Source organism: Uloborus diversus, chromosome 7 (assembly GCF_026930045.1).
Source record: "Uloborus diversus isolate 005 chromosome 7, Udiv.v.3.1, whole genome shotgun sequence".
NCBI lineage: Eukaryota > Metazoa > Arthropoda > Arachnida > Araneae > Uloboridae > Uloborus > Uloborus diversus.
Genome location: NC_072737.1, coordinates 16,170,504 through 16,292,874, shown reverse-complemented (window position 1 = coordinate 16,292,874; position 122,371 = coordinate 16,170,504). Strand labels below are relative to the sequence as shown.

The following is a 122,371-nucleotide window of genomic DNA, read 5'->3' as shown; positions in this document are numbered from 1 at the left end:
CCATAGACAGCCTAAGACATACCGACAATAATTCTGGCTATTTTGAAACTTCCTTGCAAATGATTTCAAGTAGGAATACTAGTAATACATTAAAAAAAAAAAAAACATTATTATTTTTTTTTTTTAACATATATTGTAAAAAAAGAATTCACTGAAACTACTTTAAATAAAATGCAATTAAGTTAAAATATATTATTTCATTTAGAGAGGATTAAGTTACATGAATATAACAATGACAAAATATAGTAAATGGTCTTTGGGAGGAAAAGAAGGGTAGCCTACAATACCATAAATTAAATTGTTCAATTAAAATTGTGCTTTTTTCCTCATCAAATGATTCATCAATGCAAGAAAGTTCGATCAATTTTACAGATAAATTTGAATAGAAAACAGAAATACACTTTTAAATCACAATATTTACAATCGCAATTATAAATGATACATACATGAATAAAAACTCATTTTTATTTTATAAAAACTAAATCATATGAATAAAATATATAACAAAATATTAACAAGAAATAGATTCTACGAAGGAATAAATAAAAAGTATGATAATTGATCAAGTTCACAGGAAACAATGTAACAAACCATTTTAAAAATCAAATTTTTAATATGGTTTTAAACTGCGCATTTTTGAATCAAATTGAATCAATTCAATCCCTTTTCATCAACTTTTAAATTGCAATTCATTCACATAAATTTTAGCATTAATAAACCAATGATAAAATGTTACTTGTACCTGAATATTTTTTCTGCAATCATATACTTCAAAAATTGTTTGAAATGTGGTCACGATTTCTATTATTTTACACCTTTTTTTCTAGTATTGCAGAAGAGTTTTCCAACTGTAAAGCAAAATTGATAGAATGAAAATTTTAAATTTCATATTTCTTTAGGCTTTTCATTTCAGAGGAAAACCTCTTGCTGAGCGAACAGTTTTAAAAACAATCAGAATATTTTCAAACTGTAATCTTTTGTTAATATTTATTATTATGCCTTACTCTAAAGTTTTGTTGAATATGGTTTACCCATGATTTCCCTAATGCATAAATTTTATTCACATGGGTAAAATAGTTACAAGAAAATCGTCACACTTTAAAATATTTCTGCCAATTTTCATCTTACAGCAAACAAACATTTTGTGTTACATTCAGGTACTTTTCGGTCAGAGGTACGCCATTAGAAGCAGTTTTAATTTTTGGCGATTTTCAACTTATTTATCACTATTGCAAACTAAATAAAAGCTTCGTAGTTGGAGACATTCACAATTTCAATTTCTAGGGCATACTTGTAGATATCGCCAATCGCTTAAAGCTACTGTCGCCAAGGTAGATAGTAAACAAGTAGCCAAACCAAGTAACAGGGGCGGATACAGAAAAATCTTTTGGAGGGGGCCTGGGAAATTGAATAGCTTCCTCCCCCATACATACATTCGATGTTTCATAACATAGTTTTCATGACTTTATTTTTTATTATTATTATTATTTCTTTTCTTTTTTTTTGGGGGGGGGGGGGGAGGGATTCCTTTAGGTCAATAAATCTACTTTTTAAGTACTACATGAATATTATGCTGCACTAATATACTTTGAATGTGGACGGAAAACATCTTTAACGTTTCAAGCCAATTAAATACTTAATCCAATATAATGTCATCGAGATGCTATACAATGAGCAAAGTTTTAATTAGGAACATTGTCATAATGTTTATAACATGAGGGCAAGGTTATTAAAGAAACCCATACCTCATTTGAGTTTTTATAAATAAATTTATGTATTTTAACTATAAAATGTTTTTCAATTAAGAAAATCACAACTTTATAACATATAAGTTTTATTGAAGAATTCAGAAACTATTTATGTGTGAATTTCAAAGCAGTTGCTGATTTGCTTTTAAAGCCATGATATAACTGAGATAACATATTGATACTGCATGCTGTTTCCATTAATAATCAGGGTTTTTTCAAGAAACTACCATATGATTTCCTTAATTTTCCATTTTTGATAAGCTGAAAATTGAGATCTATTATTTCCCAAATAGGTGACTCTTTTAGGTGCGCCTACAATTTTTTTGAAAAAATGTTAATTATTGATTCCATCAAAGAAGAATTAGTGAACGAATCATGACAATATGCTCCCTTGAATTAGAAACCAGTCAGTTAAATGTATTCTGCCACTCTAGGCCTCCAACTCCAGTATTACTTCTTTAGTAAACAAAAATGCTTTTATTTAAAAATGCTGTGTGTGTTTTGTGTTCTTTTTAATTAACTACACATGTAAAAAATACAAAAGAGAAATCAATTAAAAAGTGATAAATAAAATAGTTAAATTAATTCATCCTTTTTTGTGGGGCACAGGCCCCTGGGCCCCCCCTTAAAATCTGCTACTTCCAAGTAACGTACCTTTAAAGGAAAAGTATCTATATTTGTTATACAATTACACCACGTGTAAAATGAATTTAATTTGTTCCAACTTACATTTAACAGTGAACAGTTTTGATTTCATTAAAATTGGCTTCCAGATTTCCAAAACCTCTCGTGAAATGGTCACATTGGCCAGAGTTCGGCCATGGACTTCCAGAGAGCATGATGGTGCAGGTGCATGACACATCGATGAAAGAAGCATTAAAAAACGACAAGTGTTCAACACCCATACGGCACATGTGGCACATACTGAAAGATGTTCTTATTTTCTTCACCGTAGCAAATAAAAATGAGGCACGAGTATCTCCCGAAGGGGAAGCGATTAAAAGTTGTCACGGTCAGCCGGTTAAAATAATTGAACTCATTTCAGAGTTTTTAGAGTCATGAAAAGTAAGGAGGAGGTCTCCTGATCAAACTTTCAAGCTCCTTTTGTTTTTTGAGCAGGCCCTGGAAGGAAAACAATAAGAATTCAAATTTCAACATCATTTGTCATTAAGGTGAGGAAAAAAAAAAAAAACAGTTCCATGGCGACTACACTAATACATTTAAAAAAGGTCTTTTCATGTATTCAGACACATTTGACAATTTGTATTTCATTTCAACTTAGAGCAATGTTTCATCTGAAGTCTCAATTATTATTATTATTTTTTAGTAATTAAGGGTCAAACAACAACCACATCTAATAAAGGAAAATAAGGGGAAAGAAAGAAGAATTTATTATAACTGAAATAATAGCATGGGGACTGATTATATTTAACTTTTTATTAGGACAAAAATAAGACTTGTCTTAAACCATTCATTACTTTGATTTTTAAGAACAAAAAATGCAAAAGTTTAGCAGAACAGTAAATATTGCTGACTAACCTAATGCTCTCTAAATTAAATTGGCATAAAATTCAAGAGGCATGACAAATAAGACAATAAATGATGTTTGCATTTATGATAGACATTTTAATATTTAATTTAACAAAAAATTATTAAAAAACTTAAAAAATAACCATTTTTTAAAATTTTATTTATTAATTTTTATTATTAATATTATTTATTTATTTATTTTTTGGTAGTTTATATATTTGGGCATTGATTTCTGCAACTAAAATTTAAAAAATAATAAAATTCCCTGAACTTTCCAGGTTTTTATGTAAATTTTCAAAATTCCCTGCATTTTCTGGCTTTTTGTCGTTTTTTTAAATTCCCTGTATTTTCTGTCTCTTTAGGTTTTCCTGTGGTGTGGCAACCCTGTGTTATATTATTGCCTAGGGTAGACTGGGGAGCACGCTTACGCGGATTGTTTTCAATGAACTTTCTGATTTTTATGTTTCAATTTAGGAATCTTTAGACATGACGATTTTATGAAGCAGTTAATGGAGTCAAAATTGGTGTATTCAGTTGTTGCTCAGTTTGTGTTTTTAACTGTTAAAAGAATTATTTTTGAGTCCAAATCGGTTGCGTAAATGCACATTTATTTTGACACCTAACGGGGCTCTGTTAGTGTTTCAAACATAACTTCTTACCATGGTTAAAATAAAGTAAATTTATTACAAACTGAATAGTGTATAAAGTAAAAGCTGAATGGGCATGAAGACGGCACTATATGCTTGTAACCTATAAGATAACTCCTCCACTTCTCCCCCGAATGGCAACAAGACCTTCTCGGTTATTTTAACCTACAAGATACGAATCTGTGATTCAATTAAAAATTAAAAGGTAATTTTCGAAATTAAATAGCCGGAAAACACTAAAAAGGTTTGAGACCGTTTGGAGCAAAAAGCGTCAGGGCATGTTTGGATGTAAGACAGCAAGAACGTGCGTAAAGGTGCATATATGTCAACATGTAAACTTGCCCCGTCACCAAGTTTGGATTTTTTTTTAACATGAAAAAAAAAAATAACATTTCAGTTCATACAATTCTCAAAAAAGGATAAAATTCTACTATTTTTTATATACAGTCAAACCTCCATATATCAAACTTCCACATATCGAAATTTTCTATATATTGAAATCCCAGCAAATTTCTATGTTCATTACATAGAAAAATTGGTTCTATATATCGAAAAAATCTCTATATATTGAAAAAAAATTCGAGACATTCGTAGATTTTTTTTTCCACTTTTAACTGTTTGTCTCATGAAAAATAAAGGTTAGGGGAGAAAATTATGTTCACTAAAGGTTGCTACGAAAATCATAAGGAATCTGGGGTTGAGGGGTGTGTAGAAAGGTCTTTGTTTCGTTCTGGAGCTCTTAAATTCCCTCAAATTTATTTCAAATCTTAGTTTCAACCAGTAGCACTGTAAAATCAGTTTCAAGTTATCCCTTTTCTCTGCCGATTATCACTCCTTGTCTTTTTAGCTTCAGTAAAAATCATTCTAGTTAGGTAGAATGATTTTTTACTTTTCTCTGATTACATAGTCAAAACAAAAATCCCCCTTATGTTGCGGATCAAGTTGAATTTCCGAAGAATGAAGATGTATGAAAGCGCAAAAATGTGCGTAATTTCTGTTAATTTTTTAATTATTAATTTTCATTTAATCCGATGCTCGTATAAATTAGAAATAGGGTTTCATACACAAAAATTAGCTTTAATTTTAGTGTTTTAGAAGATTTTTAGGATAAAATAAGCTCATTTCCATATATCGAAATTTCTATGTATCGATTTTTTTTCCGGTAATTTGCTACTTTGATATATAGAGGTCCGACTGTATTTGTTCTTTCTTACCTAGGTATTATTTTTTCCAATAAGCTTCAAAACTTCAACTCAAAATTTACTCGACTTGGTAGAAAACAGATTATTATTTCTGTATGCTAGACCAAAGCTGGACTGATGATCAAAAACTTATGCAAACATTTGCAAGAGAGCAGCATCAGCCTTTATGACTATTGGCTCTCCATTTATGATTTGTTTTGAAAAAAGGGCACTGCGTAAACTTGCCCCGGTCTACCCTACAGTAAAAATAACGCTTCAGATTTCATCTGAATTTCTTGATCTGGATTAAATGAAGCAATCGGGAGCCCCAAAACAAGAGAGAAATAGACTCTGTACCTGTCTGAGGGAGGACAAGTTCTGCAAGATCCTGTCTTGTCTCGGGGTGGGCCTTCCCGTCACTACTTCTGGACAAACAAGTGGGTTCTGACAGAGAGAGAGAGAAAAAAACAAATTAACAATACAATCAAACCCAAATCAAAAAGATCAAAAATCCCTTATCCTAAAACATGGAAAAATGAAAAAAGTTTTCAAGAAAGTGCTGAAATTAGATATTTCTAGGGAAGATCATCATTCGCTACGCTAATTTAATGATAATAGTGTCATGGACTTGGAGTAAGCAAAGAAACATTTTACATATTTTCACTCCAAGTTTGTTGCGAACCGAAGCAAAAACAAAACGTTTCATTCAGAACGATTCATTTCAGTTTTTCCCAATATTGGCAATTTTAATGTGATTTAATGGTAAACTCTCTAAATATTGCCCATAGTGGAAAAATTGAAACCAGATTAAAAATTTAAAACACCCTCCAAATTTGTTGCCAAGTTGGCGACAAAACTTGGCGACCAAAAGCTTGGCGACATATCGTCAAGTGTTTGCCAAACTATAACACCACTTGAGTTTGCATTGAAATTAACAATTAATTCCCTCCAAAAAGGGATAAAAGACCCCCTTTGAAGCATTCAAATGCAACCAAAAAGGGAGGTGCACAACTAGAATCCACGTGGAGTCTATGTACTGAATTTCAATTTTCTAGGACATACCGTTCTTGAGTTATGCGACATACATACGCACATACGTACATATAGATGTCACAAGAAAACTCATTGTAATTAACTCAGGAATTGTCAAAATTAATATTTCACGTACCAAAAGTTCTTAGGCACTTATCCACGTGTGGGCGAGTCGGAAAAAAAACTCGACATTCATTTGGGGTGAGCAAAATGGAAATTAAGGCCAATTTTTGAGTTAACATTTTTTCGCGAATACAATACTTCTTTTTTTGTAAAAAGAAGTAAAAAGGGGGAAAAATCAGTTTTTTTTTACAGTTGATGATATCTCTCCAAATTTTCATGACAATTCAATGAAATTTTAACAAAAGCAGCACTACATTAAGAAACAGCAAATTGTTTTAATACTTGCTCATTACTAGTTTACAATTACTTAACAAAATACTGATTTTTCATAAAATGTTTAGACTTCAGCAGGTTACCTCAACTGTAAATAGTCATGCTTCCTAAAAATGAGTTAAAATAAATTGAAAGATCTGTATGTAACAAATATATTTTTTACGAGATATGTTTCATTTCTTAAGAGGACTTTTTATTTCAATGATTATAGTATGTGCTATTCTCATAAAATTAATGCAAAGAACAGAAAGAAGCATTATAATGATATGCATTTCAATCACAAATTACTTTCAAAAGGGTGACATCAAACATAATTTTTTCTTTCAATTTATAGCTAGCCTTGGGTCAAAACTTGAGTCGAAATAAATGAAGTCTTATTTGTTCTTTATTTCCTAGAAATGTCAAACAGTATAATACTTTTGTGTCAACAAAATATTCGACAATTCAAACTGTTTGGTCATTTAAGGTAATATAATGTGTATTTAAACTGACAGTTGAAAAATGAGGCAAACTTTAGCAATACTTAACTAAGCATTTGCTTAAGCGATTTATTACACACATTGAACATACAGGGTGGTCCGTTTTAAATAGGAAGACCTTTGTTTTCGCAAGCGTTAGTCTTAGATGTATACTTCTAATTGCAAAAATGTTCAAAATCAGATGCAGAGTTAAAATTTTGAAAGTTTGAAGTGAAAATAAAAATGAGTCAAAAAATACAAAATTTAACTTTTTATACGGAACTCAGGTCCCCTAACTTATATTTAGGGAACTAATCTCCATTGAAAAGTAATTCCAACACAAAAAAAGTTTGTCATTAGTACGACCAATATGTCCCGAGATACCAAACGCAACATTTTGTGACTTGCACCACTTTTACACTTGTTGTCGATAACACCTTTTGTGGGAAAATATAGCGGTTAACAAAGGTTTAAAATTATATGCTTGCTTAGAGTGTGGTTTTTCAAATTGCTCGAGGTTTTGTAATGTGTTTTTGCATATCATGGCATAACAGTTGCATTTATTTTTGAATAGCATTGAAAAATATAAATACCTTGTTTTTCTTACTTTGACGACCTGTCATTCTTCTGAAAGGGCTATAAGTTCCAATCTCATCTTCTGTATGGTCCCTTAAAACTTTGAAATGGAATATCTCCTTGAGTTCTGATAGCACAAATGTGAAGTTTGTTTGTGATGGTAATATTTTTCAATGGAGAGAATTTCCCTAAATATAAGTTGGGGGATCTAAAGCCTGCACAAAAAGTTAAATTTTGTATTTTTTGACTCAGTTTTATGTTTGCTTCAAACTTTCAATATCTAATTTCGGCATCTGATTCTGAACATTTTTGCAACTGCAAGTATGCATCTAGGACTAACGGTTGCCAAAATATAGATCTTTGCAGGTTAAAAAGGAACACCCTGTATATTAAGCACCCCGTTTGCCCCTTCCAGTCCACACTGACGAATGTTTCCTTACATTTCTTCATATGTTTATCAATAAAAATGTACTTTATACTTTCCTAGTCTTCCAATAAAACATCCTAATATTTTCAGCTATCAAAAAAACAAACAAACAAAAAATATTCAGGACACAGTAAATTATTCTGTCACAACAGGGTTGTAAAAATAAAAGCTGAAAGTTGCTTAAAAAAACAAAAAGGAAAACAAATCTGCCAAAGTAAATGCTATTTCATTCATAAACGGAGAAATGGATGACCTGATTGGCTGGCGACTTTCTGGCTGAGCTCCCGGCAGAGGAGGCTGCGGAAGATTTCTCGCTCTTCTCGCTGCTCTCCGCGGAAGAAGCTCTGCTGCCCTCTTCCACACGAGACCGGACTACACTCTCCAGGTCAAAACTCTCTTGGTCACTCCATTTCCTCCTCTGCAAAGATACATACATATCTGTATGATGGCACTACAAAAATATGAAAGCTCTGAATGCAAGGTAAAAACGGATCTACCTCATTTAGTCAAAATCCTGTCTTGGCTTTTTGAAATACGACTTTTTGCAGTACAGCAGTACAATTTTGTTATAAACTTTATATCAGGGGAATGTGGGGACAAAGTGAAAAACCTCACTTTTTTCAGAATGAATAAATTGCAAATTTGTTTTGAAAATTACAGTACATTAAGAAATAAAAATGTTTTTTTTTTAAAAATAACACTTGCTTTGAAACACTTTTAATTTTTGTTTCTAAATTCATACCTCCAAAAAAAAAAAAAAAAAAAAGTGGAAAAATACCAGACTTTTCTGATAAAATATTTTTTATTTAATAATTAAAAATATTTTTGGTCTGATGGATCAGTAAATAAAATAATGAATGAAGAAATGAATAGATAATCAAATGAATTAATTAATAAAACAATTAGTACATGCAAAAAATAAAGGAATAAATAAAATAGTGATTTAATAAGTCATATGTTTTCTTACTATGAGTAAGTAAAATAGTAAGAAAATAGACGAATTATTACTGTAAGGAATGTAAATAAATGAATTAAAAAGTGAATACGTAAATGATTGAATAATTGAGCAAAACGAACTATTTTGCTTTACCCCACATGCACTAAACTAATTACAAAAAATATTTGAAATAAAAAATAAGCTTAGTTAAATAATTAATGCAATGAATATTAGTGCGCTTCAGTTAATATTTATAAAGTTGATAAATTGAACTTTGTCATTTTGTAGTAACAAAATCAATTTTTGAGTGACTGCAAAATATTACAAAATGAGTATCAATTTATGAAAACTGCTTGTATTATCATATGCTTTGGTCTTCAGCAATAATTTTTCCCTGACTATAATAGACTACATAAGTCTGCTACATGGTTAAAATATTATCAGATAGGTGGAGATAAAAACAGAGTAAATATTTCACCATTTCACTTGGCCCTCCATCCTCCTACATAACCCTCTTTTTTCTTCTTCCCGTAAAAATCACGGGATAAGCTTCCATCCCCTATTTTTCGTGCCCATATTTCCGGGCTAAGAGCATTTGAAGGTATATATATAAAGGTATATATATATAAGTAAAGAATTTACTCTACTTAATATATATATATATATATATATATATATAATGTATTAAAACGATTTAAATTTATCCATTTTTTTATGTCTGGTTTTGAATTAGGTAGAGTAAATTCTTTACTTAATTCAACCAAATATAAATAGAAGTAATACTAACACCAATTGGAAACGATACAATGCATCTAAAGATTAGTTAAATTATTTTCAATGGCACATACCTGATGTATCATAAACAAACACACTTTATTGGAAGAGGGGGGGGGGGGTTAAAAAAATCAGTTGTAAGAAAGGGAAAAAAGGACAAGGAAATTTTTAATAACAATTGGCTAGTCATGACTAAAAAACCAGCTTTATTTACCAAAACATTTTCAACATTCTCATGCAGGTGTAAGTGATTTTCTTCAATCCTCTTATGTAATATACTCCTCGTAATGTACGAGTGAAACATAAAATTTAAGGAAAAGCAATTTGATTTCCTCTCAAATGATTTGGGTAAAAAGGGTTGAACTATTTTTTTTTATTCAAGTGAACTGAAGAAACAAGCAAGACTACTTCTAAAAAACAAAAAAAAATGCTAACAATCAACTTGTTTTCCTCTGCCCTTTTTTTTAACAAGCAAAAAAAAAAAAAAAAAAAAAACTACCACATCTTTTAAGTTCTAGTAAATTTTATACCAAAAAAAAATAACAATGAACCTTCATAAGTGAGAATTTAAAACCATAATTTTCATAAAAATGATTTAACAAAACGATTTCCAAAGAAACAAGCAAGCGTTGCTGGCACATAAGGACAGCAGAACAGAAAGCAGAACTTGCCTGTATGATGGGCCTGGGGCCCGGCCGGAAAGGTTCCATGAGCGGCCTGTGCAACAGGTGAGGGGGACTGTAGGTGTGGAAGATGCCTGGATGGAAGGTCTCTTGACTGTGCCACTTGCGCCGCATCGGAGGAAGGCTGTATGAGGGGTGGCCATAACCTAAAAGAAAGATTTACGTTAGCAAATATCCTTAAACTAGAAAATCGCTCTTCAAGGTATCATGGGTGAAAATTGCTTCTATATTTGAACGATGCAATTGCCTGCTGAGTGATATCTTGATTTTTGAAATTTTAACCCTAACTCCAGTGGATTAACTTTAAACTCCAATAGACATCATTCATTGCTGACAGTAGCATACCTAGGAGGTCTGGCGCCCCTGGCAAACTTAGTAAATTGTGCCCCCCCCCCACAAGGTCGTACTGATGGGAAGCCACCGGAGGTCACTGTGACCTCCCAATAAAAATTTTTGGGGAAAATTTGATTAATTGATTTGACAAATGGGAGACAATAATTTCTCTACTTTTTGATTTTTTTTAAAATTAATCGAAATGCCACCCCCCAAGCTGCTCATCCCCTGGCAAGAGCCACTCTTGCCAACCCTTTGTTACGCTACTGATTGTTGACCCCTTTTTCGTTTCTTGATTCTCCTAAAATGAGTCTTACCAGTTGTTGTCTTGTGCCAGCTAGACTGTCAATTTGAGCCGTACTGCTTCACTTTTTCAACTGTACTCAGGGCCGGATTTGGAACTGTGGAGGCCCCGATGTAATGAAGGAGCGGAGGCCCCTAATCAGGGTTCGAAAAGATCATCATATTTTCGAAAATATCCGACACTTTGATATATAACCGAAAATTTTGATATATATGTATATATTCGATATTTTCGACTCGTGAAAGTTAGGATAGTTTGTAAAAATGTTAGTGTAAGGGCCCCTTTGTTGTGGAGGCCCCGGGGCAGTAGCCCCGCCTGCCCTCCCCTAAATCCGGCCCTGACTATACTGCAATTTGGTGTGAAGTCCGACTTCCACAGTACACATGTGACATGACACATTTATAGGCTATTCAACCATTCACAGCATAACAACATATTCACACAAAGAAAGGACGAGGACAGGAGCGAGAAAGTACATCCGTTCCTGAGCCGGGATTGGAACCAGGACCTGCCCATCACAGTCGGGCTCCTCTAACCAAAACAGGTGGGTTACCGGATCCAGTTCAGCCATGTCAAAATAAAGCATTTTCCTGTGTTTCCACCAAAAAATAGTATCAAATTATCATGCTATTGCACGAGTTTCATTGCTGGTGAAGTCTGGAGCATTACTCGATCAGTGAATTGGCTATTATATACAAATGAGATGAGGATGTAGGAATGCAAAGAGGAGAGAGATTGCAAATGTAATTCAGTAGTGAAAGATTACTAAGCAACTGAACGGGAGCATGGTAAAACTTTACAATGACTGAGTACTGCTACTGAATGACAAAACTTCTCACCAACCCCCGAAGATTGCGAGGCAATCTTCGGGGGTTGGTGCGCGTCACCAAGCGGGGGGCAGAAACCATAGACTAATAACAAGAGTAGACCGAGCTATGGCAACCCTTTTGCTGCTCATAAACCAAACCATGTGACTGGTGGATATCCTAGCAACAGCGGGCGTTAATCGTAGCAGACGATCAACGCCAGCGCGAAATAAAATAAATAGAATTGATGGAACACGGAAGAATGATCTTTTATGGAGTCCGATTTGTAAATTCGTTATTCTAAGTTGTAAATATTTTGTTAATATAGTGAGTTTTTCGTTTAGATAGTATTGTGCATTTTCTTTAGTTAATTTCAATAACTCTCTAAGCAATTAAAGATGCAAGCGACCAAGAAGAATCAGCAAACGGTAAGATTTTTACCTACAGTTTCAATTTAAGATACCGATTAGTACATTTTTGCGTTAACGCAAAACGTTTACGCCATTTCGTTCACACCAACGCCGACAGCTCCAAATGAAATAAAAGTTACCGAAAACTGATCAAAAACTATTAGTAATGTCAAAATAATGCATAACTAAAAGAAAAACAGTTCAATCTCTGCACCTGGAAGGTTTTTTTAATGAAAACACATTGTCTTAAAATACATGTCGAGTGCCAAACTATAGATAATGCTGCCATCTAGCAACTATGCTGTCAAAGTCTTCGCCAAGCCCTTCCACTAGTCACATGATACATCTACGAACCAATTTTCTTTATCAGCAAGAATGAGAAAGCTCGGTCTACTCTTATTATTAGTCTATGGCAGAAACCCTAATTTAAAAAAAAAAATCCAAATAGATGAAAGAGGTTACAGAGAAAATTCAAAATAAAAGTGAAATTTTAAAGGAAAAAGGGGAAAGAAGTACAGTAAAATCCCTCCTAATGGACACCCATCAAAGGCGGACACCCCTCTTATGCAGACAATTTTTAATTCTCCAGTTCCAAGGCAAATAACATTATTAAACCCCAGTCCTGTGGCCACCCCTTCACTGCGGACAAAAATATTTGTCCTGTTAGAGTCGCATTAGAGGGGTTTTACTGTGTACTTGATTTTGAAACAAAAATGGAGTTTTAAGAACTAACCATAGACTAATAATAAGAGTAGCCATGGCAACCCTTTTGCTGCTCATAAACCAAACCATGTGACTGGTGGATATCCTAGCAACAGCGGGAACAATAAATAAAATAAATTGAATTGATGAACACGGAAGAATGATCTTTTATGGAGTCCGATTTGTTAATTTGTTATTTTAAAGGGTAAAAATTTTGTTAATATAGTGAGTTTTTCGTTTAGATAGTACTGTGCATTTTCTTTATTCAATTTCAATAACTCTCTAAGCAATTAAAGATGCAAGCGCCCAAAAAGAATCGGCAAACGGTAAGATTTTTAACGACAATTACAATTAAAGATACCGATTAGTACATTTTTGCCCTGACGCAAAACGTTTACGCCATTATGTTCACGGCAACGCTGACGTAGCAGTTCTAAATGAAATAAAAGTTACTGAAAACTGTGATCAAAAACTAATTACTAATGTCAAAATAATGCATAACTAAAAGAAAAACAGTTCAATCTCTGCACCTGGAAAAAAAATTATAATGAAAACACATTATGTCTTAAAATACATGTCGAGTGCCAAACTATAGATAATGTTGCCATCTAGCAACCATGCTGCCAAAGTTTTCGCCAAGCCTCCCACCAGTCACATGATGTATCCATGAACCAATTTTTTCATCAGCAAGTCTGGGAAAGCTCGGTCTACTCTTATTATTAGTCTAAGGAACTAATAGTCAGAAAAGGGATTTTTAGGGGGGAAAGGGGACCTGCATTTGCACAGAAAACCCGTAAAGTGAGCTGACCTTCGATCCTGCGGGAGGGGGAGGGCTCCGAGCCCCCCACGATGGAGGGCAGGTTGTCGGAGCTCTGGGACTCCCTCCGCCTGAGCATGGGATGAGCCACGGTGGGCACGGCCTCCATGTAGGCCACCGTCTCGGCGGATCCGTGATCCGATCGGAATCCGGATGGCTGGCGATAACGGGGAGTCGAGTTGCTCCGGAAAGGACGACACGACCTGCAGAGAGAAACCATTTTTCTTCTTTAGTGTGATGTCTGATTTAGCTTAAGTATTTACAGTGGCTCCCAAAAGTCTTCATACACCTACGACTTTCAACGAAATAGGCCCCAATCCATTGGTTAGAATTAATATTTCGGAATAGGTATTTAATTATAAAATCTATGATCAATTTTTCACAAAACTACATGAAAAGATTTCAAAAAGTATTAAAACTTAATTTTTTAAAAATCAAAAACCAAAAAGTGCCGGAAATTTTATCTCACAAAAGTCTTCGTACACTTAATAAAATGTCTATATATTATTGAATAATCTAACTTTTGATTAAGATATTAATTAGTAGAATATCATACAGTATTCATAACACCTTTTAAACGTCTGGGAATAGATTTCATTCTTTTTCTTTCTTTTTTTTTGCGTAATTTCTGAGTAAGTGTTCAACCACACTTCGAGTCTCACTGTTTCTAACTCTATTTTTGTCTTAAAGCCCTATTTTCGTAATCTAACCTCCAGATATCTCTAAATACGTTACATTAAGTTAAAATCTGGAGATTGAGAGAGTATTTTCTAAACTTAAGGACAATTTTCGAGGCACTAGACGCAAACGTTGGAAACCGTGTGCTTCTTATCGTTATCTTGATAAAAAACGAAGTTGTTTCCAATAACCAAATTTTTGGCTAAGAGTTCAAAATTGGTTTTTAAAATATTTAAAGGAACAGCATGATTCATTATTTCATCAAAAAATTACAAACTACCAAGTCCTGATGCTGATATGCACACTCACACTGGAAAACCTTCACCGTCCTGATTAACTGATCCAAATAAGTTCTTAAGATAAGTTCCTAATTTTATCTTCTACTTACAGTTATACAACAATTTAACCTAAAATGTTGAATTAATTTTTTATCTGTAAGTAAGACGTAGTTCTAAAGCATTTTTAGCTTATTTATCATTGATTTTGCAGCGAAAAACGTAAGCTTTCTGTTTTTCGCACGACCAAGAAAATTTCTGCGGGAAGAGATCCCATTCATTCCAGCTAATCAGAGAACTTGGCGAACAATTTTAGGTGAAAATTAAATGTAAAATGTTTCATTTAACTCTGCAGAAACTTTTACAACACTCAAATGTGTATTTTTCATAATTTTTTAACTTTAAATCTCCGACCACGTTTTGTCAACTTTGCCGGTTGACCTTTTCTTACCTTGTTTTCGGTCCGATTCCTTTCTTTAAAGCATTTGACGAGCACTTTACTATACAACCAAATAAATTAACTAATTTAGAGACATTTCAAACCAATTTACCACTACTGTGGAAAAAAATTCAAACTTTGAATGGTGTTTGCTGTTTTCTACGAATACCAGCCTTTTTACAGTAATAAGCACAATATTAAGGAATAAATAAACAAAAAATTAAAGCCAAATGACTTATAAGGGTCAACACAATGCAAAAATATTAATAAAACGACATATGATAATTTTAATTATGAATTTATTCGAAAATATTTGAGTGTACGATGACTTTTGTGGCGTGTTATTTCTCTGTCTCTTCGTTTTCTGACCCATTTCAAAAAAAAGATCCGTCAATATTTTGAAAAAACCAATGGGTTGTATTTAGAATGACATAGGAATGATGTGAAAAAATATTGAACTTCATATTCAAATTCAGTTTCGAGTTATTTTGGTTTTACTAAAAAATTTAAAAGTGTACGAACACTTTTGGGAGCCACTGTATTTAGAGTAATAAACTATAGTAGGACATCAGAGCTGCCAACTTCTGAAAATCTAAATTAGTAAAAATACGGTTCAACAACATAAAATTGCAGACTTCTGCATTCATGTGTTTTGAGGTCACAATGAGCCTCTTTTTTAATGCAAAGTAAGTGAGGTTGAGGATGAAAAGATTCATTGTTCAAGTCTGTAGCTTGCAGAAGCTACGATTTGTAGGTAGCAGCTGGCAGCTCTGAGAAATGCATAACTAACTTTATTTACACAGGAAGGAAGAGATTGTTAAAGGAGAATGTTTTATCGATCCTTAACATGGCTGTTCTATTTACATCCTATGCTACAGTTAAAAGTTAGAGTTACACTTCAATACTGCAGTTACACCTTACGTTACAAATATATTACAATTAGTCCACAAACAGTTTTGGTTATACCTCTGACTCAAAAGTTTGGTAAGGCCTCATTTGGGGTACGCTGTTCAGTTTTGGTTTCCTTATCTGAGGAAAGTAATTTCTGTATTGGAAAGGGTTCAAAGAAGGGCTACTAGACTAGTGAGGGGGACCTACAGGTTTAGATTTCGATATCAGACTTCAAAGGCTTAATATGCATAGCCTGGAGCAAAGGAGAGTCAGAGGAGACATGATTCAGTTGTTTTAATTTATCAAAATGAAAGATGTTAACGGGTTAAATTTTCTCACGGAAAGCAAGACAAGGGGACATTGGTTTTAAGCTATTCAAAATTCAGGCTAACCTGGAAATTAGGAAAAATTACTTCTTTGGTAGGTTCTCTTGGGCACTTGGAACAGCTTACCGGAAGATGTGGTAATGAGCAAGGGGGTGGATAGCTTTAAGAAGGTCATTGATCTTCAATGGGGACAAATAAACAGAATAGGACCAGCGCAGCCGAGGCTTGAGCCTGTTGCTGGTCATCACATTTACAATTGAGGCAGTGAGAAGCAAAGGGATGTAAGTGAACATTTTCACGTTTCGAGTAAAACGCGTTTAAAGATTAGCTCTTAGATAGGCTTTCATTGAAATTTGTTTCTAAATCATGCAGTATAGCAGCAAATACCAGGGCTACTAGTACAATCCCTTGCCCCAAGACAGAGGAGAGGTTCACCTACCATGTGTACTGGTTATCTCCAAATTTTTAATTTTGCCACTTGCATCCCTTTGCTTCTCACTGCCTCATTTGTGTTTTCAAATGCAAAATAAGTTGAGTATTGATTGGTAATAGTAGGGTAATAACTTTGAAAGTAGGGTAGAAGACCAGAAAAGGAACACTCCCTAGTTGAACCGAAATTTATCCTGATAAAGTCAGAAAATTTTTTCAGAAAAAGAATGTCATCACAAAAACATAGCTGCCAACATTGAAAGCTGAAAATTAGGAAAACTCATGCATTAAATTTGGCAGACTTTGAATATATAAATTTAACGAAAAATTTTTTTAATGTAAAAGGGATTTTTTTAAACACAAGTATAGGTCTATCTTAAATTGGGCTCGTATGAGGTCCTATATTCAACACTTGGAAACAGGCAGGATCCCACATTTGAAAATGGATATTACATTAATTGCCATTATTACTTCTTTGAAGAAAAATACTACTATTTTTAGGTTTAAAAACTTTTTTTAAAAACAGGCATAAATTTGTTTTCTTTTACAAATGATAATAAGCATTCCATGCAACAAGTAAAGGTTTAGAAAGAAAAAAAGAAGTGGAAAAAATGCGAATGTTTTACTGTATTCTTTTTGGCAAGTCAAATTGAACAAGAATTAAAATGAACTAAACATGTTTGAAAAATGACATTTTCATACTCATGTATGAAAATGTTTGTTTTTGCGATCTCCACTGTACAGATTTCCCCGAAATTCTAATAACTGAAAAATCCCTTTTTTTTTGGCAATTACGTTGTTTGGATAAAATTTGAGAGATATTTATCAGATAATTTGGAAGAAGGCATTAAAATTTGGGAATCTCCCAAACGAATCGGGAGAATCAGCAACTATGCAAGTATTAAGATTAAAGATCCTAGGACAGACATACCTGGTCTCGAACTCTGAGCTGCTGTATCCCAAGGTACAGTCTGAGCTGCTGGCCCCCCTGCGGCCCCTCAGGCTGGGGTAAGAAGTGGTGACGTTGGACCTCCTGGTGCTCAACTGGCCCCCCGTCTTTTGTGCTGCCAGCTCCCTGGTGTCGGACGGGAAGATATGATTGGTCATGAAAAATAATTCTCACTCAACCAAACTAGCAGAGCACAATTTAAGAGTTATGAGTTATAAGAAGGATTAAAGGCATAAAGATGAATAACGATAATAATCTATTAATGGAGTAAAAATGGCAGCAATAACACACACAGTACAACCTCTTTTATCCGGACTAACAGGGATCAAAGGCAGTCCCGATGAACAAAAGTCCGGATAATCGGGGTAATATAGCTGATAAGCAAAACACGTTCTTCAATAAGCAGACTTATCTTTTACAACAGCAAAAAAGAAGGCTTTGTAACAGAACTAAAAAGTACTGTTTATTGCAAACATTTTTCACTCATAGTTGAGCTGTAGCGGTGTCGGACTGATACTCTGAATAATGTCATTTTAGTTAAGTACTATACCTCATTGTACATTCTATGCAGGAAATTTGGTTTTGCCCGTTAAACCATAACAAAAACCGAAAGTTGTCACTATTTATATTTCTGTACTTGTTGTCACTATTTTAAATTATTATTTAAGAAAATATAACTGTTTTAAAAACTTATTAAATTTGATACAGATAAGCCGGAGATCCGGATAAACGGGGGCGGGATAGTTGAGGTTTTACTGTAAAATAAAATAGGTAAAAAGGTTGAAAATAACATTGCATCAGCCCTTTTGTCCTAGCTATCAAATTTTTAAGTTTTATACTCATTGACCTTCTATTCATTCATTAAAGGATCAAGGTCTTAACCAATAAAACCGAGCGCCAAAGTCACTGCAGCTGTGCATGTGTGTATCCACTGCCAACGGCTCACTCATATCTGAATGACTTTGCATATGACCTCTACCCGAGAGAGCTAAAACAACCCACATGTAAGTGAATTCAACTGTTCTTGAAAGAATGGGAAAAGATTCACGTCACAGCGATTACATGACAGAGATGGTGATCGTTAAGCAACAACAGTAACTCAAGAACAGAACAAGCAAGTTATTAATTAATTAAAAGTGAAACTTAATCTTATAATTCAATGAATGTAATGTTGGCAAAACCAGAGGTCATTGTTTTCAGCTTTTCAAATCTCGAGCTAATCTTGGAATCCGGTCTACTTCAACAGGGTCGAAGGCATTTGGAATAGTTTACCGGAAGTAGCTGTTACTTGCAACGCAAGGAATACTTTTAAGAGGACTCTGGATCTTCAGTGGGGATCATTAAGCTGATTAAGACCAGCCTAGCTGGAGCCAGAGCCTTTTACTGGTCGTCAGTTTTTTGTTGATATTCTGCTGAGAATAATCTCCCTTGTTATTACTTCATTTGTCATTGTTGTATTGCATTGTAACTGCTATGTTAACTGAATGAACTTTGGATACCTGATTCTGGCAACACACGAGTTGAGCATGTTATGATCGAATAAGTGATAAACATGATGTTGTAGTTGGTGCATAGCACTGTATGTATTTGAGTTAAAGTTTCTTTCCATTTTAATAAACTTTGCTTTATCTCTTTCATCAGCCTCTGATCTCATTTTATCAAAATATATTTGTTGCACCTTGAACCTGGCAACAAGTTTTGATTCAAGTTTTTAACAAGCTGAGTGAAGTTTGCGATTGCCAGTGTTTTCGATTTTGTGCTCTTGCTCGCCGAATTCTTATGTCATGTACTGTCCAACCACGGATTGTGTGGAATTTTCAAACATCCAGATAAGATGAATCTATCTGAATGAGGGGGAAAAGTACAAATTTAATGCACGTATTCCACTCATTTGAATGAGACTCTGCTTCTGAAAAGCTGACATCGCTAAAAATTAATAGATTTGTCCATTTCTGGCTGTAAAATGGATGTTTGTCCATCTCTACAATCCGTGGTCAGACAGTATCTGTAGTGTTAATGTTGTAGAACTATAACCGAAATGTTTGTCCTGTGTGAATCATATCTTTATGTATGTTGTTAAACACAACAATCTTCATAATCTAAACTTCACTAAATAAACGTTTAAGTTGATTCACCTGGCCCAATGCTGGCGCCTGAGCTCCTGCATCCTCTTGCGCTTGGAGAAGTGTGGGTCCCTCTCTGTCATCCTTACGTAGGACTTGGAGGGCTGGTTGACCCCCCACTTGGGCCTTTCCTCGGGCATCTCCACTATCCTGCGCTGGACCTTGCAGGGCTTACTGTGCTGGACCCTCACTATGCGCCGGGGACTGTGGAAGGAGCTCGTGTTGCTGTGGGGAAATGAATAGCTTTAATTTCACAGCTCAAAAGCCTAAAACTACTCATGCTTCCGATTTTTACAAGTTTATAGAGCATGGTTTGAAAACATCACAATATTTTCAAAAATATCCAAAATTCTCAAACATTGCAAACTAAAGTCTTTAAATAGTAACTGGATCCTCAAGTTACTGTTGTTTATTTACTTATATTATTATTATTATTGTTATATAAAGATTTAAAATTAATGTTTCTATCATTGTCTATGCATGACTATACATATACAGGGTGTCTGAAAAGCCTTTGACACATTTTAAAAATTCATAGACAAGCAACAAATTGTCGTATGAATATGAGATTTGCACCATAATGCTTCGCAGGTTCACTTTTTTTTTTTTTGTGCTCTTTTGTATTGAATTATGCAGCATATCAGGAAATGTGAATTACCTAAGTAGGCTAGATTGTGGCCTGAGTCTATGCTGGCCAGAACATATCGTGAACTTGAGTACCCTTTAGATGTGATTTGAGCAACAAACAGTGCACACATTGTATTGCTTTTTGTTTAATAAAAATAATTAAACACCGCTCATTATGTTTGATTTTCTTACTGTGACGGTACAGCATCACCTTTAAGTACAATTCAGAAGTTTTTTCCTTTTCTTTTTATAATGTCGCAAAAAAAAATCATGATCCTGTCGAGTATTCTTGTGCAAACCTCTTATTCATTTCCGCATTTTACGATCTGTTGCCTTTCAATGACTTTTTTAAATGTGCCAAGGACTTTTCAGACATTTATGTACTTTAAATGTTATTTACATGTGAATAACACTTAAAATCATTTGCAAACTGAGATAATTTAAGGTTTTGAAAATAAAATATAACATAACTGATACTAGTTATCATATTGAATATTGACTAATATATTCATGTGTTTTGAAAAACTGATTATATAAATACATGTGCATTGCAAAAATCACAGAAAAACATTACAGTATCATATGTATGAATATAAAAGATCATGTAACATCAAAACAAAAAAAAAAGTAATTTAAAATCATTTGTTAGGTTAGTTTAGTGGTTAATTGATGGTTGCATAATTTTTATATGTATTTCATAACTAATATTTTACTTTAAATTGTTTGTATTTTTAATTGAGCTAAGCATTAGAAGCTTTACTTTTTTTCTAGTGTTAGCTATTTTTACAAAATTGTATGATTTAGAAATAAAAAATATGCACTAGTCACTGCAAAGCGAGATGACATTTTTCTTTTTTCTGACCAACTTTTAATTTTTAACCAAGCAATCTAAATCTATATTTAAAATGACATTACCAATAACTTTATTAATGTAAAATACTATTATTTTGATTAAGACATAAAATGTTTATGTTAGAAATATTATAGTTCAAACAGTAACAGTAGCAAACCATAATGATATTTCCAAAATAAATATCAGTTACATATCATGATATATATCAGCCAACCCTGTTTTGAACCCAAACATTTTTATACGCAAATGTAAAAGCCTGTGACTACTAGGGATTTGAATTTTGATGAAAACTCAAAAGTTTGGTATTACTCACGATTTCACACAAGTTTAAAAGCACAAGTTTACCCAACACTTAAATTTATATACATCTAAAAGGCTGAGAATACTCTGGATTTGAATCTCACACAGATTTAAAAGCTCTTTAAAGCTCACATTTCCTGACAAGTCCTGTTTACAGACTTAAACTGCGAAAACATTTCTAAATTTATCATATATGGTGGCACAAGGAATTTACTTTGATGAATTTGACAGCTTCTTTAAAGGTTTTAAAGAGTCGAAGATTAGTCATTCCAGTAGCAAAACAACCAGGCTGTGTTACATAATCTTTTATGTTCTTATTTATTTATGAATTCCCAAATTTTGGAGGGATCAAGAGTTTGACGTAGAATTCAAAAGTCCTGAAAGAGGCATTGTTGAGACTGAAATTAACTAAGAGGTATGCTACCTGATGTCACTTTTCAAAAGAAATAAATGCACTCAGGATTTTAATATTGCTTCTTTTTTTTCTTTCAGTAATTGGTTTTATGTGCATATTTCAAATCAAATTGTTGCTTGCAATAATCTTACATTCATGATTATCTTTAAATTTCAGCAATTAAAAATTTTTAAAGGCTTTTTGCAACATGGTTAAGGATAAATGTATCACTAAACAACATCTAAATTATCATTTTGAAAAACCATGAAATTTGAAAAGCACAAAAGGTCAATGATCTTCAAACAGAATAGATTTGCAATAGTAGACAAAAGAAACTTTTGAAGCATTTCCAAAAACTGAAGTAAATTTTGAAATACATAACAAATAATTAATGAAAGATCTTTCTTTTAGTTAAACACACATATTATAATATTTTTATCAAAAAAAAAAAAAAAAAAGAATGACAGATTTTGAGATAATATGCAAAAGCATTTTTTGTACTATTTTGAAAAGCAATGTATCCATAAAATATATTAAAACATTAAAAGTTAAAATTTTATGACAAAAATGCATACATTCAAATATAGCATTCACCGCAAAGTTAGTATTTAATCAAAGCAAGACCAATGTCTAAAATGTATACAATCATATACAGGGTGTCCCAAAAGGTCGTTTACAAACTTAACATGCTGGTCTGTCATATCATGATGAACAAGATTAACATAGTAACATACATTCGCAAACACAATGTTGGCGCACTAAATGCACACAAAGTCAGACACTAACGGATGCAAACCATGCCGCATATCTATTACACAAAGACGATTTTACACAAAATTTTAGTTTTTAAGAAAAGCTTAAAGCAGTTGCTAAAATTTGCTGTCCGCCAGCTTTCATAATCACGTTGCAACGACAACACAGCGATAGGTGCAATCTTGTCAGAATGGATCGTTATTACGACGTTCGGTACTTAGTCGTTGCGACGCGTGTATGGCAGCTAAAGGCAGCAAATTTCAACAACAGCTATAAATCTTCCTTCAAAACTAAAATGTTGTGTAAAATCGGCTTTGTGTAATAGATATGCGGCATGGTTTGCATCCGTTAGTGTCTGACTTTGTGTGCATGTATTGCGCCAGCATTGCGTTTGCGAGCACATGTTCCTATGTAAATCTTGTTCCTCATCATATGACATACCAGCATGTTAAGTTTGTAAACGACCTTTTGGGACACCCTGTATAAAGTCAACCCTCATTTATCATGGTTAATTCGTTCCAGACTTGATCTCGATAACTGAATTTCCGCGAAGTAGGATTCTGTATTTATAAACAAAAATATTTTCCTAATTAGAGTGGGTAAAACTTACTTACTACAATTTAAATAGGTTTTTAACATAGTTAGAGCTCCCTAGACACTATTACATTTGTATTACTTCATATATTGCACAAAAACAGAATAAATGAGATATATTAGAGGTAATAGATATTACATTGTTAATTATTGGGAAATAAACTACACACACATGCAGTTCTTACACACTACTACTAGTAATCTATGAAAAAAGCTCAACTTGTTTGATGATCAATTAACTGCCAGTTATTGACCGTATGTGCCTTCGTTCTTCTTCTACTTTTATCCTCATTAAAGGTATTACGGATACAACTTAAAAATCAAGTACATTATTGACCACCATTTATAGATGTATCTACTATCCCCTAGTAATAATACAGTAATTTATACTTCCCAATTAGTGTTTAATAGTTAAAATGAGCTAGTAATTCCCTACACTTTCTTCGGCGATTTTATACCTCCACTCTCTCGACTAGTACAATTAATGCCCTTCAGAAGAGCTTACCTTACTTAAAACACATACCTTGTTATTCTTTCGTGGGAAAAAGTTTACACGAGCACATAATAAAATCTAATTACTATATTTGGAAAAAAAAACCCAGAAAAATTGCGATGTAGTGAAGCTGCGAAAGTTGAAGTACGAAGTAGCGAGGGATGACTGTATATCTCATGAAAAAAAAAAAAAAAACATGGTTATTTTACAGATTGGCAAAGAGTGAAAATATAGAATGAACAAAAACCAAAAACTAAATTACAAACAAAAACTGAAAAAGCAACTGATTCTCTTAAAATAATGGTCCCAACAGACTACCTTTCAGTGGATTCCGCATCTTCGGCGGCATACTTCCCGAACTGTGCTTCGGTCTGCGTCCCGCAGTCCTTGCCTCTCCCCGTCTTGGCCCTCACCCTGAAGATGGATGGAGTGAGCACCCGATCCACCACGAAGGAGCTCTTCCTGTCCTCCGAAGTCTGCACTCCAAACTCCTTTTGCTCCGAGAAGCAGGATTCCGTTTCGGAAGCTCTCGAGGGCTCCCTGCGGTGGCTAGAGGGGGAGTCGGGGGGCTCTGCAAAAAAGCAAGTATTAAAATCAAGAGCAAGAACAGTTTACTTAAAATACAACACCAGCTCAGTTATTCCATCCAAGGACTGCAGTTTCGTGCTTTTTAGCACTCAACAGACTGGAATAGGAACCACATGAGCTGGAGGCGATAAAACCTCTTAACACTAGAAAAACGGAGGGGCCTGTGTGGCCCCTCGCATAGTTTGTTGTTTGACAACTCGGATAATAAGATAAATAAATACCTTTGTGCTGAATAGTAAAGTCAGAACAAACAACGTAAGTAGAAGCACAAATTTACAAATTTGTGCTTCTACTTACGTTGTTTGTTCTAACTCGGATAATGTCTAACGGAACGTAATGTAACTTCCTGACTTTTCATTATATGACACTATTTGAATGCTTGTTTAATCATTTTATCATACGCCTCATAGTACTGTAAATATTGATCCTTATGCCTAGAAAGACGGGAGGGGCCACAGTGGCCCCTAAGCTTTTTTACAATTTAAAAAAAAAATTCCCTTTCTCCTAATTGTTCAAGCATAAAAAAGGGCCATTCTCTCTAGTTTAACCTGTAACTTCCGCTTTATACAGCCAGTTGGATATCCAAATGCTATAAACAGTACTGACTGCTTACCAGCCTAATGGTAGCCATTGCTCTTGAAAAGAAAAACTGATCCAAGATTTTGGCCAGTATAGAGAGCAACACTACAAATAATTGCATACTAAGTTTTTATTTAGTCATGAAAGAAGGTGCATTGGGCATGTGGACACACTCAGGAAGAATTTTTAAAATAATTCACCATGTCAATAATTCACCCCAATAATTTTCTGTATACCTAGAAAGACTGAAGGGGCCACACTGGCCCCTTCAGTCTTTCTAGGTATACAGAAAATGTCAGTCGTTCTAGTGTTAAGGGAGCCAAGAGATCTCTTGGCTCCCTTAAGAGGTTTTTTGCCTCCAGCTCCTTGGCTCCCTTAAGAGGTTTTTTGCCTCCAGCTCATGTGATTCCTATTCCAGGCTGATGAGTGCTAAAAAGCACGAAACTGCAGTCCTTGGATGGAATAACTGAGCTGGCGGTGTATTTCAAGTATTTCTGCCTTAGCCCTGGAATAGGGGCGGTAACTTACTACAAAAAGCAAGAACAGTGTTTGAAAATATGATATTTTCCAAAACATCAAAAATATCTGATGTTTTGATGCATGCAAATGTACCAACAGTCCGGTTTTGACATCCAGAGACTGTAGTTTCGTCCTTGTTATGGACTCATCCGTTTGGAATGGTCAATAACGTTTCTCCACCTTGCTCCACCTCTTAGCGGATAAGCCTTGGGTTTTTCCACAGGAGGGGTCCTTGGAGCGAGCCCCCCGTATGGCTGGGTTTAGGGTTCCCGAGAACCAAGGCCCTTGTCAGTTTGGACACTGGTCCCCCTTTCTACCGTAAAACTTTTCAAATTTTACTACTCTTAACCCAGCCCCTTAAGGGACGGCCCACTAGTTTCAGACTAGGCTGGCATGGCCTCTTGTCGGCCCAGGCTGGGCTTAGAAATAGTCAATAACCGGCAGCAGTGTCTCGCTGTTGTATTAAATTATTTTAGATACCTGTTGGTATTCTCAGCTTTGATGAGAGGGCATTTGCCTCTAGCTCTGTTATTGGCTATTCCAGATTGACGAATCCATAATAAAGACGAAATTGCAATCTCTATATGGCATGACGCGGCTGTTCTGCCTTAACCCTGGCTTAAGGGCTAAGGCTCACTGTTCATTCTGATCTATGCAAAAAAAAAAAAAAAAAGAGCATGATAGTAGATTATTATTTTAATCTTTGTTGAAAAAAAAAGAGTTTATCGTATTAAAAGTAATTCTGCTACTAAGTTAGTTGTTAGTTTAAATAAATGAACTCTAGTTTATAACTTGAAATCTCTAGTTTAATACATAAAAGAAAAAATAAATTACAAAAAATTCCACTTTTTTAAAAACATCATGGTTGCCAACCTTGGAATAACAATTTGAGGAGCGTCTGTGGTGATTTTGAGGAGAAATTTGAATATTCGCGGAGCAGTTTGGTATTTTGTATAAAAATCAGTAGAAATAACTAAAACTACTTTTCTAAAATTGTTTTAGAGCTTTAATAATCATTTTAAGCACTTACATAAAAAAAATTATATATAAATTAATAAAACCACTTCAAATACAATTTCAATCTTTGAGTATAAGCATCTTTAATTTCCTATATTTACGTGTTTGACATGATAATAGCAAAATATAAGCTTGAAATCATTCTGCCGGGAAATGCGGAGCAATATAACTTCCTAGCGGAGCCGCGGAGTTTCGCCAATTTTGCAGAGCAGTTGGGAGCCCTGAAAACAACCAGCTTTTTATATTTTGGCTTTCAAAAAGAATGTATTTACGAGCCTAAACTACATTCAAAAGTACTGTTATACCACTCATTTAATGTAGTTAAAGCATCTCTTTAACTCTAACTCAACTGAATGTCTAAACGTAGAGACATTTAATTTTGCTCCTACCGATTTTACCTTCAGGAACAAAAGATAAAGTATTGTCCTAAAATGCATCTGGTGCTGAAGATACAATTCTTATAGAAATGTAAAAAGTGCCATTTCCTTTGCAGTTTTTTCATTGCAAATTTTGAAAGTCTTCTTTTTATTTTTTGAAATTCTACCCATCTTTCCCCCCGGGATATTTCCTTAAATGTTCAGTTCTTAAGTAAATGTGAGCGCTAGTTTAATTTAAACTTATGAATAAACATCCATAAAATTCTCAAACTAATGAGGCAAGAGCGTCAATGTTTTAAATAAAAAAACGAAATCATATGCAATGCAATATTTGAGCATTTGTGAATGATACAAATTATTCCTCATTCACAAATGAGCATATAATATTGTATTTAGGTAAAATATGGTACAAAGAACAATCCGGTGACATAATTCAATTTTGATAAAACTGGCAGAGACAATTTCTGTGCTTTGTGCGACAGAAATCTACTAGTTCATTGCCCATCAAATTATACTTAAATTACAAACTGAGATTAAAGGACATAACCACAGATAACTGAATTATAAAGCCACGCCTGGATCTATGAACCCACAGACCCTGCAATGTGGGGGGGGGGTACATCACTAAAGGGGCCCACACGCCTAGCTGCATAAAATCCAGTAGTCAGTTAAGGGCCTTTTTGATTTTTTACAGGAGGCCCAAATTTTACAGATCCGGGCCGGCATAAAGCATGTTAACAACAGGTTAAAACTGAAAACTCTATAGAAATGCAAATTCGCAACTCCAGCGCTCGAATACGCTACCTTGCGGTGATTTATAAAACTGCCGGGAAAACTAAAACATTGCCACGTTGCGTTCCATGTATGTCTGTTGACGTAAACGCAGTCAGTTTGTTCTGAGTTTTTATTAACGCAATTGATTGTCTTAGTTTGATTTCTGTAGCTTTCAGCTACAGAAATTGTTTCGTCCCTTAGTAGTATTCTCGAGCTTCTCAGAATAATGTTAGCTTTCCTTATTTCCTTCTAAAATGTGAGTTGATTCTGAAATGGTTAAAGCGAAAACTCTGGATTAACAAACTTGGATAACGTTATACAAGGTAAAAATTTTTATTGTTTTGTATGAATTTGTAAGAATATGGGTTTTTTTTTTAATCTTAAATTAATTTAACTAACCATATTTTACAGCAGCATTCAGTTGGAATGGACGGTATGCAAAATATTTTCCTGAATATATTATCGTAGAACAAAATGAAAAATGTTTAACCGAGAAAGAATTTACTTTATTCCTTTTATTCACAGCTGAAAGGTTTCGCCAAATTTGTTTAGGGTTATAATTTTGGCATTGTGCGAGCAAAGTAGCCTTGGCGAGATTTCGCGTTTTTAGTTAAACCATTTTCAATTTTTATCATGAGTGGAATAAAATGGTAGTAAGATTACAGAATTCGATAAGTAAAAAGAAATAATTGTCAATCAACTGAAAAGAAAACTACTGCCATATATTCGTGAGAATTTTGTTGATGATTTGCATAACATGACATAATTAAATCGTAACTCAGAAATTAGAAACATCGAAACAAAAAAAATTTAAATTAACCGATTCGGGAATTCGAGAGAAATAACTCAGCTACAAATGCAAAACAATAAGCGCTAGCCAAGCAAGGCAAAGAAGTATCATCTTCTTTTGATAATAATTTGTAATGTCATATTAAATTTTCTAGCATTAATTGTTATTCTTGTCAGGCCACAATTATTATTTAGTTTTATCAAGAATTGATAAATATCGAATTCAACATCGTGGAAATGGCTGCTTAGAACTACGAACTACGTAGTTTGCATTAATGTTTGACGTTTAGTAATACTTCTTGAACTTTCATTTCTTTCTACGTTGGCCAGAATATCAACAAGACTTGGAAAATTAATTTAAAAAGAATAAAGCGAAAAAATCGTGCATACGAACTAAATTTACTAGGCTTATTAGCATTTTCTTCGTTACGACGTGCGTTTGTTTTAGTTTTTTCGTCCGCCATTAGACAGTGACTGCAGCGCCCCCTATAGTTCGTTGGAGTTGAGAATACTACCTTCAGTTTTGTCTTCAATCTTCAATTTATCTTCAACCAGAGAAGGCAAATCCTGCTTCTCCTGGGTCCTCTTGGGAGAGGCGAGGACAGACTCTGGAGGGGGAGGAGGCAACATCTTCTGGATCTTCCTCGTCTTCTTTTCCATCTCGGCCTGAGCCTGGGCCTGTTGGACGGCCGAAACCAGAACCTGGTGCTTTCGTTCCTCCATTTCCTGGAAAAAAGTGGTTAGGCGAAAGTTCAGCAAATAATAAATACAAAAGTCAGCATCAGCAAGAGGCAACTACAAAATATCTTGGTTAAAAAAATGTCTAAATGCACAGATGACACTGAGAAACTCATTTTGTAGTATGCAACTTGAGAAAAACTAACAAAAAAATCTTTCTGACAAAAAAGTTTGAACAGCTGTGGCAGTGAATAAACTACATAAGACTTAAGGGGATATTCTAGTCTAGAAATTGAAAAAAAAAAAATCCATTTTTTTCCTTCATATTCTCAGAGTTTAGACCTTTAAGAATAAGTTTCCAAGTAGGATTTATGGAAATTCAAATTATTTTTGGAGTTACAGTTAATTTTGTTGAAATAAACTCTTTTGCTGAAATGAGAATGCAAACTTTAAAAGCGATTTTCTTGAAACTAGTTTTTTTGATACGGTTGACAAGATATCTCAAGTTCTAATGCACTGATTTACTTGAAATTCGGTACAGACTTTATTAGTACAGTCAAACCTCAGTATCGCGACACATGGATTTCACGACACTCCGGATGTCACGTCACTTTTTCAAAGTCCTGAACTTATGTGGTATTATTTTAATATTAAGTGGCTCCGGATTTTACGACAGTTTTTTTGGTGCAACTCCGGTTACGACGACACTTCGAGCTGCACAGACGAGATCAAATATTTCTTTCCAACTGAAAAATTTTCAGTAAAATAATGAAAACACCTGGAAATGTTTTTTGTAGGAACTTCGGACTCTGACAAGAGATTTGACCAGGCATGACACCTCAAGAATGGCGGGGGGCGGGTAGATAAGTTCTGAAAGGTACAGGTTTCAGACTTTGACAAGATGAGGGACAATAGAAAGGAATTCAAAGCAGGCGGATTGTAATATTGGACGAGGGAAACAGCAGAAGAGAAAGACCATAGCTACCTGAAGCTGTAGCTGGTAACTACAAGCTTCTCCCATGAGAGAAAAACAGATAAGAGTTCCTCATTAGATTGAAAAAGGACACACAACTCTACAGGGGATAAAAGAATTTGAAAGGGTTTTTTCATCTCTGAAAGGTGGGGCTTAGCCGTCAAAATCTAATCAAATTGCGAACAAAACTGATATTCAAAAGTTTAGCGACACTTATTGGAAAGTATTTTAGAATTGGGGGGGGGGGGGGGAAGAGTGAAGTTTTTTTAAAATAATTTTTGTTATATCTACCAAAAATTCAAATTTGCATTAGTTTAATCTAATAAAAAACATATATAAGGCTTTTAATTTCTTCATTACATCTAATTTTGTTGTTAACTCATGTTTAATTACGAATTTTTAAACTATTCCGGTTATGACGTCGCTCCGGCTATGACGACACTTTGTTGACAGTCCCAAAGGTGTCGTGATAACGAGGTTTGACTGTACTATAAAAACTGTCCTCACGTAGGGGTTTTTGAAATTTTTGATTTTTATTATTTTTAAAAAAATACCAAAGTTCAAAAAAGGAGCCAAAAACTGAACTTTTTTTTTTCTCAAAAAGATGCCATTTTGTGATTTTTTTTTTTTTTCAGATCGGCTACGCCCACAATATTCTACATCCTTGTTAGTAAGAATTAACCTTGACTTTATGTTTCAGATCACCTGAAGGATTGAAATCAGATCACCTGAAGGATTGAAATCACATCAACCAGTCGACCCCCCTTTTTATAGAGTCCCCACTTTGCCAGCCTCCTCCAACTACAATTTTAAATTTTTTTTCAACTATTATGCACTTTTATACTTTTAAAGTATTAATAAAAAACTGATAAAAATGGATAGTGAAATTAGCTGCTGTTTTTTTTTCTTCTATTACGCCTGTAAAGTCACCTTAAAATTAAACCTCTAGACTAGAATACCCCCTTTAACAACAACATCATCCATCATTTAAAAATACCAAACTGGGTTGCTTCAGGTACAAATAGGGTCCACTTTGCGGCCCCTTCACAAAGTTCTATATCGTAAATGAGAGCACTTCAGAAAATTTCACGTCTTAAAGTTAATTCTTCAACAAATTTCGTTTGTAAAAACAGTTCTTTCATCTCTTTTAAGCTTGATCCATTCGTCTGATATCAAAATATCAGTATATCAAATATCAAAGCCTCCATATTCCAAATCGTTCCCAGCAAAGTCCTTTAGGTCAAAGGGATTCGAGATTAGATTATGGATAGCTAAATGTGCTCTGATACGGTATGATAGGGGGGTGTTTTTCACAAAAAATAAATGAAAGAAAAATTTCTCAAAAAAATTTTTTTATTACAGAAATAAAAAAGTTCACAGAAAATTTTTTTTTCATAAAATGCAGACCTAAAAATAAAAACCTGAATCGACCCCTGTAGTAAAGCAAAAGCTAAGGAATCGACAATTCCGCTTAAGGCAATACTTCCTGGAATAGAAATCCTATTCAAGAAATTTATTAAAAAGAATATTTTCAATGATAGTTCATTAGGGTGGTTCAAAAATACATGTAGAAAAAAAGTTTCTTCTTAACAGGACACCCCTCAATATTTTTAGACTTGTCGATAGTAATATACAGAAAGAATTTTAGCTTCCTATTTCAACTGAAAGACGGTGATCAACCCCCCCCCCCCAAACTTCATAAGTATGGGGAGGGGTTTTGAAAAAAATACATTGAACTGAACATATTATGATATACACGAGTAATATGCATATACATTGCAATAAGATAATTGTTTGTAAGGAAACAGCTTGGGAAATTAAATGTTTCTAAATTTGTGACATTTTCTATGCTACTTCTAATGTTAAATTGAGGAGTCATTGAGCACCCTCTTAAAATTTGTGTAAGAAGCTAAAACTTTTACAACATCCTATTATTAGTAAGTCTAAAAAAAAATTTAAAAAAAAAAAAATAGGGGGTGTCCTGGACTCCAGCTGAAAAAAAGTTTTTTTGAACCACCACGTTGTTCATTGATAGTACAGTAGAAGACCGTTATAACGCCGACCTATATAATGCAATTCTCTATAAACCGCACAACTTTTCAGAAGTAAACAATAGGTTTTTAAGTTAAAAAACTCCCTCTGTTTTGTCTTGCAAACATAAAAATTGTTAGGAAAATTAATTTTGAAACAGTTTTTCAGCTTTCCATCTTAATTCAAAGTTTTAAAATGAAAATTAGTGTTCACAGTAAAAAGAAAATACCAGCCGATGGCTCTTGAAAATGCAGCTGTTATGCAAACCATGAAGCTAGCAGAAGTGCAGGATAATTCACTTTCTTTTGATTGTGAAACATATTTATTTGTAAATAACTAATTGTAATATTGGTGCTTTAATACTCATTGCAGATAAAACTCATTCTGAAGTGCTAATACATAGATATATTCTGAATATTAGTTTCAAAATTTGTGAAATGATCTATATAACGCAAAATCCTGTATAACGCAAAAGCTCTGGTCCCAAGGTGTGCGTTATAACAGTCTTCTACTGTACTGCAGTTCCAGAAACTGAGCTTTCTACAATAGTCGGTATGATTATCAAATGCACAATAGAAAATGTTTTTTTTTTTTTTTTTTTTGAAATAGTATTGATTACTTACAGCTTTCTGCTTAATCCTCATCTGTTCCTGTTCGTATTCTGCATGGATGCGGGCTCTCTCCGACTCCAACCTTCTTTCCTCTGCTTCCTCCTCCAGTTTCTTGCGTTCTCGCTCTGCTTCCAATCTAAGTATCAGACAAAAAGAAATTTCAAATACTTCCGCCAGATAGTTACTGCATTTGACTTAAGGGAAATAGAAGAAAAATGGATACTTCCATCACATACTGATATTACTATCTGATATTTTAGTCAACAGTGCAGTATTGCTAGTAACAAAGCCAACAAAATGCTTGGATTCATCAATCTAAGAATAAGTTCTTCTGCCTTTATATAGGAGTTTAGTAAGACCTCATTTGGAGTATGCTGTTCAGTTTTGGTCGCCTTATCTGAAGAAAGATATTTTTGTATTGGAAAGGGTTCAAAGAAGGGTAACTAAATTAGTAAGGGGACTCTCAGATTTAGATTATGATACCAGACTTAATAGGCTTAACATGCATAGCCTGGAGCAAAGGAGAGTCAGAGGGGACATGATTCAGTTATTTAAATTTATCAAAATGAAAGATGTAAATGGATTAAATTTTTGCGGGGAAAGCAGGACAAGGGGTCATTGTTTTAAGCTATTTAAATCTCAGGCTAACTTGGAAATCAGGAAAAACTACTACTTTAGCAGGGTCGTGGGCACCTGGAATAGCTTACCGGAAGAGGCGGTAATGAGCGAGGGAGTGGATGGCTTTAAGAGGGCCATTGATCTTCATTGGGGACTAATTAATTGACTAGGACCAGCCTAGCTGGGCCCAGAGCCTGTTGCTGGTCGTCACATTTGTATTTGTATTTGTATTTGTACTCTCATTTCTCGAAAAATAGGTGTTTCATTGCTCAGGGGTGCCCAACCCTCCCTAAGGGCAAGAACCCCCCTCCAAAAAATGAGAAAAATATCCCTCAAAATAACCCTCCCCACTAAAAATTTCAATGGCACAGTCTGCGCCATGACCCCCCCCCCCCTAATTGGGCACCCCTGCATTGCTTCTCTAACAGTCAATGCACGTTAAACTCTAGTTTGGCAATCAACCAATAATGCATAGAACTTGTAAAACAGCTAAATATTTAGAGGCACAGAGTTTAGACACACACATGGAAACAAAAAGGCAAAATATCCTATGTATCATCAAGTTGATACAGAATGAGAGAAAAATATTTTTGTGAGCTTGGTACACATTTTCCTTTTTTTTGAAGATTTTAAATATTTTTCAAGCAAAACAAATTAAGCTATTTTTTAAATTTTGAATAATAATAACCATGTAAAGGATTTTTTTTTTTTTTTGTCTTCATTTCAAAATTGAAATTAGCATGATTGGACTGTTAGAGATGGCCTGCATCTGAGTTCTACAGGGGTCAGAGGCATGCACGGGCAGGGGGGGGGGGGCACATAAATACAAATACAAATACAAAAGTGACGACCAGCAACAGGCTCTGGGCCCAGCTAGACTGGTCCTAGTCAATTTACAATCCCCAGTGAAGATCAATGGCCCTCTTAAAACTGTCTACTCCCTTGCTCATTACCACCTCTTCCATTAAGCTGTTCCAAGGTTCCACTACCCTGCTAAAATAATAATGTTTCCTAATATCCATGTTAGCCTGAGATTTAAATAGCTTAAAACAATGACCCCTTGTCCTGTTTTCAGTGCTAAACTTCAGCCCCGTAACATCTTTCATTTTAATAAATTTAAACAACTGAATCATGTCCCCTCGGTCTCTTCTTTGCTCAAGACTATACATTTTTAGCCTTCTAAGCCTGGAATCATAGTCTAAATGAGAAGGTCCATTTATTAGCCTTGTAGCCCGCCTTTGAACCCTTTCCAATACATTAATATCTTTCTTAAGACAAGGAGACCAAAACTGAACAGCATACTCCAAATGAGGACTTACCAAACTTCTATATAAGGGCAGAAGAATTTCTTTAGATTTGTTTGAAATAGATCTATTGATAAACCCAAGCATCTTATTGGCCTTGTAACTAGCAATGCTGCATTGTTGGCTAAACTTTAAATCCTGACCACCTGTTTGCCCAGCCCGAGCCTGAAAGGGGCCCGAGAGTTTTAAAATGTGAGTGAAATATATGTAAGGATGTAAGGGTTAACAATATGGAGGGTTCCCATAAAAGTAATTCGTGACAGGAACCAGAATTTCTGTGCACACCCCTGATAGGGATCAAAAGGGTTATTGGCTTGATTTTAGGTGCTTCAGAGTCAAAAATGGGTTAAGCTTAAATGGGAAAGAGGGGCATGGTTCAGGGATCAGATATAAAAAGGATGCTAAGCATTTGGATCTTACTAGAAATGGAAAGAGGATGTCATTTCAACTCCTCCCAGAAAAATAACGGAAAAAAAAAATCAAATTGAAAGATTTCTACATAAATAAAAATTGCCTACTTTTGTTTTCTCCATCTGAATAGTATTACATGTTCAGTGAAATGTCAGAATACGTGTAACTAATCAGCGTTACTGCACAGTTTATCATTTTATTTGGTCTACTAAAAAGACTTTTGACAGTCAAAGTTTGATAGACTTTTTAATTCCTGAAGAAGCAATAGCAATTTATTTAGTGTCCAGAGATTAAACTTAAAAACAGGGGAGTTGGAACATCTGCTTTTTAAATGCAAAAAACATTTCAGACTTTGGGATACGAACTGACAAAGAGGGTTACGTAAAACTCAAATGCATGCAGTGTATTTTCCAAGAAGGGCATAGCAATGCTCTTCTCTCCCCGTCAATTCAAAACAATATTCTTATTTTTATGGAAGAGTACATGGGTCATACCTGCGTTGCTTTTCTTCCATCTGTTCCCGAATGGCTCGCTGGTATTCCTGGGCTTTCTGACGACGTTCTTCGGCCAATGCTGCCGAAACTGGATCCAGCTGAAATCCCTGACCCCTCATATAATTCCTGTGTTTGGAAAAAGAAATATGGTCAGAGATTTCATTAAAGGTTTAAATCATATCTGAGCAATAACTATTCTTCTAGTATATGAAAACGAAAGATTTTTGTGAGGTTTTTCCTCAGCCAAAATTAATAATTCATTTTTATACTTTTTAAACATTTTCCTTAATACAAAATTAAATTACAAATTAGAATCAAATTCATCAAATAAAATAAAAAGGAAAATTATTTCGAAAGAACAAGATCTCTTGTTTGGAGTTACCCATCAAAAACACAAGTTCGAAATAAATTATATTTTGACATTATTAGATTAATAATATGATATGATAGATATTATATCATATCCGAATATGATATAATAGATATGAAAAAAAAATCATACAATAGATAGTAGATTTCAAAAAACATAAGAGTTCAAAAAATGAAATAATATTAGAAGAAAATTATATTTTGACATTACTATACTGACTATTAATTTTCTTTTTAAGTTTCAGCTAAACTGACTATACTAAAAACCGACTCCATGGGGTGAAAACAAAGAAAAATCATTGGACCAATAATTTGATAATAAAAGGTACAACCTAAGGCCACACACTACAAAGTGGGTTAAGATGGAGAAAAATATCATCTAAGTTAAATTTTGTATATTAAAAAAAAAAAAAAAAGACTAAACTTCAATGCTCACTGCTGAACATACTTTTTATTGTTGTATAGCATAAAAGAGGTAAAGGTAAAAACACACACAAAAAAACGAATTAGGTAATTTTTATGTCTTTACAGTACTGCCTATCATTAAAATATCAAGCACTATCTGCTCGAGAGATGGAATTTATCAACTTATTTATATATTTATTTATTCGTTTATTGTTTCATTTTATTTTCATTTCTTCATTCATTCATTTATTTACCCATTTATTCTATCAAAAATATCTTTAACAATCGAATAAAAAATATTTCATTAGAAAAATATTTTATGTTTCGTTTTGCCCCATGAAAAAAGAAGGGGAAATTTCCCACCTTTTTTTAAAGATAAAAATTTGTTGTCAAAAATAAAAAATAATGTTTCAGTGTAAGTTTTATTATAAAATACAGTGTTCTTTCCTTATGTACCGTAATTTTCAAAGCGAATTTCCAATCCGTTCATTTTGATAAAAGTACGTTCATTATTTCACTTTGCCCCACACTCCCCTACCTGTGCTGCACAAAATAGGGACAGTCATCAGGGGTCTGGCCAGAGGATATTTGGGTCCGTTAACGGACCCTTCACAAAAATCCGATCAACCAAAACGGACCTCTCACAAAATCCTGATCAAACAAAACGGACCCTTCACAAAATTCTGATAAACAAGATCGGATCTTTCACAAATTGTTTTTTGAAGGAGCAAATCTGAAAGCAAAATAACGCATATTAAACCGATAATTTTTGGAACCTTTTTTAAAGTCCAATTAGAGGGATCAGCTTATACAAAATCTGCTAATTTTGCAAAGAAAAAAAAAAAAATCAGCACTCTTGTGATGCTCCTGCAAGCGATAAATTGTTACTGCCAAATAAATATTATGCTTGTTGTTTGTTTCTTGGAAAGAAATTAACAGCTGAAAATAAGTTTGGTTTCAAATAATTTTGTTTCTTTTATCACAGCTAATTAGCAGCGGAGTTGTTATAAACTTTTCTGAAAAGGCGTTTGGTAAGCACTTATCTCCCCCCCCCCCCCCCGCTGATGATTTAATAAACAATAATAATATATATCAGCGAAATGAACTTAGAACTGCAAAGGGATAGTAAGGGTGGGGAAAAAAATGTGATCGCTTCAGATAGGGTTACCAACTTTAAAATTATCGCCATTTAGCGTCTGGCGTTAAACCTTTATAATGACTTGATTAGAAAATATTCTCATCATTTTACCAGCTTGTCAATATTTGCGTTTTTATGGTGCGGTGTGATGTTCAACTGTTATTTCGGGAGAAAATTATATGGGTTTGATTTTTCGATGCTGACAAGGATGATTAACTTTAAATAAACTGTTTTACTTGCCTTTTTTTTTTTCTTTAGATGTCTACATTTTTAAAAATACAATCTTTTAACATCCGATATAAGAATCATATTTTGTTCTTTTTTCAAGCTAACTTCGTTTTATTAGGATGCAAATAAATGAAAAGTCTATTTTTGTTAGAACACGCACTTCAAGTTTTTAAAGCAAAATTCCATTTTCTTTTATGAGTCAAAAATTAAAATGCTGAATCAATGGTTTAATTTTATTTTTGCTTTAGCTGTATCCACAGATATTAATGATATGTTTATCATAGGACTCTAAAATGCAATTTAAAAATAATTTTATCAAAAATATTTCTTCTACAAGCCGTTTTTATACCTTTGATGCCTTCACTTTGAGAATTGCAATCTCTTTGCATCCGCTATGGGATTCCGATTTTTTGAATTTTTGATGTTTAGTACGCTTTGTTAAGAAGTAAACAAATAAAATCTCTTTTTATTTTTGTTAAAATCACGGAATTTATAAGTTTTAAACGAAATTCTGTGCTTTTTTTAAGAGTGTCTTGGGTCAAAAAGTTAAATGCTGAACCCTCTCGTCTGAATTTTATTTATTTATTTATTTATTTGTTACAATTATTTTAAATGCTGTACAGAAATCTTTCTAGTATAATTTAACATAATGTAGAATGGTAGATAAATATTGCTACTTGAGGGAGCGATGCCGCCCCCCCCACCGCTAAATACTAGAAAAACACCCCAGAATAATATTCTCAACATAGAAGAGGAAAACACTCTACTTTAAGTTTAAATGATGTAGTTTGTGCCTGCTCTAAATTCTAAAATTTCGATTTAACAAAAAAAAAAAAAAAATTTTTTTTTTTTTTTTTGCGAAATTATTTTATTTTTTACAAAAATAATTCACTTTTCACAAAATTATTTTATTTTTCACAAAAAACGGACCCTGTGAAAAATCCTGGTCATTACCTGGCAACCCCCGGCATCACGGATCCGTCGACCGAAACAGAGATGCTCTCGGAATCATCCTTACATCCGTTCATCCACATCGGATCCGACATCTGCTCTTGGGCCTTGCGCTGCTCCTCCCTCTGGTAACCTGAAGGGCAGAGAAAGCACTTCTATACTTCACGGTCACTTCTATGAGGCGGGGAAACCAGTTTAGACCGGTCAAAAAAATCCATTTTTTTTTAATGTCATAAAATGTTACAGGGGTGATTGTGATTCCATAAAAAAATACCTGAACTTTTTTTCCCCAAGAAGAAAAAGTGTTTTGAAGGGCATATATATATACACATTACGTGTATGCACACATTATTTATATGCATAATTATTTGTTGGGGCTAAAACTCGACGTTTTAATTGGATTTAATAGGTCCATGTGCATGGAAGGAATAAAATTCTTTTAATTTTTCTCATTTCTTAAAATTTTTCAAAGAATACAAATACAAATACAAATACAAATGTGACGACCAGCAACAGGCTCTGGGCCCAGCTAGGCTGATCCTAGTCAATTAATTAGTCCCCAATGAAGATCAATGGCCCTCTTAAAGCTATCCACTCCCTTGCTCATTACCGCCTCTTCCGGTAAGCTATTCCAAGTGCCCACGACCCTGCTAAAGTAGTAGTTTTTCCTGATTTCCAATTTAGCCTGAGATTTAAATAGCTTAAAACAATGACCCCTTGTCCTGCTTTCCCCGCAAAAATTTAATCCATTTACATCTTTCATTTTGATAAATTTAAATAACTGAATCATGTCCCCTCTGACTCTCCTTTGCTCCAGGCTATACATGTTAAGCCTATTAAGTCTGGTATCATAATCTAAATCTGAGAGTCCCCTTACTAATTTAGTTACCCTTCTTTGAACCCTTTCCAATACAGAAATATCTTTCTTCAGATAAGGCGACCAAAACTGAACAGCATACTCCAAATGAGGTCTTACTAAACTCCTATATAAAGGCAGAAGAACTTTCTTAGAATGTTTTATTTCCCTCCACTGTATCTGAATCCTTAACCATTAATTACATTCATTTACTAAAAGTGCATAAAGATTTCAGAATTAAATAAATTTGGGGCAAAAGGGGCAGCATGCATTATGATCACTGTGCAATAGAGCTAGGCGATATGCGAATTTTAATACCACGATATATCGCTCACCAAATATCGATATTTTCGATACATATAGATCGTTAAATTTCAACATTTTATGGAGGGGGGGGGACTGCAAAGACTATTACTAAGCATCTGCAACCGAGAAAAGCCATAGACCATCTTGGTGAATAGCTATAGCAAGGATTTTCATGTGTTTGTGTCGGGTGGGGGGGGGGGGGGATTATGAGGCAGATTATACCACAGAAACTTTTGGAGAAATTAATTTAGAAGAATTTAAGTCTTTTTATTAGTGGGTGGCAATTCTTGAGGGAAAAGGGGGCTTGGTAAAATTGAGGGGTGCCATCGCAGTCGGGGGGGGGGGAATGGCACCCCTAATTACATCATCTGCATATTAAGATATGCAACAGAGAAACACTATTAGTCATCTTGAAAAGAAAATATTAAGGGAGAAAATATCAAGTAACCCTCCTTCCTCATCTTGTCTAGCCTTTAGTCCGTCTCCCACCCCAGCTGTTCTTTGATAATTACCATAGAGCTTGCAAAACATGAGGGTAGCTTACGCTTTATACCAAACGAAACGTCTTCAATTTGGACTTTCGGCGTTTCATTAAACATCAACCAAAATTTTACAAAAGTGAGTTTTTCTGAAAATATAGGAGTTCCGGTATTTTCGAAGATGAAGATACTGGAAATCAAGATGAAAATACTGGAACACAATCACCCCTGATGTTAGAAAAACTATTCAAGAATGTGTTGCCAAAGTTTGAGTGAAAAATTCCAATTAGTTCGGATGCCATGAGCACTTAAAGTGACTGTGGAGATTCAAAAACGTTCACAGCATTTTTCTCGAAACAACTTTTTTCGACTGGTTAACATCCTAGCTCAAAGAGTTTTTCACCTATCGTTCTGAAAAATTGTATGAATATTCTTTATTTAATTAAACTCTATATGAACCTAATGCTGGTATGATATTATTAATAAAAATATTTTTTAATGCAAGAAATGTGAAAAAAAGGGCAGAAACACGCGACATTGTACTCAAACAACTCAAAAACATGCAATTTTCAACTTTTTTGATCACAGTTAGGTTTATATTCTAGGGAAATATGTTGTTTATGAGAAAGAAAAATTGTAATGATTACAGGCAAAAATTGTGGCTTTGGTAATGCACACCAGCATGTGCATTATCGAATTATATTGTGATGCATATTGTGATAGCGACTGCCCACGGACAGCAGCTTCTAACTCCTCTAATTCTGGTCGAAATGACTTCAAAAAAATTGCAAGGTGTACTTCAAAAGATGAACAAAATATGGTCCATGTTTAAAGAAATTCTAATTATTTCTTTTTTATTAAAAAAATCACGAAAAACACTGAAATTTCGGCCTCCTAAACTGGTTTCCCCCCCCTTAAACGGCCGTGGTGGCCTGATCAGTAAGGTATCGGACTTGTGACCAGAGGGTCCCTGGTTCAATCCCAGCCGGCCGTAGATCCACTGTCTTCATTAATGGTGACTGGGGGACGTTAAAAATGCTCGTGGTCACGAAGACCTCCAAATGAAATAATTCCTCTAGAGGTGCTGAACCAGGGATTGCTCGGTTTCTGGCCTGGATCAAAAAATTAGAGCTGTCTTTAGGGTCCCATCCAACCGGTTAAACCACAAACAGTGGTAGGAATGGGAGAGCCTGCAGTGAAAAGTCACTTCTTTAAAGTTTTACACAGTCATTAGCTGCTTATTGAAGTAGAGTTTTTCAAGGTCTATTTGAATAGTAAAATAAGATCCTCATAAAATTATTTTCCTTATTTTACATCCTAGCACAGGCATGAACACACAAACTTTGAACGCCATGGTTGACTTAGCTCAAAAAGCAATTCTGAATTCCTGAAAAACAGAAATGGACAACACTTTTAACAAGGATTGATTTACAAGTTATCTAGGGCTAAAAACAAAAGAGCACATATAAGTTGAAAGCGTTGAGTAGAAATTACATCTTTTAGTGATTTTTTAAGGAAAGCCTTAAAGAAGTAAAGACTTTTTAAAGAAAATGACAACCCCAAAAAAAAAAGACAAAAGTTAAGCACCTTTAGAATTCAAAAGATGTTCATTTTATCAGATACCAGCTGCACCTGACGCGCACTGCTACGTCAACAAAAAAATACATCATTATACTGATTTTCATGACAATCGGTTGAACGGGGCAGAAGTTGCTACTCTGCAGTGCCACCTGGTGGCGAGTGGCTTCAATGAGCATATTATGCACCTTCTCCGTGGAAAAATACATATATGTAGCAATTTTCATAATAATCGGTCCAGGTATCAAGTGAAGCCGTGACTCTACTCAAGTTTTGTACTCGCGCAGTTTGCAAGATCAATCAATCGCTAAAAGTATCAAATAGAAAAAGTTTTAAATCCCCCCGTTGCATGAAAAGCTATAAAACAATAAAGAAAGAATTTATTTGTTCAAACTCAAGAAAAATGGCAACAGCTAACTTCTTATCAATGAGATCTTTCACGCGAATTAATTTCTGCAGCCGATAATTTGGATTGTGACTTAAATTGGAATAAAAAAGGAACTATCGATCGGATTTTTTCGAACTGGTCTATAAACATTCCCAGTACCAAAAATAACAAACGGTGAAAGTTTCAGCCAAATCAGCCGGGTAGTTTTTGAGTTCATGGATGACATACAGACAAACATTCATTTATATATATATAGATGACATGCTTGATATTTTGTATGAATTTGAGACAGATATCAGGCTACCTGTTTTTTTTTTTTTTCAAGCATAAAGTTCATTCATTTTTCTTTACCACAGTTTCCTATTTTTAATTAATATTAACTTTTACAGCTTTTTTAAAATTTCATTAGCAATGTTATAATTTGAAAATTGTTTATTTAAATAATTGTAAATCAAACTGCTATTATTAAAAATGAAACACACCAATTAATGGTTAGGGAACTCATACAACTAATTTCTTTAATTTACCAAAGATAGGGGCAAGGGCGCCCATAGGGGGGGGTTGCAAGTGGGGGCTAAAGCCCCCCACCCTTAGAAATTAGAACTTGCTTTTAGTAATTTTTCTTTCAAAAAATTTTAAAACATTTCTTCTCCAGCCTTTAATGAATAAGTCATTAAAAATGTCAAATTTTAATAACTCTAATCTGTACTGAAATCGGTTTCCATGGGGAAAATATCCTGCTAAACCATAGGGAAAATATCTGACACCCCCCCCCCCCCCCCCAAAAAAAAATGTTGCATATGGGCGCCCATGATAGGGGAAAAGTTTCTTCACCAGCAAGGAGTTTTTCAGCTCTACTTTTATTTGCTGCACTTGACATACTATAAACCACCTCAAAAAAATTGTTGGTTAGGAGAGACAACTAAACTCACCTAATTCCTGTAGCCATTGTTGTCTTTTAAAATAATCACTAGCCACAGATTCATTGTCCCCATTCTAGACAGAAAAATAAAATGAACAAAAATGAGTTCGATGGAGCACTCATTTTATATTTTTAAACATTCACATGGACTTCAAAAATATATATATATAAAAAATCTTGTACAAAAATTTCAAAATGTACTTAAACAATTAAGTTCAAATTGTTTAACAGGCTTTTCTGCATTTGAGACACAGATTGAAAACATCACTAAAAATCTAGGAGTCACCTTGTATATTTCAAAAGTTTGACATTATATTCTTATTGAAATTTCTAGACAACAGATATTTTACTGTCATTTTAGAGAAGGCTATTATGAAGTAGACATTATTATTTAAAAGTAAAACATTTCAAACAACATAAAAGGTTTTCTTTTCTGTCCACGCAACAATTAGGTCATATCATTCCCCCCCCCCCCCTGCTCCAAAAAATAGCACAGGTTTTGGCTACTGGCATTTTACTATATCACCCTCAAATTTTTGAGCACCGGCACTGAAAATGTGAATTCCATTGTGGCTTCGCACCCAATATTTATTCAGTAATATTTTAAAATTAAAAATACATAAAAATTAAGCCCTCTAAAAAATATTGCAGAAAACATACCAAAGATTTAGCCTGTGAGGTAGTTTCATTTATTTGTTTTTGATAGGAAACATGATAGCAAAAACATTTTTAAATATCATAAAGTGAAAGTACCGTATTTTCGGGATTAAGCGCCGCGGCGCATACAAGAAAAAAAGTTTCAAAAATGTGGATGCGGCGCATATAATGGGAGCGGCGGGTATAGTGTTTTTTTTTTTTTCCCCGATCAAGTTTTAAAAAAAATCCGAGTTTGCAAAAAAGTTGAACATTTTACCAATAGATGGCGCCACACTTTTCCCTTTCGTTTTGCGAAATGAGCGACAAGCAAAGCAAAGAGGGGTAGCCATGAGGGGAGGTGAGTCAGCGATTGCTGGTGTTGCACCATAGAGAGAAACGCTAAACCACGTGAGCGCTGAATGACGTGAGCGGCGAGGAAGCCTCATCGAAGCGAAGGGGGACGGAGGGTCAAGGAAAGGAGCTTGTTAGCAAGACTAGCAGGGGAGGGGGGTGGAACTTCCAGTTTTCTAAAGGGGAATCACCCCTTTCAACAAAGTGGGTTGCTCGGGGTGGTCAAGTGACCTACTAATTGAAAACTTGTTTCTCCGTCTCCCATCCCCAATTTTATTCACTCACATCGTCGCTTTTGCTGTCGTTCGTGCGTTCTTTTCTTTCTTAAAGTTTTTACATCGAGTTTCATCTGAAATGGCTCCTACTAAACGACTTAAGAGTTACACTGCAGCTTTCAAGTTGGAAGTTATCGCTAAGGCTGAAGCGATCGGAAATCGTCCTGCTGCCCGGGAATTCGGAATTGATGAAAGATGTGTTCGGCGTTGGAGGTCCGAAAAATCAACGATCGAAGCGATGCCGAAGACAAAACGTGCCCGACGAGGAAGATCAGCTCACTGGCCGGATTTAGAACGGGACCTGAAGAAGTGGGTAGTGGAGCAGAGAGCTAAAGGAATTTCCGTTTCGACTGTCCGGATTCGAATAGAAGCCAGGTGCATCGCTGCTAATTTGAATATTTCCAACTTCAAAGGCAACGCGAATTGGTGCTTCAGATTCATGAAGCGGAATCATTTGTCCGTCAGGCAGCGAACAACTGTGGGGCAGAGTCTTCCAGCTGATTGGATGGAGCAGAAAAAAAAGTTTTTAGACTACGTCGAGAAGCTGAAGAAAGAAAACAACTTTCAGCCTCATCAGCTTATCAACATGGACGAAGTCCCTTTGACTTTCGACTGCCCTCCCAACAGGACTGTCACATCTACCGGTGAGAAGAGCGTCGCCATTACAACCACGGGGCATGAAAAAACATCATTCACGTGTGTTTTGGCTTGCACGGCTAGCGGAGAGAAGCTGAAGCCTATGCTGATTTTTAAGCGGAAAACGGTCCCGAAGGAGTCTTTCCCGTCCACCGTTGTCATCCGCTGCAACGAGAAGGGGTGGATGAATGAGGCCCTGATGTCAGACTGGTTTAACGAAGTTTGGAGAAAAAGGAAAGGCGCTTTTTTCCAACCAAGTGGAATGTTGATTATGGACTCCATGGCGGCGCACAAGACCGTAACCATCGAAACTAGGATGGCCTGCGCAAGGAGAAATGAGTCACCAGCAGAAGATCCACTTCTTTCGTCCTTTTCGCCTCCCCACTCGAGGTGATACAGTTCCATCATAGAAAAACTTCACGAGTCGTCATATTTAAGATAAATAATGACGTGATTTAAAATTCTCACCGAGCCTTTTGTTAGTTTCCACTATGTAACACCTGTCGCATTTCTTTTCTTTTCTGTTTTTTTTTTAATTATTATTATAAGTTTTTCATTAAATTAGCACATTTTGAATTACTAATTTAAAGGAAAAAGCCTATAAACTACTAGTTTCTTACTTGAAATTTGTGCAAGCAATTTAAAATAATGCTAACGTTATGAATCAAAAATATTACATTGATACTTAATTATATTTCATTTTAGCAAGATAAAAACACATTGAAGCAAACTTGTAATACTTAACTAAAATCAAAGTCGAATTATTTTATATATTTTAGAAATTGTATTTTAAGACAGTACAAAATGAGACTTCTTCTTGTAACCATGGGATACTTTTTTTTTAATGAAAATAATAGAATATGGTGCTGAGGGGTTAACATTTATCTGTTGCTAAGATTTGCACCGTAAAATTTATACATATGGTATCAGCATATAAAAAACACAAACATCAATTATTTATCACTTGACAACAAAGCATTTTGATTTTTGAAGCAAATACGTTTGAGCATTTCTACACATTAATCAAACGAATTTGCTAGATTTATTAAATATATTCAGATATTAATACTTTTAGAAGAAAAAAAACTGCTTTTCATCTAAATGAATATGCGAAATTATACTGATTTTTTTGTAAGCAGTATGGATTCCTTGCCTCTAAACTCTGTAAACAAAACATTAATATATTTTATAGATTGTTTACCTAATAAAATATCTATTTATACATGCATAAAAAATATGCATGTATAAATAGATATTAATATGCATGTATACACATATGTATGTGTGTGGGTGCTTGTGAGCATTTGTAATGTTATGAAGTAACTATTTTTCCTATAATTAGGCAATTCTCTGGCAAAGTGTTAGTTTGAACCCCTATTTTTCAAACTTCAAATTTTCACAAGTGGTGCAGTTAGGCAGTTTTTAGAAAGATAACGTATGGCTTTTTGTTACACTATAAGTTCACAAAGCATCTTCATTTACTTTAGAGATATTGAGAGTTAAATTGGAAAATTCGAACAATTTTGTAAATGCATTTTTGTTTCAGATTTCCTTGACTTTAATTCATATATCAATTGATTAATCAATACTTCATTAAATTGACTATCTAAAATCAAAATAAATATACTAAAAACATTAATTAAGGGGTCACAGTGCCTTTCAAGCAATTTTTTTCAATTTAAGTAAATTCTATTTTTTGTTGAAACCATAACATGCTTACTTACATTGTAATCAATAATTTTTTTAAAAAAATTTCAAATACTGCTTACTTTTTTTAAAAATTCAAAACATTTAGGAAAATTTCAATTTTTAAAAATCTTTAAGGCTTTTTTGTTTTTTAAACTAATATAAAAAAAATCTTTTTGCTGAACGATCACAATCATCATCTCTAAAAATCTGTGCATTCATTTGCTTTTGTGTTTTCTAGCAAATTTTCTGTGATCAATTACGGAAAAACCGTAATTTTTTTCAAAAAAAGTTTGGTTTTTAAAGGTATAACATGCTCTAAACATTTGAGTAGTTAGGGATTCTTATGACACGAAAACACAAAAAAAAAAAACGATCTTCGAGAAAAATCAATTAAAAGTTTTCTTTTTGCATAAAAACACAGAGCGAGCGTGACCCTAAAACCATTGAACCCTTTTTACATATTTAAACTAAAGCAATGAAACTTTTCCCTTGTGTTTGGACTAGTGTTTAGTTTCGAAATAAGCAATAATTTTTTTTTTTTTTTTTGATCGTTTGGTCATTTTTGCGGTACTTAAAGTATTGAAAATTTTTAAAACATTAATTAACTAATTTTTCTGGTGAGATCGAGTTTTGATCAAACTAAGTAAATAAGATATCCAAAATTTAAAAACTTAACTTAAGAAGAAACAAGCATCTAAAATATTAGGAATAATGCACTAATAGGATATTATATCAGTCTATCTTAACTATCCACAAGCTATAACTATTACTCTGGATAGTAATGAGATAGATAATAATGATGTTTTAACGTATTTCACCTGTCAACACAAAAATTGTGGCTACTTTCGTTAAAACTTTAAATAATTTGACCAAAGGATGTAAGAAAAATGTAAAGGATGTAAAAAAAAAAAAAAAAAAAAAAAAACACACACACACACACACACACACACACTTCGTTTAAAATTAGAATATTTAATGCATTGTAAAAATCTATTTTAGATCCATTGTAAAAGAAAAATTAGTTTAAAAATCTGCTTTTGTTTAAATATTTATTATTATTACTATATATCTATAATCATTCACTTTAATTTTTTTTTTGCTGTCAAGGTATCAACAATAGTGTCAACAAATTAAATACAAGCTCTTTCACAACGCTGAGTAGTTTTTAGTTGAAGTGAACGAACATTTGTGTGCAAAATTATAAAGAGTAATAAAGAATTTGTCACATAAAATACAATACAATTTAAGCAAAATTTGCTGGTAAATGAAAGCTGGAAAATTTCCAGGAGCTATTAAAAAAGTTGCATTACACTCTTTTCGTTTAAGTATGCGCATGTCGTGTGTGTCATGTTATATTTCCATGTCCTATTTAAAAGGATCAAGAAATGAAATATATCTTACCTTGCTATATTTTGTAGGCTCAAAATTTTTCCTTTTAATAGCTGTCAACTACTTCTTTTTCAGATCTAAATCCGTAGGGAAGGAATAGACGCTAACTCTGGACCGCTACGATAATTTCTTTTGCATCCCACTACACAACACGGTGTAGGCATAATTTATAACTTTTTAAAAAACACTTTCACATCCCAAATAAGTAAAGGCAAACTGGAAAAAATGTATGTCTTGGCAATTGTTTTTGCGATAAATCTGAAGCCATCAACAGCGATCACAATAATAACACATTTGTTGTCAAACAACCGTTGCACTCACTGAGTTTAAATCTTCTCTTCTCTTTCTCCCCTGTGGGATAGCGGGGTTTGAATCTTCTGCTGATGACTCACGCCGAAGCCTTGAGGGGCTGCGAAGGCCATCCTAGTTTCGATGGTTGTGACAAGACCGACCCTGTGAAGGAAGCGGCGCGGCAATGTTTGGCGTCCCTGGCCATCATACCAGGTGGGCTTACAAAAAAGTTGCAGCCCTTGGATTTGGCCCCCAATCACAGTTTTAAGAGCCACATGCGTCAACAATGGGAGTCCTGGATGGTGAACGGACTGCACGAATACACGAAAGGCGGCAACCTGAAGAAAGCGTCGTTCGCGGAAGTGGCGAAGTGGGTAGCTGCAGCTTGGAATGCGGTAAAGCCGAGCACCATAATTTCCGGCTTCACCGAGGCGGAGATCATTCCCCGAGTCCCGGATGTTGCTGCGGAGGACGATGGCTCCGATGACGAGGAAAACAGCCCGGAGCTCGATGCAGACTTTCTAGGACTATTTGCGTCCGACAGCGAGGACAGCGATTTCGAAGGATTTTGAATCGCCGATCCATAGTGGATGCGACCCACTGAAAAAAGCGTGCTTATAGTGGCGCCGACCACTTAAAAAAACGTGGAGCGCCATGAGGAGAAGGGTCCGCGTCCCGCGCTCTGGATAACCAACCAATGTCTCCTCCCAAAGTACGAAAATTTTAATTATAGTAATAATAATATAGTTATGTTAATTATATTCTTTTAAATTTTATTTTCATTTTATTGCAAGTTTCTGAACGTCTAAATTGCGCTTTTAAGTTGCGTTAAGTTGGATGCGGCGCTTATAGCGGGCGCGGCGCTTATAATGGGTGCGGCGCGTACATTAATTTTTTTTTTCCGGCGACGATAATTTTCGATGCGGCGCTTATACTGGGTGCGGCGCTTAATCCCGAAAATACGGTAGATGCAAAAAAGGTTGCTGCACAAATGCAGCAAGAGCTAATATTATGCACGCCATGTGGTATCAAAGAAATGATAAGGTATGTACGCACCATATTCAGGGGCATCCAAATGGGAGGTTACGAGAAGTCACTGTAACATGTGACCTTCCAAAAATGTCTAATTAACAATTTTTTTCTGACGATTTGGAAAATTATCATCATTTGGCATAATTGGGAGTACTATTTGGCAAAATGATCATCATTCAGCGAAATCATTTGAAGAAATTTGGAGTTCCATTTGGCAAGTTGAGAATTTCTGGCTTTTTTGTGGCATCCCTGACTGTAACTTAAATGAAATCCATTGCTTGCTGAGTATCTCTGTTGTATAAAACTGTTTAACTCAGGGTTGTAGTTTTGGCTGGAAAAAAACCATTTTGGCCATGCCACTGGCAAAAACTGGTTATAACAAGCCAAAACTGGATTAAACCACCATAGAGCTGGCCAAAACTGTATTGTATAAAAGCACATTAATATGTAACTTTTATACAATACAGTTATATATATGTACACATATAGTATGTATGCATAATTAGGGTGGTCCTTATTTTTGAAGTTGTAGATATTTTACGCGACGCCCCCTCAATTTGTTCCATTATACAAATAAATGATCCATGTAAAATTTTAAGTCAATCGATGAATATTAACACGTGCCCCTAGGGCCCCCTTTTTTGAGTTTTGAAGAAAAAATTGCGGATTTTCTCATTTTTATGTAAAAATATTCCTAGGTTTTATTTTTAAAGTAATTTCGAACCTTAATAGATGTTGCTACTTCCAGGCCAACCATTCTCTCACTTTCATTCTGTAAAATTTTACATATTACATAGGGTATATGTACACCAATGGCCTTGGGACAGGTATACCGCTATTTGCGCTCGTTTCAAACCAAGTGGCAGGTGAACATTTCTTTCCACCAAGATGGACACAAGGGATTCTAAAGGCCATTAATGAATGATTTTTGACAAAACAAATTGCCTCCTCCAGGCTTTGGGGGTGTTGATTTAGAAAATTTTCTGTGTATGTATTAGGTGTGGCAAATAGGGGCACTAGGTTTCCATGCTATAAATATAGGTAATGACAATTATATTTTAATTCGCTGTTCTTTAGTTATATACTAAAATGTTAATGCATTCTTATAATTTAAATTTTGAACAATCCTTGATTACCCTACCATAAAAATAAACTCTATTTTCCATATCTAAAATATAAATTTAAAAAAATTCCAGATCGAAATAATGTAAAAATCTATACTTTAAACTGACTTCTATTTCAGTACATAGTCCTTTATTATCATCAAATTCCTCTTGCAATTCACAAGATTTAGAAACCGAAATGGGTATCTATCCTAACCTGTTGAACCTTTTTTCTATATCTGATCTACCACAACGCAAAAAGGCTTGACAACTATTGAGATCTGCTCGCATTTCATCAATGTTAGACAAATGCCATATTAGGGACAAAGATGCTGCTCATTTATTAACAGATTATGTAGATGCAGTAAATTTAAATCCAAATAACCTTATGATCAATCGTACATCCCTTAATAGAGCAAGAGAAAATCTTCGAGAGGTAAAATCAGATTTCATGAATTTAAATTTAGATTTTTTAGTTATTTCCTGGGATACAAAGCTACATCCAGATGTAACTGGCAAAAAACGCCGATAGGCTTACCATGATAGCTTCAGGTCCCAATGTTGAACAGCTACTCAGAATTTCTGAGATATTTCTTCAGTTGCATATGATATCTTAGATGATTGCTCTTTATTGCTAACTGTTCAAGCTGTAGTGTTTTATACAGCGGTTTACAATACCGGCCGTATAACTTGTGCATGTATTTTTTTAGAGCAAAAGCTGAACGGTGATGTATCGCATTTGTATTGCTATCATCATGCACTTGAAATCGTACTGCAGAGTGTCTGTAAAGAAGTTCTTGCCTTTCTTAGTTCTAGACTCGATATTCCATTATTTAAGCGCTTCAAAATTCAAAAATTACACATACCACTTAAATTCTAAAAGAAGAATTTGATGACATATTATTGTTCATAGAAAGCGGAATTAAGAAATATTACAGAGAATTCTCTTAACGTGTAATAATATTTCTTGGTGAAGTCCTCCCTCCTACAGGGATATGTTTTCAGCAACCTGGAGCTTATCTGTGAGCCAGATGGGTGGCAAAAGGAATTTATTGTTTGAAAATTTATATATTTAGGAAGCAATTTAAATTGACACTACATGAAGAGATTGCCCGTACACAGTTAAATGTTGTATGAAGATATAGTTTTTCGCAGCAACTCATTCTAGGCCTTTTAAATTAATATAAAGTCTAGTGTCTCAAAAACCTGCAGCGTACAAAATGATGACAAACATGCAGCAGTAGTGATTGAAAATTTCATAAATCACTTATGATACTTAGGGGATGAACTAGTAGTTTTGTCCGTATTGGATGAAGGAATTAACTTTGAAGATAGGAAAAGACTACTTCAAAAAATGCTTGCTGAATAGGAAGACATGTCTGATGACTGTATAAAAAATTTCAAATAACAGTAGATGATTTGGAATACTTTCTTAGTAAAAATCTTCCTCTTTATAGAATCAATTACAAGTCAATAAAACTGTTTGATAAGTTACAAACACCAAAAGATGTTTTCCTATTTGATCCTGATTCATGGCAAAATGAAGGAAGCTATTTAAAGGGAAGAGTTGTCGTTAAAATGCTGAAAGTTTTGAATGATACAACTGAAAGAGGAGCACAATTAATCGAAGAATTTCACAATCAATTTACCAAATATGAGTCACAAAAGCAATTTAGTTTTTTACAGACACTCCAAGACTATCGGGAAAAAAATGCACACGATTGAGATACTTTGAGAAAAGCGTACGATTAAGGTAAAGTTTCTAAAGCAATATTTCATTCTTATTTAATGTAAAATCTTTAGACGATATGAAATAATTAAAAAGATTAATTTTAGTGCTACCTCGCTAAAGTTCAACGTCCTAGGGGCACGTGTTATTATTGACCGATCGAGTTCAAATTTTGCACCGATTACTTTTTATTATAGTGTCACAAAACTAGGGGGCGTCACTTGTTGAATTCCGAAATTTTTTTTTTCCCATATAAATAAGGACCACCCTAATGCATAATACTGGACATTGCATGATTAAAAAAAATAGGATGTGTATTTACATTATTGAAATAATTTTTAAAACTGATTTATTGATTAAATGTATGTTTCTTTAACATTAAAAATAATTCAGAACGAAAATATTCAGTATTATACACTTGTTTATTAAGAATACTAAACAACCTACAATATAAACTAAATAGCTATTCTTCAAAAAACTTGCAACATGTATTTAATGTACAAAATATAAGTAGCATATTTTGGTTAACTTTGAAATTCATTTTAAGTGCATAAATCTATGAAACAAGTATGTATTGTGCTATTTATACTGTTTGAAACATATTTTTAAAAAAATTATCACATAATTCTAAAATGATGTGACTAACCTTTTGGAACAGGCTATCATTAATTGCTTGCATAGGATTAAAATTATTTGTTTACTTAAATAATGAATAGTGACTGATTATAGTATTCATATTCTTTAATTATGTACTCTTTTATTTTCATTTTAAAATTTACTACTTCCTATACCCACATCCAATGGTCAAAACTGGACAAAACTGATTTTATCCAAGCCGATTTTATCCATGGTTAAAACTACCACTGGCTGAAACTCTAACAACCCCGGTTTAATTAGTTTCGCAGAGGGAATAGCAGGTAAATTTAATCATTATTTTGCGAATCGCAATTCTGGAAGCAATTTGGATAATCAGTGATTCAGACCAGGGGCGTAGCTAAGGGGGGGGTTTTGGGGACAAAACCCCCCCCCCCCGAAACGTTAGTCTCAAAAAAAAAAAAAAAAAGAGAAAAAGAAGAGAGAAGAGAAAGTAAAAAAAAAGAAAAGGAAAAAATTCCAAGCGATTATATAATATATATATATATATATATATATATATATATACATATATATATAAATATTATATATATATATTATATATATATATATATATATATATATATATATATATATATATATATTATTTATATATATATATATATATATATATATTATTTATATATATATATATATATATATATAATATTATATATATATATATATATATATATATATATATATATATATATATATATATATATATATATATTATTTATATATATATGTATATATATATATATATATATATAAAAGAAGTAACCCCCCTCGAAAGTCGGGTCTAGCTACGCCACTGATTCAGACCATAGGAGATTGGATAACTGGAGTTCTACTGTACTTTAAAGAAGGAAATAAAAATACAGCAAAAAAAAAACTTACCCCAAATGCAATGGAGCTCTTGAAGACGGGTGGCACAGGTTTGATGGGTTGGGCTACGCAGTTGTACTGCGAGAAGGTCTTGTTGGGCAAGAAAGAGTGGCACTGGCCCGGGGATGGTTCAGGAAGGAAGCGGGACGGAGAAGCCATCGACTGCTGGTACGGGACTGCAGTGGACGTGTGGACCATCAGGAGTTGCTGCAAAGGAAAAGAGAAATGTTAAATTTAAAAAAAAGTGCTAACCCCTTAACAATCAAATAATTTTCAAGAAAATGGTCATAAAAGTATCTATTTTTTTATTTAAGAAAATTACATAAAAATAAGTGTACAAAAAACATCTGCATTAAATTTTTAATTTTGATTGTTTTTTTATTTAAATTTTAAAAAATTAAAATTTTATGAAAAGCCAACCAGCAAGCCCAAGCAAGCAGCGAAAATTTAAAAAATACGTCTTTTAAACATTAAAAGGGAGTTTTATTAATCTTTTGTGTAATATAAGTAAAGATTAGTAAATTTTTCTTGTGTGGTAAATTTCAAAGCATGAGATACAGAGGCCAATGTCACAATCTGGTCAGAAGTACAGAGTTTCCTTCCTGCATCTCTGCAATTGCATTTAAAATTGAATTGTGCTGCTGTCTGGTATATAAAAAGACAAATAAAATGTTCCGGGCATTAGAAATGAATTGGTTTTAATTGCTTTGTCGCGTTAATATTGCACACCCCAGCACAGCAATATCACGGGCATGAGAAATGGAGGTCGAAACCCCAGCCCGGCATTTTCCTGGGAGCGAGAGGGAAGGGGGTTAAAGAGCTAAGTTCCTGACAAACAGCTAGTGCTGGATTTACCTATAAGCTAAACAAGCTACAGCTTAGAGCCAATGCTTTGTTGGGAGTCCCCAACTCCCAGAAAATGGCATGAATTCCCCCCCCCCCCAAAAAAAAAGAGAAGTAGGGGAATGTGGGTCAAAGTGAAATTGTCAAGATGACTAAGCTTTTTCAAAATGAACAAATTGGAAAATTGTTTTGAAAATTGCAGTACATAAACAAAGAATATTGTATTTTATAATAAAACTTGCATTGAAATAGTAATTTTTACTGTTAGCAGTGAATTTGTGCCTTAAAAAAAGTGGAAAATTTTCACTTTTTTTTGTGAGGCAAAGGGCAAAATAAAATATTTTTTGAATGAAATATTCTTTTCAATTATGAAAAAATATTTTTGATCAAAAGAATAATCAAACAAAAGATTATATGACTTAATTAAAAGAAAATGAAACAATAAACACATTATTAAATAAATAAATAAATTTCTCTATGAAGAAAAATGAAAGAGTAAAAGTGTGAATGACAGTGTTCTAGACTGTGAAAATAGTGTCTTACAGAAGAACTGAATCCTACCATTACTTTCTATTTTCAACCCTTAGCCCTCATAAGGAGTGAATTTTTGTTTCTTTGCCTGCACCACATAGACATGTGGGACTTGAATACTGAGTTAGCATGACCAGAGTTTCACAAATTGGGTTCCTTCAAAGAATGATGAGGGTTCTGCCACAAATTACCAGGATGAGAGAACAACACTGATGTTCTTCTACCCTTATATAGAAGCTAGGTAAGACCTCATTTGGAGTATGCTGTTCAGCTTTGGTCTCCTTATCTTAAGAAAGACATTAATGTATTGGAATGCTTCAAAGGCGACTTTTCCATTTAGACAATGATTCCAGGCTTAGAAGGCTAAAAATGTAGTCTTGAGCAAAGAAGAGACTGAGGGGACATGATTCAGTTGTTTAAATTTATTAAAACGAAAGATGTTACGGGGCTGAAGTTTAGGGAACACAGGGTAGTGGAACCTTGGAACAGCTTACCGGAAGAGGTGGTCATGAGCAAGGGAGTAGATAGTTTTAAGAGGGCCATTGATCTTCACTGGGGATTGTAAATTGACTAGGACCAGTCTAGCTGGGCCCAGAGCCTGTTGCTGGTCGTCACTTTTGTATTTGTATTTGTAAGACTATAAAGTGGTCATACAGAAGGATAGGCATAAAATAGCGTTCCAGATAAAAAAATATTAAATGAGTAAAAAAAATCTTTTCTCCTTTTTCATCATATTTCCTGGGTTTGAAGACAGGATTCATTTCACCTTCTAAACAAGAACATAGTATGTTCGGTTAAAATTGGGGTCTTACCACTGTGGTTTTGTTCAAATGTATAGGTACCATAGGCATTTTAATATTGTATGGTTGTTTTTTCAACACTGACACTATACTGGCAGCAAGACATCTTGTATAGAGTTCATTTCTAGGAGAACTTGCAAAACGGGAAAGTGTGTGTGGAGGGGGGGGGGGCTTTCAAGAGATAATAATACAATTTACAGTGTAGGTCTTCAGATTTCTATGATAAACAATAATTTTCGATTAAATTGCAATGATTCTAGAACGAACAAAAACGTGTCGACTTTAAGAGAAGGGAAAACTTTGCCCAACAATTTTCACGGTGCAACTTTTACGATTCATAAAGCAAAAAATTGCAAAAAAAAAAAAAAAAAAAAAAGAAATATGGGAAACAGAAATATGATAAACATGCCAGTAGCATTAAGATTTTTAAAATCAAATAAACTAAAAAAAAAAAAAGGTACAAAAATAACTTTAACTTACATAGTTTGAAGCTGTCCTAAATCTAAATGACTAACGATCAACATAAGTATGTCACAAACTGTGAATGGGGGGGGTGGGGGGAGGAGACGTCAGGTAAATAAAAAAACACTACACTTAACTTAATTTTGAAGTCTAATGTTAAACCACAAAGTGAACAAGGTCAGTTAAGAAAAAAAAAAAAAAACTGTGAAAGGACCAAACACATCAACATAAATTTTTCTCGCCAGTACATTAGTGCACTAGTAGAACCACCATCGTAACTATGTGGTAATGGTACACTTACCAGCACCTTGCTACACTATTTCTATTCCTTTTAATGAATTTTCTCCCAGTGAGCTTACTTAATTTTTCAAAATGCACTCTAATGTAATGAGACAAATTTCATTAGAGTATGATAGTAACGCAACAGCAATTGAATCATCTCACCTGATTATTGTGCCTGGGGGTGATTGGTGCGACGACTTGAGTCTTTTTTGCCGGAGCTCCTGCACCGGGCTTACCCCAAGGGTTCCAGTCGATCATTTCCGCTGAAATTAAAACAGAAAATTAAAAACTAAACTAAATAAGTATGAAAATTAATTTAAAAAATGAGCACTAACATTAAAAAAACCTCTGTCATGGATATCACACCACTTCTTTGCATGCCCATAAAAAAATGTATTATTTTCAATAGCTAAAAAAATATGGGTGCATTTACACATGTATGCACTTAAATTTCGTATACATATAATTTCTTTCTGAGTTTATAATTTTTTCATGGACGCCTAGACATTTTCCATATCTATAAGTTACAGTAAATATCTGAGAATGGCAATCTCAAACTTTATGACAGCTGTAACAAATTTAACATTAATTCCATGAGAATCTCGCAAAATGTTTTTAATATCGCCAAACTGACGCTGCACGTGGCATCTAGTATTTATCTAAGATAAAATTTCATGCTGTTTATCAAAAAAAAAAAAAAGAAAGAAAAGAAATAAAGAATGAAAGAAAAAAAAAACCCTACAATAATAATCAACTAACCATGAAAATCAAGTTGAAAAAAAATACATATTTTTTAAAATAAGACCTTAAAAACGTTGTTTAAGGTAGCAGATGTTGAAACATCTTCCAACTTTTGAAATAATTGAACAATTTACAGGATGTAAAAGGATTGAAATTTGAAACACGACATGCCATTTTCGGCAAAGTACGTGTTTAACGTCACTATATTTCCTAAACATAAGTTTTTAACAAGTAGTAGACCTTTTGAAAGTTCAGTAAAAGAGCTTATAAATCTTTAAAAGTTCAAGGCAACTATTCTAATCTTCAAAATAAATTTCTACAAATGTGAAGTTTGGAAAAAGTGGATTGAAAATATCCTCAATCTATTTGATACGATAGAATTGGCTCTGTTCCAACCGATTGGCGAATTTAGCACCATGGGGTCGTAATCGTTTTATTCTAGCAACATCGGCAAGGGTAGTCTTTGGCGGCAGCTGAAAATCATTGCTGGGAGTTTCATATCTTAGCCGAGTCTTAATAGATACAATCTTCCTCTTATTTTGTCAAAACCAGTTTTGTACAACCTGTATTGCACTAAAAGCACTCAATATTTCACTGTTAATATATCGTCGCCTCAGATCAACAGAAATATATCTTAGTGTTATTCCTGAGGGATTAGAAGTCTTAGTGTTACTCTGAGGCGACGATATACATTTTATTTTTTTTCCAAATCAATGCTTAAATATAATTTAAATATTATTTAAGTCCCATCAAGTATTAGGAAAAACAAATGCACAGCAAAGGTTGAATTCAAATTACTTTAGTGTACCGTACAGCATCCCCCTTCTCCCCATGACTAAAATTCCTTAACAGAGAAAAATATCCACATTGAACACCCTCTTAAAATCTCGATGGTGCAGTCTTCGCTATACCCTCCCCCACCCCCCGTGATCTCTCTCATCAAGCTTGTATGAATTACTCTATAGAAAGAAGATATTGAAAGAAGAAATATTTTTTTCCTTTGGATACTACAGGAATACTCTATCATGAATTTTTGCATTAATGTTGTTAAAAAAAGACTAAATAAAATGTTTTTGTTTGAAAAAATTTAAAATTTCAATGTGAGGTTTTTTTTTTTCATTTTAAATTTTTTTTCGTAAAACATGGGAAAAAAACGAGCTGATGTGTGCATCACATGACTTCCTTTTACTCCAGTTTAATGTCAATTTCTCATTATTGGCAGTTTTAATATGATTCAATAGTTTAAATAATATCACCAACAGTGGATAAATTAAAACCAGATTTAAAAAAAAAATAAAAATAAAAATTTTAAAAAATCGCCAAATTTGTCGTTAAGTTCACTACAAAACTTGGCGACCAAAAGACTGGCGATATTTCGCCAAGTGCCCGCCAAATTATAACACCACTTGAGTTTACATCGAAATTAACAATGATTTCCTCTCAAAAAGGGGCAAAAGACCCCCTTTGGAGCATACGAATGCAACCAAAAAGGAAGGTGCACAACTAGACCCCACTAGGAGTCTACGTACCAAATTTCAACTTTCTAGAACATTCCGTTCTTGAGTTATGCGACATACATACACACAGATGCACATACGCACATACATACGTACACACAGACGTCACGGGAAAACTCTTTGTAATTAACTCGGGGATCGTCAAAATGGATATTTCGGGTGTCTGTATGTTCCTAGGCACATATCCATGTGTGGTGGGGTTGAAAAAAAACTCAACATTCATTTGGGGGTGAGCAAAATGGAAATTAAGGCCGATTTTTGGGTGAAATTTTTTTCGCGAATACAATACTTCCTTTTTTGTAAAAGGAAGTAAAAAAGAAGCTAGGTCATGTCATATATTTTATAAAATCTCATTAAATACAGAAGAAAACGATACCAGTTTTAGCTCTTTTTGTCAAATAGTTTCTTAATTACGGCCATTTAAAGATTATTGAATAATGCAATATTTATGACTACGTCAAAACTTTAAAAATTTCTAAGTTAGAACGAATGATTCTAAAGTCCAAAACTTGGTACAATTTCCCCAATGTGCTAATACTTAATTTGAGCCAAAAATAAGCAAAATCCAAAGACATGAAGTTTTGGCCATTGGTTAGCTTCACAAAAAAAAAAAAAAAAAAAAAAAAAAGAGGGGAGGGGGCTTAGAATTGGCTTACTCTCTTGATTGAAAAATCATTTGAACTCCAAAAAAAGTTTCGTTCTTCTTTTCCTTTTTGTGTTCTCACAGTAGGGAAAGATTAAAACCTTTTTCATTCTAACAAAAAACCATAGCAGTTGCATAAATTATTTCTGAGAAAAAAAAATAACCTACCCACTTTGATCAAAGTCATACCTTCAAAATGAACATGTCCTTCAATATTTACAAGATGTGCAAGTTCCCATGACGGGAAAATACTTTTCTTAGGGTTCATCAAACCAGTTTCGAATGGTTACCAGACCGTTGAAAAAGGAAATATTATATCAAGCCCTGATATCAGTAACTTCCATAACGTTCACGCTTTTTTTCTTTTCGACGAAATCGTGACGCTTACGAAAGTGCTTCATTTTTGACGTCGATGAAACGGTCACAAAATTGAATATGATTATGATGGCATTCGGTAGGGAGCAATCGATGAGCAAGTAATTGATTGGTATAGTTCAGGTCATGTAAGAAAGGGAGAAACCCCCCCCCCCCCAACTGTTTTGAACATTTCAGAAAAATCAATAAAGAAAATAATTAATTAAAATAAATAATAAATAAGAGCTAAAAGAAATGTTTTGATAACTTTGAAACGGATTTTTTTTTTTTTTTTGATTATACCTTCAACTCAAAAAGCTGATTTACGCCTCAAAACCTGTAAATGTATTGAAACACGAAAGTTTTCATAACTCCCAACACTATGTTCTTTATACAAGACATATAGAGAGGAAAGTAAAAAACAGCTGACAGGGAACAGAAAATGCAAAAACGTAAATTCAACACAAAATCAGAAATAATTTTGGTATGTTTACTCTACTTTGCATCGTAAATAATTATTCGAAACTGATGCTATATTTTACGTTAATACACGAACACCTGAAAAAGATAACTGTAATTGAATTTAACTTTCTTAAAACATTAAAAACCCACAAAGCAACAATTTCTAAAGAAAATCAGACCCAGTATGATTGACTGACATAAAAAATAAAAAAATTAAAAAAAAACCCGACTGGATCGCAAATGTAGAATCAAGAGGGAAAATTGAAAATTCTTTTAAAAGTCATTGTAGTATTACAAATACATTACAAGTGTATTATTTGTTGACAAATAGAAACTGGCAGCAGATAAAAATTTTCAATCATTGCGTTTAATTTCCCTGCCGGCCAACAATGAATTCGGTTACCAATCGCGAGAATAATGGCTTAGCCTTCTTTAAAATCTTCTTTTAAAAAACGTTACAATTCGAAGTCTATATAACATGGAAGTTCCAAACACATTCTATCAGACGCAGAAAAAAATTACTCTTTATTTTGGTACTAAATGTAAAAATTTTTCAATATGTTTTCCCTACAAAAATAGCCAAAAACCTTTTAGAGATGTATTACCTTAATATATTCGTTGATTATTGTCATCCAAAGACGCAAATTATCTAAGAACACTTGATCAACTCTCCTTTCGAATAAAAACGTTTTTCAAAATCGGTCCATCCATTTAGACGCTAGAGTGCCACAGATAGATAAACAGACACGTCAAAGTTATAACCGAGTCATTTCACAGTATTTTTGACATTTATGTAGAGTCCGTAACGTGACCTTTTTTTGCCACAACTTTTTAATTTACTGTTTGATTTGCAAATTATTGTAGTTTGAGTTGGTGTGTTGGTAGGAAAAGCTCAAAATAAAACAACATGCTAATCAAACAGTAAATTAAAAAGTTATGGCAAAAAAAAGTCACGTTACGGACTCTACTTAAATGTCAAAAATACCGTGAAATGACCCAACCCCCTTCCTTTGTGTGTCGGGGATTAGAATTGAACACTTCTATTATTTCACTTCCCCATGCATCAGTTATGGGTTTTATCAACCTTACCTTTCTCCTTCTCCCACTGCAGTCGCTTCTGTTCCACTTTGCTGAGCGGCGAGAGTTCGCCCGAAGACCAAGAGAGTGCGGCGGCCGGACAAGAGATGACCACATCCAGGGGGCAGGCGATGGGGGGCTTCTCGCAGCCGCCCTCTTCTGCCCTCCTCGCCACATCAGGAGCGTTGCTGCCGACACAAAAACAAATCAAGCAATAAGCAAAAGCGTGTGCTATATCGTCTCCATCGCATCTAGTATTTTTCTGCGTATTATCCGCGGGCGACCTATAACCCGCAAGTCCTAAAATCGGCCTGAAGAAAAAAAAGCTTTGTATAATCCGCGGCGGTGTATAATCCGCGGATAATACTATGTAAAAAAATAAAGTTGGAATTTAACATACTATTTGAGCAACTCAACTAAAAAAGTGAAAAAGTAATTACTTTGAAGGCATAATCAAAATTAATCTGAAATATAATCTAAAATATAATGATTTCTTCTTGAAATCATGATTATAGTACGCTAATTACTTGAAAAACAAAGAGTCAAGACAAAGGAGTAAACGGTTTAATCTTGTGCAAATGGCTATCTATTTCACTGTAATGTTGCTTATTTTACATGACCTGATCGTCAAGAGGAACATTCAAGCAACGTAAAATAACCAACATACAGGCAAGCAGCGAGGAAGAACAAGCATGCTTGGTAAAATAAACAACATTCAGTCGGCGTGCGGTCTCGATCGGTGAATCCTACTGTAAAAATATTGAGGTATAATTTGTAGGTGTTAAGGAGAAAAAAATCAGATAATCCGCGGCTGAGTATAATCCGCACCTCATAAACTTCGCCTTTTTCAGCAAATAATCCGCGGATTATACGCAGGAAAATACGGTAATAGGATAAAACTTTCAGTTAGTGAAGACTAAAGTATTTTTTACAGGGCGCAGCACCCTGTTGCTCATTTGGAGGGCCCTGTTATCAGTTTCTGTCTACCCAGCTGTCCCTTTGTGTTCTTAGTCGTCTTTTTAAGCACCTTGCAACATTTTTAAAGCATTCAGCAGCCTTTTTTTATAGCTAGCCCCCAGCAGCTTTTCTCTTTTTCTTTCCTTTTTTTGGTCGCACTCTGCTGCCTTTTTTGTAGCACATCTACATCCTTTTAAACTTGCAAAAGGTATTATATTGGCGTTTTCTGATCCCCATTTTCGCTGCTCTTGGTAGCGCGTCATATGTGATACTGACTTAAGAAAAATTCTTCCCCGGCAGATTTTCGCATTTCCCCCTTTACATAAAAGATAAGATGGTGACATTAGCACTCTGAATGAATATATTTTCACTTCCACTGCGTCCCCTATGTTGCGTTGCGTTTCTATTGCCCTCATGTGTTGGGTTTGTCAATAAAAGCTTTAACAAACATATGTGGGTCCTCTGTGGATTGATTCAAACTGAAGACCCAACTCGTATTCCAACTCAGCCTAACGTTGGGAAAATCCAATAAGAGAAAAGAATTTCTACGTTCATCATAACAAATTCAACAGCTAATGACCACAAAGCATCGCAAATTTCTTTCCCTTCCTGACAGTGGCGGATTTATAAATTCGGGGGCCTGTTACGACGCCTTTTTGGGAGCCTCTTTGTATATCACAAAACTGTGCAAAACATTTATCATGTACATTTTGGAATCCCCTGCGGAGGCTCCTATGTTCGTGGGAGTCTCTCGCAAAAATGACATGATAAATCCACTACTGCTTTCGGACACTATTACTGTTGTCACTCCTCTCAAACTAAGTTTTAATAGTTGCCGTGATAGTTGCCCCAAGGCGTCAAATTTTTAAATGCAACATTTTTTTTCTTTTTTTTCCATTCTACGAACATGATGGGGAGATCCTGAAACAATCTAGAATCTACATGACCCACGTCTTTTTTAAGACCAAAGTACAGAGTCATACGCAAAGAAAAAGAAAAAACCCGAACGTGTACCCTTTAAGTTGACCATAGGAAAGGTACGCAGTGCACCCTTTACAAAATATTTTTCGCCCTGCTGCACTATCATCCCAGAGTCAACACAACTTTAAACCTAAAAATAATAACTTGCAATACTACACACTATAACTTGCAACATTACACAAAATTCGCTGCACGTAAGTGCCATAACCGATGTTTTTAAAATACGAGGGCTGTTTTTTTTTCAACTTCCGATCGTGCCGATCGGTCAGCAATGCGCGGCAGTCGACTGCGCACCTCTCCCACTACAACCTCACTCGTTTTCGGACGTCCGACGCCATTACCAGTTTATCTAGCGACACATAAACATGGCTACCATGATAGAATCTCCCGCCAAGTGTGAGTTGCGAAGTTTCATTCGCTTCTTGCAAGCTGAAGGGTTATCCGCAGAAGAAATTCACTGAAGAATGAAACATAAGGTGAACACTTTATGAGTGATACTGCAGTGCGTGATCGGTGTAGGAAATTTAAAGATAGACGAGGTGACAATCATGATGAAGGGGGCCAAAGACGAAAGTCGGTCGCAAACGAAGACTTCGTTGATCGAGTTGACCAAACTGTAAGAAGCAATCGGAGGTTTACGATTACGGACCTATCCGATCAGTTTGCTGAGATTTCAAGGTCAGCCCTATGCACTATCGTAACTGACAAGTTAGGCTAGAAAAAACGCCGTGAAAACCCATCTCAAATCACTGGCGGCAAACTTCCATGAAGAAGGTATTAAGAAGCTTGTACCCACGTATGAAAAATGCCTCAATTTAAATGGCGATTATGTTGAAAAGTAAATAATAATGTACCTAACTTTTGATAATAAATTTATTTAATTACTCTCACTAGTTTTATTTTTATACCACATCGGAAGTTGATAAAAAACAGCCCTCGTATAGCATATATTGCATCATTACAAAGGAAAAAAATCCTTCTACTACAAAATTCCTCACCTCAAAGTATTCGGAACGTCCTGGGAGGGTTCGGGAGCATGGCCATTACTTTCTGGAACATACTTCAATGGAGACAGGTCTCGGTTTTCGTGATTGGCACCAACTGTTGAAAAAGAACATTGAGTAAAGAAGCCGGAAACATCCTGTCGAGTAGTACACCAGTGTATCTTTACCCACATTGATATCTAAACTGTTAAGAATTAAATAACATGGGAAGACTAGTGGTGAGCGCATCGGATTCAGGGGAAACATTAAGGCAGAGAAATGATTCTAACTTTGCATGCATCTTCCTTCTGTCACTAGCATCCCCTACCACGTATATGTAAAGTGACGTCTTGCAATAAGCAAATAGTTTTGTCCCGGTTAAAAATTCTGTTATATAGCTGAGTCGAGAGCTTTGAGCCGCTTTTTGAGTTTAACGTGAATTTCTTATGTAAACGAAACTAGTTAGTACTATAGTGCTTAAATAGAACCCGTACTTAAAACTATAGTAAATAACATTCACTACTGGTACAGAGAAAAGTACTCGCCTCTGCAGTCTCGTGTTCAAATGTAAGAAGTGGAAACGATTGGTCGCGATATCTCTCGATGGCTACAGCAACTATATTCGTACTGTGTTATGGTTACTGATAGTCACCAACTATACTTGCCAGTTACCATATGGTACTTAATTTCGTGACGTTGAAAAGGCAAACGTCGATAAGGCAAAAATTTGTTACAGTTTCTGCTTTTCGTTGAACAAATTGCTGAATTTACGAGTATAAGACTAACAACTGTGCAAAAGAACGTCCTTGTTAGTGTTTTTCTGTAAGTCAAAGAATACTAAAGTAGCAGCATCCACTCACCGTTGCTGTTGTTATTGTTAGCCTGCCCGATGGCTTGTAGGATCTGCTGGAATTGTGATTGCGTGAGCGTGACTGTGTCGTCCTTGGTCTTCCTGGTCCCGGACCAAGTGTCCGGCTTCACTTCAGCCACGGGTCTCGAGTCGTCACAGGACGGACGGACCATGCTTGTGCACGGACATCATGAGTTCTGGCGGTGGATGCCGCTCGACGAATGGCCTATCGAAGAATCCTCCATGTTGCAACGCCGACTGCAGAGAAAGAAAGAACATCGTTGGAAAACTTCAGGGAGAACAAAAACTATTAAGCAGTAAGTTAACGCACTTAAGCTAGTGCAACTACACGCAGTACACAACGCCTGCAGCCTGGTAATGTCATCCGGAGACTGCAGCTTCATCCTTGTCATGTTCTCATAAGTCTGGAATCTTTACTAATAATAAAGCTGAAAAAAAAAGTCTGGATATCTGGATCGGATAAAACAAGTTAGCCGATGGTTCAACAATTTGCCATCGGCATCGGCGGCCGATGTTAACTTGCAGGAAACATCGGGCGATCGGCCTTAAAAACATCGAAAAGCGGATGGAATTGGCCGATGTTTTCGAAAAAAAAAAAGACCTTTGCTGTTTTACTTTTTAATGCAAAGTAAAGGGAGTTATTATTTTCATATAAAATTGTTTATTTAAACTTCAGTATGAATTTCTATTTTAGTCACCCGTGAGAGAGTTTTTAATACTGCATTCAGGTACCAAACAAGTTAATTATTGCGTTGTTTCTTGCGGCTGGATGTACGTATGTATCTCTCATAAGTCATAACTCAAAAGTGGTAAGCTGTAGAAGGTTAAAATTTCGCATGTGGGGTGTGCGTACGTTCCCAGTTGTGCACTTCCCTTTTTGTTTGTGATCGGGTGTTCTAAAAAAACCTATTTACTCTTTTTTTTTTTTTTTTTTTTGTGGCTATGAATTACTTATTTCAATACAAAACTAATATAACGTCTCAGACTGACGATCATTTGGTGATAGACTCTATAACAAAAAAAAAAAAAAAAATCGACGAACCAAGAAGGAGTGATCCGATTTAGATAAAAATTGGTGGATAGGAAGACAATGCACAGAATAGTAAATGTTTAAATTCTTAGAACAATTATATAATTTATGTCAAAGTTACAGTGACAAGTTCAATAAGGTATTGACCCGCCTATAGTCTAGATACAAGCTGAAGCACGACGTGGGAAACACTGATAAAGCTCCCGGAGGTTGTTCTGTGGTATTTCCAGTTAAATTCGCTCCAATTGTCGTTCAAGGTTATCAACATTCCTTGCCAGATGCTATCGCCATCCCATCATATCCCAGGCATGCTCGATGGGAGAGAGATCTGGCAGGCCGCGGAAGAGTTTGACAAGCTTGCAGACAGTTTATAGCAACACGTACCGTATGTTATCTGGCATTGTCCTGCTGAAAACCAGCCAATGGAACTGCGAAAGGAACGGCAGCAAAACAGGTCATAGGATGTCGTCGACGTACCACTATGCAGTAAGTGTACCTCTAATCACGACCAAAGGGGTCCAGCTATCAAAGACCCCAGACCATAAGGCCTTGTTGGGGGCCAGTGTGGCGTGCAAAAGTGAAACCAGGATCGCTCCTCTGCCCTGGGTTTCTACAAACACGTCTTTGATGATCGTCATTCATGACACAGTTGGAAGCGGGACTCGTCACTAAAGACTATACATTCCCAGTCGTCACCGTTCCAACCTGATCGAGCCATGCACCACTGTAATCTGGCTCGGCAGTGTGAGGCGTCAGTGGCAGGTGGCGTAATGGTCGGCGCGAGAGTAGATTTCGTTATCCCAACCGTCTGTAAATGGTCATGATGGACACTAGTGTTTGGGTTGAAGGTCTGATGGTTCATAGAGATGAAGAAAGCGCAGTGACAGCTGATCGGACAATCACTATGTCATCACGATCTGTTGTGACCCTAGGTCGACCGCTAACATCTTGACGCTGAACTCTGCCATTTTCCACCCATCCTCACAAGCATCTTCGAATCGCCGCATCGCTTCGACTCAAATGACGAGCGATTCTCCGATTTGACCAACCGGCCTCTTTCAATCCAATGATATGCCTTCCTTTAAACTCGCTGGAGATAAAACTATTCATTCATTGGACACCAAATTTTAATCATTGATACATCTGGTCAAAACAATCATGTATACAAAATTTCAAAGCAATCGGATGATTGCTTCTTGATGCGTCGATTGTTTTGTTATAGAGTGCATATTGCCGAATTGGAGACCATGGAAACAAATATGAGATGGCGAAACCGGTTTTTGTGTCATTTTGTTGGCTTCCCGTTGAACCGACGAAGAAATTGAATAAAGACGTTTTGAATGGTGACATAATTAGAAAATCAAAGGGACTTTTGAATTATTTCTTCGGAAGTGCTGAAGTTGACTCAGAAACTCTTCGGAGGCGTTGGTAGTAGCGCTTCTGTACTAAACAAATGAGGCCGAAGTTGGGAACGAAGTTTAATGTTGTGAGTTACTCCAAAATCAGAGGTTGACCCCCCCCCCCCCTCCCCGCCCCTTCCTCGTCATTTCTTAATGTTTAGCGATTATTTATTTTTCTCAAGAAATGTCATTTTGCGTATTTCTCAAATTCGTTTCCTTTTTATTTCGTAATGCGCCATCTTTTTTGCATCATTTATAGCGATCGATTTTTTTTTCTATTGTAAGTAACTATTTTCATGTATTTTTATAAAATCAATGAACGAGTTATTTTCGTTTTTATCATATTTTTAATAATATGTTATAGAAAAGTTTCAAGGATTTTCTATTAAGCAATTATTTAAATTTCAGCAAATTCTTGTTAAATTGAAAAATTTAATTTGAACTTGTTTGTAGTGCTTCATAAAAGATTTTAAACAATCAAATTGTTCAATATTATGTGTGCAAACATCAGATCAAGTAGTATATGTATTCAGTTATTATTAACTTGGAGTAAATACCGAGTTCGTTTATTGCAGCTGCGTTTTAAGAACCTCACTCTTTTCATGGCAATTTCTTTTTTCAGAAAAATTTATGTCGGTGTTATAGCTTTTATGAAAAATGCAAATTTTTCTATTCATAAATTTTAAATAAGTATAAAAATATTCCTATTATGATTTAATATTGTAATTTATCTGTTATCTTTTTCTTTAATTTCATGACTAAAAAATGTCTACATGCAATCTTTCCACTTTAATTGCGTAATTTGATGACGTTTTCATATTTTTATTCTTAAAAAAAAATTTTTTTGAATGATTAAACAACATAATTTAAAGTTTTTTAACAATGTATAGTGTACATAATCCATACATCAATAACAATATTGTGAAATCTTAGTTATATGTTCAATTAAAAAAAAAACAAATCAGTTGATTTTTAAACTGTCTCTTTGTTTTTCTTCCTTTTTTTTTTTCTTTTTGGCTGTTGTTCGTTCTCTATCATCATACAACAGTCAAAAACGAGAAGCATAACTACATCCTATATGGATTGTACGTAGTACGATCCAAAATTTTGGGGACAAGCTGTATAAAACTTTACCCAGAATAGTTCACATTACCGAAGCACATCCACCTTAAAAGGGTCACCTTGAAGGACTATGTACTTCTGCCAGTGTTCATATAACTTTTGGAAACACTCCTGGAAGTCTTTTTCGCAACGTACTATAATGCAGCTTTATCTTCTCCTGACTGTGAACTTGTGAAGTTTAAATTGGGTGATCGTAAAATAGACATTAGGTCGAAATTTGTTTTTTTTTTTTAATTACAAGTCCTTATTCGATGAAAGGAAGTAAATGAAATGAACAAATGATCCTTTAAATCCCCGACAATCTTATCAATTTTTTTCCCGTTTGATTTTTTTTTTTTTTTTTTTTGCTATCGGCCAACGGCATCGGCCATCTTTGAACAATCGGCATCGGTTCATCGGCCAAAAAAATGCCATCGGTCGAGCCCTAATTCCTAAGCACAAAAAAAGAACCCTTCCCTAGCACAACTCGTGATAGCTATCCGACAATGAACATGTAGTTTGTTCTGATAAGAAAAATTTCTTTGAGGGGAGGATTAAACAACCCCATTAGCTTAAAGAGGGATTCAGGAAACCGTTCGAAAAGGAAGATGCATGTTTATATAGGCAGCATTATTGTACACTTGGAGATCAATATGATTTTGAACATGTTCATGGTTCATACACAAAAGGGATAATTTTTTCAAGGAGTATTCAAGGATAAAATGAACTTTTTCAAGGATTAGTTAAGGCTATTCAAAAGTGTGAAATTGTTTACAATAATAAAATAAATGCGTGATGATTTGGTTTCAGCCCATATAAAAGCTTCAGCATTTGACAAAATCTAACCTTAAATAGAGGGCAGTAAGGGTGAGACTGATTGCACTGATGTAAAAAAACAATACTAGTATAATATTTAAAAAATAAAGACGATTGTAGTACAATCAGTAAGTTAAAAAATTTAAGAAAATTTCAAAATTCATTTTAAAATTGCGTTGTAAATTGCGTTCTCTGGAAACATATGATGAAACATTTTCCCAATGCTTCATCGCTAGCAATGCTTTTTATTGACACGCTTTTATTAGCTTCACCTGTATGTATGTATGTATGAATGTATGTGTGTATGTATCTTGTAACGGAATCTTGCAGCTCAAATTTCGCCCACTTCCTGCGATCGGATTCTTTTTAAATTTGGCACGCGACCTCAAACCCGATGACAATGCAATATTCTATAATCAAATTAATTAATTAACTCTTTTAATTGTTAGTTTCCTCCAATTTTAATCAATATTTTGGCATAAATCCAACAATGTAAAAAAGGAAAATTTTTTAAAAATACATTAAAAAATGCTCGAAAAAGTTATTTAAAAATACCTACAGAAACCTTTAATTTTTCTGCATCAGACAAAATTTGTTCCAATGTTCCAAGGTAATTAGAACATGAAATATAATTGTTTTTAACTAATTTCATGCCGAAATTTAGGTGAGCCTTCAATTGGAAATTCATTGCTGATCAGACCATTGTTGAACAAAACTTTTATTCAAATGCATCTCAAATTTTCAAAGTAATATAAATATGATTTCCGCAAACATACATCGATGACTCACAGCAGCTTCTCATCGGGGTGCCCTTGTCTTAACTTTAAGATATTACCTCGCACTCGTTTTATAAATAATTTCGTCGCCTGATAATTCTCCAACATAAAGCTAAAAAACAGAAAAATAACATAATAGTTTTAAAAAATAAAAAAACCCGCTTTCGTAGCAAAATGAATTAAAAAGTGAAAAATAATCTTTGGATGATAGTAGTTGACCAATCACTTAATTTTAATGTAATACAAAAAAGCGTGGGGGCTTCTTATCAGTTGTCTTGAATTTCTTCTATTTGTTGTCCATGCAAAAATGTAAATAGACAGCACCCCACGCTTTTTTGTAATACATTAAAATTAAGTGATTGGTCAACTACTATAATCCAAAGATTATTTTTCACTTTTTAGTTCATTTTGCTACGAAAGCGTGTTTTTTTAGTTTTTTAAACTATTATTTTATTAAGTCTTTATTGTGCACTAAAATTTGGCATTTAGTATATCGTATTTGGATCCATGCGGTTCAAGAGTGCCAATATTTGAAACTGCAAATTCGGCAAATAACGACGTTGATTGCTATGGTCAGTTAACCAATAACTTAAATTAAAAATAAAAACAAATAAACACATAAAATATAAAAAAAAAGAAAAGAAGAAGATTTAAGGTAGCATGTGGTCAAATCAAAATAGCTTCCAACATTTAAAATATTTAAAAAAATTAAGACGCAAAAGGATTAAAACCTCAAATATGGCATGGAATTTCAGGCAAAGTACGGGCTCAGTGCTGGCAAGTTTTCAAAAATAAGATTGTTATTTGATGGTTAAGCCAGATTTTTTAAATATATATATATATATATATATATATATATATATATATATATATATATATATATATATATATATATATATATATATATATATATATATATATATATATATATATATAAATTAATTAATAAAAATAATAATAATAATAATCGGATTCTTCTGAGAGAGAAAAAAAAAGATTTTCAGCATGAAGCTCTACGAAAAACTGTGGCAAAAAATAAGTTTTTTTGATTGCACCTATCTTTAAAATGAAAGAACTCATTCAGTTTTAAAAAAAATTCAAAGACTAAATGCATATTTTAACTTTTTTTTCAAGGTTTTCAAGCACTTCAAAATGAAACTGTATATTTCAAGCAGTTTTTCAAAGCGTACGAGCTATGATGTTACACTCGTCAAAAAGTGCTTTCTTCTCAAAAACATTTAGAATTTTCTAAATCATTCTGCGTTCTTTAGAATAAACCACCTTTCTGTTTCTGGGCAAAACGAACCGATTATAGTAATCGATTCTAAAATTTAAAGCACATTGGGGGGGGGGGGGGATCCGTCAGCACTTTAAAAAACACAAATGAGGAAAAGAGCAAGCATCTCTGAAACATCTCTCCACCTGAAAGTGTTCATCACTCATCCGCTTTTTTTTGATGCGAAACACAAAATAAAAGTAACAAGCTTTGAAATAAGTGTAAAGCAGCGCTCCCAAACTGCGGGAAATCAAAAACAAACATTCAGACAATGCAGTGCCGTACCATGGAGCACAACAAATAATCAGTGACAAATTCTATTTCAGTTTTCGTCACAATGCATCGAAAAATTCGCGCTTCTTCCCATGGCAGTCATTTTCAATGATGGGATTAAATAACTACCATTCAGTAAGTAACGCCAACAGGAGGAAATTTGAATTGGATTATGTAGAAACAATGACGGCTGGTGAAAAAACAGAGACATGGTTGAATAGTGTCTTTTTTGTGAGATCTGTGGATACTGACAGGAAAATATTCTCTCTTTTAGCAAAGTTCTACAAGTTATCTGCCTGTATGTATGGACATTATAAGAGTTATTTTTGAGATATTGTTATATTAATAAAAAAACAGGTGTTTTTTGTCACTAATTTGAGCGAAAAGGCTTAGGTTCCCTTAGTAAAAGGGGGGAAACTTGGTGTGGTCATTTCAGACCTCTACGGCATAGATTAAAATAATTTCCAGCTTTCCACCAATGACTTCTGTATTCAACTCCCCAGCCGGTGTACTAGTGCCACCCTAGGGCTTTTTTGGGGGGCGATGCGCCATGCCCCTTCAATGTTAAGGGGTCTAAGGACCTTTAACCTTCAAAATTTTCGACTTTCTGGAAAAAATATATGTTACGGATATTTTAATTCTGAACAGTTTGATACCTTATTTATTACCATACGCCAAAAACTTTTCAAGTTATCGTAAAAATGCGTAAACTTTCCCCGTAGAGATTTATGTTAACATCAGCTGTTTAGGCCTCTTTTTCTCAGGTGCCGGTTTCTTCGGTTTTCTCGTTTTGCGCGCATGATATTTCAAAAGTTTCTTATATATTTCCGTAAAACTTTTAATGTATGTTTATCTGGTTTACATTTATGTCCTAAACCTAAGTTTAGTTATTTTTTTTAATTATTTATTTATTTATTTATTTATTTTTTTTTTGAAATTTTATAAGTTAATATCGAAAATTTCCAAAATTTTGGGCAAAAATATTTTTTTTAAATATTAAATTTTTCATTTTTAATTAAAATTTAGGTTTAGATCATAAAAATAAACTAGACAAATATTCATGAAAAGTTTCACGGAAAATTATAAAAAACTTTCTGAAATATCATGCGCGCAAAACGAGAAAACCGAAGATACGGCACCTGAGAAAAAGAGGCCTAAACAGCTGCTGTTAACATAAATCTCTATGGGGGAAGTTTACAAATTTTTACGATAACTTGAAAAGTTTTTGGTGTATGGTAATAAATAAGGTATCAAATTGTTCAGAATTAATATATGCATAACATATATTTTTTCCAGAAAATCGAAAATTTTGAAGGTTAAAGGTTCTTAGACCCCTTAATGTTCAATGAGCCATACCCTCTTTTTGTTTTTTTACAGTTCTCAATGCACCCGCTTGGCCCCTTTGATTGCCCAAAACTTCATCACAGAGACAAGGTTTCTCTTTTAGCCTTGAAACTTATTTCCCCCGTTTCCTTAACTGTTGTATTTGAATATAAAACTGAATTTTCTTAGTTTACAACGTAACATTTCAAATTCTACATTAAAAAGGTTCTTAGAAATTATTGAGAAGTACTTAGATTTTGTATGCATATCATCTCTACAGGAAAAAGAGAAAAAAGCACTTTCGACTCACCAATTTCTATTCAAAAGTGCCCTTTTAAATGAACTGAAGTGCCCTTTTGGTCTGGGAGAAACACTGCGTTTTGTCTTCGTTCTATAAGATCTATGTCTAGTTTCCAAGACCAATCAGATATTAATAAGATCAACCCTTATTACTTTCTAATGATCTTTAACAATTAACCAGAAATTGCAGGGATCTTTAAAAATTTCTCACAATCGCACAAGTTATTAGATCTTAACAATTTTGCAGCACATACTCAAAACACATACTCAAAATTTAAACAAAATCCAAACCACACACACACACAAAGAGAGAGAGAGAGAGAAAAGAAGAAAGAAAAGGTAAATCAGTTTGTAGAATTGGGTCAACTAAACAACGAGGGGAAATGATTTCTCAAAAAATTCGGACGAATACTTCATTTTTCAAAGGCATTATAATCGAAAGCGTATCATCAAAATTCGTTCTCATCTGCAAAGAGCAGTGATCAACAGGGAAGGAATATTTGATCGGCTTTTTATCGGCTCCGAATACGGAAGACAAACGAGAAAAATTATGTCCCGACAACAGCCGAAGCGTGTGGGAATTAATATGACCGAGCATTTTCATTAGCGCATATTTGTGGCTGTGAAACGGACGTCTGCGGACGCGGAAGTAGCCAGTCTACCACTTAATCCGGCGAGCCACGGGCCACAACTGACAGTGCGCCATTTGTGGCCACAGAAAAAAAAACTCTTGTTGCTGATCCATGACAGAGTGAGATTTAGCACTGAAAAGTTTTCGAAACAAGCAAAGGCTTCTCAGAGCAAAAAAGAAAAAAGAAAAAGCTTGTTCAAGAAAGATGTTTGAAGAAATCAACAGAAAGCAAAATCGCAGGTCATGAAAAAAAAAATAATAATAATTAAAAGTAAATTAATTTGAATTCTGAAATTTTGAATTCAAATTATGTGTTTCGCAATCAGGAGTTGCGACAGTACCTTACTCATTGAAGTTATTGCTTCTAAAAACGGTTCCTGTCCCCCAAAGCCTACCCCTCCTCCTGGGAGGTTACATGTGTATAGCTGTGTGTGTGTATGTGTGTGTAAACCTGTGTATGCACGTAGGCGTGTGTGTATGTGTATGAGCGTGCGTGTCTGTTGGATATGGACGCCACCGAAGAAGCAGATTCCCGCGGATAGTGCTCGGGACCAAAGGAGCAGCGGACGGTGGGCGGGAGTGCTGCAGAGGGAAGCGGGGAAAAATAAAATCAGCGTAACGTCAAGGACAGTCAAATGAGAACAATAAGCAATCGTGATTGCTCAAAAAAAAAAAAAAAAAAATATCGACTTAGTAGAGTTTATGATTTCTGAAACAGTTTTCTAATCGGTATTTTCCCAATGTTTTGTTACAGAAAAAAGAAATATCAGTCGTTCCGACATCCACCCAAGAACCAAGCCCGGATCTGCGAACCCATAAAACCCGCAGTGAGGGGGGGGGAGCACGTCTTTAAGGGGGATTGAAAAAAAAGAAAATAATAATAATTTGAATTTTGACGTCTTGACTTCAAATTATGCTTTTCGCAATTACGAGTTTGGGTGTGTGTGACTGTAGGCGTATGTGTTTGTGTACAGGCATGAATATGTGTGTGTGTATGTTTGTGTCTGTGTGCAGACATGAGTGTGTGTGCGTATGTACGGCTGTGTGTTCGTGTCTGTGTGTATGCATGAGTATGTGTATGCGTGTGTGCTTGTGTCTGTGTGCAGGCATGAGTGTGTGGGCATGCGTGTGTATGTATCCGTGTGTGTTTGTGTCTACGTGCATGCATGAGTGTGTGTGTATGCATGTATGTATGCGTGCGTGTGCGTGTAGGATATAGACGCAACCTGGAGACAGTTTTTGCTAGAGGAGCAGCGTCGGGAGGGAGCAGTCGACGGTGGTGCTGCAAAGGGAGGCGGGGGGAAAATAAATCATAGGACATCAAAACTGTCAAATGAGAACAATACGTAATGTTGCTTAAAAAAAAAAAAACTAGAACTAAGACTTATTAACGTTGCAAACATACACTCTGGGGAGGGGCATTACAGATTTTTTTTGCAGGGATGGAGACAAAATTTATAGAACCGGACCTGCCAACAACAATCCTTTATTGTAATGTGAGTGATTGAAATAAGCAGTGTTCATTACAGCTAACTAACCTTTTCCTCTGAAAATATAAATAGAAAGTATTTTATATTAAATATGGATAAGGATAAGTATTAGTGAGGATAGAAGTTCATAAGCAACGCCAACAGTCGTTCTACAAATTATCATTAGAATAACAAGCGCAGTTGCTAAACAAAGGTCCCTTAAATCCTCCTTGGACTCAATACATGCTCCCCCTATTAGAGTAAGGACTATTGTTCCTCAAAATTCCCATTAAAATAATGATAATAATCACTAAAAATCCTTATTAAAAAGAACAACACATTTCGATTTGATCAAAGGAGGAGATCAGCGCCAAACGAGTCGGCTTTTTTTTCCTCGCACTAACATGCCCCGGACACAGTGGCCCAAAATGGCGGGCGGTGTGGAGATCCCCGCACCTGCCATGGAGATTCTTTTCTCGATCCATTGTCAGGTGACGCACGTATGCAACCGCAGCGGGGCGTGTGACAGGGGAACGTCGTTTGTTTTGCCTTATTCCGAAAATGCAATCCTTAGTCGGATGGCGATTAGAGCAATTCATTCATTCGAAAGAGCACACCGATATAATAAAGCACGATCGTTCTTCTGGGAAGAGGCCTCGGACCCACAGGAATCGAATGACTCACATATTTCATGTCAAGTTGCGGGTATGGAACGTCTGCAGGTAGCAAGCAGAAGGTTGAACTAATTAACTAACGTTTTCAGATTATTGCATAAAGCAAAACGCTCACGATAGACAATTTACTAATCAAAATCAATTCTCACGCCAAAAAAAAAAAAAGAAAAAAAAAAAAAACATTTTGCATTCAATTGAATTTTGACAATTTGAATTCAAATTATGTTTTTCGCAATCACAAATTGCAATAGGATCCTACTAGTTCGGTTTCTTGTTTCTACAAAATGGCTCCTATCGCAGTTATAACTGCGAAAAATATAATTTGAATTCAGGACGTCAAAATTCAAATGAATATAAGGAGTTTGGGTGCTAGATGTTGTGTGCTGGATGCTATTTTTGTCTAATGGCGTCGATACGGTGGAGGGGGCGATCCGCCCCGGGTGTCACCCATCTGGAGGATGACACCTAAACAAGGAATCGCAAGTCTTTGAAAAATATGAAGCTAAATTGCATTTAAAGATTACAAATTTGAAAATTTTCCGTGGGAAAACCCTCAGACTCCTCTCCCACATTTTTACTTGTTTTTGTACAATTAGCTCACTTAAAATTTCGCTATAAACACGAATATAGTTGTTTCTGAAAATTGCATCAATTTCATGTATACGATTTTTTTTTTCTTTTGCGTTTGTAGGGGGTGGGGGGTGACACCGAAAATTACCGATCCGGGTGTTGCCCATGCTAGGTACGCCACTGCTAAAGAGGATTGGGTAAAGTCGAGCACAAATGAAGTCAATTCCGATGTACATGGACGAGGAGCCGGGGAGTAACCACCCACGAGAAGCGGGGGGGGGGGGGGGGATAAAGCGCACCGATGATTTTTTAAAATGAGGGGTGAAATATATGTAGGGACGTTTGGGTAAACAATATGAAGGGGAAGGGGAGCTCTTAAAAGTCATTTGTGACGGGCCCCAAAATTTCTGTGCATGCCCCTGAAGAGGAGCACCTTCCCTCGGAGATCAGTGGACCTCACAAAGGATAGGAGATCTACTACGGTCAAGTGAAGACAATAACCAATCGTGATAGCTCAAAAAAAAAAAATAATAATAATAATAATAATAATAATAATAATAGTTTGATTTTTGACATCTTGAATTCAAATTATGTTTTTCGCAATCACGAGTGTGTGTGTGTGTATGTAGGCATGTGTGTTTGTCCATTAGTGTATGGGTAGTTGTGTGTTTGTGTGTGTGTAGGGGGGTATCTGTGGGTGTGGTGTATGTGTTTGTGTGTCTGTATGCATGTGTGTGTATGTGTTTGCGTGTGTGTGTAGGTGTCTGTATGTATGCGTGTGTATGTGTTTGTGTGTGTGTGGGTGTATGTATGTATATATGTGTGCGTGTGTGTGTAGGTGCATGTATGTATGCGTGTAAGTGTAGGATATTGACGCAACCTAGAGACAGTGCTCGCTATAGGAGCAGCATCGTAAGGAGCTGGTCGACGGTGATGCTGCAGAGGGTGCTGGTGGGAAAATAAAATCGTAGGAACGCCAAAAACAGTCAAATGAAAGAAATAAGCAATCGTGTTTGCTCAAAAAAAAAAAAAAAAAAAAACCCACCATGCCAATTGGCAGAAGTATTTTTAAGGTTTTCGTTCTTTACTTCTAAAACATAGAAAAATCGCAATCACAAAAACAGCTTCGAAAAAGAGAGGGAGCTGAGGAACCCACGACAACTAAAAACGGAACTTTCAGGAATTTATGACTGCTATACATATATTACTGTATACACATAACAATTGCTGTTGTCAAATCAAGAACGCAAGTTCCGCAGTGTCACGATCGTAAAAACCCACTCACCACAAAAATCACGATTATAAAGCGTGATCGTAAAGTTGAGGTTGTAAAAATAGATCCTTTGCAAAAACAAATCCATCCCAAAAATTGTCATCGTTTAAACAGTCATCCCAAACATCACTATCGTGAGAATGTACTCTCAGCAAAATCACGATCCAAAGACGAAAAAGCCACAAAAATTGTGATTCTTGAAATGTAACAAAATATGTACAAATGTATCAGGGTTCACTAGCTAAAAGAGATCTTCATTTGAATACCAAAATTTATTTGCTGATTCACTATTTAGCTGCTTGACTTCTCACCGAGTCCTTATTTTCGTGTAATACGCGAAGTTATATTGATAAATAATTAATATTTAGCACAAAAAAGATACAAGCGATCGATGATTGCTCAAAAAATAAATAAATAAATAAGTTAAATATAAATAAATAATAATAAGAGAGTTAGGGTATTTATTATAAACTAGTGGTACCCGCACAGCTTTGTCCGTATTAGAAAAATTAAAAGGTCTTTTGGTTCGCCTGTCTATTTACAAATAATGTATGGTGAATTTGCTCGCCAATTGGCTTCTACCCATGTTAAAGTTCCACGTTATGATAATTTCGTATCTCGCCAATTGGCTTGTGCCCATGTTAAGGTTCCACGTTATGATAATTTCGTAATTTACTCGACCATCTTATGATAGTTTTGTTCTTAAAATTGTAATAGAAAAAGAACCACATTGTATTTTCGAAAAATCGCTTCGAGGTGCACACTCCCATGCTACAAAATAACTTTGTGCCAAATTTCATGAAAATCGGCAGAACGGTCTAGGCGCTATGCGCGTCACAGAGATCCAGACATCCTCCGGACATCCAGACAGAAAGACTTTCAGCTTTACTATTAGTAAAGAAAATGCTTACAGAAAATTATTTACAACATAGCATAATATTATAATATTACCAATAATAACACCGATCCGAGTGAAATTAGCCAGAACGAAATCACATCAAGACTGCTGCAAAACTTCACTGTCGATCGCATTTCAATCCCCATCTCTAGTGCCTCACTTTTGAATTATGTAAAAGTTGTTTTTCTGCCAGCACACCTCTAATGCAGAGAACACAACTTTCCGTCGCTGCAGTTACCAGTACCTATTACCCTACGTAACGCGAATCCATTTCGGTCTATCGATGATTTGTATTAATAAGTTACCACTTCGAAACAATTACAGGATTTGGTAATAGATTAAGGTGGAACAAAGAGTAATTCGTTAAGATAAATTACCTTTTCAAAATGCATACAGTCGAGTCCCGACTTACGCGAGGGATGCGTTGCAAGACTCCTCGAGTAAGTCGAAATTTCGCGTTGTGGAAACATATATGCAAACAAATTTTTTGAAGCATACCAAATACTTTTAGACACTTATAAACACCCCTCAAACTACTCTAAAGCATTCCTTAACCATACACTAGTTTCTTGCATAAAAAACTGAACTTTTACTGTATTTAAAAAATAAAAACTGTTAGTCAACATGAAATACTTTAAGATGCACAAAATGAATAACGAATGGGAATGAAAGACATAAAATAAAACAACACGGTACGCACAGCATGTACTAAAATTAAAATGATGCTCTATAATAGTACTGTTTTAAGAGTTAAAAAATGCAGATAGTGATGATTATGCTCCATGATCAGATCGATATTTTTATCTGATACATTTTTAAACACGGTTGCTTCGACTTTTCTTCAATAACGTTTCAATTTGCGGCAACATCTCCGCTTCCTGACCTCTTTATACCACAATACAAGAGCAACTTCCATTTTCATAATATTTACTTTACTTAGACTCTGCAAGCTTCAATATTGACACTAAGTTCGGAACTTTTACGGATATCTTTTTTGTTTTAACTTTTAACTGTACGAATGGAAGATTCACTCATACTTATTGTCGCGCTATCGTCGACGTTTTGCAGTTGTTCAAGCATATCGAGAATCTTAGCTGTTTTCTAATTTTTTTAATCAAAAACTTTCTTTTTCTTCTCATCTTCAGAAACTTTAAATGAAGGTGACACTAAGGTGTCATTATATTTCATCAACTTTTATATTTAGAAATGGAAAAAATGAATAAGTGAAAGATGCTGAGTGGTTATTTGATGCACTAGACTAGTTTGGTGTGGGAACTTTGGCTGTCAGTGATGATTAAAGGGATATAATAACATTCACGAAATCAATATTTAGTAGTCAATAACGAAGCTGATTAGCTCTAAAATTCGTTACTCGTGAAAAACGCGTAAGTCGAATCGCGTTGTAGCGGGAGTCGACTGTGTGTAGGAAATTAGTTTCGAAAATTACTGTACATATCGAAAGAACAATGCAATTTATAGTAAAACTTTATCTGAAATAGTTTTCTTTTCTTTTTTTTTTTTTTTCATTTCTGGCAGTAAATTTGAATCTCCAAAAAAAGTTTTTTTTTTTTGGCAAGGAAAATATAAAATCTTTTTCTAATGATTTTTTTTGTTTGATTAATTAAAAGCATTTTTTATCAAATGATTAAATAAATTAATGAATAGATGATTAAATAATGAAAAAATAAACGAATAAATAAAAACATTTATTGATTAATGTATCAGAAAAATAAATGATTGAATAAAATAATAAATGAATGAATAAATAGGTGAATCAATAAACAAACTAGTATGTTGTGGCCATCACGAAACTTTCTTCTATATTTTTCTTTTTTTTTTTCTGATCCCTCCCCATGCTTGACGAGGAAGCAATATTCCCGACAAAAACAAAATTACATATGCAAAAACTTGACGACTATCCCAATGTCTGAATTATTGCAAAAGCAAAGGAAAGAGCGAAAATTGAAAGTTATTTTAAAAGCCTTGCTTGAATGAATTACAAATATTTTATTTGTTAACAAACATAAGATGGCAACAGTTAAAAATTTTAAATCATTGAGATAATAAGATAAATAAATACCTTTGTGCTGAATAAATAAATTGTGCTGAATTGTGCTGAATAATTGTGCTGTGTGCATTCTTTTGTCGGATGTCTTTTCATCCATAAGCTCATTATTTTTTGCATTGAAAAAGGCGTTCCCTGTAACGCCGAAACACGTGTCTGCTGTAATTTACAAATTTGTGCTTCTACTTACGTTGTTTGTTCTGACTTTACATTGAGATAATATTTCCTATCATTTCCACACAATTAAAATCACGAGAAATACGCAGACGACAATCTATTACGATTTATCTTTCTTATTGTTGCATTAATAAAAATATTTTTATTCGCAAAAAAAAAAAAAAAAAAAAAATCAACACCTCTTGGAGCAATCGGCGTCAAAATTGAACCAAAGCCTGTTTACATATGGATTCACATATATTCCAAATTTCAACCAGAACGTAGCATTACTTCTTGAGATAGGGCACTCAAAATGGAAAAAAAGAACGGGTAATTGCGCTACCCCCTTTTTAGCTGTTGACACAAAAATAAAATCAGTTCTTATACCCACTAAGGGCTACTTGCCGATAAATTTTTCTTTCATTCCGTTCATTATTTCTTGAGATACAGCAGTCACAATTGACGACAAAAAACGTTCTATAGCTCAACCCCCGTTTGAGTTATTGACACCAAAATTGAATCAGCACCTGTTCCTGTTAATGGCAACATATGGACCAAATTTTGTTTGATTCCGCCAGTTACTTCCTGAGGAATAGCAAGCACGCGTAACTCGAAAAACGTCCCATTGCTCCACCCCCCTGGAGGAATTCGCGCCAAAAACCAATGGGCACAAGTTCACATAGGGGCACATATGTGTACCAAATTTCGTTCGATTTCATGCGGTAGTTTTTGCTGTAGGGCGGCCACAAAAAACTGGTCACACACAGACCGTGACACACACACACACATACATACACACACACAGACAGACAAACATTTTCCAAAAATGGTCGAAATGGACTCAGCACACCTCAAAACGTTCGAATCCGTCAAAATTCGAAATTCGAAAATTTGCACGAATCCAATACTTTCTTCTATATATTAGATATAGAAGAAAGTAAAAAGTTAACGAACTAATTAATGAATTTATTTAATCGTTAGCGATTAAATAAATCACTCAATAAGTAAACGAAATGAACTATTTTAACACATGCCTGCCTAATATTAACTAAATGAGTACTGCACTATACATCAGTAGATCTAAATTAATATTTAAAATATTAATTATAAAAGCTTTATTATTCTATAATTGAAAACAAAATATTTGTGGTCAACCATAAAATAATTAGAATAAAGGTATCACATTTCGGAAAGGACGTGTATTATTATTATTTTCTTGATCTTTAGCCCTCTATTTATTTATTTACTTATTCATTTCGAAAGAAATCAAATATACGGTTAAGAATATAATTAAAATATTGCTAGATAGGTGATGCAGCAAACTGAAAATATTTGACCATTTTACTTCGTTTCGCATTCCCCTTCTCGAACAAATGTTTTTAGTCATGCAAAAAAAATAAAGATGCACCGATTAGTCGGCAGTAATCGGTAATAAATTGGTCGATTATTTAAAATCGACCAATTGTCAGTAAATAATCGGGAGGAAGTTTTTTTTAATTAATTAAAATTATATAATTTAAACAGCATTAATCCCATTTCAATCTGCTCTATTCTGGCACCTCCGATTAAAATTCTGTAAAAGTTGTTTTTCTGCCATCGAACTTCTAATGCAAAGAAAACAACATGTCATCTTATCTTCGCTATAGTTATTACACTCACTGCGCGGCAAAGAAATTGCAGGGTCATTCCATATTAAATCAACAAATGGATCGTGATGCACCATTTTTGATTTTGATGAAATTTGGTTGGTAATATGTACCAATATTCTGTGCTCCCAAACCGGTTTTTTTTTTTCTGGGAAACATTTTATTCCCGAAATAGCCATTTTTTTGCTCCGCTGATGAGTAAAATTTGGCATTTTTGATCTTTTTTCTGAAAATTCTAGAAAATTCATTTAAAATTGGAAGAAGATCGAATAAGGCTTATTGTGAAGCTGAAAGATTTACTTTTTATTTTTGCCCAAAAATAAACGATTTAAGTTAAGCTTAGGCAGATATTTTTTGTGGTCAAATCTTAGTTCAAAAAGTGCCGTTTTCGTCACTTCGAGCCTCAAAAAGTCGATGAGGGACGCACAGTAGGAAGCTAATATTTTTTTTATTGTAGATAGTTGTGCATACTAGAAGCACAGAAAAAAATAGGTTGATACTAGTAGTCCTTCAAGCCGAAAAAAATACTTAAACTTTTTAAAATAATGAAAAATGGGCTTTATCACTCCCTAAAAACGGGATGTGTGTTAGGTGATAAAAATTTGAAAATGCTAGGGTAAGAAGCTTTTACACTGCCCTTTAAACCAAAATAAAAACTTCACTGTTTTTTTAGGTTTAGAAGAGAGATATAAGCCTTTGAAAAAAGCATTTATTTATGATGAAAAATTATGTTTTGCAAATATAGTTAATAAAAATTATAAGCTATTTGTTGTGTAAAAATGAATTTTGTAAATATATTTCATTTAAATTTGGTTAGATGGCATTTCAGAGGCTATTTATTTAGTTTACTTTTTTAAGTATTGTACGAAAATACTTATTTCTATTACTTTAAAGGCTCATATCTCTTTTATGCATTGGGATAACAAGACAGTTTTTGTTTCGTTTTAAAGGGTAACATAACAGCTTTTGAACCTAGCCTTTTCAAATTTTTATCCCCAAACTCACAAGCCATTTTTGAGGAGTGAAAAAACCCACTTTTTTCATTTTTCTAAGTTTAGGCCATTTTTTCATAATAAAAGACTGCCAATATCAGCTTATTTTTTTCTGTACATTTAGTATGCGTCAATCTGTGGATCAAAAAGTGCGGTTTTCGTCACTTCTAGTATTAAAAAATCAAAGAAGGAAATACAGTGGGAGACTATTTTTTTTCCTGTTAAAGTTAGTTGTGCACACTAAAGGTACAGAGAAAAATAAGCTGATATTGGCAGTCTTTTATAATGAAAAAATTGCCTAAACTTAAGAAAAAAGGGAAAAAAATGGGTTTTTCACTCCCCAAAATTTTCCTGTCGGTTTGAGGATAAACATTTTAAAATGCTAGGATTAATGTATTGGAAAGGGTTCAAAGGCGAGCTACAAGGCTAATAAATGGACTTTCTCACTTAGAGTATGATTCCAGGTTTAGAAGGCTAAAAATGTACAGTCTTGAGCAAAGAAGAGATCGAGGGGACATGATCAGTTGTTTAAATTTATTAAAATGAAAGATGTTACGGGGCTGAAGTTTAGCACTGAAAACAGGACAAGGGGTCATTGTTTTAAGCTATTTAAATCTCAGGCTAACATGGATGTTAGGAAATATTATTTTAGCAGGGTAGTGGAACCTTGGAACAGTTTACCGGAAGAGGTGGTAATGAGCAAGGGAGTAGATAGTTTTAAGAGGGTCATTGATCTTCACTGGGGATTGTAAATTGACTAGGACCAGTCTAGCTGGGCCCAGAGCCAGTTGCTGGTCGACACTTTTGTATTTGTATTTGTATTTGTAAAAAGCTGTTATGTAACCCTTTAAAACGAAGCAAAAACTGTCTTGTTATTCCAATGCGTAAAAGAGATGAGCCTTTAAAGTAATAGAATAATTATTTTCGTACACTACTTAAAAAAAGCCCGAAGTAGACTGAATAAATAGCTTCTAAAATGCCGTCTAACCGTTACTTCTATGCAAATATTGTTCTTAACGCGTGACACGGACTGCATAGAACCGACATTATAGACTATATGATTCTTCACATCGAACCTTTGCTTCATGTGAATCAAAGATACAGAAAACGGGAAAGGGGGGTAGCTGGATATGCTCGATGAGAACTTAGCGGGAAAGCGATCGATTCAAAAGCAATAAAGGAGAGCGGCAAAGAAACTTTGCTCTGCCGGGGAGGCGTGGCGAGGTGTCTTCGCCAATTTCGACGATGTTCCAATTTTGAAGTAATCTTCCGGGACTATTTTCAGCCATGCCATGTAAGGGTAAGTTGACAATCACGGAAGCGAGAGACGGACACGAAACTCTTCCCCACCCCTCTGCCAGGAACATTTCCCACGGTTCAGAATACCGATGAATCTTTCAAAGTACTTACTTCGCTGGTAAGAGTATAGAAAGGGTTAAGAGGTGGCAATTGGTCCCTGGCTTTATCAAAAATTACAGAATGCATACAGTGTATACATTTATACGCATATGCAAGCTTGCAGTCAATTACAATAAAATGTAATCGATTACGGTTATAATAATGACAAAGAAAAATGAAAGATAATGATTGCAATTACGTTTAAAACTATTTTCCGATACGTATTTACGATTACAGCTAAAATTAAAGCAGATAAAAAAATAATTATAACTATGATGACAAATTCACGAAAAATTATCAGTATCTTAATTTCTCTCATATTGGTTCGTTTGATCATCATTTATCAATTTATAATGTATACATATTTATTGGAAAGGAAAACAATGGAAAATTTCAAGTTCTATACTGCATACAATGCACTATTTCTTCCATCTTTGTGAAAACCAAACACAAAAAGAGAAAAAAAAATTCATGCCGATCATTATGTCTTTTGCAAATTTAACAACAAAGCATGAAACTAAAACCAATAATGAAAAGTTTAGGGGACACTGGACCTTGAAAACAAACTTTTTTAATTATTGATGGATTTGCATGAAATTTCAACCATATACTTTAAACACTGGTACAAGATTAATTATAAAATTTCTTTAAAAAATTTTAATTAGAAGATCAATTATTTAAAAAAATGTAAATAACCTTAACGATAATTAACAAAACTTTGAAAAGTCCCTAGCGTAATTATTTTCATTTCACAACACTGAAACTTATTTTAAGTCATTCTCTATACTATAATAAATAAAACAAAACTCACAAAATTATCCTCATATTCAAATAAATTCAAAAAATAAAAATTTCAAAAATTTGACAAAAATTTCTTTTTTTTTTTGAACGTTCAGTGTCCCCTTAAGCAATAATACTGTTGCTAAATCTAAAAAAAGTTTGCCATAGTGTAACCGAACTTGTTTAACTAAGACCTTCGTTTTCTTTGTTTACCCTCATCCTCATCAAATTTATGCATTCTACTTTCTCTGAGTAAAATTCCACCAGTAAAAATCACGTAGTCACTACTTATTTTGATTGAATGGAAACTCTCCCTTTCCCTATCCAGCCGGGAAAATGTCACTGCATTTCATTTTTATGAAAGCGGTTATGCCCGTAGTAGATATTAAAAGGTCATTTGGTTCGCCTGTATGTTTTTACAGTCAGTGTTTACTATGCGTTAATTTTTTTTTTTTTTTCAAAGCTTCTTCATATTTCAAGCAGATTTGAAAACTTAGCAATACGCATACCAGTCGATTAGTCACTATTACAACAACAACTGCATTTTTTGTAGAACAAAATGCAAAAGAAATCGCGCGCGCGAAGTACGTTGTATGCTAGTCACTGAATTTGGCGCATCATTTTCAACTTCAAAATTTTCAATATACCACCAAGCTGTAGTCAAAGGCTCTTCCATTTATGACGTCACTTCCATCCCATTGCTTCCGTGATTGACGTTAAATATTGGATATGTTCTTTTTTGCTTGAACTAGGTGGATGTGTTTTTTAGCATGAAATAGGTGGATTTGTTCTTGTTTGCTTAGGACACATGTTTGGTATGTCCTTTTATGCATAGAACGTCAATTTTTAAAGCTCTAAAATAATATGTTTTTTTTTCTTTGAGGTGAAACTAGCTACCGAAGGAATGAGCTGACAAATAAAAATCATTCGTTGCCTCAATTTTGCATTTCTGTGGATATATTTGCTTTTCCCTCCATTTTTAACATGACATGGCAAAATGTCTGTGCCGCCATCTGGAGAAGACACATATTTTTTTTTCCTACTCACAGTAAGACAGTTTTTTTTTTTTAACTTCACACAAAATTCTCAACTGCCTATCAAAATTCTTTCTTTTAGAAAGACATTTTTAAACGCATAACTGATGGCTGCTTTAGCTAAAGATTTTACAACGCACTACCTAAAATACTTCCTTGAAATTATAGTAAAGATAAAGATATTTATAATATTCTTATAAATGAGAATAAACATAAAACATAAAAAAAATCAATACATAAACTTCGTTATGTTCAGCAAAAAAATTAAGCAAAAGAAAAGGTACAGCTGTTGCACAATAGTTTTGAAAGTAAAATTATCAAAACAATTATTATCCAATGACTTGTTTACCTTACAACAGTCAAAGGTGTTTTAAACCTTTATTTTAAAAATTGATATTATTAAGACAGAAAAAAAAGAAATTATTGTTCAGTTAATCAGCAATACTTTTATGAAGTTAAAATGCCACGCTTAAATTATTTACATTCTATAATCCTACACAGAATATTAGTAAAATTTAAAATTAACATTTTAGTAAAATGACACAACGTGTATAATGTACAAATAAAAGCATTAAAAAGAGAGTTAAAAACATCGAAAAACAGCTGTTTCGGGGCTATCAAATGCAAGCCCCTCCATCAGTGCATAAAAAGAAGAATGATTTGATGAACTTATTCCACAGTACAAAGTTTTCGACTGCTTTTTTAAAATTAACATTATAATATTTCAATACGATTTAATTACTAATGCGTTTGCATTAAATTTTACAAAGAGCAGCACAAGTTTTTTTAAAAAATAGTGCTGATAAAGAACTTTTTGAACTCACCGGTAAGCAACTTCAAAAGCCTTAAATCCAATCGCCCGCTCGGGCAGGAATCGCTTAAACGCATGGAAAAACGGGAGTAGTACCGGCACAGTTGCAACGCCGCCAATCAAAATGGAAACAAAGTTAACGACGGCCAACTTTAATAATTACTTTTCGCAATGTGGCAACGCACGCGAATCAAAGCTCAGGCAATGGAATTCGGAGATTTCTCCCCGGCGCGGTACGAGAAAGAAAGAAAACTGACCTTGTTTCAGATCGGGCGACATACATTCTGACGAACAAGGACATGAAGTTGAAGAGGACATTTTTTTCCAACCAGCCGGCAGTTGTTGCAACATATGTATCACACGATACAATTATCGATTAAGCTTCATCATCGCCTTTTTGCAGAGGCGAGGAGAAAGATTATGCTAGTGAGTGAACTCGAAAATTACGGAAAGCAAACGCATGAATAAAATTACGCTTAGGGGCTGTCTGTAAATAATGTCACACTTTTATTACCAGCCCCCTTCCCTTTCTGTCATAAAGTATCACACTTTGCCTCACCAACTCTCCTCTCCTTGTTACATGTCACTTTATATTCCAGGACCTGGACGACCGAGCCTAGCTCGGCTTTAAAAGAATTATTTTTTGTCAGCTCGTGTTTTTCTAAAGTTCAATACTTTTCCAAATATGCTTGAAAAGCTTCACGTTAACGAAATATTAAGCACTCGACCTTCTTATAACACTAAAGTACCAAACAAAGAAGATTCTTAATGTAATTAAATCAACATTTTGCTTTAAACTATCTGTCACATTTGTTTCCACAATACAATTTTCTTGTCAGTAATTAAAATATTTTGACCTTGGAGCCAGTTTTGCTGTGGTGAAATCGGTTTTTAACGGAATACTTCCTTTCATACTATGATACGTTTCACGATTTTATCCCAATCGAGATTTTCTTTTTGAATAAGTACTTTTAGTGTAGTAGGTCACTTTACGCCAGAAAATGTTAACAGCATGATATCCATCCAAACTGATGATCCACAAACCATTCCAACAAATGATAACATCTTAACAAAACATAAACAGTCTCAAGACATACGTTTCTTCGAAATAAAATTTAGACGCGTGATTTAAAAAACATGTTAAACAATTTGAAGTATAGAAAGGAAATAAATAAATAAAATGAAGTAGGACGGTCAAGCAATAGTTTCACTTAGAAAAGAAAAAAGCCTTACATCGACTTACATAATGCTTTTGAATTTGTTTTCAGCCAAGTGTGTTTGAAATTAACCAAAGTGGCCAATATCAGCCAAGCCTGGCAACCCTAAGTAAGTTTAAAACTTTAAAGCGAGAAGAGTCAAATTTTCATTGTTATGGTTGCAAATCGTCTGCCTGATGCGTCAATTCACAGTTTACTTCAAGGCTTAACTCAATTAGACTTTGTATTAAAAAACCTTTTTTTATAAAAAAAAATCGCGTTTTTACAGAAAAAACACTGATGTAGATCAACTTAGAATGCTAATTTACAATTAAATCCAAAATTTCATCCAAATCGTTAGAGCCGTTTTCGAGATACGAAATATATACATACCCACAAGAATTGCTCGTTTAAATATATAAGATAAGCATATTGTCACAAAGAATGCAAGAAACAGTGGCGTACCTGAGTGACAACAGGGGCGGTAATTTGTGGCGACCCCCCCCCCCCCCCCGAGAAAATTTTCAAATTTGTAGTCTTAATAATGCGTTTTAGCGTTATATTTTTCAAAAACTTGCAATTTCACTTTTGGTGTCACCCCCCAGACGGGGACACCCGGGGCGGCTCGCCCCACCGCGTAGCGACTGCAAGGAGACAACCTTCTTGTGACCGCTTCCCTCCCCCTTGTCACAATTTCACGACTCCCCATCCCCGCCCCTCAATACGTGACATCATTTATGGAAGACCCATTGTCAGATTTTTCCAACGACTTACAAACGATACTATACGTATTCGCAGTCATTTAACATCGACCAAAAAATCCAAAGACTGAATGAATCTATGCTTATTTGATAGGGCGTGTAGACCATTGTTGAACTTTTGAAGCGCATGCACCGTTAACTTTTTGCAGAGCCTTTCGGCCATTTTGCTCATTGGGATAGTTTACTTCAATCAAAAGTACTACTTTTAGTCATTGAAATTGATAGAATAAGCAACACAAAAATGAAAAAAAAAGCGAGAAAAAACTTTCATATTCCCAACGCTTAATATTCATTTTTTTTTAAATCTCAGATTTTGAAACTAAGGCGTGGTCTTTATGAAGTCACAAATGATGTACTTTGGCGCATCTGCTGGTCTAGCACGTTTCCACGTTATGATACTCAAGAAGAGAATTAAATATAGCGCTCTACGCTTGCTATCGACCCTATCGTTGTCAGTACACGTGAGTAAAGATGCGAATTAAATATTTTGCTCTGTGAATGGCATCAGGAATGACATTTCATCATTTGTGATGTCATCGGCAGAAGCGTAAACACTGAAAGCGCACCGAAAACAGTAATTTTTTTTAAGTATTAAACTCAGTCAAATTATTTTTAAAATGATCAGATCCTATGTTTTTAAGCACTCTCATTCAGAAAAAAATACTTTTAGCATTTTGGAAACGACCCCCATTGTTATTTAACCCTTTTGACTACTAACTGCTCAATGACGCGCAGCTGGCACTAGAGTTCGCCGAGGACAGAACCCTTTTTTGCGGGGAATAGAACTATCCATATTATAATACTGAGAGCGAACAAATGATGGACCGAATTTCAAAAAATCATGTTTCTGAAATGACAGCACAAACAACAGAATTCCAACTATCCAAACTCCTAAAATCCGAATCTCTTTTAGGATTTCAAGGTTAAAAAAAAAAAAATTAATTTAAATTATGACATCTTGAATTCAAATTATGTTTTTCGCAATCACGAGTGTGTGTATGTAGGCATGTGTGTTTGTGTCTGTGTGCTGGCAAAAGTGTGTGGGTAGTTGTGTGTATGAATGTGTGTGTGGGGGGGATGTGTATGCGTGTGTAGGCATATGTGTTTGCGTCTGTGTGCAGGCATGAGTGTATGGGTAGTTGTGAGTATGTTTTTGTGTGTGTGTATGTGTAGGTGTCTGTATGTATGCGTGTGTGTATGTGTTTGTGTATGTGTGTGTAGGTGTATGTGTTTGTGAGTGTATGTGTGTGTAGTTGTGTGTGTGTGTAGTTGTGTGTGTGTGCGTGCGTGTGTAGTTGTGTATGTATGCGCGTGTGTGTAGGACATGGATGCAACCTGGAGACGGCTTTCGCTCTAGGAGCAGCATCGTGAGGAGCCGGTCGACGGTGATGGTGCGGAGGGTGGCGGTGGGAAAATAAAATTATAGGACATCAAAACAGTCAAGTGAGAACAATAACCAATCGTGATTGCTCAAAAAAAAAAAAAAAAAAAAAAAAAGATACGTAAAGCTGCGTTTAGCAAATTAAAGCTTCCGTCAACGCATTATTCTCTAACTGGAGATAGTCAAACAGTTTACTTTAACCGAGACATTCAGGAAGCGATCTCTTTCATTTAAAGTACGATACGTACATAATGTACAAATTTACGTGCTTAACGTGTAAAAGTGTTGCCTTTTCATTTTATTATTTAATTCATTAAAAGGCCTTTTTCCTTAAGAACATACTTAACAATGATTTCAACATACAGGAAGAAATTAACGTTAAAAATTCTTAAAGTCAGCATTAAAAATATCGATTTAAATTTTAAAAAAGATTTACGTAAAAATAAATTACAAACCCTTTGCTTTAGTAATACAATGCGGTCGTTGTACGGTCCACTACAAATGCATTCAGTACCGGCCGAGAAACTACGTAACAGTTCCCTGTAAATGTCGTTCCTTCATCGCAACACACTTGCAGCGGAGAAAACAACACTGCGCTGTTCTCGAAATTCCACTTCATTTGCAAGTCATGAGTAATGATGTAATAAATGAATTTCCCCTTTCTGCTTTAGCCACAACTGAACGAAATTTTTTGTAAATCATTAACCTATCGTAAAATATTATTCGTGATTACCTTAGATTACTTAATAAAATACGAATTTTTTTGGGAGAAGATGAACATCGCCATTTTTAATTAGTATTTTTTCTGATAAAAGGTTCACTGGTTAAGCAGATTCGGAACAACATTCTACATTTTTATTATTATTTTATTTTTCTTCTATTTCAAATGCAACTTTTTTTCTGGGAAACGAAGGCAACACGGCTTGCATTACGAGCGTTTTAAGTTTGCAATTGGTCGAACATTGGAAAAATGTTTAAAACGAAAAACTGGGGGAAAAAATAATAATAACACGCTTTTATTAGCTTCACCTGTGTGTATGTATGTATGTATCTTGTAACGGAATCTTGCAACTCAAATTTCGCCCATTTCCTGCGATCGAATTCTTTTGAAATTTGGCGCGCAACCTCAGACCCGATGACAATACAATATTCTATAATCAAATTAATTAATTAACTATTAATTGTTAGTGTATTCCAGTTTTAATCAATATTTTGGCATAAATGCTACAATGTAAAGAATAAACAATTTTTAAAAAAACATTAAACGTGCTCGCAAAAATTATTTAAAAATATCTATAAAAACCTTTGATTTTTCTGCATCAGACAAAATTTGTTCCAATGTTCCAAGGTAATTAGAACATGAGTTATAATTGTTTTTAACTAATTTCATGCCAAAATTTAGGTGAGCCTTCAACTGGAAATTCATTGTTGATCAGGCTATTATTGAACAATACTCTTATTAAAATGTTTCTTAAATTTTCAAAGTTTGATATCAAATTGCATGTGTACATCGATAACTGAGATGGATTAGCTGGAATAAACAATTACTCGACATACAATTCATCGGCGCAGTTGAACGTTTTTACAACCCAAATTCAAAATAATAGAATATCTGGGCTGTTTAAATAAAACTCGTCCCTGAGTCGGGAAAAATGAACGTATGCAAATTAAAAAGAACAAAACATGTTATTCATGAATGGGTAAATCCATTTCAACGACTTAGCAGATATTATTGTAACAACTTATGGCATTATGAGTCATTAACACATTGGAAAAATAGATTGATTTTTTATATGGGTCAAAAAATTAGAATAATCGATTCATTCAATGTGAATTTTAAAAAGTAGAGAAAACATTTGCATACCTGCTAACCGACAGTTAGTCAGAAGTATGAAGCTTGGCACCCAGATAATTTTACGCCCTTTTAAAAGCAGTTTTTCTTTCTTTTTTTGCTCAAAATGGGTCGTTAATGTGATAAATAGGGAAAAAGCGAAGTTACATATTGCATCATTACTTAAAGTTAGAAAAAAAAAACATTTCAACTCAATTCAAACGAACGTTTTACAATCTACGGTATGTAACATTTTAAAGGAATGTAGAAGGGTTGACCAACTAAAAAGTAACCGAAGCAAACAAAGCAGAAAAATTTTAACAACTGGCAGAGGTGAACTAAAATTAAAGTGAATCGTCCAAAATAATCGTTGAAAATGCTTTTTACGTCCATTGCAGTTTGAAAGAATCTACAGTTATCGTGTCCACGCCAACTAAAATCGGATGGTTGTATAAACTGCAGTTTCAGTTGCGGATGTATGCAGACCACAGGTAAACATGAAGCAGAAACGTGTACGACTCTCCTGGAGCAAAGAGAAGCTCATACAGGGGCAACAAGGTTGGAAAAGTATTATATTCAGTGATGAATCTTGTTTTGAAAGATGTGTGAACAAAAAAGGTGTTCGGGTTTGGCGTTTAAAAAATAAAGCGTATGAGAAATCTTGTGTAAGACGTTCTCTAAAATTTAAGACATCGTTATGGTGTGTGGGTGCATGAGGGCTACTGATTGGACAATTGTACCAGGGGGGACCCAAAAATAACCGGATTTTTGTTCTAAAATATTTATATACTAGTTTATTCACAAAATTTCTTTAGTCTCCTTCAAAGTGTTCACCCTTATATGCAATACACTTGTTACTTCTTTTTTTCCACTGTTAGAAGCTCTCCTGGAACTCTCTAACTTTGACCATGCTCAGTGCCCGTTGCAAAGTAGTTTTTAGAGCCTCTACATCATCAAAACCCTTCATTTTCAGATTTTTTTTTCATCTTCGGGAACAGGAAAAGATCACAGGGGGCTAGGTCTGGCGAATACGGGGGTCGAAGAACGACTGGCCACCCCTGAGAGGCCAATTAGCGGTTAATAGTAAAGGTTGTGTGTACGGGAGCGTTATCATTGTGAAGGAACCATCCTTCCAATCGCCCTAGGGGCATTCCAAGGTATTTTTGACATTTATGTAGAGTCCGTAACGTGACCTTTTTTGCCATAACTTTTTAATTTACCGTTTAATTTGCAAATTATTTTAATTTGAGCTGGTGTGTTGGTAGGAAAAGATCAAAATAAAATAATATGGTAATCCAACAGTAAATTAAAAAGTTATGGCAAAAAAGGTCACGTTACGGACTCTACATAAATGTCAAAAATACCTTGGAATGCCCCCCTAGCGAGTTCTAACTCACTCTTGTTTCTTCTAAATTTTCGTCAATCGTAAAACGACCACTCTCGTTGATTTTTTTTAACGTTTTCATTATTTCCAGACGTTGAAGGGCGCTCAGAGCGAGCATGATCTTCAACATTCATGCTAACGCGTTTAAAGCGCCCAAAATACTCGAAAACTTACGTACGGCACATAGCATCGGTCTTGAAAGCTTGTTGAAACATTTGGTAAGCTAATCCGTTGCCGACTTTTCAAGCAGGAGAAGCAAAATTTCAAGTTTAGTTTGTTCTTTTAAATCTGCCATGTAATGAGTTCGCAGGTGGAAAGAAACAACACCTGAGAAAACCAACACTACGATCAGACGTCATCAACTACACTGACGCCACTTGCACAGCTGGTTTGTGAAGGTCTGTACTTGAGCCATCTAGCTGGAGAACACTCTACTACATCTAGGATTGGCATCACACCATTAGTCCGGTTTCTTTTGGGTACCCCCTCGTATGTATCTTAAAATAAAACAAAGTGTGACTTCCGCTGTTTATCAATAATACTGCATGATACTTCATCAGAGGCACAGTAGTGACACATTTTATCTTTCAGTAAGATTCTACTCCACGTCACATCACTAAATCAACTCGTAGATTTTAAACCCAGAAAGAGGAATTTCGTTATTAAACTAGTCATGCAACTCTAAGGATCTCAAAACGATCAAGAATTTGTGGTACCATCAAATCTAAAGAAAGCGGTTCAAGACCGAGTGCCACCAACAAAACTGAACTCGTTGCAGCATTGAAGAGAGTATGGAAACTGTCAAAGAAGCGATGAATGTAAATAGGTGGTAGAATCCGTGTGTGAAAGGATTCAAGGTTTTGGCTGGAGTCAATATCCAGAAAAATTGACGAATTCAAGTTATTGATATTGTTTGTTTTGAAAATGTTTTCTCCCCTTTAATTTGAATATTCTATTTTTTTCACTCATGTGAATTTTCACCACTATAAACTTTTAGATTGTTCTGTCCAAGATAATTTTTAAATAAGTTTATATCAAATGAATTGTACACTCTTTAAGGTCTAAGAAAGGTGTGGCATGTTACTTTAAATACCTAAATACCTAATTTGCACTTATATTTGGTTAGAACAAACTTTTTTCCCAAAAGGAAAAAGTATTCTATTATTTTGAATTTGGGTTATAGAGCTCGGCTATTACACTTTTAAGGAGAATAATTACTCTTTTTGGAGTTCGAGAGACCGCTTTTCAAATGCTGCCCGAAACCTTAAGCAGCTTTTTTTTTTGGGGGGGGGGGGAATTCATGAATATTAAAGATTTTGAATTATGTTGAAATGAATATTTTTCGCAAAACAAGTTAAACTAAACAGAATAAAAAGAAGGGAAAAACAGCAAAAGAAAATAATAGTTTTAAAGCTTTAAAAAAAAAAAAAAAAAACACGTTTTGTAGCAAAATGAGCAAAAAAAAAAATCTTTGGATGATAAGTATATAAAGTAATTGACCAAACACTTAGTTTTGATGTAAATACAGAAAAAGCATGGGGGCCTTCTTATCAGTTGTGTTGTATTTCTTCCATTTGTTGTCCATGCAAAAATGTAAATAGACAGCCACCACACGGGTTTTTTTATTGCGTTAAAATTAAATGTTTGGTCTATTACTTTATGTACTAATCATCCAAAGATTATTTTTTACTTTTTAGTTCAAAAGAGCTACAAAAGAGTGTTTTTTTTTTTTTAGTTTTTTAAACTATTATTTTATTTCTTAATTTATCTTCAAGTTTTGAAGATAATCAGTGTTTAGTATGGATATATATTATTAAAAATTTTCAGCCAATGCACATATCTACAGCAATTGTATCCGCATATATTGCAGAGCATTAAATGTATCCCCGCACGGCGTGCGTCTACTGTAGGATATTTACTGTAGGATCTAGCTATGGTGAGGAGCAGGAGCGGCGTCCCTGGGGCTGTTTTTTTTTTCCTTGTAATTGTAAATTGTGAATCTTTTAATAGTGGAGGGGTAATGCTCTTTTACCAGGGCCAGATTAAGGCATGGGCACATGAGGCACGGGCCCAGGGAACCAACATTTGAGGGGCATGTCTATAAATAGCCGTACCACATGATAAAAAGTCAGTCTCGACCAGGGTTGCCAGACGTCCCGGATTTCAAGGGACAATCCCGTATTTTGAAAAATTGTCCCGCGTCCCGGGGAACTTTCATACGGGACGGCTAAAGTCCCGTATTCTAGCTTATTATAATATTTTACAAAACGAGGCATTATTTTAAGGGGAAAAACTTAGGTAAAGCAAAAAAATGTGAAAAAAAAAGAGCAAAAAGAAAATCATGTGGCAGCAAAAACAAAAATTTTTTTCGTTTCCATTTTTTTTTTCTCTTTTTTTGGCATGGGCGCAGACCAATGATTACTTCCTCCTTGCTCATTGACTAATGTTGGAAATATATCCCTGCGCATGCGTCGGCAATCGCAAATGAAAACGATTTTTATGCTTTGATCGGCGACATTTTGTAAAGTTTAATGCTTTGATACGATTAAATTTCTCAAATTTTTCATAAAGAAACATTCTACGTCGGAAAGCCCCCCTTAAAAATACACCATATCCAGTAATTGCTCTCAACCTTAAAAAAATATCTCCCCCCCCCCCCCCCCCCCCGCTTTTACTCTTAAGAAGCCTGTCCCGTATTTACTGCTCTGAAATCTGTTAACCCTGGTCTCGATTGAGAGCGGTTGCGCTGAGAGTGTGTATTAGCTCTGTTTATTGTGAGGCATTTTGCGTTGTGTTTTTGCGTATTTGGATGTAAATGCGTGTAACCGTTGAGTTTACGATGTTAATTGATATTTGCTTAATTGGCTGATGATTAATTTAGCAGTTGTTAACGATTTCTCCTGTACACAGCTGTAAATAAATCTCCTGTGTTTTCTCGAGAACTGTGTCGTCATTTCAAGAAAGTGTGAAGTTGTATCACGAGCTCTTAACATTATAATGTTTAACTATCGTATACTATACTACCGTGGGCAGGTAAACGGTAGGATCTGCTGAAATCAGTTATCGAGATTTTTTGAAGAAACGCGTTTGGGATTCAATCCTAACAATAGGGAAATGTTGAAATTTATCGTTTTTTTCGATCTTTTTTTTTTTTTCAGCAGAAACCAAACAAGCAAGTTTGTATAATAAAGCTTAAGTACAATAGATGACAAAAATGCTAAATAAAAATAAATAAATAAATAAGTAAAAAAAGGGGAACATGAAAAATTTGCAGTTACTGCCCTTTATCTGCCCACGGTCCTTTCTACTTTTTCTAATATATCTATAATGTAACATAAAATACTGCTAAATTTAGCGTGACTGTGTTTTATACGCAAGTATCAAAAATATTTTATTGCTGAGGGGGAAGGCACCAAATAAATTTCGTGCCCAATGTCTTCAAAAATAATAGTCGGCTCGGTACTTTACTTTTGGAAACAAGGGGGTGGTTGCTCCCACCCCTTTCAAAATGCCCGCATTAAATATTTATAAAAATTAAGAATCTTCACATGAGCGGATTAATGGGGGGCATTGCCCCCCCCCCCCCCCCATTTAGTCTTGGAATGACTTTATGCATAGTGACAACACACCTTCCAAAATCTTAAAAGAAAAAATTATGATTTGTTTTCTTTTTTGAATAGTTCAGAAGTGAAAATGAAGAGAATAGCGACTGTCCTTTTCTAATGGGGAGGGGGGGGGGACCCCGTACAATGTATTACAAGTAGTAAAGCTGTCACTGGGTTGATGAAAATGTGTTGAAAACCGAAAACGACTACTTTGAATTGAAAGCCATTAGGATAAGTATATGAGTGACAAATATCGACTGAACGAAATATGTATTCAGCTGCAATATTTAAAATAATCAACTATTATTTCAACAAATTAGAAACTAAAACGAAGATTTTAAAAAAGCGGATTTACCTATAAACTAAACAGGTCACCTGATTTGCTGAAGGCCCCTCCCGAAAATTTTATGATTTGTTCCTTAAAAATCAAAAACGAGCTGATGTGTGCATCACATGACTTCCTTTTACTCCAATTTTAATGTCATTTTCCCATTATTGGCAATTTCAATGGGATTCAATAGTTTACTCTCTAAATATCACTACCAGGGGCCAAATTGAAACCAGAGTAAAAAAAAATCGCCAAATTTGTTGGCGACCAAAAGACTGGTCGATATATCGCCAAGTGTCCACCAAATTATAACACCACTTGAGTTTACATTGAAATTAGCAATGATTCCCCCCCCCCCAAAAAAGGGCAAAAGAACCCTTTAAAAACACCGGAATGCAACCAAAAGGGGAGGTGAACAACTAGACCCCACTAGAAGTCTACGTACCAAATTTCAACTTTCTAGGACATACCGCTCTTAAATTATGCGCCGCACATACGCACATACATACATACGTACAAATTTGTACGGACGTCACGAGAAAAGTCGTTATAATTAACTCGGGGAATGTCAAAGTGGATACTTCGAGTTTTTATACGTTCTTAGGCACTTATCCGCGTGTGTTCGGGTCGAAAAAAAAAAATCATCATTAATTCGGGGGTGAGCAAAATGGAAATTAAGGCCGAATTTTGAGAGAAAATTTTTTCGCGAATACAATACTTCCTTTCTTGTAAAAGGAAGTAAAAATACTTGGAAAAAAAAATAAATATCATTTTAAAGTGCTAGAAAAACCTTGAAATTTGGAAAGGTTGATTACAAACCACAAATTTTAAAAATTTATAACAAGGGTAGGGGGAGAAATTCCGCAACATGTCAAATTCACCTAGATACAACCTTCATCAAAAATGTAAAAATCATGGTTCTGACATTTCTGTATCACATTACTTGAGATAAATTTTTGTGACACCTGCTTCATATCTTGCTGTTTATTTAATCCGGAAATGCAATATTTTGAAAATTCTTTTATATTGCTTGCTTTTATCTTACTTCTACTGCATATTGTTAATCTGTTAAACCCGAAAAGAAGTATACACTACGTCAATTCCTTTTAATTTTCTGATCTACTTGTAATTGAAAAAAAAAAGTTGTTGTAATGAGAAATTTATAGTTCTTTTTTTTCTCTCTCTTTTAAACTTAAAATAGTTGTTTTTTACACACCTTATAACAATAGTGCAAAACTGTGCAATCTAGTAAGAAATTTCGGAGAGTGGAAAGAACAAATGAAGTGCCTCAAATAATTTTAACTGTTCTCTAGTCCTTGTACAGGATTTGATAAGTCTTTGAAATTCCTAAGCAAAGTGTGCTTTAATTTTATTTTTTTATCAAGTGTATAAATTATGACCTGTCCAAATGTGCAGCATGTTACTTACTCTCCTGTTACCTATTTTATAAATCTGTATACTAATCCTTCTAAAGCATTTTTGTGATTGATCATTTTGTATTTAATTCATTGTTGTATTTGTGGGTGGGTTGGAGGCGTGATCAAAAACTAAGTGAATTGAACCAACTGCCAATTCCCTTATAAGGCTTCAAAATGCAGAATTTTATGTTGATTTTACAAAAATTTCCCCGGGGAAGAAACCCCCGGATGCCCTAAAATTGGGGATATTCTACACCCTACTAAAAAAAAGGACACCATTCCCCCCCCCCCTTATTTCTATTTAAGAAAGGACAGCAGGCAACACATTAATGAAATGACACAAAAAAGTGAAGCGCATGACCTTATGTATCACGGGGAAAATACAATAAGATAGTGGAGGGGGGGGGGGGGGCTTTAAAAATGGGCCTTTTCGCCACCAACAGAAAGGTTGTTTTGACAAGAGAAACCTAAAACCTGAAATAGCTTAGTGCTACGACATGTCTAAATCCAGCCTTGATTAAACTAATATTGCTTAAAAAAATAAATAATAATAATAATAATAATAATAATAATTTAAAAAAAAACATCCTGCCCCCCTCCCTAGGAACCTAGTCCTAAATCCGCCTAAGGGTCTTCAGTACATGGTAAGGGACATTCATTCATTTCGTAAGGATGATTTTGACAATTTTTGACCCCCCCTCCCCAATGTAAGGATAAGTAAGATTTTATTTCGTTTTTAAAAATAATAAAATAACGAATCTTACATCACTGGAATCGTTATTAAATTCACTAATATTATTTTTTTTTACTCCTTTTTGTGTAAAGAAATATTTTTTGTATATGATGCGGTACAAATTAAAAATAAGACATGTCATACACAGAAAAGTTTTTGTAATTATTATATTTTACACTATTCATTCTTTGAAAAACAGGTAAAAAACAGCTCATCCTAATACTTTTTTTACCTTCCAGAAGCGAATGAAATACTATCAATGCCAAACCACTTTACCGCACGATTTCTAATATAAAATATCGACTTGGAAAGGTTTACGTAAGAGTTGGTCTGACCCCCCCCCCCCACAAGTAAGGGTATGTAATGTAGAGATTTTTCAACCCCCCCCCCCCCTCGGGACCCTTACGTAATTAATGAATGGCCCCTAAGCTGGCCACTAGTGGCCCGCGGAAGATATTTTAATGGCCCTGGACGGGAAGCATTTTCGATATGATAAAACCAGAACTTCAAAAAAAAAGGGGGGGGGGAGAGAGGAAAGAAAAAAAAACCCGGCCAAAATAGGTTCAAAAAATGCATTTGCAGATAGAAAAATAAACTGCAACGGCTGCGGTAGGGGAAAGCAAAATGGGGGCGAAGAATTTGATACGCTTCTCCTTACAAAATGTGAAGGGGGGAAAGAAATGAACCGAATGGTGTTTCCCCCTTTATTGGAATATATTTGGCGACGGAACACGTGGATTTTTGCGATTGGTTACCGACCGGCAAGTTCTGTCTAGTTCAGAAGTATTTGTTCTTCAAAATGCATTTGTTCTCAATGCAAGTAGCGTTAGCAAGAAAACAAAAGTTGAAAAAAAGTGCAATTTTTTTCGGAGAAATTTTTTTTTCAAGTTTCACACTGACAATGAAGATGTTTAAATCCCTCAAGTAATGTGAGTTTTATTTATTTATTTTGTTCCATGTTATTGTTGATAAATTTTGCAGCGTCCTTATGTTTCATGTTAGGCTGTTATTATATTTCAATGTTAAAAAAAATGTAAACAGTTAACGACTCGGAATTCCACCGAACTTATTTGAGCACAAAACATCGGAAAATTCAAAAATTGTGAACCCCACATCTTCCCTACGAAATTAATTTACAGTGTTGTGACATCTATCTCCACTTTTCAAGTTTCTGCCAATGTTAGTTGTGTGAGCCGTCATCATTATTTTTTTGATGTGACCTTTGGCGGTGAAAGTTTGAAGACTCTTCATTTATACGCCATTGTGTTTAAATCATTTCTGCTTGTTCTGCATTGAGTTGACAATGGCTACAATTTTTTTTTCTTCATTTATAAACTGTGCTACCTATTTAATTTGGTAGCTTTAAAATTTGCTCCGCTCAGTTTGACTGCAGCTGTACCGCCTTTTTACTGTAATATACCCTTAGTGATTCTAGAGTTAAGTCTTGTTCTATTTAGTGTTTTGTTTGTTTGTTTCGTTTTCTTCACAAATTGAGGGTTGAGTTTTAAAAAGCAGTGCTTTTGTTTTTAATCTGTGTGGAAGCAAGGATAGTTTCCTTCTTGGAGGTGCCTACTCTTGAACAATGGTGGATACAAGGGGAAAATCATGGGGTTCATTCCCCCCTCCCCCCAAACCATTGACAAGGGTATCCGTCCACATTGTGTTCGAACACTTTGTGAATGAAATGTTAAACAATTTTAGTAGTCTTTTCAATTCATTAATTATTTTGTAACGTAAATATCTGAAATACTGCTTTCATGCTTACGAAATTAATTTAACGATTTTACTCTATTAGGTGCCTTATTCCTGGCTGATTTGGTGCTTTTTATTGACACCTAAGCAGTGCCGGAACTTTTTTGCACCCAAAACAGCAAGTTTGATCAGGGAGATCTTTTTCAGCATGACCCCCCCCCCCCCAAATGGTAATCTGTATCTGCCCCTGCTATTGACAAACTCAGTGGCAATAAATTGCCTTCATTGGATAGGTCACTGTGATTTGTTCTTCATCACTACACTGAGTTGAAAGCTAGTGCAAGAACACCTCAGGGGCTTAGAACAGCAAAGATAGCAAAATTTAGGTTGAAATTGAGAATACCCAAGCGCAATACGCAGCATTCAAAGAAACAAATCGAGAAATTATTTGGAGAATAAATATTAAGAATGTAAAACAGCTAATCAGAGGATTTTAAGAGCGTATTTTCTTTCAAGTTGATAAGCTTTTTGAAATTGTCTATACCCTGAGGCGCCCCAATGAGATATATACATGGAGCAGGGCTTCCCAATTATAGCCAGCGAACCCCCTTTAAAACTAGTATGTTGTGGTCATCACAAAACTTTCTTCTATATCTTTCTTATAATTCTAATCCCTCCCCATGCTTGACGAGGAAGCAATATTCCCAACAAAAATAAAATTACACACGTCATAACTTGACGACCATCCCAATTCCTGATTTATCTCAAAAGCAAAGCAAAGAATGAAAATTGAAAATTATTTTAAAAGCCTTGCTTAAAATAATTACAAACATTTATTTGTTAACAAACACAAGATGGCAACAGTTAAAATTTTTAAATCATTGAGATAATATTTCCGATCATTTCCATGCAATTAAAATCACGAGATAAACGCAGACGACAGTCTATTACGATTTATCTTCCTTGTTGTTGCAATTATAAAGCTATTTTTATTCACACAAATAAAAAAAAAATCAGTCCCCTATGGAGCGAATGGGGGGGGGACTAGGTGTTAGAGGTGAAGGCATCCCTGACTTGAAAGACTTTTTACTTTTTTGGTAATCATCGCGCACGTGGAGCGAACTTTAACCACAGTGTAAATAATAATCAGTTAGAAGAAAGTTTCCATACTACAATAATTGAAAGCAACATGTCAAGCTCTGATGAAAGTATTATGACAAAGAGAAATGAAATTAACTGGTTGCTGGACAGTGGGTGTACCGATCATATAATAAATAGTGATGAATATTTTGAAGAGCAAGTAACATTGAAGGACCCAATTAAAGTAAAAGTTGGAGACGGAAGGTTGTTAGAAGCGACAAAGGTTGGAAATATTAAAGTCTCTTTTCCTGTTTATGACATTGAATCGAAAGTAACTTTGAAAAATGTATTTTATGTTAAAGAAATGAAGGCAAATTTATTAAGTTATTCGAAGATTACAGACAATCATAAAATAGTTTCAAAAGGACGGTTCTCAAAAATTTATAATTTTGATGGCACATTATTAGCAATAGCGAAGAAAGAGGAAAGATTATACAAAATAGTAAGTTATGTTTCAAATAAAATATTTGCGAATGTTACCAATAAAACACTAACATTAAAAGAAAAGCTGCATCGTACATTTGGACATGTAAATTTTAAATATTTGGACATTATGTGTAAAAATCAATTATTAGAAGGAATACCTAAAGAAATAGAAACAGAATTTATGAAGTGCGCTATATGTATTGAAAACAAGATGCATAATTTACCCTTTAAGAATAATAGAAGAAGAGCTGAAGATATATTGGAGATTGTACACACTGATGTAAATGGACCTCACAGAACTACTGGATGCAATGGGGAAAAATACTTCGTTACTTTTATCGATGATTATAGCAAATTGGCAAAAGTTTGGTGTATTAAGACGAAGGATCAAGTCTGTGATTGTTTTATGGAATATGTAAATGAAGTTCAAAATTTAACTGGAAAGATAATAAAAGAGTTGAGATGCGATAATGGTAAAGAATATATGAATAACAAGATATATAACTTTGCAAGAGAAAAAGGAATACAGATAAAGCCATGTCCACCATATGTACACGAATTGAACGGCACAGCCGAAAGATATAACAGAACAATAATGAATATGGCTAGATGTCTCCTAGCAGAAGCAAAAGTTGATCGGCGTTATTGGCCTGAAGTAGTTAAAACAGCTGTTTATCTGAAAAACAGGACATTGACAAATACTGTACAGAGGAAGACACCTTATGAAATATTTTTTGACAAAAAACCTTCTGCAAAAGAATTAAAACTATATGGCAGTAAAGTGTATGTCAGAGTACCAGATGAACAAAGAGAAACCAAATGGGATAAAAAGGCTGTATTTGGAATTTTGCTTGGATATTCGGAAGTTGGATACAGAGTTTTGGTCAATAATAGAATAATAGTTGCCAGGCATGTTGACATTGTTGAAGAAGACGGTATGTGTGTAAACTGTGGTGATGAAGATGACAGTCATGATACAAATGATAGGACACTATCTGAAGTGTCAAATGGGCAAAGTGATAAAAAGAGTTTCAAAGACAATGCAAAAAACGATCGTGAAATTAAAAATGAAACGAGACCGAAAAGGCAAGTCAAACCACCCGTTCGATTCGATGAAGAATTCGGATATTATTGTGTTTATGCGAATTTTTGTGATGCTACGATTGCAGATAACTTCGAGGAGGCGATAAAATGCAATGACGCTATTCGACGGAAAGAGCCAAAGGACATAGATATGAACAGTCTTGTCAAAAATAATTCTTGGACACTAGTGAGTAAACCAGAGGATAAAGACACTGTGTATGTGAAATGGGTGTTCAAAAGAAAGCCAGGAGATACTACTGATAGGAAGTCAACTACCGGATTTGTAATTGAATTATTTGGAAATCCTGTTTATTGGAAATCTAAAAAACAAAATTGCGCAGCTAATACATCTACCTTTGCAGAATATATTGCATTATCTGAAGTTGTGACAGAAGCAATTTTTGTAAGAAATGTTGTTAATGATGTTTTTGTTGAAATTGTTCAACCTATTAAAATTTATGAAGATAATTCTGGAGCTCTTGCCATTGCTAAATACGGAAACTTTACGAAAAATTCTAAGCATATTGAAGTACAATACCATTATGTTCATGAAAATGTTAAAACTGGAGTTGTTGAAATATTTAAGATAGATTCAGAGTCAAACATTGCTGATATCTTTACTAAGTCGTTAGGAAAAATTAAATTTACCAAGTTCAGAAAAATGTTGAAATTGATATAAATTTTGTTTTTGGTAGAAAACTAAATTGTATTTACGTTCTAGTTCAACGTTTTGGATTTATGTGTAAAAAAAAAGTATATTATTTAATAATTTGGACATTTTGTGCAAAAACGTTGAACGTAGTAAAAAAAAAAAAAAATTATATTTCTGTTATGTTTGTAATTGGTAAAGATAATTGTAAGGAGGCGTGTTAAATTATGATACATTTATCTTTACCATTGTGGCAACACATTAGTACTTTTACTATATTTGAAATGGTCGTTGCTGTAGTTTCGTTATATATTCGTTGTTGTCCTTTTCTAAATAAATACAAATAAAAATGCATCTGGATCTCTAATTATTCTTCAAGCAACATAACAAATTCACGGAGCTCACTTAACAAGGAGTGACATACAGAATTAAACAGGCATCAGTGATTGTAATTAGCTAGCTTATATGCTTCATCTAAATTGCTTGTGATTGAAATTATTGTGTGCTTCAAGAAAGTGCCAGAATTTTACTTGCCAATATTAACGTAGATTTTGTCGCAGCTTTATAAAATAAATTGGCCCTATTTCTCAAAACTTATTTTTCCAGTCAAATTTTTACCATTATTACTACATGGTGGACCAGTTCAGAAAAATATACAATAGATGAATGTTTCAGAAACATTGCTTGTTCCTTGATGCACTGCCTACTAGCTCTTCTGTAGCAAGAACATTCTAAAATTTCTTGTTTGTGCACATTGAATTGAGAAACTGCTTAGATTTTAGAAAACACCGTTTCTAAGAGGCAACTGCAGGGTTAAAACAATGCCACATTTGAGTTTTAACTGTGAAGATATAGTAATTAAGTGTGCTTTGGGGTTAACAACTAATTATGTTTTTCCATGCATTTTCTATTGTATGTCAGTGATTAATTTTTTTTCATTTTGTGAGTTTTTGCCAGTTTCTGCCGAAAATGTGGCAGAAAGTGGTTTTTGCCATGCCGGTTTTAACCGGTTTCTACCGGTGGTTTTAACTGCCTCGGCAGAAACTTGCCAACCCTGTGGCTTACCCCTGGCTAATGAGCGGTAACTTACTGAATATACCATGCCTTGCCTTCAATGTTCGATTCGAACCGAACCATTGTTTCGGTCACTCGTCTGGTCTGAGCTAATTCTATATTAGCTACCAGTTTGTTTGCCACTCTTGGCTTCCTTTAGAGATTTTTCCATCTGCAGCTCAGTCACTTTCCTATGCCAAGCTGATGAGTGAGTGCTAATAAGAATGAAACTGCAGTCCTCGGCTGGAAATGACTGAGCTGGCGGTGTATTTCATGTATTACAACTTAAGTTTATCTAATCACATGAAAACAATATATCGATTTATTTTCTAATATCAATAATACAGTACCTTTCATACTCCCTTTCATAAGTGTTTTCTCACATTCACTTAACAAAAGTAAATGCCATGTTACACTCATATAAATTTTGATTTTACAAAAATAACTTGGCTAAAAACTAAGAGGGAAGCTTTTGGGAGTTTGTTGTAGAAGTGATTGTAGCTTCACCGCCTGAAAAGGAACCAGATGAAAAGCAGGAAAACTATACAAAGTCACAGGAAAAAGCAGTGCGAATAAAATAACACTCATGACAGGAAATTAGGTTATCAAAAGTACAGATACTAGAGACGTACCAAGTGGCAGTTTGGCCGAGTACCCAGTACTCGGCCTTTCACTACTCGGCTGAGTACCGAGTTAACGAGTTCCAATCAGGGGCGGATCTAGAGGGGGGCCATGGCCCCTCCCAAAGCCTTGTGATTGTAGAAATTTTTTTAAGGAAAAGAAAAAAATATTATGAGAAGATAACAAAATTTAGCACATGTGTTTTACTGAAAAAGAAGTATAGGCCTTAATTAGGAGATAAATTATATCCCTATCCTCAAAACAAAACTTTTATTTCCAAAATTTTTCTCCATCTTTTACATCATTTCTTGATTCCAACTAGATACTTGGACGATGTCTAAATGCTGCTGTTCTCAGAGTATACCTATTGTTCACAAGACCAAAGAGAGCCTAAATTTTCGTTTTTATGGCTTTAATTTGGAAACTAGTGAGAGAACCTCCTTTTCCCATACCCTTTCACAAATGCCTTGATATGTAGCAAAAATCGCATTTTAGGTATTTTGTTTCAAAAAATGTCAACTAGAGACGTACCGAGTAGCACTTTGGCCGAGTACCGAGTACTCGGCCTTTTATTACTCGGCCGAGTACCGAGTTACCAAGTACTCGGCCTTTCACTACTCAGCCGAGTTCCAAGTACCAGTTATGTTTTAAGAAGAACCACCGACACACATGTGATGAATTTTGAACTTATTGGAATAGTAGTATAAGCCTCCTGTCCATATAATAGTTTTTAAAACTAAATTCCTGCTGAAATTTAATTACGCATTATATATATACAATTTTGTTTGTGTCAAAAATTTTACAAAAAAATAATTTTTTAAATTAAAAATAAATAAATAAAAGGTATGATTAATCAAGTTGGAATTAAAACAAATTACAGTAAAATCCCTCTAATGCGGACACTAACAGGACAAATTTTTTTTCTGCAATATAGAGGTGTCCGCAGGACAGGGGTTTAATAATGTTATTTGCATTGGAACTGGGGAATTAAAAATTGTCCGCATAAGAGTATGTCCGCCTTTGAGGGGTGTCCGTTATGAGGGGTTTCACTGTATACCAATCAATTATAGTTCTAATCTGCCAAACATAAATAATTTTTAAAAGCAGATAAAACAAATGTGCAGGAACACTCCAGACCACGTGTTTCTGCCCCCCCCCCCCCCCCCCCCGTTACAAGGAACGTCTTTTTCAGTGCAGAACATGTGAGCTAAAGAATGTAAAGACATTCAACAAAAAAATACGACTTTTGTCGGATGCCTTTAAATCTACGAGCCCCCATTTTGTGCATTGAAAAAGGAATTCCTTGTAATGCCAAAACACGTGTCTGCAGAGTTCCTGCACTGTACTTTTAAGGTTGTTTTATTTTTTAAGCAAAGGTATTTTTACATTTTTTATAACTAATTTTTGTTTGTAGCAAAAATCCATTTTTAATATAAAAATTCCATATTTTCTATACTTACATTTTTTGCGTAATTTTTAATAAATAAGTTTTATTAACTTTGGGGACATTAAAATAAAGATTTATTCCATTGAAGCATACAAACTTCATTATTCTCAAAATTTAAATTTGACTTATAAATTTTAATTGTAAATGATTGCAGAATATAATGCTTGCTTTTTTTTTTTATAAATTTTAGTATCTGTCTTGGACAATATTCAATTTTTTGCAACTACTCGGTATTGGCCGAGTATCTGATCAGAATTTGGCCGAGTAGGCCGAGTACTGAGTAGTTACCGAGTACTCGGTACGTCTCTAATGTGAACAGAAATTAGCTTATCCAGCCCTTATCACTTAACTTGCTTAAAAGCAACTTAAATGACGTTTTTTGGGACTTCAATTACAAACGATTTTTGGTAGGACCCCCTCCCTCCCTAGTTTATATTGTGATGATAGCTTTAAAAGGAGGTTTTTGGAGGAGCTCACGAATCTTCCATCATTTTTAAAATATGTAGAAATATAGTTAAAAATCAAATTTTTGGAGCCTCAAAAACAAAATATTTCCAGGAAGGAAGGATTCTAAGCACCTTCACACTTCTTTTAATGTAAGCAAACATTACCTAAAGGTGCATTTTTAGACTGGACAGTTGAGTTGGCTGGTCAGAAGAGCACCCCTCCTCTTCTAACTTCTCAATGTATAATGACAGAATATTTTGGTTTCTAAGCTTTATTTTCAAAAAATATTTTGCGGCCAGCGCCCGAAACCTGACCTTTCTCCGTCCATCATCAAAAATTGACAAAATGCGTTTTTAATTTCCTTATTTTCAAAATTTTTTCGGAAATTTAAGTTTTGAAATATTTTCGAGGGAGATTCCTAAATCCTCCCACTCACCTAATGTCTTGATACCCCGAAAATTGAATTTTTAAAACTTCATTTGAATAAAATTTCTGGAGAGTTCGGAGTTTTTTCAAAAATTTCAGATGGCCCCTCCCAAAACAATCGGTTGGATCCGCCACTGGTTCCAATTATGTTTTAAGAAGAACCACCGACACACACATTATGAATTTTAAACTTATTGGAATAGTAGTATAGATCTCCATGTCCATATAATAGTTTTTAAAACAAATTTCCAGCTGAAATTTAATTACTCATTATGTAAAAGATTTTGTTTGTGTCAAAAATTTTATAAAAAGGTAATTTTCAAAATTAAAAACAAACAAATAAATAATAAGTATGATTAATCAAGTGGGAATTAAAATAAATTATATCAATCTATTTTAGTTTTAGTCGAGGGTGTGCACAGAAATTTTGGGGCCCGTCACAAATGACTTTTCTGGGGCCCCCTCCGTATTGTTTACCTCCATATTTCATGCCTACAGATGTCCCTTCTCCCCACACTCACCCCTGTTTACGCCCCTGGTTCTAGTCCGCCAAACATAATACAAAAAAATCATATATTTTACACTGCTCCATTTTTAATAAATAAGTTTTATTAACTTTGTGGACATTGAAAAGCTTTACTCCATTGAAGCATAACAAACTTCATTATTCTCAAAATTTAAATTTAACTTGAAAATTTGAAATGTAAATGATTGCAGTATATTATATGGTTGCACTCCTTTATTAATTCTAAAATCTGCCTAAACAACACTCCATTTTTTGCAACTGCTCGGTATTGACCGAGTATCTGATCAAAATTTGGCCGAGTACCGAGTACTCGGCAAATTGGCCGAGTAGGCCGAATACCGAGTACTCGGTACATCTCTACCAGATATGCTAGAAATTTGAACTTGAAAAAAATGTCTTTTGGGTGAAAATTCTATAATTTCATGCTATTTTGGGCACCCTTCAAACTTTTCTGATTGAGCTAATATTTTGCACGCATCATTTTTTTGTCCATTGGAACTAAATAGGGGGGTGGAAGCTAACTTTTTACAAAGTTGAAAAATAAGGGCCACCCTACTCTACACAAAAACATTTTTATCATGAAAATGATTTAAAATACCATCTATGAGCTATTAAGGAAAGAAGGCTCATTGGTACTAATTGAATTGTACTATTTATGAAAAAAAACGAAAACTTTTACTAAGAGAAGCAACTCAAAACACAACCCAAATGAACTTACCTTAAGTTTTTTTTCCTCTCTAAATAGTATTCCAAAAAAACAAAACGAAATCAACTCTGAAATCGATAGTTTTCAGAATAAAAGTACTTTCTCAAAGGTGCTGTAATGTTCTTTAAAGATGTTTAGAAACAAAATAGAGAAACTTGATACTTCAGATCAAAATCATCTGATTGTCAGAGTCCAATGTGTGGAAATGAAATATCGTCGGAAATCAAATGATCTTCCATTGCAGGTAAAACTTCCCAAGATTTACATACATTCTACCGAGTGAAGATTCGATTACAGCTCAGAGAAATATGCAGGTATAAATCGATCAAGTGGCAATGAACTTACGGTGCTGCCTTCTTCCACGAATTTTCTCCTCAATGTATACAAAAATCGTAATCAAAAAGAAATTTACCGGCGATCGCAGTTAAACGCGGTAGTTAGTTTCGTTATTCAAAAAAGTGTGTTAAATAGCGAAAGGAAATACATTTCTATTTTGATTGTATAAATCACTTCTAGGTCTAGAAAATAATTAATAAATGGATCAAATTGATATGGGATTCTTTTAGGGGATAAAGGGTTAAAATTTCACCTCTCATCCTAGTTGAGGAAAACTTGAATAATTAACCTTTTTTAAATGGATTGCGTTAAGAAATCTTGCAACAGTAATGCATAACCATTAAATTTTCTACGAATTTTATTCAAGGAAGCGTTATAAGAAAATCTACGTTAATTATTATCTATTTAGAACAAGAGTGAGCCGTAAACATCTTGACAAAAGACAATCAAGTTCATTGATAATGCAAAGTTAATTTCTATCCACCCAGGACAGAAGACTCGTATTTGATGCCTTAAAAAGATGGTTTTACGAGCCTATTTAATTTCAAAATGAGTTGACGTCAAATTGAGGAGTGTGGGAAAGGCCTATGGCCAAACCGAGGGGCAAAAGAAAAAAAAAACGGCTACGAAGCTTTCAAGATGGCGTCCGAACATTATTCTATGCAGAGCGAAAGAAAGTCTCCGCAGTCTTGGCAGGAATACTTTGAAGTTTTTGATCCGAATAGTATGTTTTTAGAATTATATATACTCCTTTATGATGTACGATTAATTTAAACCTATTATTTCCTCTTGAAAATTAAGCATTTTCTTGTTTTAGACGATCTTCAAAAGATGTTGCGTTTGCAATTTCAATGACATGCACTGCGTTATGAAACAAATTAATGATTAAAAGACGCACATTTTCATATCTGTCCTCGATCGCTGATTTTTAAGTTGATTTTCCAATTTATTCACCATTTTTACCTTTTTAATCATGCATTTAAAAAAAAATGCAATCAATTAATATCGCATTTATTTTCCTTTGTAACAGATGACTAAACTTTAAAGCAGAGAAATGAAGATAAAATTCGGCTGAAATTAAAACTTCAACGTCAGCCGTCACCACTTCATATCTTTGGTGAAGTTTGAAGTTTAGCGAAGGGCATTTGCATAAATCCTCGCCCAGCGTGTTTACTTTCACAGTGCATGAACTCCCACTTATAAAATAATCTGTCTTGTAAATTAAAATTTCATTGCGATAGATCTCGACAGCAATATGCAGTGTGGTTTCAGACAGTAGTGTGATTACTTTCCCATCTTTATTTCATGCAAATATCTAAATCTAAGTCAAGTTTCCTAATTTGCTTTGTTGAGTTTGATTTCAAAGCTTCTCAGTCTGTCATGTTATAAAGCAAAATTCCTTACCAACTTGAGATTTCTTGTCTATTGTTCTAAATATTGCATTCCTTTTTGTAAAGCATTAATTGCCAGCCCACTGCCAACTTCAAAGGAGGCTAGGGATTTCTATGCTTATATGTAAAAAAAGCCGATTAGGTTTTATGAAAGCTTTTCTATGTGTGTTCAGTAAGTTACCGCCCTATAGCCAGGGCTAAGGCAGAAATAATCTCTGCCTTAGCCCTGGCTATAGGGCGGTAACTTACTGAACATGACTGCCTTGCCTTCAAAATTCGAGTTGAACCGAACCATTGTTTCGGTCACTCGTCTGGTCAGTGCTAATTCTGTATTAGCTACCAGTTTGTTTGGCACTCTAGGCTTCCTTAAGAGGTTTTCTACCTCCAGCTCAGTCACTCCTATGCCAGGCTGATGAGTGCTAATAAGCACGAAACTGCAGTCCTCGGCTGGAATTGACTGAGCTGGCGGTGGATTTCATGCTTTTCTATGTGTAATTATTTTCTGAGGGGGCAAGTGCAGCAGCAGGGTAAAACTGCATGTTTATAAACTGCTTTTGGGCTATTTTACAGTATTTTGTCCAAATGTAGTCCGCAACATGTCACTTTTTTTGTCATAATTATTTAATTTACCGTTAGATTAGCACATTGTTTTATTGTGAATTAGTATGTTGGTAGGAATAACTAAAAATAAAAGTTTTGTGCTAATCAAACAATGAATTAAATAGTTATGGCAGAAAAAAAGGGGGGGGGTAAGGTTGCGGACTCTACATTTGGACAAAATACTGTGAAATGGCCCAAATACTAGTGAGATTCTCTCCCTTTTTTGGGTGTCACAGGAAGGAGATTGCTGATCTGCTTGCTTGAGGAGGGAGTGAACTCTTGGCACTGCCCCTTCTAAATAGCTTAAATATCTTGTAGGATTCAACCATTAGCGTGCATGATACGCTACGCTAAGTGCCCTGGATCGTCCCTGCAGTGGTGCCCAAATTTTCACAAACAATCTTATCTAGGCTTAGAACTGAGCACGGTAACATTCAGTGGGGAGGTGAAGAAATAAGTGTATTTTGAGACATACCAAGTACTCAATAACTACTCGGCCAAATTTTGATCAGGGACTCTGCAAATACCAAGTAGTTGTAAAAATTTGAATTTTGTTCAAAGCAGTATTCACAATTAATGAAAAATTGCAAGCATATAATATATTGCAATCACTTACAATTCAAATTTACAAGTCAAATTCAAACTTTGAGAATAATGAAGTTTGTTATGCTTCAATGGTGTAAATTTTATATTTTAATGCCCCAAAGTTAATGAAACTTTAATAAGTCTTACTGCTCATTTTTATAATTTTTTTAAAAAATTCTTGGGCTGTTGCCCCCCCCCCCTTTGCACTGCGGGGTCTGCAGGTATACAGATTGGGGAGTAACTGCTGAAGTCTTCGACTTGCAAATTTAGCATGAGCTCTTGGACCAAGGGGATAAAAAAACTCTGCAATGGTGGTAACAATTCTCTAATAAATCATCTTTGTGACCAGGAAAGCGGAAGCAAATCATGCCATAATGAAGGTATAATGCGGATGAGGCTACTGGGCCCGGATCTATAAAATTTTGGGCCCCCTTGCAACAGAATTTGTAGAGCCTATCCCCAGAAGCTAGCAGCGTATATCTGCTTCTATGGGTCTTAGTGCTAGCTCTTTTTCAATTTCTGGAGCTGTTGGGTCCTTTAAGACCATGCCCCCCTCCCCCCTCTGCGGATAAGCATATCCCAGCCTGAAGGGAGCTGTATTAGGAACTAATTTAAAGATCTTTGGGCACTAGGCGCATCAAAAAGGGGGGATCAACAGGGATGTGAAGAGGTCCTTAAAAAAAAAAAAAAATAGATAGGATTACAGAGTTTTATCATTGCTGATTAAATGGTCTCTAGAAAAATGTGGAATATGGTATCTAAATTCAAGACAGAAGGCAAATGTTGACTTCCCTTTCTGATTCTAAAGTTACATTCAAAAGAAATAACTTGAAAAAAGATTCTTATCAAAAAATTTTGTGAAATAAATCAATCCACCAACTAGAAAATCATTTTTCAATTTATTGTTAAATTTAACTCTGAAAAGTGAGGCCCCTCCTCTCCCCCACCCCCTCCTCTGATGCATAATGCCGGGCACAAAACAGTTCGGTTGGTCTCCAAGAGAGTTGGCTTGTTACAGCCGTTCAATGTTTGAATCCCAGTACCAAAATGTTTTTTTTGGATAGCGAATGTTAAGTCCGAAAGCTGCTAAGAGTCGGCAGCAGCCAGTAAACATTTACGTACCAAAAGTGTCGAGCCAAAATAAAAAATTATTTCCAGTGAATCGGCTGCGAAATCTACATGCAGCAGTCTCTGCCTTTCATCGTAACATATGCACCTTTTTAATATTTTTTTTCCCAATGGCTGGCAGCAAGAAAAAGTTACAAAGTAGTAGAGACGTACCGAGTACTCGGTAACTACTCGGTACTCGGCCAATATGCCGAGTACTCGGTACTCGGCCAATACCGAGTAGTTGCAAAAAATTGAATACATTAAAATTTACAAAAAAGCTCAAGCATATATAATTTTCTGCAACCATTTACAATTCAAATTTAAATTTTGAGAATAATGAAGTTTGAAATACTTCAATGAAATAAATATTGGTTCGAATGTCTCGAAAGTTAATAAAACTTTTTTGTTGAAAATTGTGCAAATATGGAATTTTTGCTACAAACTAAAATTAGTTATAAGATATATAAAAATACCTTAGTTTTAAAAATAAAAGGAAATAAAACAACGTTAGAAGCACAGTGCAGGATCACTGCAGACACGTGTTTTGGCGTTACGAGGAATTTCTTTTTCAATGCACAAAATGTGAGCTCGTTGATTTAAAGGCATCCAGCAAAAGTCGAATTTTTTGTCGTATGCCTTTAGTCTTTAGTTCACATGTTATGCACTGAAAAGACAATCCTTGTAACACAGAAAAACGTGTCTGCAGTGTTCCTGCACATTGGTTTTTTTGCTTTTAAAAATTATTTATGTTTAGCGAACTAGACCTATAATGAATAAATTTGTATAATTTGTTTTAATTCCAACTTGATAAGTCATACCTTTTATTTATTCATTTTTAATTTAAACAATATTATTTTTGCAAAATTTTGTAGTTAAATTTCAGCAGGAATTTAGCTTAAAAACTATTATATGGACAAGGAGGTCTATACTACTATTTCAATAAGTTCAAAATTCATCAGTGTATGTTGGTGGTCCTTCTTTCAACATAATTGGTACTGGGAAACTCGGCCGAGTAGTGAAAGGCCGAGTTACTCGGTAACTCGGTACTCGGCCGAGTAGTAAAAGGCAGAGTACTCGGTACTCGGCTACTCGGCCAAAGTGCTACTCGGTACGTCTCTACAAAATAGCAAAAACAAACACAATACACAGAAAAAGGAGCAATAAAGTGAAATATTTAGTTGCCGATACGCTCTCTTGCTTCCCAATAACGGTCACACAGGCTACCTCTGGAAAGCTATGTGCAGATGGCGAATGTCCATTTGTCCGTTTGAATTGTTAAGAGGACAATTGGGACTCTCGACGTTCCTCAAATGGTAAAGATGTTGCCTTGTAAATGTTGAGAGAGATTAGGTCACAGGTTTTGTCTAAGAAACAAATTTGTTGAGGGCTTCAAATTTGAAGCTACACAAAATCTAATTTTCGATGCTCTTTGGAAATAGTTTTCTTTGTAGCTTAAAAAATATATCTGCCTGCAATTTCTCTTTTGGATAAGTTTTTTATTTAAAATTTAAACTTAAATATTGTTGATCATGTATTAAAATTGTCTTTGTTTCAGCACTTGAACTAGAGCCACCAATTGACAAAAGTCTTGAAGGTCGTCTATGTGTAACTAGAAATACTGAACACACGTGTGTAACCAAGTTATCCCATAACGGTAAGTATACCTAATGAATTATAACTAATAAATTCACAAATACAGCTCAAAGTTCACGTTTACTGTTACTTATACTCTTAAAAATACTTTTTACCAATCCTGTCTATCAGAGCTTCCCCAGGATTAAAAAAGGGCACTTTTTCGAAACTAAAAGACATGTCAATTATAGCTTTAAAGTATCAGTGGATATAGTCGTAGGATATTACTGTTATTCTTACTGTCGCAACATTAAAAACTTCGAGACATTTATGAATTACTTCCTAGGACATTTGAATAGTTTATAATCATTTTCAAAGGAGGCGATTGGGCCTAAAAATTGGGGAAGAGGGGGAGGTGTAAAAAAAGAAAGCAACTAAAAGCCGTAGGATTTTTAGCATCTGCAAGAAAAAGGAAAGAGTGCCAAATAAACATGTTTGGCACTCATGTTTGTCGGCTGGAAATGAGCTGGCGGTGTATTTCATGTATTTCTGCTTTAGCCCTGGCTATTGGGCGGTAATTTACTAAATATAGTAATGTTGTTCATTTAATACTAAAAATAACCAAAATGTTAAGTACTATATTTCTAAGATGTATTGATACATTATTAATGTAGCAAAGTAATTCTTTTTTGTTTTGCATTCATGATATAATCAGTAGGTAATGTTAAAATTTTATTTCTATTAAAAGCCTAATTAAATACTACATGTTGGTTAGAAAAAAAGAAATGTCTTATGACTTGGCAGTGACAGATGCATATTTTTTATTTCTGAATCATATAACTGTGTAAAAGTAGCTAATAGAAGAAAAATGAATAAAACAGCTAATGCTCAATTAACTCCATTAAAATTGATAAAAATGTAAAATGAAATATTAAATATAAATAGTGAAAGAAACCTTAATTTTACGCCTACATATTGTAATAATAATTAAAGAGTGATTTGAGGATGCATTTACTATTATAAAGACTTAAGTTTGTACTGATTGAAAATATTAAATATATATCAAAATATCCAATATATTTCTCAAACTATCGGATATTTTGGAAAATATTATGATATTTTCGAACCCTGTGCACGAAACACCATTCTTCGTTAGAAAAAAATATTTTGTAGCATTATTCAAAGTATCAATGTGATTTAGATTCTGTCAAGAGAAGTGTTGTGTTTTTTATTGAATACAAAGTAGCATCAACGTGTGCTTTGGGCGTCGCCAACCTTCCAGTTCTATTGCAAAACTTGAGTGGAAGTTTCTATTTATTCTATTCTATTGTATTTCACAGCTAATCAACGCTGGTCGACAATTTTGGGACTTGAGATCACACAAATGTAACTACACCAACTCTCAGTTTGTTGATGACACAAAGTCGTGTCAGCCGTTACTATTCTGTTTCTCAAACAAGATAAACATTGTACGTAGATATGCCTGTACAAATCAGAACTTGAGCCAGGTGGACATATGCTCTTGTTACTCTTAAACAGATTGAAGTCTGATATGCTTGTACCCAAAAGTAACGAATTTTTTTTTTTTTTAATGTAGTTACGTTGGTGTGACCCTAACCCTTGAAATTGTTTCCAGAAATATGTTTTGAGATTTCAAGATTTTATGCTTTTGGATATAAAGTCGTGGACCATAAATTGATGATTTTTTATCCAAAGAACTCACCTGGCGGTAAAAGTAACATGCTTGTATGTACATAAAATATATACTTGGAGGGGGGGAGGGGTTGGCTAACAAGTCTCAAAAGTCTTGAACAGTTCATTAAAAAAAATAGCAGGATGTGAATTCAGGCACAGCAGACTGCAGAATTTGACAGCAATAAATAATTGAAAGCGATGTGAATATTTCAGCAAAAACCAGATGCAAAATTTAAAATGATGAAAGTTCATGTCATGTGTTTGTAATGCATTTTTTTTTTACAATTTTGTATTAATTTACTTAATACTGAATCGAAACTCTTTTTACAAAGCACTTAGTATTTGAATGTAATGATGTGTTATAAAATTGAATGAATTAATTTATTTTGGAAAGTTTCAGTCATCTTATGGTAGTATTTTATTCACATTGTGAATTCAGATACCTAATTTTTATAAATAGTTTCCGACATTTATTTAAACTTCTGTGTATTAAAAATAAATTTTAACTTTCAGATGCCGAATTTTATGGAGTTGAAAAGTTAATTAAAAGGCCTGAATTCTACCGTTGTCGAGAATGTAAAGGCAGTCCTCGATATTTGCAAAAAAAACACTTTCGGTCACATGCAGGTAAACTTTGTCAAGTCTTACAGTCGATTGATAAAAATGTTTTCTTGATGTTTGTACCATCCATGAGGATGACTTCTGTGCTCTGTTTTGTTCATGTGATTTTTTTTATCCTGTTCTTTTTGCTCTGATTTTATTTATAAGCAGGAATAGTTGTGTGTTTATCAAACTTTTAGAAAATTTTTTGTCCTTGTTTCACATATTTTATAGTAGAAGGCTTGCATACTTGTCATTTTGCAACGCCGACTTAAAATTTTCAATAGAGTTGCGTCCAAGCTTGTTCAAGACAATAAACATTACTAGAAATGTAAATTAATTTTCATCAGCGGTTGCCTTTTGCTATTGAGATTTTCTTAGCTAATAATTAAGCTGAATTTATGGATTTTTGGATCTTTGTAATGCGCATTAGGGTGGATCGATTTTTTTTTTTTTTTGGAATTTCAAATCTGCCAGTGGGAGAAAAGGTGCCCAATGGGATGAAGTACTATGATGCAAGATTTTTTACCACAGTCTGATAAAATCTTCATGTGCCGCTTGGTGGTCGAAAATGGCGTGCTGATTCACATGACAAGATTTTTCTTTACGAAGGCATTAATTTTTGTATTTTATTAAATCGACCACAAGCTAAAAAGTTGCCATTAAATGCGTTCTTTAAACTGAACAAAAATGTTGAAAAATGCCTTGTACTTTATCAAAAGTGTTTTTTTTTTTTTTTTGGAAGACATATGCAAAATTTTAAATGTAAGACAAGTCACATTTTAAAATATACACATAACCCTTATAACATGTTATATTTAGATTTCAGATATATACAAGTACAGGAAGGAGCCCTAAAAAAATTTAGTATTTCTTTGCATTATTTCACTAAAATAAAATTTAAAAAAGGAAGAGAGAGTTCTACAGATTGAAACAGAAAATCTTTGGGTAAATTAAAGAGAGAACTCTGGTTTTATATTGCAAGTATTCATATCTTCTCTTGACTGAATCTTGACTAAAATGAAACGTTCCTCTCGACAGACTTTACTTGCTGGTTCTGTTTCTATTTCAAGATATTGCTCTGTTGCTTGAGTATGACATGGAAATATTAAGCCTGTATTCCTGCTCCGTTGTGGCATTTAAAATTTCGGAATCTGCAATGTTTTTCGTAATTCGTGGGTCATATTTTTCAATTTCTTGTCTGTTGACAAGGTTTGTGTAGTCATTTGTATCAAAGTTGAGGGCAGAAATAACAAAATTTTTCAATGACTGTAAGAATTTTGTTTGTTCTGTTGCTTCCATTATTCTTCTTGGAGCCAGCTGCAAAGCGTGGTGTCTTTCACCTCCAGTTATTGCCAGTAAAATATTTTCTTGATGTGCCAGTAAAATATTTTCTTGATCCTGCGCCCATTTCATTAGAATGTTTCGAAAACCATGAGATTGAGTTCCCCTTTTTTTTTCGGTTTTAACGAACTTTGCAAGCTTCAGCTCCATGTTTTTTTCTTTTTGAACTTTCAAGTATTTCACCCGCTGATCTTTGTTTTTTTATTAAGTGTTTGGCTATTTATCCCTAACCTGGTGATCACCATGCAAAATTTCCTGTCATATCCTGTCTGCTTCAAAATTTAGACTGAAATAAAGTATGTACGGTAATTACTGTTTCATTCCTATCGTCCACATACACTCAACATGGGGTAAGTCACTTTTGAATTTTTAATGCTCTTGGCATTCAAGGTAGTCGTTGACCTAGATGTTGTTTGCGGCGACAATGCGTCCACTTCCACGGCCTAGAATACTAATTTGTTTCTTTTAAATGGTGTTTTAGATTAAATCTTCAAAATTGAACGCGACGCACCATGACATTAATATTCGTTAAAAGTCACGGAAATTGATTTCAAATCATGGAAAAATATCTTGAGCAGTAAGAAAGTAACAGAAGCTAAAAGAACATTAGAAACCTTCAGTGATTTAACCGTATTGCATGTAAAAGCTATTTACACTGGAAAATTGAACCATCCTAAAAACAAATCTGAGTTTTGGAATTCTATGGCATCCACTTCTGTAACAGCCGTCCGCCTTTTTTTTTTGTAATGTGGTTTTACTGCTGGGACATCACTTATTTGGAATTCACAATTATTTTCAGCTCTTATATTTTATAATTTTTAGAATTGGACTTGCACGTTCTAGATTTTGCCACACCCACTCAAAAAAGTAGAATTCAATTGCATCCGAGTTCGTTTCAACCACTCATAAAAAATCACTATTAAATTTGTCAGAGTTAATCTTAATTTGTTGGAGGCTTTAGAAAATAAACATTTAGTCTGGAGATAGAACAAAGAAAAGCGAATTCTAATACTTGAAAAAAATGAATTTACTGAAAAACGAGGCTTTACTTCAATGAACGAAAATGCTGTCAAGTTACATAGATTATTAGATACACTGTCGACACCAAAGGGCAATATTTCTATGAAGTAAATTTATTTTTGAAAACTTTGTAATGACTCATTCAACCTTTGTCCCATTTATTAATATCCTGCCGCATTTATTACTGTTATGCTCTGTTTATTAAATATTTATTAATTTATACATCTATATATTGCATTCACTATATTTTTACCTTGCTTAAATTAAAAAGATAAAATAAGAGTAGTTATTAGTTTTTGTACTATGCGCTGATGTTTTTTCAGTCACAAGTAAGTACTTCGATAAGGTAGTGGCATTCACACAATAGTTTTGCTAATACCCATTGCAGAAAATTGGTAAATAGTACTATTCTCTTTGTGTAACAAGGTCATGAAAATTTTTATGAAGTCATGAAAAAGTCTTGGAATTTTTTCGTCTGAATAGAGTATGAACCCTGTCTGAACCGTGGTTGATTTCAAAAGTTGCTTTTTTATTTTTTCATTCTTAATGGAAAAATACTGTTTTAGAGCTTGATTTGTGAATTTTGACCGCCATGTTGCACATGAAGACTGATGTAACTTACATTATGGTATTTCACCCCATTTATCCTTTTTTTTCATACTGTCCAGTTGAAAAGTTATTAAAAAGTAATGTATGGGAAGGTAAAAATGAAGTTATATCCAAGCAACTTTATATCATTACCAGAGGTATTAGAGTTTGAATCAAGATGTCTGACTGAAGACAAAAAATATAAGTATCAACAATTTGTTTGATACTTATAACATAATGGCTATACATAAACATAAATGGCTATAACATAAGTCAATAAAATATAACATTATTGCAACCACCCCTTCGACCTAGATAAATAAGTTAAGTTAAATTCTATTGACCCGAAATTTGTTCATGAAAGAACAAAGCCTTCAATGGATTACTAACATTATTCTTTAAAAAAAAGCAGGATGGCGACAGATCAGGGAGATCAGGGAAAAGTCAGGGAAATATCAGGGAATTTCGAAAAAATAACAAAAAATCAGGGAAAATTGATTTTATGAAGAAATTTTTTTTTTGCTTTACAAAATTAAGTATTTTAATTCCCTACGCATTTTT

The 122,371-nt window shown here is 34.5% G+C and overlaps 1 protein-coding gene across 1 annotated transcript; it reads right to left on the bottom strand.

The window, feature by feature from the left end:
- Positions 1-2,747: 2,747 nt before the first annotated feature.
- On the bottom strand, positions 2,748-65,576 carry LOC129226286 (coiled-coil domain-containing protein 66-like). Its single transcript, XM_054860888.1, has 18 exons — positions 65,414-65,576; positions 64,569-64,671; positions 61,645-61,820; positions 57,001-57,101; positions 53,933-54,127; positions 43,275-43,342; positions 38,743-38,862; positions 35,649-35,774; positions 32,834-32,957; positions 29,044-29,254; positions 24,204-24,456; positions 19,884-20,096; positions 17,731-17,874; positions 13,753-13,964; positions 10,378-10,535; positions 8,249-8,413; positions 5,464-5,550; positions 2,748-2,870 (listed from the first exon to the last, which is right to left on the bottom strand). The coding sequence occupies exons 1-18, from the start codon at positions 65,574-65,576 to the stop codon at positions 2,805-2,807; spliced, it is 2,685 nt and encodes an 894-aa protein (XP_054716863.1). The 3' UTR covers positions 2,748-2,804.
- Positions 65,577-122,371: the final 56,795 nt, after the last annotated feature.

Coding starts and splice junctions, on each gene's coding strand:
- LOC129226286 (XM_054860888.1), bottom strand. CDS start 65,576: ATGGTCCGTCCGTCCTGTGACGACTCGAGACCCGTGGCTGAAGTGAAG. Junction 43,343..53,932: donor AGAGCTCCATTGCATTTGGG/GTAAGTTTTTTT, acceptor TTTTCTGTCTAG/AATGGGGACAATGAATCTGT. Junction 38,863..43,274: donor TGGCTACAGGAATTAGGTGA/GTTTAGTTGTCT, acceptor AGGTTACCAGAG/GGAGGAGCAGCGCAAGGCCC.